At 31.6% G+C, this 144,179-nt stretch overlaps 4 protein-coding genes across 9 annotated transcripts in view; all 4 read right to left on the reverse strand.

The window, feature by feature from the left end:
* Positions 1-72,393: 72,393 nt before the first annotated feature.
* LOC127704796 (toll-like receptor 4) lies at positions 72,394-113,785 on the reverse strand. Of its 6 annotated transcripts, XM_052209012.1 has the most exons (4): positions 113,705-113,785; positions 105,001-107,969; positions 90,806-92,388; positions 72,394-76,575 (listed from the first exon to the last, which is right to left on the reverse strand). In XM_052209012.1, exons 1-2 carry the CDS (start codon positions 113,706-113,708, stop codon positions 105,394-105,396), a joined length of 2,580 nt encoding a protein of 859 aa, XP_052064972.1. In that variant the 5' UTR covers positions 113,709-113,785; the 3' UTR covers positions 72,394-76,575; positions 90,806-92,388; positions 105,001-105,393. The 6 variants fall into 6 exon arrangements, with proteins under 6 accessions (XP_052064972.1, XP_052064971.1, XP_052064968.1 ...); XM_052209011.1 differs by lacking the exon at positions 90,806-92,388 and having other exon boundaries at positions 103,084-107,969; XM_052209008.1 differs by lacking the exon at positions 90,806-92,388 and having other exon boundaries at positions 72,394-76,015; positions 102,512-107,969.
* LOC127704797 (toll-like receptor 4) lies at positions 76,100-83,322 on the reverse strand. Its single transcript, XM_052209013.1, has 2 exons — positions 83,223-83,322; positions 76,100-81,457 (listed from the first exon to the last, which is right to left on the reverse strand). Exons 1-2 carry the CDS (start codon positions 83,224-83,226, stop codon positions 78,888-78,890), a joined length of 2,574 nt encoding a protein of 857 aa, XP_052064973.1. The 5' UTR covers positions 83,227-83,322; the 3' UTR covers positions 76,100-78,887.
* On the reverse strand, positions 90,191-100,051 carry LOC127705563 (toll-like receptor 4). Its single transcript, XM_052209889.1, has 2 exons — positions 100,025-100,051; positions 90,191-93,954 (listed from the first exon to the last, which is right to left on the reverse strand). The coding sequence occupies exons 1-2, from the start codon at positions 100,049-100,051 to the stop codon at positions 92,776-92,778; spliced, it is 1,206 nt and encodes a 401-aa protein (XP_052065849.1). The 3' UTR covers positions 90,191-92,775.
* Positions 113,786-137,677: 23,892 nt separating the features above from the next.
* Positions 137,678-144,179, reverse strand: part of LOC127704794 (toll-like receptor 4) — a 6,840-nt gene continuing 338 nt past the window's right edge. The window contains exon 2 of the mRNA XM_052209004.1: positions 137,678-141,857. Coding sequence (XP_052064964.1) covers positions 139,279-141,857 — 2,579 coding nt within the window. The 3' untranslated portion in view covers positions 137,678-139,278. The remainder of the gene's footprint in view (positions 141,858-144,179) is intronic.

Raw genomic sequence — 144,179 nt, forward strand, 5'->3', positions numbered from 1 at the left:
CCTCGTATCTTTCAAGCAATTCGTGGTGCTGGCTGTAAACCTCATACAGTTTCAATTTGAATCTTTCATCCTCATAGCTCTATTTGAGCCGTTTTTGTGTAAAGGAATACCCCTGTTAATGAAGTCCGAATAATGTAAACAACCGGTATGACACCGAGGTAACATAGAACGTTAAGTACGCACAAAAAAATAGCCTACAAACAGGCTTCACGGTAAATTGTCTGCTAATTTTTTTTTAGCTAAATGTTGGTATTATAAATCAATTTGATGTACAATGCACTTAACGATATGATAGTTATTAAAGTTAAAAATGGCTTGTTTTTCGCTAGCAAGAATAATGGGCTTACGTGATGATTTTAACTTTCCAATTGTCAGCTTCGCACTGTCCGGTAGTAACATACACTTTGTTTTGATCATGCTAAAAGTTGATCGTAGACCTCCACGATCACGAAGACTTGGCACGTCTTTACTACGACCTTACCACGACCACCACGAACTTGCTACGACTTCCAAAATAGTTCCGAATTTCTGCGAATTTCTGAGGTCGAAGCGGGATCGTAGTGTGATAGGGGTATAATGTGGCGTTCTCACAGTTTATATTAAGGCTCCCGTTTGAGATCAGACAGAGCTAAGACACGAAAAGTGAAAAAGTCGGATTACTATCCTCAAAGATCTGGAATGTCCTATCATTGTCTGAACGCAATCGTATACGTTGGTTACAGATTCCTACGGATCGGGAATGATCTGGAGAGGTCGGTCAAACACCCTCGACAGTTAGGTGTGTCCCGTAACATTCGGGGAAACTCAACCGATTTTGTCTAAAAATACAAATTGGATTAGAATCGAATTGAGAATGGGATAGTCGTGACAAATTCGACTGGAAACGGCTGAATTTAGACGCAATATCTGATTGTTGTTGTGATTAAAAAATGGTTTTTACAAATTTTGATTTTAATCTAAGTTTTAATTTCCAATCATGATTCACAGAATCTTGATCAGACTTTTGACTAATTTTAATCGGAAGTGGTCCTATCAAGGACGGCTGTAAAAATCGTGAATGTGTGACCCCGGCTTAACATATCTCAGTCAATAATTTAAGCTTATATACGTTCCCACTATGCAGACTTCGTAAGCAGTTGTTGCTCCTGTCTCAACAGGATTTTGAGAAAGATTCAAAGAAGCAATGTCATAAGTTTAGCATTGAAACAAATGAGTACATAATCCTTAACCTTCATCAGTAAATTTTTGAGTCAATATTCACGTTGCACGTGTATTTTTATTTCTGTTTTTCAGGTTTTCTGATTTTTATATACCGATATGGAGTTATTTTCTTTCAGAACCATAGGTCATTCTTTTCAAGAATCAACCCGGACGATACCAAGTTTCAATGAAATTTGCTTCAAGGCATAAAATAATGACCTGTGTTAAGTCATTATTTTGGGCATAAAATACTGACCTGTGTAAAGTCATTATTTTGCCTGATTAAAATGAAACTATAATTTACTTAACTATTTAATTCGTTTTAAAGTTATCGTGTGTTATAGTCAATTATGTTTTTACTTTTTACTTAGGTTTAAGGCATAAACAATCCTTTCCTACGTTCATTAGACTGAAATACCAAACATCGTTCTTGACGAACATTTTAACTTTCGAAACAAATAATGTAAGTTTGGATTATTTATTGCTACAATAAAAGGACATTATTGGAGATGCATTTAATAATACAAAACTTATCATAAAACAAGCCAGATTTATCACATCCATGTGTAGGAATTTGAAAAGGGGGTACTCTTAGCAAGCCAACGTGTGGAGTAATATTAATAAAACGTCTATGCATTTGTCATAAATGAAGCAAAATAAGCCCCCGCCCCATAAATAAGCCTCTGATCGTATTGATTCACACTGTATTGGAAATAATACTTTGACGTATGGGTATTCGTTTTTCGTGTTACATGTACATGTATCACGATTGCGTGTTATCTTCGTGTCAGTTATTAACTTTTCACATCTATAATTTTATATATATACCATTTATTTGAAAAGACCAAATGACCAAATATTCTTATTTTCTGTAGAATATCAGACACGTACTCTATAAAAGGGTGAGTGGAATATAATATTAAGATTTTAATCTCCGTTTGAAAAAAGAGTTTTCCAGACAAAAGAGAGAAAACTATTATTCTGAATAGTTCGTTAAACATTGTTAAAAAAAAAATCTGCTTTTCCGCGATAAAGTTATAAAAAAAATAAATAACCAAATACATAGCTTCCCTATTTCATTAAGTTGATATAATAAATAAATTACAAAACGACTTGTATTTTTCATACCCCGTAACTATTCATTTATTCGATTCTTCAGTTGCAGTAATATTTATATTGTAACTGAATACTGATTTCCAGAGTTTATATATAGACTAATGAGTTAGTTTTATTTTCACATTATAAATTAGCCGTATAGCGAATTTAAACCTGAACGCAACAGAAAAGAATATCCCACCTTAGTGTGGTCGGTAAAATAGGATGCAAATCCTACAAATCTTTGCAGACAATAATATTTTCGACGGTATATAAGTCAGATAATGCATATTTTAAGGTCTTTCTTGTCGTATAACACACCTCGGGGTGTCAGGATTGTCCAAAGAAAGACCTCCCTACGGTCGGTCTTTCGTTTGATCAATCCTGACACCCCTCGGTGTGTTATACGACAAGAGAAACCTTAAAATATGCATTATCTATAACATATTTGTTCTGCATCTTCAATGCATCTCTGAGATATATTTCATAGCAACTTTGTTTAGAAAGTGGGGTGAACAACGTTTTTCATTTAATATGTACAACAACACTGATTAACATAAATTGTGTTGATGTATAAATCGTAAGCGTATGATTTTGTCGCTATTTTAGTGTGTACGAAACGCTGCATGTCACGTGGGTTTCATATTCAATTTCAAAGCAATGGACTAATGATTAAGAAAAGGCTTATGTTAGCAATTATTAGAGAAAATATGCATATATGATGTTGCCGAAGACAAATGGTGGGAATAAATTGATGTTTTTAAAATAAAATTGAGAATATAAACCTATTTATATTAATTTGGCAACCAACATAATGATTCTGGTTGGGAAGGAAGATTAATGTTTACATCCTTGATGGAAAGGATACTAACATGATTTGGCTTTACATTTTGGTGGAAACATTTTTATCTTTTAGAAATTACAACAATCGATTTTTGTTCCTAAATGCTTTCAGTGACAAGTAAGTATATGTTTTCATCAATGACAGGTTGTATAGATTCCCGCTAGTTTTAACATTGAAACCGACGAATAATGTTATTTTGGCATCTCCTCAAAACATTAAAAGATAGAAGCTGAATATCAAACGATACTTACTTGGTTTGTGTTGTTGGAACAGTAACCGGAACAATTGTTGGCGTTCCACTTGTAACAGTTGTTCCACTATTAACAGTGCTCATCATTGTCATCATCGCCATTGCAACCATTGGTACAGCCAGTGTTAAAAGAGGAATAGGAAACAATTGCAAAAATGATCCTTTGCCACGTCTAGTACCATCCACTGGAAAACGAATCAAATAATGATTTAATGTAACACAAAGAAGTGGTGATGACCATTTCAGTACTCTAAGGATGATAAACAAATTAGGTCCTTGTTAAAAAGTAAGGATAGATACATTTTGTACGCGGAGGGCTTTTAGGTTAAAGAGTATAATTAAAACAGACGTGTTTTATGCTTTTGCGAAGTAACTTCAGGTACATGACCCAATCAATATTTAGTCATGACTAACAGCTAAATCTGCGTGTAAGGAAGGTTATCGTCATTTTTGCATATTTTGGATTTCAAATGATTCCCATAGATTTCACTAGGGTTACATATATTTCACAAAGAATTCATGAGATTTAACATCGAAATCATACTTTAAAATTAGTTTTTAGATCTTCTCCGTATTGGTGGGGTTCGACTTGCTCAGTTTTTAGTTTTCTAAGCTGTCAAATTTTCTCTGATTAAAAAAGATTGAATATTCCCTTGGTATATTTCGCCTCTCTTTTAAGTTTGAACGATAAAAGTTCATTGGCAACTATTTAATTTCGAAAGCATTTACTGTTAAAGTCGACACCATTCATACCATTGATTAATATTGTATATTCAGGATACTGAACAGTAAACAATTCGTAACAACCGGATGTTAATTGATGCATGCACAAGGCTTATTATTTCACCATGAAATTCGGCAAATATTGGAAGGAGGGGATTAAAAATCAAAAATCAAAATTATAACATGTTTTTCATGACCACAAACATAACTATATGAAAGTCTTCTTTTCGAAGTTTTGGTTTAGTAAATTACAAAAGAATGACAGAACATATATTCAATTGGAAATGAAATAAAATGTTGGCCACAATACCTTTGTTCTTGTGTATATGTTGATCAATAAAATCGTTAGTGTGAAATGAGATCTTGGAAATCAAGTTGAATGCATCAACTGCGGTTAAAAAATGTCCAATATTCAAATTCCGATACAAACAGTCAAATATGTACACGGAAGAAAACGAAATAATGGTTTAATTTTACAATGAAAATTAGTTTGAATTTTAATTCTCGTTTGTTCCATTTAAACGAAGTGTAAAAGGTAGCCAAGGCGTATATAATTTTAGTGATTATGAGAAGAGACAAGGTATGAACTATTGGTGGAATAAAAAAAGGTTAAACTCTATTGAATTTTGTAAATCACATCAAATGGCAGTGATTGAAATAATTTAATACAAATACAAATTTATCCGTCGAACAAAATAATTTTGAACACATATTAGTTACAGATACAGGCTAAAATCAATTATATCAAAAACTCATCGTAGATACCAAGATCATTAAAATTTTGTACGCCAGACCTCGTTTCATCTACAAAAGACTTATTAGTGACGTTCGAATCGAAAATGTTAAAAAGGCCAAAAAAGTACGAAGTTGAAGAGCATTGGGGATCCAATGTTACGAAAGGTATTGCCAAATACAGTTAATTAAAGGTAATCTCTTCCTGGGGGTAAAAATCCTAATTATTTCAAAAAATTCAGAGTTTTGTAAACAATTAATTTATAATTATGACCATATCAAGAATAAATGCATTAGTTTAATTTCATTTTGCTCCTTTCCGGCTTGAGAGTTACCAATAGGTATTTAACATTAGAATGAATAAACCTTATATGAGTTGAAGCATTGGCTATATCACAATATTTTGATATTCCAAGATCATATTGCTCACAACAACTTTTCAGCGTTATAATAAATGAGTCTTATGTTATTCTCATGATACCCAATTAGACAAATCATGCAAAAAATATGTACGTGTAATGAAGGCTTGATTGCCATTATACAATAAACACCTGCTATATTTTTTTTTCGCGGCATCTGATTTAGCTCAGATATTGTGCTTTTCGTGAAAGTGAGACAGTTTTACCAATTTAACGAAAAAATAAATATGTTAACGCGCTACATTTTGGATAACGTCGGTTTTTAGTACAAAGATAAAATCCACTTTATATGTCTCAATACATTCCTACCATCACAAATGCAGTCTTTTCTCAGTCTGATATTATTTGGAAACATTCTTAATAGTTACACTGTCTGAAGCCGTCTGAATCTGTTTATTCTGAACTCTCTGGATGTAGTTTATGACTATATCTGCTCTGGATTTTCAAGAGTTCGTTTAAATAAGCAAAATTAAAGTAGAAAGGTCTCTACTTGATATTGAATTAATTGAATTCAATTCAAGAAATGTATGATAAGTCTTATGTTGTATTTTCTGTGATAATAATGAATAAACAATACATATGAAAATAGAATATAAATAGGCTGCTAGTGTTAATTTGCTGATTGAACATCTTAAGCAGTAAAACCCCTTCTCCTCTCTTTTTTCTAGACTTTACTTCTTACTTCTAACCTTAATATAAATAGCCTTTCAATTTTAAATTTTCTTATTTACTGAATCAGTTAATCATATTTATTTTATTTTCCCTCCTTCGATGCAATAAACTGTCTTGTCTACATTTGTTTATTACTTTGATTAAAACTCTGCTTTTTGCTTATAATCCTACCTGTGTTTATTACTTAAAATGTATACTCTGTTTATAACTTATATTCTACCCGTGGTACTAGAGCTTCCATAAAGGCGGGAAACCCTAAATCAAGAAAATAGTGATTGGAAAAACAAATGACACAATTCCCTTGGGTTATGGCATGTCCCTGACACGTGTTCATCGGAACTTCAAATGAATAATATTTGTTTGGGGTTATTTCCTTGAAATTGTCGAAAGATACAATTATTATGTTTTATGTCGATTTTAGCTAATGCTTTTAAGATAAATGTTCTTCTTATAGTCAAACATTACCAGTATAGCCTTTGAATTGAAGAAAGGAACGACATTTGATTGTTTATTTATTAACAAAGTCAAGTGGTTTTGGTAAACATCACATCTTCTTACTGATATAACGTAACTTTCTTAAAAGGGATCTTTAATGATAGAGATATGAATATGAATATATTTTGAAAAAGGCGGATTTCTAATCTGTAAATGCCTGTTCGTGATAAAATATAGATATAAATAACATCTTTTGCGAGTGCTTTGATGATTAGTGTTTTACAAACAGTTTTGTTATGCCTAGTTCGCGTGTTGCACAAACATGTTTTTAATTCTTAGATTACACATTCTATAATTGATATCAAATCAAACTTTGATACATATTATACGTATTCCGAAATTTATACGAAACTCTGGAACATTGCTACAATTAAATAGTTTTATAATAGCTGTTTATATTTACATTGATATTTCAAGTTCACTTTTTATTTTGTACCAATTGAAAATAAAGTTACCTGCAGTTCTACCTTCATCGATAAGAAATAAGTCTTATTGTTTTTCTTCTAGATCTTGTCTTGTTATTACCTGTCGAGGTATTATCTGCCTAGGTATTTGTCCAGGTATTATCTGATAAGGTATCTGTTCTGGTATTTGTCTAGGTATCTGTCCAGGTAAGAACTGTATTACGCATGTACTTTGCGAAATGAATACCACTGTCAGAAGAACCATATATAGCTGTAAATATAATATAACGTCGATAAATATTTGATCTTATTTAATAAGGGGGTTAGTTACATCAGTTGTTATTTTTTTATTGAATTTCGGACTTTTGATTGTCGAGGATAAGGCTATCATGTATTCGATCACAGAAAAAAAATGCTGCGAGGACAACGTCTTAATTACCTCAACACAATCTCCGGAAATGTCAACATCAGAACAAAACAATTACAAAAGTGTTCACCTCGCACAGAAAAACACACAAAAAGCCACAACAATTACCATGGGAAAATATCACTAAGTGGTACACATGCGTTTAAGTGGTACATATTGTTTCAGATGGCACACTTTTGTTCAGGTGGCACAAATCCGTGCATGTGTGACACATGCTTTCAGTTGCCAAACATGCATTAATGTGGTATGCATACGTTCGGGTTGTACAAACACAAATACCAACAACAAATCAACTCATACCAGTGATAAATTTCATCTAGTGCCAAACGGAAAACACTTTCATTGATAAGAAAAACCTGATTATTTGGCACACAGGCCAACACAAACAGCATACATTTATATCATTGATAACTTTCCTCAATTGAATATATCCCTACTGCATATGATAAACATAGACACCTCTCTAGAACAGAATGTACATTCTACATACATTAACTTACATTTATCTTTTCACTGCAATATGATTAGCAAGTGTTCCGTTCGATTCATTTTGATCGCTGTACCTTAGTATCTTCTAGATTTGATTTTTGATTATAATGAGTATAGCTTGGTCCACATGATATATGTTTTGTGATAGACGTATATTAAGATTTAACTAATTGACTGCATATTTCATGTCCTTAACTCATTGTTGCAAAAAATACTCTGAATCAATTTGATTGATTGATTGATTGATTAACTGATTGATGGATGTATTGATTGTTTGGTGTTTAGCTCCATTTTCAGCATTATTGTGCTATTTCGTGACGATCAGTTTTTATTTGTTGAGGAAGCTAGAGTGCCCGGAGAGAATCACCAACATCCGGTAGGAAAACTGACAATCCCATTCAATTGAGGTTGGAGCCGAGCGTACCTGCGACCTGCGGGCTTCAATTTGCTGTCTTAACAATAATATTAATAACAATAATAATAAAAATAATAAAATCAAAGTCAATAAAAAAAGCAAAATGAGTAGACATGTTTCAGATTGTATAACAGTATTTGATACGTAATTAGGAAACGATCCAACCATGAACACATAAGCAAACTCACACGCTCAGCCGTATTTAAGTCAATCAATCATACTGCATAAATAAAGGGAACGTAGATGTGTTTTTCCTTCACAATGAGCTGCAAGTTTATCACTGATATAAACTTAGAAGGAATAAACCTTATAATAGATAAAACCATACGACTAAGCAAGATAAAGGAGTTGGTTCACTAACTCATAATTTTGGCCCTTAACATCTAAAAAAAAATAACGCGATAATGTGGTAAAAACTTGATGAAAACATATGTTAAACTATCCAATTGTTTCAGTTCAAACAGATTTTACCGATTGCGTCATGAGTGACGTATTTTTGACATCATAAATGAAGGTGAATTTCGTAAAAACCTGATTTTTTGCAGAGTTCTGCAAAATTTATTACGGTTTTCTGAAGAAAAAAAACAGTGGCGCCACCTTTCCCCCACAAATATTTTTGCTGATATATTCTTTATATACCATATTCTTTACTTTACAACTAAAACTTCAACGAGCAAAGGGTGGCGCCACATATAAATTAATGAAGAGGTCGAAAAAGTAGAGAAAAAAATGACGAAAACGAAATGTTTTGCTAGTTCATGCTAATATATTTATAGATATGAATAAGTTATACAATTTTGTTATTAATGTTTTAAATATAATAAATTTAACAATACATACACATCAGATGTACTTTATTTATTGAAGTTTAAAAAAAAAACTTTTACAGGGCTACTTATGGGTTCCTGGCTCAACTCCTTTTGAATTATAAGCCTGGAATCTTTGCTGAAGTTTTTTTTATCACAATTAGAATTAAGACTCAATGCAATGTTTCACGTTAAACGTTGATACATATAATTCGAATGTTGGCGTATTTAAACCGTCGCGTTTGTCCTAAAATTAAGTTTTCTACCGGTTTGTATTGCAAATTGCTAAATGTACTGCAATATATGGTGCAGGCTTACTTGTATATCTGGTATCATATTGTCAGGTTCATTGAGATCGATCCGGTCAACATCATAGATTACAAAAACTGTGTATTACGATCAAAACAAAGCAAGCAAAGTCAAATATAAGCTATCACATCTCTAATAAGACGATGCCAAAGGCACATCACTACCGCTTGAAACTATTTACAGTTCGTTATTATTTATTTGTGCTTTTATTTTACTGAGATTAACGAAATTAGACCGATAACTTCGATCTTTTAAAATATGTCGGTTATAAGAATGAAACGCACGCTTAACCCCGAGAATACCTTCTCTATACTAAAAAGGATGTCTGATTTTGAAATATGAATTAACGTACTTTTATTTATCTATTTTAAAACCAAATTCATAAATATCTACGCAAATAACAGCAAATAACAAAATCGTTAACAAATATCTTCTAAGTAATACATTGATATACACACCTGGTAATATTTAACCATCTTGCCTTCATGTAGTTCTTCCTTACAAGCTTTAAGGTATTGGCAAGTTCGAAGCAATCAGTGAACATTTAAATGGTTGATCTAAGTGATTGCAATGCAGACGATTTTCTTATTAACCAATCATTTTTCTACAACAAACAGATTGATAAGGAAATCTTAATTTTTTTGATTGATGTATTTATACTTACAGGCAAGATGACTAAATAAAACATGTAAACAAGCTTTTTTTAGTGTAAAAAGTACATTAATGACACGACCAAGTGCATATAAATCACAAGTACCATTAAAGTAAAGCTGACAACTTTTTGATTAATCTGGTTATTCCTTTTCGATATATCAAAAAGAATTTTTTATCAAATGTACTCAAAAAATGAATATGTGTATAGAAATAAAGGTGAGTAACGTCGATATCGCAGGAACACAACATAATAATGAAAAAAGAAACATTTAAATGGAAACAAAATGTTATAATCAACATATAGTAAACATAGATAGACACTTGACAAAATCATATGCAAAGATAAGAAAGATTTGCCAGGTTTAATAAAATAATGACTTGTATAATACCAATCAATTCTAAACTTTATCTATGCGTACTTTCTCCCCTTTTCTGTTCATCAGTGGAAACGAAATGCAATCGAAATTACGGAAAAAAAAAACTGTGTTTACCCGTTGATTTTAATATAACATATAATGTATTGACATAATTTCCAGGGGGCAGGACAAAATTATATGGCCTTCCAAATACCGTTTCGATTCCTAACAACACTGAAGAGACATTAATTGTCGATATCCGGATATGGTGTACAAATTTTTGCACCTCATGTTTGCAGTTTACCATCTTTTTCGCAAGTTGACTGTTTTCAGTTTGGTAATAAATTAATAATAAGATATATTTTGTTACTCTTGTGATCCGTTTATTTGGCAATCGCCAATGGCAGTCAGCAGGCTTTTAAGAACATCAGTTGTTCGACCTGCTAGTCAAATGCGTTTCGTTAAAATATACTTTTTCAGTCATTTGGTCTTTTGGAAATGTTGTTTGTGCTTTATTTAGACCCCTCTACCAAGAAATTTGTTTCGCATGCACACGTATAAAAATTGCGGTTTTTATCCAACACAATCATAGGTTTGAACGTTGTTTTCAATTTAAACTTGTTATATTTGTTCGTTTGGGTTGGTATTATATTTGCCTTCGGGTTTATATGATCCGTTCGTCTTATTTTGACTCTTTCAAAATTCAAGAGTCTATCCTAAATTGAGGTAAATTATATGGCCTTCCAAATACCGTTTCGATTCCTAACATCACTGAAGAGACATTAATTGTCGAAATCCGGATATGGTGTACAAATTTTTGCACCTCATGTTTGCGGTATACCATCTTTTCCGCAAGTTAATTGTTTTCAGTTTGGAAACAAATTAATAATAAGATCTATTTTGTTACATCTTGTGATCCGTTTATTTGGCAATCGCCAATGGCAGTCAGCAGGCTTTTAAGAACATCAGTTGTTGGACCTGCTAGTCCAATGTGTTTTGTTAGAATATACTTTTTCACTCATTTGGTCTTTTGGGAAATGTTGTTTGTGCTGTATTTAGACCCCTCTACCAAGAAATTTGTTTTGCACACACACGTATAAAAATTGCGGTTTTTATCCAACGCAATCATAGGTTTGAACGTTGTTTTCAATTTAGACTTGTTAATATTTTTTCGTTTGGGTTTGTATTATATTTGCCTTCGGGTTTATATGATCCGTTCATCCTATTTTGACTCTTTCAAAATTCAAGAGTCTATCATAAATTGAGGTAAACTATTTGGCCTTCCAAATACCGTTTCGATTCCTAACATCACTGAAGAGACATTAATTGTCAAAATCCGGATATGGTGTACAAATTTGTGCACCTCATGTTTGCGGTATACCATCTTTTCCGCAAGTTAATTGTTTTCAGTTTGGTAATAAATTAATAATAAGATATATTTTGTTACATCTTGTGATCCGTTTATTTGGCAATTGCCAATGGCAGTCAGCAGGCTTTTAAGAACATCAGTTGTTCGACCTGCTAGTCAAATGCGTTTTGTTAAAATATACTTTTTCACTCATTTGGTCTTTTGGAAAATGTTGTTTGTACTGTATTTAGACCCCTCTGCCAAGAAATTTGTTTTGCATGCACACGTATACAAATTGAAGTTTTTATCCAACGCAATCATAGGTTTGAACGTTGTTTTCAATTTAGACTTGTTTATATTTTTTCGTTTAGGCTTGTATTATATTTGCCTTCGGGTTTATATGATCCGTTCATCCTATTTTGACTCTTTCAAAACTCAAGAGTGTATCATAAATTGAGGTAATTTATATGGCCTTCCAAATACCGTTTTGATTCCTAACAACACTGAAGAGACATTAATTGTCGATATCCGGATATGGTGTACACATTTTTGCACCTCATGTTTGCGGTTTACCATCTTTTTCGCAAGTTGATTGTTTTCAGTTTGGTAATAAATTAATAATAAGATATATTTTGTTACTCTTGTGATCCGTTTATTTGGCAATCGCCAATGGCAGTCAGCAGGCTTTTTAGAACATCAGTTGTTCGACCTGCTAGTCAAATGCGTTTTGTTAAAATATACTTTTTCAGTCATTTGGTCTTTTGGAAATGTTGTTTGTGCTTTATTTAGACCCCTCTACCAAGAAATTTGTTTTGCATGCACACGTATAAAAATTGCGGTTTTTATCCAACACAATCATAGGTTTGAACGTTGTTTTCAATTTAAACTTGTTATATTTTTTCGTTTGGGCTTGTATTATATTTGCCTTCGGGTTTATATGATCCGTTCATCCTATTTTGACTCTTTCAAAATTCAAGAGTCTATCCTAAATTGAGGTAAATTATATGGCCTTCCAAATACCGTTTTGATTCCTAACATCACTGAAGAGACATTAATTGTCGAAATCCGGATATGGTGTACAAATTTGTGCACCTCATGTTTGCGGTATACCATCTTTTCCGCAATTTAATTGTTTTCAGTTTGGTAATAAATTAATAATGAAATCTATTTTGTTACATCTTGTGATCCGTTTATTTGGCAATCGCCAATGGCAGTCAGCAGGCTTTTAAGAACATCAATTGTTCGACCTGCCAGTCAAATGCGTTTCGTTAAAATATACTTTTTCACTCATTTGGTCTTTTGGAAAATGTTGTTTGTGCTGTATTTAGACCCCTCTACCAAGAAATTTGTTTTGCATGCACACGTATAAAATTGCGGTTTTTATCCAACGCAATCATAGGTTTGAACGTTGTTTTCAATTTAGACTTGTTTATATTTGAAAAATATTTTCTGAATTGAAAACAACGTTCAAACCTGGAAACATTTGTACACCATATCCGGATATATATATATATATATATATATATATATATATATATATATACGTTTTTGTCACAAACATGTTTAATTTGTTTGTATGACGATAAAGATTATTATTATTATTGTATTTGAAGAGTTGCCATCGTCAATTTAGGGATTTGCAAATGCAGTTTTACTGGCGATGCGGCAATGGTCGTTCCGCAGTCAAAATAATGTGTCCCGGTAGGGTGATTTGCTCACTTGTAGACTATCACCTTGTGAACTACATGTATCACGTTAAAAACTATTGATCGGCGTGTCAGTGCAGTTCAAAGTCATATTCATATGTTCGTCCATATTTATACTGCATATGCAATGAATACGTATGGTCCTACATCCTGTTGATACTTATGTTTTCGCGTTGCGGAAAATCGTCATTGGGAATAAAAATATTTACAGGGAAATAATAAACATACCGTTTTGACTGCATTGCGCATCGAAATCAGATATTTTTTTTCTTTGTTTCTTACTTATGACCCGTGTACTTAGTTGTTAATTTCTATCGTCATGTGATCACTTATGGAGAGTTGAATCATTGCCAGTGATACCACATCATCTTAATATTTATACATCAATCATTTTTACACTAGAAACAAATTCGGTGAATCAATATAAATTGTTTATAAATGAAATAGATAAAATGCTAAAGTTAATGTATTTTAAGGGATATAAAATAGTTCAAATAAAAAAAAATGCTAGAAGTCAATGTACTTCAAGGAACATACACTATGTCGCTTTGAAAATTTTTTTGTCTTTGGACTCATTTAGATTATAAACTGCTGTTTTCGTTAAACACTAGAGAACAATACCTAATTGAGCACACCTTCTGAAATACGACCTATACTTTAATTTTTTTTACCTAGAAATTTTAGTAAGAAATTAAATGGAAGCGATATGTTTTATCTCGGTTTTTAACATTTTTCAAGAGACAAATTTTGACAAACACTGATGAACTTGGCAGAAAAATATCCCTCTTAAAATTATTTTATTCACAAAAAAAAAGGATAGATAGATTGATAAAGAATGAAATCAGATGTAAAATATAGTATTATGATACGTTCATTTGCATAGGATATTGAAAAACAATAGGCATACTAAAAACTATGAAAGATAACTACAATCGATCGTATTATACGTAAGTGATGCGTGTTTATACGTGATCTAATGTCAAGGACAATTGAGGCATGATTCTGCAGAACCACGTGATAAATAACAAACTAAATGATTTCTATCATTTTTCATCATGATTAAAATATTCAATATGTAGAAAATTTGAGTGTATAATTTTATGATTTTTCATGATTTTTGAAAAACTTTATTCAAACTGGAACGATGTATTTAACAAAATGCATAGGTGGGCAATAACCGTTCCCTCTAGGTATGTACGTCGAGTTACGGATGTATGTCTCGTGATTAAAACCTATGATTCTATTGATAGAACTTTTTAAATATTAAAACAAAACAAGAAATGTTTCTATTGGACGCTATACCTCACTCGAATTATCACTATTCTACGTTCAGTGAACCGGAAAGCATTTGATCCAAGTTTAGTATATTATTGTAAGAGTTAACATAGAATTGGCCATGCGTACTAAATTATAAGTTCATTTGACTGCAACTTCTTCTTAAACCAAAGATAAAGTCTGAAAAAAAAAATGCCACCGTGTTTCTTTCTGTAATGTATAATAGAAAAAAAAATAATACTGTACACACCTGTATGAAATTTAATTTATCTGAGTTACCTATCCTTATAAAGTTAATATTAAAAACATATGTTCGGTGCTCCTCTTGTTCCTTTGTTTTCCTCTTATAGTTGATTGGTTTCAATCGGTATTGGTTTGTAACCCGGATTTGTGTTCTTTCAATCGATTTATGACTTTTGAACACAGGTATACTACTGTTGCCTTTATTTGAGACGGACTAACATACAGACTGCCAGGACGACTGATAAGTTAATACGCAAACAAGAAATGATAAAGCCCCATTTCTCACATAGGCGGGGCATGATAACTATTGATAGATATCAACAAATATTTTGAAGTATTCTGTAGACTTTTGTATTATTGAAACGAGGTCGATTGAAGTGTTGTATTCGGACGTCCAGTATTGTCAGTTGATAACTAAAATATCTGGGATAACAAAGGTAGGAAGATGATTCTGAAATATTATTTCTAGCTGGATATGATATAGAATATTTTGTTATTAAATGGATGTACATAATGTTTGTAAAGAAATACCATCATCTTTATAAAGACTTCTTATTCTACAGAGATCTATTTCAACATGTCATTTTCGTAAAAAAAAATAATGAATTCTGCTTCAAAACTGGTAAGTGAATTTAGTATTACACTGTCATTTTGATCTTATCAGCATCTGAAAAGTCAACTTTCAGTAAATTTTCAGACTAATCCACTGCGATTAAATCAGTACTGTTCAGACAATTTGCTTAATTGCAGTCGATTCAGTACTGTCCATGAGCTTTTCATACAATTCAGTATGACGTTGGTGTGTTCCGGTAAAAAACAAATACTAAACATTCTAGACGTAGATTGAACAGATCTTAATTGATTGGAAGCTTATTGTCTGAGCAGTACTAACTTTATCACAGTGGATAAGTCTAAAAATGGCATAATTATGTATTGTTCTCTCTTCCAAGAGCGGTTCAGATGGAAATGACCTTTCAGGCTTATATTGGTTTACTAGTGGTCATTTGAATTTATTTTTTATACTGAACCCACCTTGATGTCTGAAGAAGAATTTTCAGTTCCCCTTGATCTCAAACTTTGCTGTGCTAGATTTATTTATACACAACAAATATGGCTATATGTCATTCTTGACCTTTGCGTTTACATTTTATGTGAAAGAATTATTTGTGATTTATGTAACCTTTATCTTATTTTACTTGGTGCATCTATTCAAAACCATTATAAAAGCTTTAAGTTGTATGACTACAGTTAACACAAGGTATTTGAAATAATTCGGATGTCCTACGTACTCTGTTAGTCAACACACAGACACTTTGGAAATTGACCCCTTTTTTTCTAATTATATATCTTTTGAGAAAAAATTCTGTAACTTTTTCACTTATTCAATGTGTTCTAGCTCTTATCAATATGGTTTTATAATACCAATTCATTATGAATTTTGACCGTCTATTATTTTATTTTTTTCCACAAGGCAAGAAAGATCGAAAATTCAAATAGCGTAATCTGCTAACATATGCCTCCTTTTATGCACAATATTTCCATTAAATCGTACAAATTACGACACCTATATTAATTCAAATAGACGTACCTTTTCGTTTCTGTCTGTGCGTGGTTTGTATGTACATTCCTCCATTATTCAGCAATTACAATTTTTCAATTCTTAGTAGCTTCAATTTCGTCAAGTCCATTACTGATGACGGAAGTTGACGTAAATTGCTCGCGCTGAATAACTCGTAATGCGTGGAATGAATCATGAACTCCAAAAAGTTAGAAAGGTTTTACATATTTGTTTTTTTAAATTTTGGCAGCAATTACAAACATGTTGTACTCTTCGATTCATTCCTTGTATTAGGAATGGTACATCGCGTGCAAATTACGTCAACTTCCGTCACTAGAACACATAATACGTGAAGATAAATTAAAAGATTTCAGAGCATTTACGAAAAAAAAAATAAGGCATTAAAATTTCCAATGTTCAATTCAGAAATAAGGGGAAAACATCTGAAAGATACAGGGACAACAGGTAAAAATGTATACACATACATCATATATTTTCATATGCCACTTATTTAGGTGAAGACTGTAAAATGGTGCAATATTAACTTCTGATTTCGCATTGACGTAAGTACTCTTTTATAGTGTTTATATACCAATTGTATTTAAATATTATTCTTTTAAAATTTGATTATTTGAAAACCTATACGTTCAGCGCAGTGTGTTTAGTTACTTCATGGAACGCAATTATGGAAATAGTATAATCACGATGGTATTTAAACAAGTTTTAACTTGAGCATATTCTTAAAAAAAATTCTTAAGATGATATTAATAAAATTGAGAATGGAAATGGAGAATATGTCAAAGAGACGACAACCCGACCAAAGGACAGAAAGACGTCCTAGTTTATACGACATTGAAAGGTCAGAATTTCCACCCACATGTATCTGGCAACTTTTGAACCAAATGTTCATTCCGATAAAACTAAAAGACATATTTTCGAAACGGACACAATCAGGATCTTGACGAAAGAATAAACATTTCACAGATGACAAGGATATGTTTCACTTAAGTAGTAAATTTTTCGATTTTATCATCCAAACGTTCGATTATAAATCACAATTTATCTTACATGATCATGAACAACATGTTGTGTTTCAATTGTGAAGCAGAAAATGCGTTTCCTTCAGAAGCACGTAATCAAGCATTGCATTTTGGATCAGTTCTATCAGCTAATTGAACCCTTTCTTGTGTTGTCTTTGAACTGTTACCGGTAATCTTTTAGTATTCGTGTTTTCTTGTTTTTCATCTATATGTGGATTTTGATGCCTGATTTGTATCGTTTTCCAGTTGGGGAGACGGGGTCGGGAGGATGGAAGGGTTATCGGGATTTAATGCATATACTTTCTGTCGGAAAAAAAAAATCATAATTCAACACGTTGTTCTGTGTTTCACTGTATACCCTGTCACCAATACATTTGACCATCTTTATACATAACTCAACAAACCTGGTGTCACCTTTTTCGACGCTTATGCGTTTTTTTTTTTGTTTTTTTGTTTTTTTGCTTTTTTTGTTTGTTTTAATTTGGAAGTTTAGTGAAAAAGGGGTAATATTCATAATAATGTAGACAGGTGTCTGTCGGAATTTAGAGTTTTTTAGTTGTTTCTGTTTTCTTTCTGCTCTTTGGTTGCTGTTCCATTGACGAATTCTCCACTATATCATATTATACAGATCTCTTAGATCATGGAGATCACATGTTATTCATCATATTGGAAACCCGAAACGGGTGTTGCAAGATCAAGACAAAATGAACACAATACAAACCAGATGATTCGAATTTAAAAATTTATCATTTTATTACGTGACGCATCCAAAAATTCTTCCACTGAAATATCACGATGACGACATATACTTTTATGGACAGTTTTTCTGAAAAAAAACAAAACATGATACAGTTTAGACTAAATATGTTAGCTCACATAATCAAATTACTTTTAAATGCAATAAAATGATTTGTAAACAAAAGCTAATTGAAATTTTATTGTACAAGAATGCGTGGTTAACATAACCGAACTGAAATCTTATTGCACAACAATACCTGCCTAAATAAATAGAAATGATTCGAAACTACAATACTATACTTGACGGGTGTCAGCTGATGAGCAGGATTGGCTTACCCTGCAAGAGCACCCGATATGATCACTAGTTTTTGACACGGTTCATGTTACTTAGCTCTTGAATATTTTGTAGACGGTTGTTTGTCTATTGTCGTTTTTAGTTCACTTGGTGTCTGTCGAATGTTGTATGTCGTCTGTCGTCGTCGTGCGACAACTTTTACAATAATATTCTCTGAAACTAATGGGCCACATTTAATCAAACTAGCCACAATTATCATTTGGGTAACTAGTTTTAAAAATGTGTATGATGGCCCCTCTAGCAAACAACATGTTCGACATGGATAAAAAAAGGAAACACAGTGGTAAAATGCAAGTTTGGTCTATTTTGTTGAAAATAATTATAATAAGAGAAAATCTGACGGGACAAAATAGTACAGAATGTTGAGATCTACCTATTTTCAATTTACATCAAACTGTCATTTCTTTTCAAAGGAGTAATTGATCTTTAGATGTCATGTAAATAAGCATTGAGCTTGAGACTGTACAAATCTTGAATGTGCAGAAAATTAGATTAAGTTTGAAATTTTCTCAAATGTCGTAGACCATATGTAGAAGATAACACTTTTCTTCTCAATCATTTGCGTACATCTTTCACCAAAAGAGCCCAAAGAAAGTACAGAAAATAAGCAAAATATAAGACATTTGCAACAACCTAAAAAAAAGTGGAAATTATTTTTCGTTGCAAATACAACATATACAAATAAAAAGTTACCAGTTTTCAATAAAAGAATACATTCTTTATCAGTGATGCATTTTTTGTAATAGGTTGTTTCTGTTTTCTTTGTGTTGTTTGGTTGCTGTTCCATTGACGAATTCTCCACTATATCATATTATCCAGATCTCTTAGATCATGAAAATCACATGTTATTCATCATATTGGAAACCTGAAACGGGTGTTGCAAGATCAAGACAAAATGTACACAATACAAACTAGATGATTCGAATTTAAAAATTTATTATTTTATTACATTACGCATCCGAAAATTCTTCCACTGAAATATCACGATGACCACATACACTTTTATGGACAGGTTTTCTGAAAAAAAAACAAAACATGATATAGTTTAGACTTAAAATATTAGCTCACATAATCAAATTACTTTTAAATGCAATAGAACAATTTGTCAACAAAAGCTAATTGAAATCTTATTGTACAAGAATGCGTGCAAAAAATTAGATTAAGTTTGAAATTTTCTCAAATGTCTTAGACCATATGTAGAAGATAACACTTGTCTTCTCAATCATGTGCGTACATCTTTCACCAAAAGAGCCCTAAGAAAGTACAGAAAATAAGCAAAATATAAGACATTTGCAGCAACCTGAAAAAAAAAGTGGAAATTATTTTTCGTTGCAAATAAAACATGTACAAATAAAACGTTACCAGTTTTCAATCTAAGAATACATTCTTTATCAGTGATGAATTTTTTGTAATAGGTTGCTATCGCAAAGGGAAAATTTAAAGGCATTCGATTTTGAAACACTTAAGACTAGGACCTATTTTTCGTCATATGTTTAGGGAAATCAAGACCGACAGTGATATATTGTATATTGTATCTTTAATATTAAAGTTGCTTATGGTTGATTAAAATAATAAAGCTGGGTTTACCATTCAAGAATATTTTCAGTTTATTGTTTCAAATATGCCCACTTTCGCATGGTTTCAAGTTTTTTCTTGAAGATGCATGAAATAATCTGTGGACTAAAATTTCTTTATTGATTCCTAGTGTTTACTTGCTAACACTATTATACTAGTTTGCTTATAAAAAGTTCCGTATAAAGATGGAACATGCCGTCGCAACAAGTATGTGGTACAATTTAAAAGGCAGTTTTGGGGTGAAGTATAGAGGGCATATGTCCCTTTTTATTGTTTTATTATCGCAAAACGCGGTAAAAAAAAATCTGACATTTTGACTTATGTGGGCATTTACAATTACTTATTCAAACCCTCCTTGTATCCTGGCAAATGTGATATTAATTCTTCAATGGTATAGATGATTTTGTAAATTTTCAAATTATTGATTCCATTCATTCCGATTCCAATTCAATTCAACTCACTCAGGCAAAGTTGACCGTAGATGGCATTTTAAGTTCTGTTTAGTAAAAAAGCTCTTCAACTGATTCGGTTCTGATACAACCTTTTCTTTCAAATATTCAGCTTGGGGCGTTTTTCATGAAGGTACACCTAGAAAAGTGCTCTATATGCATGCATTTATAAAGTGTTGCTTCGATTTGGCTACTATTTCGTTTCGGTGAAACAACTCTTCAACTGTTTCAGTTCTTATAAATCCTTGGTTTTCAAATATTCAACTTTGAGCATTCCTTATAAAGGTAAATAAGGAAAATCGTTTCGGAAATATTAAATTGATAAGTCGTTGTTTAATTATTTACAGCACTGGGTCGATATCAAAGCTAGAGGACTATCAGCCCCGGAGGCTATAATCAGCTCAGTAGTCAGTAATTTGGTACTGACACGATTTAAAACAAGCCTTTCTTAAATTGTCCGTGAAACAAAACATCATACTCATCCTATTTTATTCTTTTATAAAAAATAGTCTGTACTTTGCATTGCTACCTTAACGTGCACTAAGTAATATATGCGTTGCGCAGTAACCATAATATTTGAAATTGTTTGTTTTATGACTAAGTGTGTGACCTTAGAACACAAGGTTCCTATTTGAATAAAGTATGGAACCGTATGTTGCATATCTTGTTTTTGGGATCACTAATTTACATTTCTGAATGCCTACTCCATTTTGTTTCAAATAGTCATTTAAATGCTTAACGAATTACAACAAAAATATTGGAATATATGCAGACTTTGACAAAACAACGAAATAAAATATCCACGAAAATGCAAGTTTTCCTCAATCCACAAAACAAAACAAATAAGTGAATCTAAAGTATCTTGAATATTATAATATATAGATATAAATATTTAATATCAAATCTGAACATCAAGACAATATCTATGAATTAGTCAAATTGACTAAATATTCAGTCGATTCCTTATTGAAATGATTGACCTGTAATGAGGAATAGTGTCAGTGAGACAAGGTCAGCATAGATAAAATTGTTAGTTTTCTTCTTTTAGGAGTTATTACCCTTGAATGAAAATTTTATCCTTCTTTTGATTTAGGCAAAAACTATTCAAGAGAAAATATATACAGATCAATGAGAAGATCAGCAAAAAAGAGATTTTAGTCATGATTTATATTCTAGTCTACAACGTTTGAAAGTGTCCATTGTTGACGATGCACAAAGACCTAGGTGAGCGACACAGCTTTTTCTGAGCATCGTGTTTTTTGGGGGTTTTTTTTGCCGTAGTTTGTCAGTTTTTCTTCGACCTTTGAAATGTTAATTTTCTTTTTTAATAGGCGAATTTTACTTTGGCCAGTATAATTTTCACCAACTCAATTAGCAAATGCCTCGAAAGTGTAACATTTGAATCGGTATAGTTATCTCTCAGATTTGACAAAATGTCGACGCACTGGCAAACGAAAACACGAAAACGACGAAATTACAATGAAAAGACTACAACAAACAACAAAGAAAACTAAAGATTTAGTTTTCAAGAACATCACCCAAAACCGAGGGTGAGATCAGGTGCTCGAAATAGGGCCCTTCGTGCTTCTTATGTAAATAAAAATTAGATGATAAGTCTTATTCATTGAACACACTGATGATAAGTCTCATTCATTGAACATACTGATGATAAGTCTCATTCATTGAACAGACTGATGATAAGTCTCATCTATTGAACATACTGATGATAAGTCTCATTCATTGAACATACTGATGATAAGTCTCATTCATTGAACATACTGATGATAAGTCTTATTAATTAAACATACTGATGATAAGTCTCATTCATTGAACATACTGATGATAAGTCTCATTCATTGAACATACTGATGACAAGTCTCATTCATTGAACATACTGATGATAAGTCTCATTCATTGAACATACTGATGATAAGTCTCATTCATTGAACACACTGATGACAAGTCTCATTCATTGAATATACTGATAAGTCTTATTAATTAAACATACTGATGACAAGTCTCATTCATTGAACATACTGATGATAAGTCTTATTAATTAAACATACTGATGATAAGTCTCATTCATTGAACACATTCGATTGGTTCTTTTATGGAGGAGATATACCATCGTTTCCTCAAAAGACCCCCTTGATCATGTTGATCAAAATATTACTACATATCTAAGACTTCCATATAAAAATAAATCAGTAATATAGCATGTTCCATTTCAATATATTTTATAATTTAGCTACTTTGTTTGAATTCGTTTATTTTGCAAAAAGGCAAAATAATATTACTCTTACACTGATTTTTGGTTATACATGTACATGATTATGACTGTAGACAAGTGATTTTGTTTAAATAAAATACAACAAATATTGAATTTTATCAAATAATTTCAAAAATAATGTTCCTACTAACCCTTGGAAATTCGCAAATATATTGATATTCGGCTTTACAGGGCTCGTCATCCCATTTCAATGTATTAGTAGAGAGGATTTGAATACTAATACAGTCGTTGTTAGCAAAAGGAAAAGCTGAAAAAAAAAAGAATTTAAATTATTTATTTTAAAATAAATCCTGAATAACGTACAAAAAAAAAATGGAAATTAGAAAAAAATAAGGAAAACAAACCTAACAAATTCGGACGAGAATGACAGTTTTGATAGACTAAGCCTTTGTCGAAATACCCAACTAATCAGTACAACATTACTGTCGAAAACAAAAGCATTTTTAACAAACTTTGAGATCTTACAATCAGTCTCTTAGTATATTTTAACCTTTAACTGAAAAAAGCGATGAGTTGTTCTTGATGTCATACTGCTGAGTTCTGTACAATAAAGTGAAATGGTCTAGCACGTTAGAGAGAGGCGGACGATACCTAAGGGAAGTTTAAATTCATGAGTCGAAGACAACCTGACAAGCACCATTGTATTAAACGAAAACGACGAAAAGACAAACAACAGTCTACAAAAACACAACATCGAAAACAGAGAAAGTCTCAGGTGCTCCAGAAGGGTAAGCAGATCCACCTTAAAAGTGTTGATCATGAATTGAATTGGTGCGTCATAGTAGTTTTTTTTATTGACCTTCATCGGAAACGCTCAAGCTGAATGTGTTTTAGTATTTCAATTCGCAAGGAAAGTAAAACTTAAATTTAGCCTGAAAAAAAAATAAATCAAATTAGTGTGAGTTAAATTATGCATTAGTTGGAACCTTAATTTCTTATCAATTTCTATATACATATAAATGTGGTATTTAATCAAAGTAATGTTATAAAGCATGTCAGTATGTAAGCACTATTCGTTTACATCACATCAGGCCGTGGCTTTTCTCGTTTGAAATGTTTTTCATTTTGTCATGTCGCCGCGTTTTTAACTAATTCATTGTAATCTTGTTTCTCTCTTTTTGATAAGCTTACTTTATGTAGTGGGTTTTGTTCCTTGTAAAAGACCGTTCAATACATATAAATGCTTACATCCGCGTTCGTTGGTCTTTTGTGGAGAGTTGTCTCATTGGTATTTAAACCACATGCCACTACTTTTATTTTATGAGAACATTGTGGTAAACCCCAAGTTGTACAAAAAAAAAAAGAACTGAAGTATTGAAAACATGGTAAGTTTCAAATTTAGCTGCAATTTAAGGATCAGTTTTATTCTATTAAACTACAATGCTAAAATGTAGTATTTTCTTTAAACCACTAGAAAATGAAAAATCGCAAACAATACATCTTTTGCGAATTGTAATGTATTACGATATACTATGTACTGTAACACTCATCGACATCGATTTACTTATTAGTGATAAGTTTGCACATTATCAATTCTTTATCAATCTTGGCTTAAACGGGATGAATTATAGTTTGACATGTGGCTAAAAGTTTGATTGTTGTTTCAGTTGTTAGTTTTGTTGTGCTTTTAATCAGTAGTTTCTGTAACCCGAATAATTCAGTTCATCCCCGTAATCGATCTCTCCTACTAGCGAGGGCCTGAATTCCTAACACGCTAAAAACTCTTCACGAATCCTGGATTGTAATTGGTGCACTGTAGAAGAGGTAACCAATTAGCAATCAGATCAATTTTATCGAGATAGGTAAATCCCGAGCTAATTCCGAATGCATGATTGTCGATTTTTCGTTGTCTATGCATTTAGGCGTTAATGCAGTAATCGTAGATTAACGGAATATAACGACTGGATTATTCGGGTTAGAGTTTCTGCCTCTTTGGAGTTTGTTCCTCTTTCTCAAAATGTACAAATACGTAAATTGAAACAAAATCTTTGACATTGTCAAAGGGTTAATTCTAAAATACTGATGTGGAGCTTTAAATATGTGTACTTATTTATTTGTTTTTTTTTTCTTAATTGAAATGTACAGTCCAATGCTTATCTTACATTTGTACATTCTGCGATCGATTTCAAATAAGAGACTCCTATGAGACTGTATCGCTTGTCTGGCAATTTTTGCATAAAATTGGTACCATTTAATGACAATATATCCAAAAGCTTCTGTCGAATAGCAAGGAATCGGTGATATTCGTTATTCAAGATAATTGCGGCGATTTGACTCAATTGATATATTTGTTTGTATTTACAGTTTCTCTCTATCTGATATGGTTTTGGGAAAACATAAGAAGGGGAAAATCCGTCATTCAAGGTAAACATTTCAATAAAAGGAGTCGTCGGAAAAATGTTGTCATTTGAAATGTTAAAGGATAGTGCTTTGATGATCATTTATGCCATTTACATTTCTACTTATCTATTACAGTTTTGAGAAAACAGCAGAGATTGCTTTTATAAAAAAAGGTCATTTTAGGAAAATTACTCCTTTGAAAAGTCGTCTGAGAATGATACTCTTAAATTTACAGATTTTTACTTTACCAGATGCATATTTCGTAACATACTCTATGCCCAATCGTATGGTGTTTACATACCTCAATTGGTACATTAACATGTGGCCAGTGTGTTCAAACACAGATATATCGTTTCGGTCAAATAATTTTTGATGGTGACATGTAAACTTCTGTAGTGTCGATTTCAATCGTTCTTTCTCGTACCTCTGTTAAAGCAGTTTTTGTGTAGGTAGCACATTCCTAATTGAGCATGTTCACACAATACTGACTTCATTTGTTGGGATGCGCTACTTACAAAAAAAATTGCTCTACCAGAGGTATGGAAGAAACGACTTAAATCGACACTACATAAGATAACATGTCACCATCATGAATTGGTTGACCAAAACGATATGTCTATGTTTCAACTCACTGACCACAAGTTTTCGTAGTCTTAAATCTTTAGATAACAGAAGAGATGTCTTATATACAATTTTATTGATAATGTCCCATTCCATATTTTGACAGACTGTGGATAATAATGGTGGATGATGCATGCATGCATAACAGAAGACGCCTTCTTTTTCGAAACATCCGGTCTTGCTCCTTGTTTTGTGCTTGCGATTCCCTTAGTTTATGTTTTTTACCTTCATTTGTCTTTCTAATAGAATTATGATATCAGAACATCGGTAATGTACAGTTGCCTTAATTTGTGGTATCGTTTTATCGTTTTTTAAATGATACGAAGTTTGCTGTACTGTTTGTTATTGTATTTTCTCTTGCGTACCTTTTGATACTCCCTTAATATTACAGAGTGATGAATGTTATTTTATAAAAGAAAATTCATTCGAAATGTTCTAACCTCGAGACAATGTAAGACTTGTTCTGTTGATGCCAGTGCCATTAGTTTTTATACCTCGTTATGTCTTTTTTTTGTGTTGTTGGGTTACTGTCACATTGAAGTATATTTCACATTTCTTTTATCCATATATCTAGAACTCTGAACTCATAATCTTCTATTTTTTTCATAAATATCGAAGTATCTTTCACTACAAAAGTCAAAAAGTCTGAAAAGACCAGTTTTTGTCTGAATTTGCATGAATTTTTACTCGACATTCTTAATTTGTCTGAATAATTTTTTAAAATTCTTGACATAGTATGAATTTGTCTAATAAGGTTCTTGATTTTTCTTGACAAGTGTCTTGACAGTATGAACATTGTCTTAAAATTTCTCGACACTTCCTGTATCATCTGATAAGAGTCTGGATTAGTCTCGACCAATTCTTGACTGTCTTAAATTTGTCTCGATCTGTCTTGACATATTCTTGACATTCTTAATAATGTCTGAATATGTCTCGACATATTCTTGACATTCTAAATAATGTCTGAATATGTCTCGACACATTCTTGACAGTCTTAAATATGTCTGGACACTATCTCAACAGTATAAATTTCGCCTGAAATGTGAACAGACTTATTCTGCACTGTTTATGACATTCTATTGCTGTTATATACTCCTTTTTATTATTGCTAAACTAAACTTTGAAGAATCAAGGATTAATTTGGTATATATAGTAAGATACCCTTTTGGTGCAACTAAGTTGTAATACCCTGAATAATCCCCCATGAAGTTTAAGTTTAAGAATTTGTTCCCATCTTGATTCAAAAACCTTATTCATTTTTTAGAACAACCCAAAAACATTTTTTATTCAAATTTGAGTGTTGAATTTTATAATTTTTTATCAAAAATAAATATTAATAAATAATAAAAAAACTCCTTCCTGAAAAGAAAAAAATGTTTAGATCTATATTATGCATGTCTGTTTGAGAACCATTTCTATAGAAATCATTGATGGGACCCATTATAAATACATTTTTTTTATTATTCCTGGAGTAGATAATAATTTTCTTTTAATCTTTGGGAATTATTCAATTTGTTTTTATGTTAAAATAATTAACTTCATAATTTTGATGAAGAAAATCCATTTCAATTCAATTTTTTTTCATCAAAATGATGATTTTCATTTTCATCTATCAACAAGCTTTTGTAGTGGCATGGTCGGTCAACTGATAAGTTGTATGGCTTATTACAGGTAAAACAATAAATTCTTTTTGACAGTTGCGTGTACACTGGGGTGTGGAATACCTTAATTTTATGGGGAACATCCTGTCCATGTGTAATACTTAATATATTCCAACAGATGACATTACACAAATTTTTCTTCTGTTAAATGAATGATTTGTATATCATCATAATTTGCTATTTATATAAACCACATTTTGGTATAATAATTATTTACCATATCAACATTGAATATTATGAATGTAGAATGAAATATGTCTACAGTATGATTGGTTTGAATCATTTAATTTATAAGATTTAGGAATCAAAATTTGTAATTATTTAAAAACCCACATTGAAATTGTTTTATATCAACACAACCACATTTGAATTATTTTATACTTTAGATTTCATAGCCATATTTGCATTTGTAAAAATATTTATATACCCAAATTTTTAATTATTTTACATGCCCAACTTTTATTTTTGTTGTAAAGAAGTGTAACTTGAAACAACAGTATATCATATAAAGAGAAATAAAGATTAAAGTTATATCATGAATATTGGTCATGATTTGTAAAACTCAGAACTGTCAAGTAAATTTAAGACACGATTCAAAATGTTCAGAATATGTCAAGCCATACTGAGAAAAAATAAGAATGTCGAGAATATGTCGAGAAATTTCAAGACAGTATTCAAATGTCAAGAATTTGTCAAGAAATTTTAAGACCATATTCAGAATGTCGAGAATATGTCGAGTAAATTTCATACAAATCTAATATAAATGAGAATTTGTCAAGAAAAATTAAGACACAAGTCATACTTTTGGAGAATGTCGAGTAAAAGTTCATGCAAATTAAGACAAAAACTGGTCTTTTCAGACTTTTAGACTTTTGTAGTGTTTTGATTACATTTGACATCAGGATATTATTATTATAAACAGTACATTTAAAAAAAAAAACATTTGTTTTACGTAATTATCTTAGAATGTCAAACTTACTCTCTCCAAATGGAACATTCGCATAGGAAAAAGCACCATTGTCTATGGCAAATACATAATTTCCGTCATGGCCAGGACTATTTGCACCAGTCCATATGTTAGTGTTCAACTCTATGAAGAATTGAATTATAATTAGTACATGTTGGAAGATTCTAAATTCAGGTCAGTAAGCAAATACTGTCTTAGCCTTACCCAGAGCTGATACAACAGAGTTATATGAAAGATGACTGAAACTTACACAACATAAGTTTTACTGTCCTCACTAGCTGACAGGTATGGTATGTCTGTGTCTGAACTCAAAAGCCACATGCTTTCGCATTCTCAGATCTTTAAATACTAGAAAAGTGGTCTCATCTCTAATATTTCCGATTTTGTCCTTTTCCCGATTGTGAAATTCTGTCGGAGTATGGGTTTATATGGAATATGTAGGATGCATTTTAGGAGACGTTTATCCTGTCGACGCACTGGGTATCGCTCCCTTTGGATGCATGCATTCCCTCAGTTTGTATGTTTCCTTGATTTTTCCACCTGTCTACATTTAGTGCAAAGCATTAAGAAATTAAGATGATCGATTTTATTATATTGTTCTAAATTCAAAATATCCTTTGAAATAAAACACTGGACATCATCAATTAAACTTCTTTAAAACCAACACAGAATGTTTTTCACTATCATATGTATTATACAATTATAGCCTTTGTATGAGGTCAATACGAGGTTATATCGACCTAAGAGAATCATATTGACTGAGGACGAAGTCCGAGGTCGATCTGCTTCTTTGGGTCGATATAACATCGTATTGACCTCAACCAAAGGCTACAATTGTTATATTATTAATCAACAACTATAGCATGAACAATGTAAAATTGGGGATTTCTAGAATCTATTTTTAGTAACATGCTGTATGCCCTGTGCAATATGCTGTTTTTGATCTACGAAAAGCTAGACACAACAGTATTGGAGTGCAAACTGAGCAAATACAAATGTACATGTGATCAAGTTTTAACGAATCACAAATCCTTAAAAATATTCAATTAATAATATACCATTATACAATTATCTCTACAATGTCTTTTATTCCAAAATTGTTTTATTATTCAGAGTAATCGACACGACCTTATTATTTAAAGAACTGTACACTCACACACATTTTAATGGTAATAAACAAAGAATATTACAAATACTATTACCGATTGCACTTTTAAATTTGTTTCTTATCTTGACGGGCTTGCAATAACATTGGTATGCTTTACTATAAGTACCTATAACTTTTGAATTAAGCATAAATATCAGAAGATACAAAGATTTGTCATAAAAGTCTTCAATAAAAGAAATATATATAAATCATAGTATCGATGAAAACAACAAGCTCCTTCTTTAAACTTATAATGGAATAGCATTTTTCACTTTTTTTTCATTTTGATTCCACACATTTTTGGGATTTATTTTTTGTACTTAAAAATGGACTTCAGAAGATCTGGTATACCTAATTTTGATAGGAGTAAGCATCTTTCAGACACAATTCCTCTTAAACTGTGGAAGGGATTGAAATGTTCAAGGATTCTTAATTCATTTACAGACTTTCCACCGACTTATAGTGTGGCGATTGAGGGCGGGAGGGCTTTATAAGTTGGTACCAAATCTTGTAATCAAATCCTTTTTCAGCCTAAATTCTTGAAACTTCACATATAGAATTTTTTGGCAGATCCCCTATTTTTCAAGATTTGGAAACTTAATAATTTTCTGCGAGATTCACAAAAGACGGTACCTATTTTGTGTACTCCTCTTCTACTAGTTTTCAACCAAGGTTCTTGAAACTTCATAAATAGATTTTCTATGCATATTTTATTGGTAACCGAAGCTTGGGAAATACAATCCTCATCTGTAGTTTTATAATATAAAAATTAGAAGACGTGGTTTAATTGCCAATGAGACAACTCTCAACAAGAGACCGAAGGACACAAAAATTAACAACATTAGGTCACCGTACGGCCTTCAACAATGATCAAAGCCCATACCGCATAGTCCGCTATGAAAGGCCCCGAAATGACACATGTAAAACAATTCAAACGAGAAAACTAACGTCCTAATTTATGTACGAAATAATGAACGAAAAACAAATATGATACACAGAAACAAACGACAACCACTGAATTAATGGCTCCTGACTTGGGACCTTGCACATTTCCCACACTTTCAAAGACGAAAAATCAGTAACAGATACCTAAGTCGGAATTCTTTAATCTCCCAATCTTTTAAGTGAGCCTCCTCAGGGGGTTTTTGATTATGTGATTACTTGGCCGTTTTATAGTGATTATTTGATTCCAAGACCAACTATTTCATGATTATTTGATAATCTAGGACTGTATTTTTGATTATTTGATTATCGTCTTTCAAAAATAATTAATGATTATGTAATTATATTGGCAAACAATTTGTGATTATGTGATAACTTGGACACCCCCATGAGGGGCATCTTAAGTTATAGCATGGCAGTAAAATCGGGAATAAAAAAAAACTATGTGTCTAGATACAGGTTGTTTAATTGATTGATGTTAAAAACTCATGAAGTATTTTTTCATAATTACTAAGAACTAGTAAATGGAAATGTTTCGTCAATTAATAGATGCTGTTTTTATTAATTACATTGATACAAAAAGAATAATTAATGACTTACTAATAACTTACTGAATTTAAACTTGTTAAAGACAGCCAAAGATTCTGCATTACTATTTGGTCTCCATATGTAGGCTCCTGGTGTCATGGTACATTTCGACTAAAATTTAAGAACAAGATTCAGTATTTACATTTATAACATACATATAGATAAAACAACAAATAATTCATTTTTGTAGGCTATTACAATGGAGAAGCACGATAAAGAATAACGTAGCTGTTAACGTCTCGGTACTGATATTTAGTATTACTACCGATATTTATTAGAATGTTTTTTTATTTTGTTCTAATTTTAACTAAAACATTTTCTACTGTAACTGTGGATTCATTTATTTCTGTGGATACTAATGTGTGTGGCTTTGGAAACAATTATATGTTTGTTTATATTTGATTTCAAGGTTTTGACAAAAACTGCTTATAAGACTATTTGAATTTTAAGTTTGTTGAGCATTTAAATTCGAGCTTTTGATATACCCATCAAAATCCCATGAATTATAATGAATCCACAGTAAGTTGTTGTCTTATTGATGCAAACCTGGGATCTTTTTTCGTTCACATTGCAGAAACCTGACTGTGTGACGCCTGTAATATCTAAGGGAATGGCAGAAAAGTTATGTATTTAATAAAATACAGCTGTGGAATTGTTTTAGAATTTTATATTTTTTTACATCAATTCTCTACATGTAAATATGTATAGGGTTATGTTTTATGATATTTATTCATTAATCGAAGCGAATAGAGACTGAGGTTTATTCATTTATTTATATGTTTTGTTCTTTTCGATAAAACATTTATTTACATTGAAATGATAATGCAAAAAGTATTGGTTAATCGTCAATGTTTACACTATGAATGTAGTTTTAAATAGAAGCAAATATACATGGATTAGTTTTTCATGTATTTCCAACGCTATAAAATAAAACTCGAACTAAGTTTTATAATTCGATCTTGAAAGGTAAGTTCCTTAACGATAATTATTTTAATGATAATGACTAAGTATTAACTTCATATTGATACCTGAAATGCTTTCCATTTAACAAACTTTCAAGGTAGGGAATTTTTTAGAGAAACATCATGTTCGGGAGAGATTTGCAAAAACTATAAGTCGTGTGTAAACACAAGTCAACACTGAAGTTGTGAGTTCGAATCCTGCATGTGCATTCAACTCCAATCTTAATTACCAGGATTGACAGTTTTCCTGCCGAAGATCTGTGGTTCTCTCCGGGTACTCCAGGATCCTCCACTAATATAAATTGGCCGCCAAGACAAACTAAATATTGCTAAAAGTGGCGTTAAACACCAACATATATCAATCAGCTATCAATAGAGGTGATTAAGTTAAATATTTGAAAAAGAATGCCATTATTCCTTTGTCCATATAAAAAAAAACCGCATCTAATGAATTGAAAAAGTATTAAGCGTCTCCATAATGGATGACCAAGGCACATATGTGTTTGAAAACAAAAGCAATGGTAGACATGAAAAAGGTATATCCTATTGCATATTCTCTCAGAAATTGTCGCTTTTGACCACATTTCATTAGATATCAATCATTCAAAATCAACAATACTTGAACAAAGTGAAATTAAATCTGATACAACATAAAACATACTCACCAAAGCACTAGCCCACGTTTTCGTAACTGCACCGTTCTGTTCACTGTGGAAGTAACAATTAGCACTAGCGGTTTGGTCATCTAACAACACATATCCTTCAGGACAATTTGTGATGGGAACACATGGTGCTATTCATATGACACGATAAGAATATTCAAATAAATAGCAAAAACATCGAGTTAACTGATGGCATAAACACATATTATTAGATTAAATGTAAAACATTGACATAATGAAAATGCAATGTATAACTGTAACGAAGAAGAATACTATTTCGTCAAACGAATCCCCTGGTAATTTTCTCGAATCATTTATCAACTGGATGATTTATTTATAGTTTATTATAGTATAGTTTAAACTAAAATATCTTCATTTTGGGTGGTCAATGATTTATGTTTTTTGTTTTTATTAATAATTGCCCTTTTACCTCTGAACCATATAGCCAAAAGTATGCCCACAACCAAATTATCCCAATTTACAATAATAAACGATAGCTTTTGTCATTCTACTTTGATTATTTCCCATCCCTAGTTAACGTTACAAGAAAGGCGATGACAAGAAGAGACGATTTACTGGAAATATGTACATTGCGTAAGGAGGAAGTAAACTATAGCAGTATATGCAAATCCCTATATTAATTGAAGCATGCAAGCATGAATCCGGTGTCCATTTTCGTAACTTTCTATCCTTTGAAAACAATTCAATGGCTGGTCATCATTATAATATATAATTAATTATGTTAATGACCCAACAAAGAAATTTGCATTTATAGACTTTGTGACTTCATTTATTCGACTTTATCTTGTAAAAATGGATAAAAAAAAATGTTACTGAATTTAAACTATCATGTTTTCAAACACACAATTAACCAAAGAATTGAACTTTCAAGTCAACTGATTGCGATTTAATGGGAACGGTTGATATTACAGGTCACTACTTGAATTGATTTATGTGCATGTTCCATTTCAGTACGTCGTCAGTGTTTTTCTTGCGTCATATACCAATGTTTTGTAATAGACTCAGGTCTAGGATATAAACATCTGTTTGTTATGTAGCACTGTATATAGCCCACTACATGTCCTTTAGTTATTCTTTTAGTTGCTAACTCATTAAGGTGTATTTTATATCTTCTTTTATTGGTGAGTTATACCATATTCAGTGCGCATGACTTCTAAGCTTCTTAAATGTATCTCATCAGATGATTGATGGCTTGAAACACAAAATTTGGACAACAAAATATTAGTATCGTTTGACTTATTATAACAATAACATTGAAGCTTTTCAAGCGTATCAGTTGAAGCATAGCGGTACCAAAGCGCCATCTACTTAACAGATGGTTTCCGACATGATATACATTTGTGTTTTTAGGAGCAGTTCCTTCCGGCTAAGGTAAAAAAAATGATAATTATATATATTTATCAAACCAGATGATTTTAATGCTGGTAAAACAATGGTAGAAAATAAAACGTTACAAGAAGTTTGCATAAATAAAGACAACAGTTGTTTACCGATGTTCAAGTCTAGTAAATCGATTAAGTAGAGACAAGTCAATGTAACACACAAACACTAAGGGCATCACGTAAAGTCCGCAAGGATGCTTTGACAGGGTAAGAATGCAGCACTTGCAATGCGAATTTATCCTTAGTCAAAATGTCATAGTCGGTTTAATTAAAGATCAAACTATTTTCAAGTTATCTGAGGAACAGTAAACTTCATATAGTTTCGATTTCAATCTTTCGTCCTCATAACTCTATTGAAACAGTTTTTGTGTAAAGGAACACCCCTGTTAATGAAGTCCAAATAATGTGAACAACCGGTAGGACACCGAGGTCACATAGAGCGTTTAAAACGCACAAAAATGACAATCACACACACGCTTCGGGGTTAATTGTCTGCATTTTTTTCTTTTGCTAAATGTTGGTATTATACATTGATTTGATGCACAATGCACTTAACCCTATGATACTTATTAAAGTTAAAACGGCTTGTTTTTTGCTAGCAAGAATTTTTGGCTAACGTGATGATTTCAACTTTCCAATTGTCAGCTTCGCAGTGTCCAGTAGTGAAAAGTAAAATCACAAAAATACTGAACTCCGAGGAAAATTCAATCGGAAAGTCCCTAATCACATGGCAAAATCAAATGACAAAACACATCAAACGAATGGACAACAACTGTCATATTCCTGACTTGGTACAGGCATTTTCAAATGTAGAAAATGGTGGATTGAACCTGGTTTTATAGCGCTAAACCTCTCACTTGTACGACAGTCTTATCAAATTCCGTTATATTTACAACGATGCGTGAACAAAACAGACATTATAAATAAAATAGTCAAAATATGGGTACAGCAGTCATCACTGTGTTACAATATCAAAACAAACAATTATTTACAAAAAAGCACAAAAGCATCTATCAAATTAAAAACCACATTCATTGCTTCGCGTGTCTGACGATAGAAAATGTAAACGTAACATAAGAAGACATTTTGTCATTCAATGTTTATTCGAAACAATTTTATAATTTCACATGGGGAATGTTGGTATACAGGGTAAAAAAATCAAAAGTTATGTTAGAATTAATTTCAGAAATAGACCGAGATTTAAAATTGTCCAGAAGTTCTTTAGAATTTTTAAGAATCCTCATATGGTTCATACCACTACGCGAGTAAAACAAATTTGTCGTTTGTCGTTCAAAGTATTTTAAAATTTATAATAGAACAATAACATAATGACATATAATAGAACAATAACATAATGACGGGATCTTTTAAAGTACAGAGTCACGTTATAAGAACGACAGAAACACAAAAAGTCGCATATACAAAACACACCAGCAAAAATGAAAGATAATACAAACACATTGACGGGATGTATAAGTACCTAGCCACGTCAAATGGATATCACATAAATTAACCAAACAGTAAAAGTAATATTAATAATAGAACAAAGACAAATGACAGAACAATATAACACGTTGTTAAGATGATAAACACTCTGATCTGTCGTAAAAGTTCATAAAAGAAGATACCAGGCTTATACTTTTGTAAGAATCGCACAATTGGATTGCCAAATCAAATACGGAGTCGAAGAGTATTAAAAAAACCCGAAAATTGCAAAATATTGTGCCAAAGTTGTATGTCGTTTACATATCTCTACGCAAAAACTGTCTCAACAGGGTTATGAGAAAGACTCAAAATAGCAAAGTCATATGTTAAGCATTAAAACAAATTTGTACATTATCCTTGATCTTCATCAGTCAAATTTTGAGTCGATATTCACGTTGCAGATGTATTTTTATTTCTGTTTTTTCTTCAGTTTTATATTTGTTCTGTAGTTCTGAGATATATTTCAGAGCAACATTTTTAGAAAGTGGGATGAACAACGTTTTTCGTTTCAATATGAACAACAACACTGATTAACATAACTTGTGTTTATGTATAAATCGTAAGCGAGTGATTTTGTCGCAGTTTTAGTGTGTACGAAACGCTGCATGTCACTTAAGTTTCATATTATATATCAAAGCAGTTTAATCCCTGGACTAAGATTAAGAAAAAGCTTATTTTAGCAATTATGAGAGATAATATGCACAAATGATGTTGCCGAAGACAATTGCTAAGAAAAACTCTACCCATTTAGTTTGGAAACTAACACAATGATACTGGTTGGGAAGGATGATTACTGTTTACGTCCATGGTGGGTGGGATGCTAACATGATTTGGCTTAATATTTTGTTGGAAATATATTTATGCTTTAGAATTTCTGCCAGTCGATTTTCTTCCTAAATGTTATTCAAGATTTCAGTGACATGTTAGTATACGTTTTCATCAATGACAGGCTGTATACATTCCCGCTAGGTTTGACGTTGAAGCCGACGAACAATGTTGTTTTGGCATCTCCTCAAGACATAAGAAGATACAAGCTGTATATCAAACGATACTTACTTGTTTGTACAGCTGCTTGTGTTGTTGGAACAGTAACCGGAACATTTGTTGGAGCAACAGTTGTTCCACTTGTAACAATTGTTCCACTATTAAGAGTGCTCATCATTGTCATCATCGCCATTGCCACCATGGGTACAGCCAGTGTTAAAAGAGGAATAGGAAATAATTGCAAAAGTGATCCTGTGCCATGTCCAGTACCATCCACTGGAAAACGTTTCAAATAATGATTTAATGTAACACAAAGATGTGGTGATGACCATTTTATTACTCTAAGGATGATAAACAAATTAGGTCCTTGTTAAAAAGTAAGGATAGATACATTGTGTACGCGGAGGCCTTTTAGGTTAAAAGGTCTATTAAAACAGACGTGCTATTTCGAGGTAACTTCATGTACATCACCCAATCAAAAATTAGTTACGACTAATAGCTATATCTGCGTGTAAGAAAGGGTCTGGTTATTTTTGCATCTTTTAGATTTCAAGTGATTCCCTTAGATTTCAATAAGGTTATATATATATTCACAAAGAATTCACGAGATTTAACATCGAAAATATACTCTAAAATAAGATTTAAATCTTCTCCGTATTGGTGCGGTTCGAATTGCTCAGTCTTTAGTTTTCTATGCTGTCAAATTGTCTTTGACTAAAAAAGATTGAATATTCCCTTGGTATTTTTTGCCTCTCTTTTATCTTTGAACGATAAAAGTTGATCGACAAATATTTAGTTTCGAATGCGTTTACTGTTTACATCGACACAATTCATACACAATTATCAATGTCAATGACATTGTATAATCAGAATACTGAACAGCAAACATTTCGTAACAACCGGGTGTTAATTGGTGCATGCACAAGGCATATTATTTCCGCTTTAAATTCGACAAATATTGGAAGGAGGTGATTAAAAATCAAAAATCAAAATTATAACATATTTGTCATGACCAAAAATATAACTAAATGAAAGTCTTCCTTTCGAAGTTTTGTTTTAGCAAATTCCAAAAGAATGATAGAACATATATTCAATTTTGAAACGAAATAACATTTTGGCCACCATACATTCGTTCTTGTGTATATGTTGATCAATTATTCGTTAGTGTAAAATGAGATCTTGGAAATCAAGTTTGAATGCATCAACCGCGGTAAATAAAATGTACAATTTTCAAATTCCGATGCAAAAGGTCAAATATGTACACAAAAGAAAACGAAATAATGGTTTGATTTTAATATGAAAATTAGTTTTGAATTTCAATTCTCGTTTGTTCCATTTAAACGAAATGTAAACGGTAGCAAAGGCGTACATATTTTAGTGATTAATCAAGTAAACAATATGAGAAGAGACTAGGTATGAACTATTGCTGGAATAAATAATCGTTAAACTCTATTGTGTTTTGTTAATCACATCAAATGTCAGTGATTGAAATAATGTATTCGTTTCAATACAAATTTATCCATAGAATGGATAATTTATATAAGTTACAAATACAGGCTAAAATCAGTTATATCAAAAACTCATCGTTTATTAAACTTTTGTACGCCAGACGCTCGTTTCGTCTACAAAAGACTCATAGTGACGTTCGAGTTAAAAATGTTGAAAACGCCAAAAAAGTACGAAGCTGAAGAGCATTGGTGATCCAAGGTTACGAAAGGTATTGCCAAATACAGTTAATTAAAGGTAATCTCTTCAAGGGGGTAAAAATCCTAAGTATTTAAAAAAAAAAAAACAAGGTTTGTAAACAGTTAATTTATAATTATGACCATATCAAGAATAATTGCATTAGTTAAGTTCCTTTACTGCTCCTTTCCGGCTAGAGAGTTACCAATAGGTATTTAACATTAGAATGAATAAACCTTATATGAGTTGAAGCATTGGCTATATCACAATATTTTGATATTCCAAGATCATATTGCTCACATCACAACAACTTTTCAGCGTTACATGAAATGAGTCTTATGTTATTCTCATGATACTCAATAAGACAAATCATGCAAAAAATATGTACGTGTAATGAAGGCTGGGTTGCCATTATACAATTAACACCTGCTATATTTTGTTTTCGCGGCATCTGATTGAGCTCAGATATTGTGTTTTTCGTGAAAGTGAGACAGTTTTACCAATTTAATGAAAAATATATATCTTAACGCGCTACATTTTGGATAACGTCAGTTTTTAGTACAAAGATAAAATCCACTGTATATGTCTCAATACATTCCTACTATCACAAATGCAGTCTTTACTCAGTCTGATATTATTTGGAAACATTCTTTATAGTTACACTCTCTGAAACCGTCTGGATATGTATATTCTGAACTCTCTGGATGTAGTGTATGATTATATCTGCGCGGGATTGTCAAGAGTTCGTTTAAATATATCAAGACCAATAAGCAAAACTAAAGTAGGAAGGTCTCTACTTGATATTGAATTAATTGAATTCAAGAAATGTATGATAAGTCTCATGTTGTATTTTCTGTGATTATAATGATTAAACAAAACATATGAAAATAGAATATAAAGAGGCTGCTAGTGTTAATTTGCTGATTGAAAATATGTAGCCGTAAAAATCTTTCTCCTCTCTTTTTTTAGACTTTACTTCTTACTTTAACCTTAATATAAATAACCTTTCCATTTTAAATTTTCTTATTCAATGAATCATTCAATCATATTTATTTTATTTTCCTTCCTTCGATGCAATAAACTGTCTTGTCTACATTTGTTTATTACTTTTATCAAAAATCTACTTTTTGCTTATAATCCTACCTGTGTTTATTACTTATAATTTATACTCTGTTTATAACTTTAATTCTAATTTTACTGATACATATAACATAAACTGTGATTTATATCTAATCAATATAAACATCCTGTGTATTACCTAATCAATTACATATGTCATGTCAGTCAAGATATCATGTACATTTATATTTATTATATTTATATAATTCTATTCTTTTCTGAAACTTTAGAATATTTTATTATTTAGTTCTTTTTACAAATGTGTAGATTTTTTCAATATATCATTTATTGTTTTTTATTTTTTCAGTGAGTTTCAAAGAAAAAAAATATATGTTAGTAAAAAATTTTGTATAGATATCATCGTACATATGTTTTAGTCCAAAGAAAAATTCCTATTCCCCTGCAATAAATAGTAATTAACATTCGACCTTTTGTAATACAATATTTATCATAAACTATTAAATATATATAAAAGTATCAACACCAAATACCCCAGCTGATAATAGTTATAACAAACGCGACCGCTGACGAGGTAATTGACTACTTGTTAAAACATATTGCAAGGTAAAACTAGGTTTAGTCTTAGTACATTTTTGAAGAAATAAACAATACAACATATATATTTTCCATTGAATAAAGGCTCTGCTAGTGAAACAAACCGAATATTTCATTAGGATCAAAGACGTTCTACAATTAGATACATGCTGATATACTACAACATAGTTGAAACACAGTACCCGCAATAAAAAAAGTACATCAGTCCATAGTTTTTAAAACTACCATAAACAAGTCTATACAGCATTCCACTTGGTAAAACAAATGACACAATCCAGATTTGCTTCTATCTATTAATGTTTATACATCCAACCAAATAACAAACTCAAAAATAAAACAAAACAAAATATAACTGTATAAATATGGCCTTTAACAGTAAGTCTCTTTCGGTTAAAATCAATAGAGCAGAAATATGGTAAGGGCAGTTCTTAATTAAACAGGCATTAATTTTATACATAAAAGGCATTTCAAAGACGAGTGCGAAATATCATTTTTATTTATTGTTTTATTGAATTAGCAATTGTATGTCGAACTTAGAGCTGTTTTAAAATTCCAACTCCATGCTATTATAGCTCTACAATATGAATGAAAAAAAAAACAAACTGTTCTGCATGTATTTTCTGCATAAGATGATTCAATTGTTATATTCTAGTAGATTTAATTTATGATGGAATTTATAACATGTTGTTTTAATATTTTATACGAAACTCTGAAACATTGCTACATTATAACTGTTATATGATAGTTATTTTTTTTACATTGATATTAAAGGTTTTATATTTTTTAAACTAGAGTTACCCGCAGTTCCACCTTCATCGATAAGAAATAATTCTTGTCGTTCTTCCTCTAGATCTTGTCCCGTTATTACCTGTCGAGGAATTATCTGCCTAGGTATCTGTCCAGGTAACTGTCCAGGTCCGAACTGGATTACGCATGCACTTTGCGAAATAACTACCACTGTCAGAAGAACCATGTAAAGCTGTAAATATAATATAACGTTGATAAATATTTGATCTTATTTGAAAAGGGGGTCAGTTACATCAGTTGTTATTTTTTATTTGAATTTCGGACTTTAAAATGTCGGGGCTAAAGCTTCATTATTCATGTACAACGAGTGCAACGTCTTTACCATTTAAACACAAGCTTTGAAAATGTCAACATCAGAACAAAACTAATACAAAAATTTTCACCTTGCACAGAAAAAAAAACCAAAAAACCCCAAAACAATAACCATTGGAAATATCCCTAAGTGGTACACATGCGTTTAAGTTGCACCTATTCGTTCAGATTGCACACTTTTGTTCAAGTGGCACGAGTGCTTTCAGTTTCAACTGAGCCAACCAGGTTAAATATAAGCTATCGTGTTTCTAATAAAACGATGCCAAAGGCACACTACAACCACTCGAAACTATTTACAGTTCGTTATTACTTATGATAGCTTGATTTTACTAATTCCTCTGATGACTTAGGGCTTTTTCTAATTCCTCTGATGACTTAGAGCTTTTAAAACATGTCGCTTATAAGGATGAGTCGTTCCCTTAGTTCCGACAGTACCTTTAATATATTGAAACGGGTTTCTTATATTTCTGTAAAATATAAACTACCGTATTTTTATTTATTGATCTTAAAAAAAATGATATAACAAAATCGTTAACAAATATCTTAAAAGTAATACATTGATATACACACCTGGTTGTATTTAGCCATCTTGCTATCCTCTTAGTTTTCAATACAATCTTTAAGGTATTGACGATTTTGAGGCAATCAGTAAATTAAAATGGTTGATCTAACCGCAAGGCAGACGATATTTTTTCTAAACCAATCATTTCGCTACATCAAATAGACTAATAAGGAAATCATAATTTTCTTGATTGATGCATTTATACTTCCAGGCAAGATACCTAAATAAACCATGTATATAAGTTTTCGTTAGCATAACAAGTACATTAATAACATGACCAAGTACATATAAATCATAATTTTTTTGAAGCGGATGGAGATAAGCAGATTACATTAATGGTATCGATCATCCTGTACCAAATTTGCATTTCAATGATTAATGTCTTTTCAGTGCTGCTTGATGTCAAACTAATTGAAAATTACCAACTTAATACAAACGTTGAAAAGCTGTTACATTCAAAAAGACAAATACAATATTGCTAAATCAAGACAAGTAAGCAAAGCTGTGCACGAGGAACACGTATCCCTTAAGTTTGTAACTGCTAATTTTAATAAAAAAAATATCTGTTTTCGCATGCGAGTATCACAATACTGGCTTTTTGGCAAATGTGTAAGACTTTTTACCCTGCAGATAACATGTACATTAAATTCTATCAATATTTGTCAGTCGAAATATTTAGCAATTGGAAAACTAATTTTTTGTCCTATTTTTAGTTGTTAAAATAAACTCTATATTTACAAGCGAACATATAAGTAAAAAACCCATGAAGAGAAAATATCCTTCCTTCATATTTATGATATTATGTTTTGTAGAGCAACACTGTTTCTTGAAAAATCTTCCGTAGAAATCTCCTTCAGTTAAAAGCGGTAGGTTCGTGTAATCAATTGTTTTAACAAATTTTTTTTTAAGTTCACCTGATGAAACGGTTCAATCCTGGGTTATTACGTCACGTTCATCCATTCGAATCCTCTCATTTGGTATATACCATTACACCACATTGGAGTTCGATATTTTTCCTACTCTTTTCAACATCATTTGTAGGGGTTTTTTTAATAGGAAAATAATAAAAACCTAGAAAAAATCTTATCCGCAGTACAACTGGAATCGTTCCGCTTCGAAAATTTATGTATATATTTATTCAACTTTAGTTCAAAAGTTCCAAATAAATTTATCTATAAAACGTCAGGTTAAAATTGACAAAACATCCGACCTAAAAATAACATTATAAAAAAGAAAACTCTTGAAACGAAGAAAAGAAGCAGACATGTTACAAGAACATGACGATATACGCTCAAAGAACAAATCTGATTCTGGTGATCAATGATACTAACACTTAACCCATTTCTCTGACGTCAGTCTATTGTTCTGACTGTAGATTATTTTTCAAGAATCCACTGACCATAGTATTAACTTAAGAGAACTTATATTATAACTTTAACCTTTTAACTTACGATCTTTTATCCTCTCAAAAACGAGTGGCATGTGTAGGATTCGAACCCGCGCGTATTTTCTTCGTAATCAATACAGTCTTCAGTCTATGCATGATACCACTAGACCACGATGGCTGACGTCCCTTATATAAATAGTACTCTTAAAGCGCTTACTTGTCAAAACATGTCATTTAACTGTATTTCTGTCTCATTATAATCTAATGAAATATATATATCTTGGTTTGTTCATGTTTATTGAATTTGTTTTATTTTGGGTGTTATTTTTTGTTAAGAAATGGGTTAAAACTACTTCTTTGACAATAAAAACAGAAACAAATTCATCGCCATTATATGAAAATGAAATATATGATACTTCTACATGTTCTAGGATTAAAACAATATTTTGGTCCAGAAAAAAAATTACAATGAAAAAAATTCATTCCGGGTACAAGGTTCGAACTTTGCACTGTTAATATCACCGTTATGACATTCGTTATAAACGACTAGACGATCACGGCTATGAACAGCTTGATGGTAAGTTTATGAAATCAACATAAGTTTTCATTGTACATCCGTAGCAAGAGCAATTCTGATGTGGATTCAGAATGCGTAACACAGATAAAACTATTTTACTGACCGGTGAACGATATATGCCAAATGTAATAACGCTAAAATAATCTTAACTTAAATGAAACGGAAACAGTTTAAACAAAATTTAAATATAATTGTTCAATTTAAATCGTAAGCACATAATTTTAATACTTTAAACAGCAATATGAATTATGAAATGTCAGATTTATGGCATATACGCTTATAATATTTAATTGACTAAGAACGACATAATGGTGTTACGATTTCATTATACCAAATCACGTTGCTAAATATTATATATATAAATTTTGAAGATTCTAAATTTTGGTAATTTAAATTTTTTTTAACTTTTCAAAACAAGATAAATAAATTCTGTATATCAATATATGTCTTTTCGAATAAATTAAATATACCAAAATCTATTTAATTTAAATAATTTGTAATGATTAAAGATTAAATGAAATATGTATATACAAAAATAAAATCTGGTATTAAAAAGGGGAGCTAACACCCCATTTAAGTTATATTAAACTTATGTTATAGATGCGAACCGTGTGGATATACTCATTTCCAGCTATTATAGAATAAAAAAGACAAAATACCAAACTTTTTTTTATGAAATATTGTTGATTCATTGTCAAAACGTAAAACAGACAGTCGTTTTACTAGAAATGGGTTAAGCTAGAGAATTGATAAGAAGTAGTGGATTCGGAAACGATAATCAACTTGCGACTAAAGTCGCTCGTTGATTATCGTTTACGAATCCACTACTTCTTATCAATTCTCTACTACTGAAATATGCAACAATTAACAGAACAAACACCAATATTTTTGACTTGACATCACTATAATTCTAAGGTCACATTATTGAGATCAATGAATTTCTATTTACGTATCATTTATGCAGTAGATTTCAGATATGAAATAAAACCTACCAGTACTTTTCCTTCGACTATCTTAATATTGACAATACATTAACATTTGTAACGTACAAATAAGATGTTGGTGATTTGGTTCTCGTTATATCCATTGTTGTAATTCCTCTCATTTCTTTATTAAAATATGGATTTGTAACTGATTATGTATAAAAATGAAGTTTAGAATTCAATGTAATATAAAATAATATCCTACTTCACAGATGTATCTCACATGAATATTACCAAACACATATATAAGATAACGGATAGTCGACGTACGGTTGATCTTCGGACGTAGACTTGTATGTATATACCAGTTAGTCTCGTATAGACCACGAATGTGACCATCTACATTCTCGTCTATTTACTACTTGTGTATATTTCTCTATCTTGATGTTTTTATTATACATGTGTCTACATTCCCAACGCGAATTATACATGCATAGGAGGACTCTTATATCAGGATTGTTACCAGATCAAACAATTCCATTAGATATTATCTAGTTGTAATATTCGTATTGGTGCTTTTTAAAAGATTTTTTTCGCAAATAAACAGCGGGTAAAGAGATAGATTAACATGTGTATATGGTTATAATCAATCTAAAATACATACGTATATTACTGATCTTTTATTTCCTTATTTACAAGGAAACATTATGTACCGTTTTTGCATGTCTAGTTTTAAAATAAAACTGTTCTGGTGACGTGGCTCCCTACTTATACATCCCGTCATTGTGTTATTGTGCTATGGTAAATTTTTGTATTCGAATTTGTTAATGTTCTTTGTCTTTATGACTTTTTGTTTTTCTTTGTTGACATATTTGTTTGTTTTTATAGTGATTAAGATTATAACATAATGTTGACTGTTGTACCCCTCTTTTTGACATTTTTACGTATTATGTCTGTTTGTTTTGTTCACACGTCGTTGTCAATATATTGGATTTTAATGCGACTGTCATACAAGTGAAGGGTTAAGCTAGCTATTAAACCACCATTTTCTTCATAAGAAAATGCCTGTACCAAGTCAGGAATATGACAGTTGTTATCCATTCGTTTGATGTGTTTGAGCCTTTGATTTTGCAATTTGCGTAGGGACTTTCCGTTTAGAATTTTCCTCGGAGTTCGGTTTTTTTTTTATTTTACTTAGTATTAATGTTTTTAGTATATTGAAGAGTTTTGATCGTGGACACGTTGCGATGACATAAATTGACATACCTGGTACCACATTAAAGCTAAGATAATGCCGAAACATTTAATGTATGAATTGAAATGCTATACAATATTTGTATTGCTTTTTTTTAGACCTCCCTTTTTTCCCAAAAAAATGTTATAAAATTGAAACGTTATTAATCTTCTTTTTTACTATTTTTTTTTCACTCACATTACGAATTGCACAAATATAAACAGGCATATCAGGGCTCGAATGATCATTATTTACAAATGCATATTTAAGCAGCAAATTAGTATATTTTCTATAGAAAATTCAGACAATTCAAGAAATAAGGATCCTACGGCCGCACTTTTAAAGTTTACTGGTCAGTTTCCCTATATTTTGGCAGAGTTATTTCAATTGAACAAAACTTTTTCTGCAATTTCAAATGAACTTAGACGTATTATAAAAGTTTTATTTAATAGTTTATGTACAATGCTATTTCAAATATTCGGATTATGTAGTTACTAGTCAATATTAGGTGTCAATACCAAGTAAACTATATATAGTTTGTGTGTTATCTAGAGCTCGAATCACAAAATAGCAAAAAGTTATCGAAAACATTGTAAAAAAACTGGAACAATTATAACTCAAATGTGGAGTAAATCAAAATAGAAATTCATGAAATATACTTTAGAAAACAAATATCAAAACTTATTTTGATATATATTTTTCGAAAATATTGTCAGGTAGTAGAATGTCATTTGCCCGAGGTAAATGTTCACCGTCTGAAACGTCTAATATTTGATAACTATATAAAATTAGCTTGAAAGATTCAATATCGATTCGTTGAAGGTGTGTAAAAATTATGACCAGATTAAGGATGTTTACATATCTCTACATAGATATAGGAAGAGAAAAGATCAACGGACTTTTTTATCTCCGCACAACATGTGTTTCTTGAATATATCAGACAAACTGTCATAAACGGGAAAATGGTTAATGCTACGTAGTCGAACCTTCTTATTAAAAAAACATATTTCTTCAAAGGTGTTTTAACGTGTAGCAAGTTACGCTTCGTTAAAATAGTAAACATAACAATGAGCTGGTTAAGTCAGTTAATCACATATAGTGACCAAACACCGCTAAATGGTATTCTGTTCATAAATCAAATGAAAATTGATAAGAAAAACAAAACAAAGGCGGTAGGTATGAAAGAAAAAAAAGAGAACTACAGATTAATGTGTGTTAGCTGTTTCTACTATATATCTATAAGTTATTAAGAATAACATATTTATTGTGTATATTTCAGCGTCAGGGATTTTACTACATGTCTTTTTTATAACAGCTAGTTCTTTGTATTTGAACTTTTTGAGCAGTCCAAATATACCTTCTCAGTATTAAAACCAAGAGGTCAATATACTTGAATTATCTATTGACGTAAACAGTCAATGATCTGAACTTGTTTTTTTAATAGACTCCAGTTACCCATAGTGTTGTGTGTTTTTCATGTTTCATAACAGTTTATCTCCAAGAATTTATTCTGACATAAACGATTGGCACCTCTTTTTGTTGATAGAATATGCATAGAGAAACTATGTTTGGGTATCAAAGCAAATTCAAAGCAACTCTTGACAAAAGGTAGACAAACGGTCAACATTTAATGGCATTTTATAAAAAAAAAAGGTGAACTTTTGAGATGAAAGGCATAAAAATGTCAGTCAAATATGACCTTTTTAATATCAATTTTGATATAAAAGAGACCTAAATATTTAGCTTTCAAGAGTGTTGTAATTCAAGAAGGTCACCAGAATGCAGCCGTTCTGTACTTCTGCATGTCTGAAGGGGACATGTCTTATCACAAATGTAAACTTAATATCTTAGTCATATAATAATGTTTCCTGTTCCAATCTTCACCTATATCCTCATCAGTTGTATGTCCTGTAGTAAAACGTTTGTACTGTTTTTGTTTACGTGTTGTATTGTGTTCAGGGTGTGCTTACCCTCAATGGAGCGTTTGAACTCAGTTTCTTTTGCATAATCATCTGTCCAATGGCAAGTTTTTAATATATTGTTGTATTTGATTAGACTTAATTGACCAGTCAATTTGGTCTCCTTGAGTTTGTATATGGTGATTAATTTTACTTTAAATGCCTTGTTGTTTGTTCAACATGTTCGGGGTCTTTTATAGCTGACTATGCGGGAGGTCTTTGCTTATTATTGAAGACAGTACGGTGACCTATAGTTGTTTATTTCTGAGTAATTTGGTCTCTTGTGAAGAGTTGTCTCATTGGCAATCATACCATACCTTCTTTTTTTATATTAATATAAGAATGCTTTAAATGGTCATTTCATAATTATTAATTTGTTCTGTGTACTTAGCCCCTTAATTAGCCTCTCATCATATCCAGAAAACCAGAAAACTAGAAAACCACAATTACAACAAATTGAAAACATTTTATTTAACTTGTTTTGTATTACTCCTTCACATCACTATTACATCCACTTTAAATTATCTGCCACATCTGGGGTCTCTTCGTTGCTAATGTCCCCTATGATTCTAGTTTCTAATAGTCTTCTATTTTTGGTGGAGCATATTTCTAAATATGCCCCATCCAGCTTTGCCTTGTAGTCTTTAAACTTAGGCGACTGCCAAGAGGGTTGATGGGTTATAAAACCCTCTTGGCCTTCTTCGTCCGATGACATATAAGTAGGCTTTAAAGCCTCTGTAATTTTTGCCTTCTTAACCGCACTTATGTTATGTTGCTCAAGTGCCACAAGTCTTCTTTTTGCTTTCTGAAAAAAAAAAGATTGAACATATAGAATTGTAGCCTTTAACAGATTCATTTAGTAAATACAATTTTCTGTAATCATTTAAAATAATGTGAAGTTTGGTTACATACAGTACTGAAAAAAAAATTCGGGTTTGTATGTTGATAATTTTTATAAATTAATCATTATCGTCATCAGTAGTCATTATCCTTAAAAAGACCATTTTTTCCCTTGGTTTTTTTATACACACTATGTGTAACTGAAAGCTGTCATTTGAAAAAAAAAAATCAAAAAATTTACCCAAACTGAATACTGAATAAGTCAATTTAACAACAAATTTTGACAACCGAGTTGATGGTGAAATAACAAAGGTCACTGTACCTAATAGCTAGGTACAAATGACACATGATTTAGCTTATAAAATATTATCATAACAAAATAATCATTTTCACATTCATGCAACAAATATCTTTCTTTCTCAGAGTCTTTTCTGTGTATTTTAAAATGTCCTATAGTTGTACAAGAAGTATTATCTATGAGTCTTTCATAAAGATATTCATTTTAATATATTGAATTATTCACAAATAACTTTTCTGGCATTATATGATATACACCTATTCTCAGAATGAATGTCGACGCTTGTGATATCCCCATCGCTTATGACTGATGAGAGAATTACAACACATATCTGTCAATTAGTGTTATTTTCATACGAAGACATATATAAATCAATGATTTCAAACGATTTATTTTACCTGCCTATACTTATCCTGTATAATTATAGTGTCGAAATTAACCAAATTTCACAAAAAGTGCATGCTGCCAGTCACAGAGCTAAAATGAAATGACTGCCTTATGAAAAGCAAGTTACAGTTGTAAACGAATTAAAATGTTTTCCAATAGTATATAAAGGTTACGAAGCTTTTGTGAACTTTAATATATTATTGCAATCTGATTAACTTTTTTCTTCATTTTAGAGATACAGTAAAACCTGTATAAAACTGCCGGCTACGTTACTATGGAAAAGGGCCAGTTTGGACAGTGGGCCGGTTTATTCAGGTTTCCGTTTTGACCGGAAGTTGATGACTTGTAACGCCCGATATATTGCATGTAAAAGTTCTGTCTGATTGTACTGAAAAATACAAAACGCAATAACGTAATAACTTCAAATGATCGTTGTTTTGAATCTTCATAGCATTTGCTATAGAAATTTAATAAACTGGTTGTTCCTCGAATTAAAAAAAACAACATTTTAATCGTTTTTACATATATTCACGTATGTCAAATTGACCTAGGTGTACAATGCTCATTGATACTTGTCATCCGGGTGTTCTTCATTATCAGAGTCATTGGTTTAGGGGTTCACAACAGGATTTCGAAAACACGATGTAAATTTCTTACTCCACAATGTGAAAAAAAAATGATCCAAGTTACAACGTAAGTTCTATCAGGAACATATATATTAGATATACTGTTCCCAGGTTCTATCAGAGATATATTCAGCGTGTCTTTTAGTTTAATTTACACTTTTATAGTGTTTAATTAATACAGTTGCTCACTACTGTACCATGTAAGTTCACGGTTTAACGCCTGGCTAATTGATTATCCTTAAAAGCCATCTTGTATAGACAAATATGTTTTGATTGCTGTTATCATTTTAAATTGATTAGACAAACCGGTTTTGACAGGTAATAATTGATGTAATTAAGAGAATTGGGACTGCATCATTAGACCGGAATTCGGAATACACAGGGTCCGGTTTACAAAGGGTATTTTAACAAAGACTTTGAAGGAAAAAAAATAGAAATTTAATTTTCGGCCCGAATGGAGAGGAAACCGGTTTATTCAGCACCCGGTTTACTACAAAAATCACTTGCACAATTAAATCTGTGACTATATGTTATATAATAAAAATTCATGATGTGTTAATATATATATATATACGAATTCTTTATAGCAAATAACATTTTCAATAAAAATCTAGGGATCAAACTTGGGTCTAGAAAATATTGATTGTCAAATCTTTCTTAAATAGTGGCTGCATTTTGTTGAGGTGAACGAACAATATCAATGCGAAATGAGAATACATGTTTCCTCACAGTGTGATTAAAATCAAAGTGTCTTTGGGACATATCAGAAAACTGGAGCGCTGAGAGGTTTGATTTTAATCAGACTGGTTTCTTAAGTAACTGTATGCATTCATTTTATTATCATTAAAGGAATTATTATCTTCAAATCATACATCAATTGTAGATTTTATATTAATGATTATAATATTTTATTTGTATCTAAAGAGAGACAACTCTTCTCATTAACAGAATGATCAGATTGTATATTATATTTCCTGATTTTACAATTCATATTCACTTACAATTCAATACTGTGATGTCAATGTATGCTGGATTCAATCTTTTTACAAATGTCACAATATGGGATGTCATGTTTTTGTTTACTGCATCACTAACTCTGAAATGAAAAACTGAAGTATACATGCTTGTTAAATGTATATAATGAGTATATAGCATATGCATACCTATCATATAAATGCAAATATTATGTTTTTAATAACTATATTGTAATCCATTGTTCGTCTTTCATGTGTATTTAGCTAAGTTGAACATACAGGTTGAGACCACTAATTACATTTGCATAGTAATTTTCAAAATATTAATATTTAAAACACAGCCTTGAACAATTGACCAACCTACACTATGAACTACAATGCATGGTGGGTTACTACAAGCTAAGTTTACTAGCTATTACATAAACACATAGAATTATATGTTAAAAACTATGAACTCATATAGTGTATTAGACTCAAATTCAACATTGTTTTTATTAGCCAACATATAAATTGTAAAATCTCTAACAATACATTGTCTTCAATTTGCCTGCACAGGTTAAAATAAATTCTCTGGTGGCTGCAAACAACCAACATTAACTTTTTTTCCGTCTTGTCAATACATTTGAACAGGTATTGTCCATTTGAGATTTGCTTTGTACAAAAGCATTCATTACGTGAAAACAAAATTTTAATTATGTACATGTAGGTGCTGATCAATTGCTGATGAAATATTGTTATAATACATTTTTCCTTCAAAGCTCCAACAGAGACCCTTTTCTTCTCCATCTTTGTACCCTTGTTTCGCAGCATTCTACAACATCAAAGTATGGTTTAAAACATAAAACATTTTCTTTGTCATCTAAATTATTTAAATAATTTTGCATTTATTCAAATAAAAATTCATAGGGCCTTGTTTATACTGATTTCACCACAGGTTGGTTCTTAAAACTAAATATTTTACCACAAGCAAGGGGTAAAATACCAGCATTCAATTTCATTTCAAGTCTCCCTTATCCTATTAGGTATGCAACATGGTGACGATAATTACTGTAATTTATAAGGAATAGTTTTGCTATTGCCATTTTTTCTTTGCTGTTAAGTTGTATTTTAAGTTTACAAAACTCAGAATATCCAAGTTAACAAGTAATTTTTTAGTTAAAAATGTAAGCTTTCCTTTGCTCTTTGCCATACAAAGTCATTCGACTCTAAAAACATAGATATACAGAACAAAAACAGAGTCAAACTCTTGAAAGATGTGCATGTGAAAATGGATTGACATGGGGTAAAGAAAAAGCCATTAAGTTATCCCCACTGATAAAAATTTACCTTAAGTCCTACTGGAACTACCAGATTTTCTTTGGATTTTGCAGAGCTGTTGTCATGTGCTGCCTGTGCTTTCAGTCGTTGCAAGATTTCCTACTGCCTCTCATATATTCTTATTAATAAATCAATCTCTAAGTCATGTGCAGATGAGGAAAAAAGATTAATGGACACTTGGACTAATTCAATTTAAATTCAGAAATAAAATACACAATTTTGTATGCCTTGTTCCACGAAAAAAATCTTGTCTTGTACCTTTGGTACTTACCCCATATTTTTACACACTCATATCTAATTATATTGAATCTATTTTTTTTTTAAACGGATCACATTATGATTTGCCAGGATGTCATGTCCATGCTAAATTAGTGGTTTAAACTGGTCTTTGAGTGTGAATAATTCTTATGCACCTGTCCTAAGACAAGGACCTGTTGTTCATTGGTTGTCGTTTGTTGGTGTGATTCATAAGTGTTTATCGTTTAGTGTTTTTTATATAGATTAGACCAATGGTTTTCCTGTTCGAATTGTTAAAACTAGTCATTATGGGGCTCTTTATAGCTTGCTGTTTGTTGTTGGCCAAGGCTCTGTGTTGAAGGCCATACTTTAACCTGTTATTGTTAACTTTTTATACATTGTGACTAGGATATGGAGAGTTGTTTCATTGGCACTCATACCACATCTTCTTATTTATATGATATTATACACACATGACCTTCATTATATATGTGAACAGCAAGCAAAAAACCTATTTCTAATGAAAAATCAGTAGATTGCATCCCCAAGAAAAAAACTTTTGTTACATATAAATTATTAGACCAAATTTGATAAAAAAATCACAATTTCATACACTTTTGTTATTGATCTTTAAAGAAAGAAGAAATCTTTTGAAAAAGAATGTGTTTTAGTAGTACATTTTTGGTCTGGTGAAAATTAGTTTGCAGCAGCTTCTGTAACAAAACCACAACTTTAATATCAATCAACTTAACATTATTTTGCAAATTTTCTAAAAACTTAAGGGCAGTAATCCCTGGAACTGCTGTGAATATGCAAATGCCGTAATATCAAGTTGTCAGTATGTGTCAGTTATAACATTGTTAAATCTTACCAAGACTTGGATATCATCGGAACTGGTATTCATGGACCTTGCATTTGGTGTACTGGACTCTGATCTACAAGGACCACTGCTGCCAACACCACTTGTGCTTGGTGTATTAATGTGACTTACATTAGATGATCTTGAAATATTCAGCATGTTCCGTACAGGTGTTTGACTTATCTGCAAAGATATTTTCATTTCTAAAGTGATAAGCAGTTTCCTCTCTACAGTTGTACAAATAGCCTGTATTTCAGTATATTTACATGCATGTCTTATCATGTTTATATTCTGTATGCAGAGACATGGAACACAGTATGCAAAAAATATACATAGGAATACAGTCACATCAAATTTATGGTCAGATTATATGTTTTTATATGTCAAATGAATTTGTACTATGCATGACTTGTCAATGGAAATTATGAAGTCACAATGCATTCTTAATAGCACCAAAAAACCCATGAGACAAGGATATATGTGTGATTCTTATCCTTGTATCGATAATCACAAGAACTATGTGGTATAAAATTTGAATAATTTGAATTTATATTTTTTTCTAAATCTTCAAGTTCACAGTTAACAAACAAAGTGGCTTTAGTTATAGTTGAGGCAGACTGAATCATATGTTGTTTAAGAAGGGGATACTGCAAATTTTTCACTGCCTCCAGTCATGCTTTCCTACAAAAAAGGGGGCTCTTTATCCTCCTCTGGAAATGAACATCAGCAAATAACTCGATGTTTGGACTTATTTGCCAATATTAGTCTAGCATAAGAATAGCCTGTTTATGAGAATAAATGCTGTCTGATTTCAAGCTGATAAATTATGCGATTTGTCTGGGCTGGTTTTGATTGTCTAAGACTTTACCTTTCTAACAGTATTGCCAACGTAGAACTTTGTCAAGTATAGGACAATTTAGAAATTTCAGGCCACGAATAATCAATGCGGAATGGATAGTGTAGAATCGCTAATCTGTCCCATGCTAAATTTAGACATTGGGGTTTTCCATGTGATTTTCGTTGATGTAATCGATTATGAGGATTTCGTTATAAAATTGTTGCAAAATGTTTTCTTTGAATATCACCAGTTTAATGATTAATAAACTAAAACCGGCGTTTCCGTCTTCCTCTCTGTCTACTAAGATTTGCTCTGTAAAAAAGAAATCCGATATTGGCACAGCCTATGCCCCTTAGCTCATCATAACAATATATGTTCTGAGTAGATTGAGTGATCTTGTAAAAAAGCTGATGGAATTTGCGTTTAAATACAATGAACAATGGCGATTCAGAGAAACAAAAGAAGATATTATATATGACATTTATGATGGAAAATTATGGGATGATTTTAATTGAAAAAAATATATTTTTTTTACAAAAGAGGATAATTATGGTTGCATTTTTCAATCTTCCACGAGATCAAAGATTTAGAAGAGAACATGTTTTACTGGTTGGTGTTATTCCGGATATGAAACCAGAGCCTAGGACACACACCTTTGTTACCCCTCTTGTTCAAGAACTAAAGAAGTCTTGGTCAGATGGTTTTCAATTGTTTTCAAATAAGTCACCATTGATATTGAAACGCTCTAAACTTGCACTCATATGTGTTGGATGTGACATCCCTGCTAGTAGAAAGCTGTGTGGTTTCCTTGGACATGCAGCAACCTCAGGTTGCAACAAATGTAAAAAGAAATTCAAAGGAACTGTAGGTGACTGTAGGTGGTTTTGATAGATTGGAGTGGCTGTCTAGAGACCCTATTATTTTCTATTTATGCTTTAACTGATTCATTGCCAAAGGAACACCTTGAATGCTGGAGAAAGTTTGTGTTAGCATGTAGACGGTTGTGTTCAATGTTTATAAGTGTTGGTAATGCACAAACATTGAATGTGCTTGTCTTTTGCTTTACATTTAAAAATACAGAGTGAATCATAGATGTTCCTTATTATATATTTCAGCATGCACAAAATGCCACGTTGGTCTGTCATCCCATATAAATATAGACAAAAAGTGGGGTATTACTTTTTGTCTTCTATAATTACATGTACAGAAGGTCACAGATGACCTCTCGCTCAAATTTTAACATGTTACATTCCGTCATAAATAGTTTACCTATACCTTTTGACGTGCATAAAATGTCACAGATAGTCTGTCCTTTACCTTTTGACATGCACAAAATGTCAACGGTTGTATGTCCTATACCTTTTGATATTTACATAATGTCAAAGGTTGTCTGTCCTAAAACCTTTTGACATGCACAAAATGTCAAACGTTGTCTGTCGATTACATTTCAAAGTTCACAAAATGTCAAAGGTGGTCTTTTGTTTACATTTCAACTTACCAAAATGTCAAAGATGGTATTTTGTCAATAAAAAGGCAACGAAATATTATCTGTAGAAGAAGGTAGTCTTTTGATTGTATTTCATTATACACAAAAGTCAATCAAAAGATGATTTTTCATGCATTGATTGAAAGATGAAAACAAATAGTCTGCCACACAAATGCAGAAAATATTGTATACAAATTCGAAGGAAAACAAATTTTCCCACACAAAATTGCATTGAAAAATCAGTTAAAAAATAAATATTAATCTGTCCGTTAATTCCTTCTGCACCCACTCCTAGGCCGAATCCTTAATGGCCGTCCCCTAAATATTGAAATTGAAAATCTGTAGATTCTTCACATACATCCACTCAATATCCTTCCTGATAAAATGTGCTGATATAGGTATCATGTTTCCTAACATTAAAGTATCAGTTGTTGTACATGTTCGTAGATTTCATAGAGTTATTCATGAACAATGCAACCTTAAAATCTTGAAAGTGAATTTGTAAGTAAAATCACAGCACTTGTAACGATCCTTCGAGGAGCCGACTTGTTAAGGTTAGTTAAAATTTGTTCAGCTGTTCTTGACATAAAGTTGCCTTAATTTAACATAAGAAAAAGCCGACGCACAACGGTTTGATGAAAATCTGCAATAGTATATGGTATTTGAAAAATAAAATAAATCAACAAGAGTTTAATCTATCTTATTTGTAATGGAATTTTTCAATTCAGTATTTTCTGAATATGCGAGAAATAAACTTACAACTGGAAATCATTCAGCTTTTAATCAATCAAGTCTTGCTTGAGAGGGAAAGTAAAACAACAAAAATTCTGAACCTCAAGGAAAATTCAAAACGGAAAGTCCTTTAACAATTGGCAAAATCAAAAGATCAAACACATCAAATGAATGGAAAACAACTGTCATATTCCTGACTTCGTACAGGCATTTCCTTATGTAGGAAATGGTGGATTAAACATAGTTTTAAAGCTAGCTAAACCTCTCACTTGTATGACAGTCGCATAAAATTCCATAATATTGACAACAATGTGTGAATAAAACAAACAGACATAATAGGTAAAAATGTCAAAAATAGGGGTACAGCAGTCAACATTGTGCCAGAATCTCAATCACTATAAAAACAAACATATATGTCAACAAAGGAAAACAAAATGGCATATAGACAAAGCACATACGCAAAAATGAAACACAAGAATACACAAAATGACCACAGCACAATAACACAATGGCGGGATGGACAAGTACCTAGCAACGCCTGACGGGTATAACCAAAAATGGACCAAACAGTAAACGTTAATAATTTACAAAGACAATTACAAGAACACTATAACACGGAATTAAGATGATAAATAACGTCAATATCTAGAATATATACATCAAAACCATCAAGTATTATTTGTGAAGTTGATACGGAATATTTATCAACAAGGTCTTGGTATCTTCCGATGAACATTTTTTTAGAAAAAAAGACGAGACGTTCTTTGACATAACCCTGGTTCATTAACTTTCAGCTCAGACACTGGTTGCGTTTTACAAAGTCTAGTAGCAGCTGCAAGCTCTTGAATACCGAATGAGTTGGAAGATGTATATCACATATGCAGGTGAAGTTGGTATATTGCTACTAAGGTGGGGGAAATTGATAATTTCAAAATTAAAATCGTCTCGTTTGTCGTAGATTCTGGTACTGAGATGACCGCTTTTGTCAAATTCGAGGAATAAGTCTAAAAATGAGGCAGAGGAAGCCGTGTCTGTTGTTTCTTTAATTTCTAGTTCTGAAGGATATATTAATGGAACCCAATCAGCAAAGTTTGGATTGTTTATGGAAAGAACATCATCAATATATCTGAATGTGAAATTAAATGATCTGGCTTCTTTGATCTTATTGTTTTTGACAAGTGTCTGAAGCAACTCCGACTCATATGAAAATACACTAGTAGCAATATTTAAGTCTGAAACGGTCATTTTGGTCTGATCAAGTCTTAATCGACTGGATTTACTGCTAGCAAATTATTTCAAGATTTTTCTCTCATATATTCAATCAATTGTCAACAAATTATTTGTGACTTTTTGTCCTATAAAATTTGTAACTTTCTGTCCTGTGACTATTTGTCCGCTGTCCGTTAGAAATGACCTCCCGCACTCAGGGAGAGAAAGCTGCCGAGACTACCAATGCTAATTGTTAGATAGAATAATAAGTACATCAGTCATTCTCAATATTATATATATATATGTTCAAAATATGCATGCTGGTGCTTATAAAACCTGTTTCAAATGAATGGAATTCTCTGATTTCAAAACTTAAATCTTTCTCTTTTGCTTTCGATTGATATCATTCGCATACCATGTAATATTGTTCGCTGAATGTTCAACTATATTAGCCAAGCATGTGCACTTCGGAATGCAATCTTTAGAAAAAAATAAACCTGTTTTAAATTATGTACATTGTGCGAGTGTCGTGTTCGACTTATAATCCTTTAATCTTTGAAATAGTCATAAATTACTATGAATATAATTATTCTGTTGCATCTACGTAACTCTATAGGCGTGTGTTTTACTGAAAAAGATGTGAATATATTTTATTTTTCTTTCAACAAAATTTCCTTCTTCAATTTGCTACTTGTCTACAAAAACAACAACCTATTTATTGCTTTTTTTTTGCCATCGAAGTTCTTGATAGATATGTTTTTTATGATCTATCTATCAGGTAAATACAAAAAATGAATCGAGAGTTTTGCAAGTACATTGACGGCTGTGAATTAAGGATTAGTTACTTTATAGAAAACACATTTAACTGGATGGTAATATCAACCTAAGTCTGTCTTTTAATAATTTGATCATTTTTCCATCAAATTGCAAATTATAGATAAAGAATAAAATGAAAATTTGTTTTTGTTTGCATTCAGACAGAGAGAAACCTATTTTTGTTTTATTTCAAATAATTGCAGAAGATTTTTAGTACGAATATAAAACTATTCTTAATCTTTCCAATTTGCAAATATAATTTGGTGGGGTTATTTTTTTTTTTTTTTTTTTTTTTGCACATGGTAGATGAAAATTGTATGATCTAACTTCTTTCAGAGGTCTGTCAAATCTTGAAAATATGACAATTCCGTGAATCACACGTTGCTACATAGAATTCTTGCAAAATTCAGAAACTTGCAGTACGGTTATATTTTATATTTCTCCGTTTAAAAAAAAAGTGTTAAAATAAGAAGGTGAAAACGGGAAAAGGGGAAGGGTTGTTACACGACACGTTCTTCGCAATTAAATGTTGAACAAATAGAATTTATCTTACTTTTTTTCAAATATCGAATACACAATTAAATCTCTAACTTGTCATTTTTTGCAGTCATTGTTTTATTGCCAAGTTTCCGGAGGCATTTGATTGGACATCAGATTAATGAAGGTGTGGCAATGTATCACTTTTATCCAATCAGCTGTCGTATAAAACAAATCTGTGTGCGATGATGCTTGAATTGAACAGTGTCATTAACTGTCGGCATAGTTTTTTTTGTAATGAATTCTACATTAAAAGGATTTTTGTTGCTACTGTGGTTTTGTCATATAAAAATAGACAACATTTATTCCTATATTTATCTTCCACTGAGTATATTCATGGCTAGAGGGAAATTAACTCGATAACCCTTTCAGTTATGATTTAAAAGTTATCAAACGGAACTCAAACTGTTGAAGATGTAGGTTACACGTCAATATGACAGCAATCGAACAACAAAAACAAAATAAGAACATATAAAAAACATACAGATTAAAAGACATACAACGATATGATTGCTCAATAACTACAACATATTAAACGTTGTCCTGCAATATTGAGAATCGACACTTAAGGTGAAAATGTGTATTTTTCCTCTCTCTGTCTCTCTCTGTCTCTCTCTCTCTCTCTCTCTCTCTCTCTCTCTCTCTTTTCGCACTCTCTCTCGTCGTTATTTTTTTTTATATAACTGCATTTGATTTTTTTGAATTAGTTGAAAATAATCTTATAACTGAATTGTTACTGTTTGTCCGTGACATTTTGTTTGTGACTTTCTATCCTAGTGTAATCATAATTACAAATTAAATACAAGCTATTACTGTATAACCATAATCACAAGTAGGAAACAAGCTATTTTGTATTTTAAACTAGAGTCACAATAGGTCAACCCACCATAACAGAAACCATAATTTAACGTGATAAACAAAAGTGCACTTGCTGAAATATGTCGCCTGCTTTACTTATTATGACTAAATTTATCTGCTAAGGTCTCTTTAGTGCACTAAGGACTTATAATATGCCACTAAGGACTAGCAGGGGTCCTGTTACATGTACTTTGTTTTCATATTGTGGTAGAGATTGATATTAAATACATAATTCCAAATTTTATAGAAAAAGAACCACAAATAAATGAGTAATTGAACAATATATAGTAGCACGTGCCGTTTTTTCTGTGATATTGCCGACAATCAGTGAAACGATTGACACGTGCCAACTTATATAACAACTGTTAAACAATCATAATCTTTTTCATATTAGATAATTAGCAATTGTAAAGACTAGTGTTGAATATGTATAATTAAATAGTTTGTTCTTATTTACAAAAATTAAAAGGACAATTCAATTTGTTTTTGGTTTATTTCTCTTCCGATAAAGTTATCTGCGTGCATGGCTTTGATGTGCATCAACTATTAAGGTAGAATGTGGTCAGCTTTTAAAATGTTTATGTATTAACGAGTTATCAAGACAAAAGGAATAAAAATGTTGACAATAAAAAAAAATGATATTCTATGCTCAAAATAGATATAAGAAGTTGTAGTATGAGTGCTAATGAGTCAACTCTCCATCCAAGTTACAATTTGTAAAAAGTAAAACATTATCGGTCAAAGTTCGGCCTTCAACACGGAGCATAAAACACTATGAACCACATCAACAAACGACAACAACTGAACAACAGGTTCCTAACTTAAGACAGGTGCAAACAAATGCAGTGAGTTTAAATGTTCAAAAGCCTTCTTATATGAGTAATTCCCGAGACTTACGTTACAATGTTCTTAACATTTTTAGAATCGTATGTGTTAATTTAGAGCAAAAGATATAATTTTGTCAGAAAAAAATATGATTCGTACAAATTTAAATAGCTTAGAAAATATCCTTTTTTACCAAATGATGAGAATTTTTTTTAATTTGTAGTACTTATTTCTTCATAATCTATCTCTGACACGACTTCTCGTCAAGAATATGCATGTAATGTTTGCCGCTGGACGTTAAACAGTCAACACTCAATCAATCAAAGTTTGCTCTTAAAAATAAAGTAAACAATATAAGCTACAAATGTATCCATCACTTGGTGTCTGTTGTTTGTGTGTACCGTAAACATACTGAATTTGTTTTTGTCCAGAAATATATTTTTTAAATGAGTTCAAGTATGTAAATATATTCATAGTGTTATGTGGTAGTTGAAATTATTCAGTGCAATCATTTCACTACAAACCAGTAAAAGTCTGAAATGGCCTATATCTGTACTCGACTGTACTGATTTTTACTCGACCAGTTTAAATTGGTCTGAAATTTACTTGATATTACTCGACTGTAGTCTGAACCATACTTAACAGTCTGAACCTGTACTCGACCTTTACTCGACCAGTACTTAACCATTTTATACGTGTCTGAACCATACTAGACATGGTCTGAACCATGCTCGACCTAGTCTGAACCATACTCGACCTAGTCTGAACCATACTCGACCTAGTCTGAACCATATCATGACGTCACAAATAGCACTCACTTTGATTTTCAACGAAAATTCAATGAAAACGGGTAAATTTCCGATGATTTTTTTGACAGGAAACATAGAGCGCATTCGTCGACAAAAAAGCATTTTTAACAAAATGTTTGTTATCACATTTTACATATCTGACTCGAATATTTAGTTTGTCGACGCCTCCGCTCTATGTTTCATAGGCCTTATTTTGTTTGAAAACTGGCCGATTTGGTCAAATTTCGCAAAAATCTCTATTTTTGACCTATTCGGGATGTAAAAATCAAAACTTTAAATCTAAAACTTTGACAAAAAAAAAGTTCTATTCAAATGTCTCACATGTCTTTTTATCACTTTAAAACATTATTATCTTGAAAAATTAAACTTAATAATCGGGACCAAATATGACCCTTACCGAACTTACTCTTTTGAACAACAATTTGAAATCCAAAATGTATTCCATATAGCATTGAAACCAAAATTTCACATAAAAATAATGTAATTATCAACACCATATTCATCAACACTTATATACATACATCACCTTTAAAATAAAAATAAAACAAGGTGATCAAAGGAAGTATTTTCTGGTCGGATTAAAAACACATCATGTAATAAATTAAGTTTCATTAAATGAATTTTCATATACAAGATATCAACATTGATCATGTTCACATTGCTTTATGTACATTACAAATTCTACAAATTTTGAGCATTATTCAAATATCCTAAATATTTTATGGTTACTGGACAATTTTCACCAATAACTTAAGCCTGGTATAGATGTATGGTGTCAGTCGAGTTTAATTAATCATGCAGTAAACATTTTTGTTTTATTAAAATATATTTAAAATAGTATAAAAAGCAACTTAATAAATTTTATAAAAATGACACCTTTGTTTTGTAAAACCAAGAATTTAATATAACCATGATTAATAGAACTTCTATAGAAATCCTTGATAACCTTTTAATAACATGAATAAAGGAAATGTATTCCAAAGTTGCAGTAAAAATTTATTTTAATTAAATTTAAATAAGTTTTGTAAAAATTTATTTCAATTAAATTTAAATAGGTTTTGTCAAAATTAAAGACATACAAGATGCTCTTTAATAAGATTTAATTACCTCAGTACATGTGTGTTTTACAGGTAAAAAGAAAACCCCATTTTTCTTAAACTGGTGTATTACTTATCTAGTGAATTCAAAAGGCCTTGTGATTTAAGTTTTGCAGGATGTTGTAATTTTAAATGGATGTTATTTAAAATGTATTACTCTCTGACCAGGTGTGATCTTTTTAATGAGTTTGCCCCAAGCAGAAGGTATTACTTTATAGTTTACCACTAATCAGAAGAACAATTTAATTCATTTCTTTTATTTTTTTTTTATCCCTTTTTGATATATATTACATATATATCCCAAATTATAATAAGAATAGATATATTTCTGATATAAGGTAAAACAATCTCAGTGATTTTGTTGGCTGTTGTTACCTCATTGAAAAGATAGTTTTATAACTATTGTATGTACATGTAACCATGAAACCTATGTAGTTTTTATTTAGGAATTTAGGAAAATTAAGTTTTGTTCAAAAAAAATAACATATGCCAAACAAGAAGCACCTTAATAAGGTTTTATTACCCTCAGTATAGCTAGGTGTGGTTTTCAGGTAAAAGATTTGGTATTTTTTAACAAGACTCTAAAACTTTTAAATTAGATAATTTAACTATCTCGATTTGATAAATCTGAGAATCATGTAAGGATGTAAAAATCTGTTTTTATATATATCTTTATTTTATTGTGGCTGTTGTCATGTCAGTAAAATTTTTAAAAAAAAGTAGAGGTTATTAGGTCAAGTATGGTTCAGACTGGTCGAGTATTGTTCAGACCTTTGGTCGAGTATGGTTTAGACTGAAAAAATAGGTCGAGAACTGGTCGAGTATTGGTCTGGTACAGGTTGAGAATGTGTTAAGACTGTTTCAGACTGGTCGAGTACTAGTTCAGACTGTTATTAATGGCAAAGATAAGGGTCTAGTACAAATCAGTACAGTCGAGTATGGTTAAGACTGGGGTCGAGTAATATTAAGTAAAATTCAGACCGATTCAAACTGGTCGAGTAAAAATCGGTACAGTCGAGTACAAATATAGGCCATTTCAGACTTTTACTGGTTTTATAGTGTTTTGTTCCCGTCGTCGTCTTTGATACATATCAAATGTTGTATCCACTGTTTGCTGTTCATGTGTTCGTCGTCTGTTGTTTATGGCAGTCAGGCCTCGGTCTTTAAATTTTAGCCTCCACTTAAGTAATGACCAATCATAATGGTGTGCTTTTTTTTTCTTTCGGGACAAACATTTTTTCTTTACTAAAAAAAAACACTAAACAATTTTCTATGTTTTATCATAAATTAACCGATGTATACTTTAGATTTTAAACTAAAGAAGTTGAATTTAAAAAAAAGCTTTAAAAACAATGATAAATCCCTAAGTATTTTCATGGTAAAATAATCTAATGTCTGGGTTATTTTTTTATGCAAATCATTAAATTTTCATTTTATTTAAGATAATAGTGTAACCCTGAGACCAAAATTAAATATTTATTTAGAGATGTTATATGCGAGTGTGGGTGGTAATGGTTTAGGGAGTCATATCATCGTTTTTATAGTTCTATATCTTTGATTTCTTTTTATTGTTTATTCTTCTGCCAATTGATCTGTATTAAAATTGTCCTAAACATGTATGTAATATTTGCCACTGGACGTTTAGCAACCAACAATCCCCTCTTTATTCTGTTATTTATGTTAATTTATATTTATTGGTCCCATTATTCTCTTTTCTGTAAACCCCATCAGTGACCTCATTCATATCCTCATAAATGGTGGCCCATTCCTAGCCTCATACATGTATGAACGTGGTATTGAAACAGGAAAAACATACTGTCATATATTACTGCATGTTTGGACTAATGGATAAACGTTACGGTATTAGTTCCAGATTATGTTTTATAACATACAATTGCGTTTTATTAATGATTATATATTAGATAATGACACTCATTTTTTTATGGTAAGAAGAAGGGGGCAGTTTTTTTAAAACATTTTTTTGGTTTTCTTTGAAAATAGGAGTGAAAAGAAAATACGACATTCAGTTTAAAAAAAATTTGTTTGAAAAAAAAGTTTGTTGTTGAATAAAGTCACTAAAAAGACCGTTTTGCAGAAAGAAAAATCACAAAAATGGTAATGTGAGAATTTTGATATGAAGACATATCCCCTATATCGATACTCATATTCTTGACACTAAACATTTGTTTGTACATATTTGTTTAAAACACAGATTTTGGTTAGCAATTTCTTTCCTGATCAGAAGATTTCACCTGTTAATCTATCTTAATCTATGATATTGTATCAAAAACCAATAAAAATATTCGTACTTTTCCAATCAACATGTTCCTGTGTATACACATGGTATAGTTTACATCTAATCTTTTAAAAAGATTAAACATTACACGCATCTGTCAATATTTACACACCCACCGATGAGTGGTCATAAATCACGCATGTTGAAGCTGGGGTTAATAAACGGCCAGTTAAGAAGTCAAATCAAGCTGTGATTAATTTCCGCTTTAGATAAGCAGATTCAGTACTATAAAATTATGTTATAAACTTTTTTGGTGACACGGACTGGGGGCACGTGCCCACTATGCCCCCGGTAAATCCGCCAATGGACAAACACCAAATATCCTTACCCGATTTAGAAATTTTAACTTTGTTTTCTAAAGTCATAAATTGTGGGAAAAAATAAAACAGTATGTCTCATATAAACTTTCAAGGTTTTGCAGTAAAAAATCGTATTCGTTGCCCAGTTTCTTGTCCCGTTTATTTTTTAGTTATAAGATTTAGAAAAAAACCAATTTTGACTTGTTATTCATCTTCGAATTTCTGACCAATATAGCGAAACAAGTTAAGTATTTACAAGTTCATGAAATTTAAAATCAAGGCTGGAACTATTATACTTTTTAGTTTATAGTCCCAGATCAAGGAATATACATGCATAGGCCATAGCTATTTTCTTTTAAAAGAATAATTTTATGTAATTCATTTTGTCTTTGTTTGAGGTAAAGCTTTATTTAGATCCTAGATTCATGTGATAATATAGTGTCAAACATTTGTAGGACATTTTAAGGTGCCAGACTTACTTGTCATGGTCGCGATGTTAAGACTCTATAGATGTGTAGTTTGTCAAGTCAGAGGAGGGACGACACTCTGTACGCAGATTTCTCTCGGTTGCAGCATGGAAGTATAATCAGCATGGAAGTATTATACTTCCATGCTGCGACCGAGAGAAATCTATTATACTTCCATACTGCGACCGAGAGAAATCTATTATACTTCCATGCTGCGACCGAGAGAAATCTATTATACTTCCATGCTGCGACCGAGAGAAATCTATTATACTTCCATGCTGCGTGCAGAGTGTCGTCCCTCAATATAATACTTCCATGGTCGCAGTGATATGTATAATTTGTTACTAGCCCGTCATGGTGTGAACATAGATATAATAGCCATGGCTCTATATCTATGGTGTGAACATTACTTAGACACTCAAAATTTGTTGTTTGAAATTATAAACATGAGCAGTAATACACAGTTGTAATTATTATACAATATACCTACATGATAAAGGAATTTGGTAATTGTAAATTTTTGCGGGGAATATAATAATTTGTCCCATTATTTAACTGCTGAATCCGGTGGACTTACTGGTATTTCGTACGACATGTAGTGTACATCATGTACATAAATCAAATCGAATACTCGTTTTTTTCTTGTTTCTATGAATTGAGTTTCAGTTTTTATTCGTGACAAATTTCTATTTGATACGAAATTATCAATATTGGAATAATTGCATTTATCAGTAAAAAAAAACAAAAAAAAAACAACACAAAAAACGTTTTATCGGCTTACTATGCAGCAACGAATATAGACTTAATGAGACCTGTTATGTTCAAGGTAGTATGAACAAAATATTCTTTTACTAGTATAAATTGCAATGATTTTTACATGCAAACTAAAGAATATTAGCAGCAATAAGTGCCTTGTATTTTTACAGAGATCGAACACAAATGCCCGTCACTATGGGACATCAATATAATTTTTCAAAAAGAAGTAAAAAAATATTAAATATCTTATGTAATAGTTATTTTCGATCTTCATATATCTTTCAATGAGAAAACCTCGCTATAGTTTTAATGAATGCAATAGATAGATATAGGAAGATGTGGTATGAGTGCCAATGAGACAACTCTCCATCCAAGTTACAATTTATAAAAGTAAACCATTATAGGTCAAGGTACGGCCTTCTACACGGAGCATTGGCTCACACCGAACAGCAAGCTATAAAGGGCCCCAAAAAATTACTAGTGTAAAACCATTCAAACGGAAAAAACAACGGTCTAATCTATAAAAAAACGAGAAATGAGAAACACTTATGAACTACATAAACAGACGACAACTACTGTAATCAGATTCCTGACTTAGGACAGGTGCAAACATTTGCTGCGGGATTAAATAGAGTACATTTTATATTAAAAAAAATATGCACAAATCGATCTTTTTTATTATTTAAGATTGCAATACGCGGGACTGAAATCGTACCACGTGATCTGAAAAGTTTGCACGCCTCACCTAGGCTCTCTTCCTTCCTCTAATACCAACTATACAAATACAAGAAATACCAGATCTGCGACTTTTCGTATTTATATTTTCTCTTATTACTCTATTTAATATTTTATGCATAAGTGCAATATTGGGAATGGTTTATTCCCCAACAAGCTAACTAAATAAATTAACAAATCCTCTATCTGATCAGACGTAAATACAACTACTATCAGTCTATACGGAGTGAAGTATCTTTATTTCTTAAAATAGGCTTTTTGGGGATCATTGTACGTCCAGTGGCATTTATTACATGCATGTCGGAATTGTTAGAACCATGTTCACATTATTATATATTATAGCCAACAATTGTGATGATGACGAATTTCTTAAACTGTTCGAGAACATTCTAATTGAAATATAAATCTGTGATTTTACTATGTCCATAACTTCGACGAACCAACGCAAGTTAGATATCGACCTGTATTTAAATCAGATTGGTTCTGGATGTATATCTCTTATATTCAATATACACGTATATATTTTAAATTGCGACTATTTATATAAATTTGTTATCATTTCGATAGATGTCAAACAGCTGTATAGCAAATGATATTGTTCCCTGAACGTTAAACGAGTCCCAGCAGTCATAATTATATTAACTATGTTGGAAACGTCGCGAATGGCAATTTAAAAATGAAAACAAAATAAGAATAATCTTAGGGTCACCATTCCGTATTATATAAGCGGCCTCGGTGGCCAAGTAATCCAAGTAGTCGGACTATTGTGTCACTAGCCTGTCGAATTTTGCACTTGGCAGGAGCCCTCGACTCCAATTTAATTGATTAGGATTGTCAGTTTTCCTACCGAAGGTCTGCGGTTCTATCCGGACATTCCGGTTTCCTCCCCCAATAAAATAACCGTCACGATCACGATATGGCACAATAGTGCTGAAAGTGGCGTTAAACACCAACAATCAAGCAATCAGTATTATCTTACCAATGTATCGAGATTGTTTTGTTACAAACGAAAAGTTTTCTGTTTCTATTAACACCGCTGGGCTTCCACTTGAAATTTCCACGGGAATTTATGGTCTTTACTTTAGTCTTGTGTTGTCATCCGTATCAATGAGATTGCAAATTTGAAGAGAGATGTATCTATGCCAGAACAGTAGTATCAAATATACAATATTAATATTGCACACAATTTTGTATACGTATTTTTAAAATAACGAAATGGCTTCATAAGCATATGCGTGCCTAAGTTGTATGATATTGTTGGAATATATTTCTATTTTGAAAATCGTATGCATGTGATCTGTGTTAAATCTGGTGATGAATCAGTGGTCAACGATGGTGATAGTGATTTCCCGTGTGAATTGGATTTGCAAATTTGAAAATAATGTATTTGTTAATTCCTGTTCTCTAAGATGCCGTATTTTGTAAGTACACAAACTTTTATTCTTAGTACATGCAATTAGCATCTGTCAGATGACATGTTACCATTACGTTGTTTTAAAGTGTCCGAATCACTTGCAAAGGATGAAAAGATGAATTACGGACTAGATCTGATTTGGCAATCTTCTTTTTGAGACCTTTATGTTTAAAGAGATTTGATGTATGGACTACTAGCCAAAATAATTGCATGCATTTTTCTTTATTATATGTCTTTTTTTCGACACGAAAAGGTTATTTCAATATAACATGGATTTGTATTTGTAGCTTAAAAAATCCTTAAAAATACATTAAAATTGAGAATTTTTTATAATACACAAAAATGTACAGTCATTCTACACAGATACCGACATTTGTTCGTGTCAATTTCTTTTTAATTACGGAATTTAACCGCACATCATAAAAAACATCTAAATTATGTTTATTTCAGTTATCCTTGCAAGTAGTTCGGACACGGTTGGATTGACACGTCTACATTCACCTTTTGTCATTATTTGAACGATTTGTATTACATAAATTTGATTACAGAACCTTTATTGATTTACATTGACAATTTACTTCGTGCATAATGACTTTTAGTGAATAATTCTTTTTTCTCAAATCTGTCACGGCAATGCAGTTTTCTTTACCAAGGACTTTTATAGTAATATATTACTATACAAATCCTTGACGTGGCTTTACAGAGTTTTGTCCATACGTTAAGCTTTTCACATGTGTAGCTGAAATACAATAAATTCACACATATATCACATTGGTACCCTGTTGTAACTAGGTTGTATTCGCGATACACGTGCGTTAATATTTATTTACCTGGTGGGATTGAGTAAGTGCCCCCATCTTCGCTAGCCTGAGAGGAGGACTGGATCGTAACTATTGCCTAGCGAAGATGAAAAAGAAAGAAATAAAATAAAATAAAATAAAATAAAATAAAATAAAATAAAATAAAATAAAATAAAATAAAATAAAATAAAATAAAAAATAAAATAAAATAAATAAATAAATAAATAAATAAATAAATAAATAAATAGATAAATGAATGAATTTATAAAAACTTCGGTACAATACATGTGTTTGTAAAATTTTGTATCGAAGGACATAGCTTTGGACATAACTATGAATTAAAAGAAATAATGTATTTCCAAAAGACGAGATATAAAAATATACTGCTTACTCCGGAATTTTGGGTTTTTACATATTACAGCTATTCTCCAATCTTTTAAATGACTACTCAAAATTGCGGATTTGCAATATCTTCATGTTCAGGATTAACTGTGTCATTTGTAGTCAACTTATTTTGTACTATACATATATGGATATCTATTCTCTTTTTTTTTGGCTGTTTGTTTGTTATCATCAACCACACTTGCATTAAAATGCATTAGATATTTAAAAAAAAATATTTTAGATTCTCTATCTACATCTTTTTTAAGAACTCAAATAGTTCTCATTAATCTTTTTTTTTTTAATCTTATTGTTTGTATTGTATTAAAAAATTTACTGATGTTGTATTGTTTATGCCCTTTGGGGTCCATCATTGGAAATAAAATCTTTTTCTTTTGTAGTGTTCAGAAAGAAGCCATTATAATATTGTTCGAACCTTAAACTACACACACTGAGCTATGATACTATAATAGATGTAATTGTAAAATAGTCATGTAGTTGCCAATCTTCTTTCATGCGTTATGGATCATTAATTGGGTATTTTACCTGTTGACCCGATTGATTACTAGCATGTGCCATTGATCTCAATCTTTAAAAACAGAACATACTTAATTACGATTTGTATAGTAAGACGGATTGGAATCTCGTGTGTTTAGTGTTATCGTTTTATCTTACTATATGAATCATTGATTAATTATTATTATGGGTACTGAAAAATAAATAAGAATATTTTTTTAATGAAAAGCTCTATCCAGTGGTATTTTATTTATGATTTTAATACTGTCTCATCATGGGCTAAGTGCAGTTTCAGAAGCTTAATGCACTTAGGCGGCCTTGGTAGCGTTTAGATGCACAACTGTGTGGTGTAAATCATTGTTAAGAAATATATTGTACAATACAAGCCAAGAAAATAGAAAGTTGTCCAAGTTTTACAGAGTAACCCGCAAAAAAGTAACAAGTTTATAAAATGCTCAAAAGTAAATTTCATGTTTTAATACGAGTAAAGTATCAACAGATAACGAATTGTAGTACCTGACATAAAACATACTAAATATGTGCTACTAAAAATTGATAACTTTCACTTCACTTGAAATATGACGGATAGTTCTCTCATTGGCAAACATACCACATCTCCTTAAATTTATATTGTAAAGTTTAAAATTTCCAGTGCAGTTACTTTTTTTCAAAGACAAAAATATCCGTACATATTTTATTTTGGATAACGACTACATTTTTTACCTGCCGGGTTAACAACATGTTAGGGTTAAGTGTATAACATACATTGTTTGTAAGTAACGATGCAACGATTGTATACAAAAAAAAAAAAACGATTTCCCAAATACACGCAATTTCCGTCTATTTCAAATCTGTTTTAATATGGCAAATTATGAGGGTAACTTTTATAATCCCTAGTAAATATACATGCATAAATTTTATATATTTAAATACAAGTTTCAACAAATAATAGTAAACTTTTATTCGCCGATATACAATTAATAAATTATTAAAATAAACTAACATTAATTTGAAAAATAAAACCAACGACATTTATAGACGAATAAGTCCTCAACAAAACAACAACAGAAATTTTTTAGGTTTGGTCTGAATTCGTCTGAAACCGTCTTAACAGACTGAAACGGACGCAAGTATAATCTGTCTTGTTTATCTTGACATGACTGAACGGACTTAACACGGTATATCGTGACAGCGTCTAAAAGTCTGAAAAAGTCTAGACGTTTTTCTCTAGCAGTAAATCCAGTCGATTAAGACATGATCAGAACACAATGACCGTTTCAGACTGAAATCTTGCTACTAGTGATAAGAAGAGGTCAGCAAGGAGATGCGCACAGTTCGTTCAAGTCTACCTCCAAATTCAACAAATATGTTATCAATAAGAAAGTCCAGCATACTGATCACTTGTTCCTCTGTGAAGCGTGTTTTACCTTTTTGTTCACTTTTAACAAAATATGCCGTATGGTATCCCAAAGTGATAAATTTATAGCGTATGCTACCATTTTTATATTGAAAAGCATTGTGGATTATTTCTTTTAGACGATTTTTCAATTTCACATGGGGAAGGGTGGTATACAGGGTTGAAAAATCAAAAGTTTTGATAAAATAAATTTCAGCGAATACACTTTGTCTTGTCATGACTGTTCTGACGTCTTCATACTAAATCCGTTGGCTGTGTACTGATTTGTATTTTAGTCTGGAAAGGTTTGTTGATTTATAGTTGTAATCGGCATTTTACTAGCTTTTTGTAACTGCGAGTACTCTGATCTCGGCGCTTGTGCCTATTGTTTTTAAGTAAGTTGTTTTTTAGCCTCGTGCCGATCCTTTGAGTTATTCCTATTGAAACTGATTTATACAACTTTATTTCTTATGTTGTGCTGTTATAGCACTGACCCGGGTTGAGCGCTGAAAAACATATTTAACCCCACCACATTACTTATATGCCTTTCTCAAGTCAGGATCATGTAATCCAGTGGTTATCAATGGTTAATGACTGTCATATTTGCTTTTCCTAAATTGTTTTGTTGTAAATTAGGCCGTTAGTTTTCTCGTTTTAATTGTTTCACATCTTTCATGTCGGGGACGGTTTTAGACGACTTTACGGTATGAGCTTTACTCATTGTTGAAGGCTGTTGACTATAATTACTTCCAACCACTTCATTTGAACTCTGATGGAAAGTTGTCTCGTTGGAATCATACCATATCTCCTTATTGTCATACAGAAAAACTCGAAATCATTCAAATATTAGTTATGTTTTATATAAAATGAGCATACATGATAATGAGATATCCTTTACAAGTATTTATGTATTGATGAAATAAGAAGTACATGTGATCTTTGTATAAATATCCTATTTACAATTACATAGACGAAAATGAAATATTTTATCCCTTAAAACTATGCTTAAGATTTTAAGAAACAAAAAGAAATCATTTATGTTGAATAAAGCACATGTTGACAGTCAACCAAATAAATAAGTTATCTGCAAAAATTTTTCTGCCTTTTCTGTGAAATTTTACGAAAAATGGTTTTTTTTGTTTTTTTTTTATAAACGTCGTCACTCAGAACTGCCATTACGACAGAATGTGGTGTTTGAAGAACATAAAATCGAGAAAATCGACCTTTCCTTTTTTTTTTTTTTTTGAAATTTTGGAAAACACATTTATTTTCAAAATTAACTTTCCTTGTGCAATGTGGTGAACAATGTAAAATTTAAAATTTGCAGAAACAAAATTTCAAATTCTGAGTTTTGTTGTTTTTCCATTAATTTAGGTAACCATGCATTGGTTCTTAGCACAATACAATGCAAGCCATTTGAAGTTCCTGATACTTTATTATGCGTTCTCCGAAGTATTTGTTCACAAATAGAGATTCAGTCAAAAATAAATAACCTTACTGGTGTCAAATGTTAACTTTGAAACAGGGTGATAGCTGGTAATATCACTTTCACTTACAGATATTTTGTATATTAACAATGTAATATGCGAAGATATTTCCGAATGCATCACCAACAATGACAAGTGGCAAAAAATCACAATATTCAACGATTTTCAACTGAATCATCTATTATTATTATTCTCCTTTAAATTAAACGTGTAGATTATTTACAATTAGTTATTATAATTTTCACAATAGTTGCAAAATATTTTCATTAAGGTGGTACATAACACTACACGGAGATTACTCTGTAAAAGTCAGCTGAACGTTTTAATCACGTTCTATTGTTTAGGAAATATTCTTCTCAATGATCAAAATTAGTGTTTGTCAAACTGCTATATATCCACTGAAATATTTCCGATAAAGTGTGTGGTTCAATTTTTTGGAAATTTTTATATTTTCGCAAAGGGTCAAAATAAATATTTTGTCAAAATTTTATGAAAATCAAACGAACCAAATTAAATTTAGTCAAGATGTTTGGTATCACCGTTAAGTAGTTAAAATGTTCTACTAATTGGCAGATTCTATCAAAGGACAAGGTACGATAAGCCCCCGTTTTGGCCCCCTTATTTTCTTATTTTTCAAATTTTGTTTTGGAAAGCTACTTATCATGCTAAAATATTCCCTGAGGTTTGAAGTTTGCTCGTAAGAACTTCAAAACCCCTAATTTCAGCAACTGGGTGAGGTGAGGGGGGTAAACTTTCCGTTATTATTCAGATATTGTAATTATTATTCACTTTGGAGGTGTTCCGTACAACGATTTTTTAGTTTTTAAGTGCCTGCGCCAACGTGACCCAGGAATTTTTTTTAATACAATGTCATTATCACTGTTTTTGCTGTCTAGATCGCCATAATTTTCTCCGGGTCACGTAGGCGCACGCTATTAAATTTTAAGAAACACAGGCCAAAAATCGTAATTTTTCCTTCTTTTGGCGTTTTTGATGCCCTTTTACCCCCCTCACCTCACCTAGTTGCTGAAATTAATGGTTTTGAAGTTCATCCAAACAAACTTCAAACCTAAAGGAATATTTCAACATAAAAAACCTTGGCAATGTGTTCGTTATATCTTGAAATTATTCATTCTTTTTGTCAAGTATCGTCAACATTGCATCCATCTTTCTCAAAATGCTTTATCGCCGCGATGTAGCCTGTTTGTGCTCGTGGGGCGTAAAGCAAAATACAATCATTCAATCAATCAACAAATATTATTGCATACAAACAAATAATTGTTTTTATAAATATATATGACAATAATGATAATACATTTACATGTTAAAATACCTTGCTACCTTTGCTATTTGAAGCTACTCCTGAAACTTTATCTACTTTTCACTGGTAATCACATTCAGTCCGATAAACGGAATTATGCTGACTGCGATGCAATGGTTAAGGTGTTATAACTAATCAAAATTAGGATAGCGAAAGTGATTTGGTTGATCCAAAACAGCGATATATTAAAATACAGTTTAATGACGTGGTATATCATATAGTTTTGCTTTCACAGAAAAGTAATTTAAAGAAACAGGGTATGTTTTCATAATGTTTAGGACATGAACAAATTGGACAGGGTTTTATCCCAAAAGTAAAAAAAAAAAACATAAGAGTTTCGTTCATAGTGTCACACATAATACAAACTTACACGATAAAAAAGAAGTTAAATCAAAGATAATTCTTTACATTTGTAACTATTTCAAACATCAATGGACAAATAAAAAGCTAAACAACTAATACAAAAACAATTCACATACGTTTAAACAAAAATATGCTGAAATTAGAAACACAAATTGTTAACAATTGATTAAAATTAAAAATATCTTTAAATAGCTTTATCTGAAAAGAAATCGTTATTTCACGAATTATTTCTTTTAAGAATTCAAAATTTCTTATTGTTTTCTTTCAATTTTTGTTGGACCAACTGTATAAAAAAAAAATATGCATAAAATTCCATACTATATATTTTAACGTTGATAAGCTATTGACTGTTTCTTCACTTCTTTTGTGTTGAAGGTATCTTGGAGACAGAATATTTCAACATATTTTTTTGGCAAAAATAAATCATTAGGCAGGTTCTTAAAAGTAAATCAAGGAATAGTGGATAATAATTTCAAATGCAAATTAAAAATAAGAGTTTGTGAATAGGCTAGCAAAGTGATTTGCAACAACATAATTAAAAGACCATTCAAATGGTGTTATAAGGCTTCTTAAACATGCATAGAGTTTGGCATTTCTCTTTACATTAGTTATAGGAGTTTTTGTCCATATCCTATTGGATGAACAAAAGTAAAATTGGAGTCAAAAATACGATTGAATACAATTATCTGCCCAATTATATTGATTCTGTAACGTTTGTTTTTAATATGACCAACTTTTTACAAAAAATTACCAGCAACGTATCAGGACCCACCAGCACAATGACAGAACCTACCAGGACATATATAAACTGAGAAAATGCACAATTTTGATAAATTGCGCAGGTTTTTCACAACATAATTATGTCGTGTGGATTTGGGTATAGGAAGTGGACTCCAGGGGCATTTTTGTTTTATTTTTTCAGTTCTAGATTTTCTAAAAATGAGCACATTTGTGTTACGCTACCTGAAACAGTTTAGAGTGTCACATTTTACATTGTTTGCATATGAACCCATAAGAAACAAAATTAAAACATCGCACCTGTTTCCTTCCATTTTTATGCGAGAAAACGTTAATAATCATCATTTTTGTCTTTGTTTACGTACTTTCAATGATCACCAGCACCAGTCAGGACCAAATCACTAGCACAGAGATGTTCTCGCAGGCCAACCTTACCCACCGTAACGGTAATTGTGATTTGAAAGCAACTGAACACAAATTTAAATTAACTTATTTTCAATGTTTTTTTGTTTTTTTTATTTAGTATTTTCTGAATAGGAAAGTAATCTTTTAAAACTGGACACCAATCACCTATAATTCATCAAGCCTTTCTTGAGAGTAGATACACCGGACCGTAGTTAGGAAAATCAAACAAATATACAAATGTATGTTATATTTTATGTAACATGAGCATACATGATAATAAGATAATGTTACAGATATATATATATATAATATGAACTTGTTAAAATTAGTTGTTTAACATTAGGAAATACGGAAGACTTAAATATTTTTCAAAGACAGCTTTTTTTGTGAACAGTTTAGAACTAGCAGAAATACATACCTCAAAATTTTACGTTATCTAGTTTTGTTGTACTTCAACAAGAAAATGCAAGCCATTTGAAATAGTTTATACCAAACAACTTATGTATTATCCATATTATCTGAAGTGCTAGTCTGCAAATGGATGTTCAATAAAGTATAACTTTCCTGCTGTCAAATTTCAACTGTAAACCAAGGTGATTGCTGATAATTAAAAAAAAATCTCACATGTCCTGGAAACACACACAATACATGCACATTTTTTTAAGAGTCACCAACGTTTTCTAAATAATAATTTTGCTTAGGGTTACTACCTATTGGAAAAAGTATATAACAAATTTAGTAAACACCATCTAAATATTCTAAATAGACGTATTTACACTTGTATGCAAATTTGTCCGCCATTACGTAAAATCATACAGGTTCCCGTAAACTTTGACATCACAATTCAAAACATTTGACGTCACACTTAAAAAGTGATTGTTTCTTGACGTCAGAAGGTTATTCGGAAATAGATCTACGGTCATTCGGGGACAAAATTCAGCTGAATACCAAAAAGCGTAAATACGTTTATTATATGGGTCTTGAGTCATGTTGACAGCTTTGGATATATCAAGGTTTATCATATGCAACTGGAAGAAATAACTTATTTACTTTTAAATTCATGGCGTTCTTTATAACAGTGGCACTTCATCTTCCCTTTCAGTTTGAGAAATAAAACAATTAAAAAAGCATTGTATACATTAGGGTCTTTATTTAAAGACAACGGAAATAAATAGGAGAATAGGTGTCTTCCTGATCCACTTGCACACATTTCAAACATTACTGAATATGTATTATGAAAGATGTTTCCGATTGTATCACCCAATCATAAGTGGCAAAATATCCCAATATAGAAAATTTTTAAACCGACTTCTCCACTCCATACAACTATTATCCTACTAATATTTAATCTATACTTTTCACAAAATATCTTATCTTTTTCAAAAACGATTGTTATTGCTATATTATATTATTCCATTATCGATTAACATGTTAACAATTGTTCCATTATTCGTCAAATTAAATACGCATTCAAATTATTCCTTTGTTACTCTAAAATATCCTTTGCATTGGTATCGTATTACGTATTGTTTTAATCTATACATGAATTAAACTGAAGGAATAGTTATAAGGTAAATGTTTAACAAAACAGCTTTTGGTAAATGATCATAAAACAAAAATAAAAACACATCTATACATGGTCATTCATACCTTCTACAGTTATAGCTGGTGATAATTGTTTTCGAAAATGGTAACATATCTTAAAAGAAAACGTATCGACTTTTAACTGCTAACTTACTTTAGTCAGGTGTAACGAATTTTGCTGGTTAAAGGTAAAAGAACTAATTAAAATTTACCACACTGTGTTGTTTTTTTTTTTTTGGTAAAAAAAATCGCTCCCAACGGAAAATCTAAAATAGGGATATCTTTGATACAAAACGATTGATCGATACTGGTACAGCAATACAATATTTTGTAACTTCACATTTTAAATCATAAAGTTCTGCTGTCTAAGAAAAGTACATGTATTGAAATAAAAGTGTTGGTTTTCATAATATTTTTAACATAAAAATATTGAATATTTTATACTTCAATTGTAAGAAAATACTAATGTTTTTTTTACAATGTCACATTTTAGACAAAATAAGACGTTAAAAAAACAATAAAAACACAACAAATCTCTGCATTGGTACCTATTTCAAACATCATTGGAGTAAGAAAGAAATTAAACAATCAAGATAATAAACGATTCAAAACAATCAAAACAAAAGTATGCTAAAATTAGAATTACAAATTCTTGAAAATACGCTTTTCCTTTTATAATATCATTATTTAACGCATAGCTCTTTTTAATAATTAAAAATTTCATTCTATTTTCCACCAATTTTCAAATACCAGTTCTATAAGATTTATCTAACGTGAAGACTGCTTGTCAACTGTCACTTCACTCTAGGCATAGGATGGTATGTCCATATTTTTACCGGGCATTAATATACATTTATACATCATACATTGCTATAAAAAATAATCAATAAAACAATACCAATAAAAGTACATTCATAATTTGTAATCAAGCGTCAGTAGGTCATACTGTAGATATCTTGTTATTATACTAAGATTCATCTAGTATATAGCACAGCAGGTGGTTCACGTGATATACAAACTTATTTTAATATCTGCCTAATTGTTTTGAACAAATGAAATCATCATATATAACCAACATATATGATGGAGAAAAACGAAAGTTTGGTTAGTCTCTTATTCTAATTTAAACTCTACGCGGTTCTTTAGAGCACTCTGTATATTACGTTTTAAAAACATATATTTGGTTAGTATGGCGAAATTATAACACAAATGGTTAACTTTCTAGAAAAGGAAATCCGTAATTCATATTTGCTAAAGCAATAATAGTTGATCTATTTCAGAAGAACCTTTAAACTTATTACATATTGTTGACAAAACATCTAATGTAACACACTTAATAAGCCAAATGCATGCCGGAAGTCCTTGTATATAATTAACGATACGTAGCGTCAAACATAGAAAAGATGAACATATTTAAAAAAGATGAACATATTTACATTTAGGATTTGATTGTCTTTTGAAGCTGTTCCCAAAAGACAACATCGCCGTACTCATCATTTGGATACTCAATATATGATTGACAATGAACCAGTTCCAGTACTTTAAGTGGAAGATCGCAAGCAGACATTTGCTCGTAAAATACTAGGAAAAGGATGTTCTCACAATTGCGTTCATAGATACTCTCCATTTTAGCCATATTATATTCGAACATACACCAGTACGAAGCTAAATAATTTGCAGACATTATGACAATAGTTTTCCGACTGTTATGAATTGCGGATGTGATATTAGTGGCGATGTCATTTCCGGGTAGGAAATTCCGCCTATGCAAGCACAACTGAATTCCACCATGTTTCTCTAGATTATTGAGAAGTTTGTGGTGGACAAATGTGTCATCCGCATTTGCATATGACACGAAAGCATCATACATGTATAGTCGTTCATCTTTGTTGTCTGATTTATGTTCGGGGTCATGCCATTTGACCTTGACCATGTAGTAAAGATAGCGTAGTTTCCATCTGTATCTGTAAACAATACCACCACAAAGAATAAAAATAAACATAAATATTCCTGTCGTTACTCCAATTATTAAACCTTCATATGACATACATTCCTTTTGTATGGTTTCGTAAACTTCTCTTGGGTTTCGAAAAAGACTGATGGTGTTTTTTGATGTTTTACATTCGTATTTCTCCAAAAGATGAAAATTAGTTGGTGTGTTTACTATCCATTTGACGAAAGACAGAGAATCACAATTGCATACAAGATTATTTCCACCGAGATCAATAGTGAGATTTTTATTCTCTTTGGCAATCGAGTCCAACTCGTTCATGGCATACTGACTCAGTGTTGATATTCTATTATTCCTTACATTCAAAAACATGAGATTTCTCATATGAGATATTTTAAAGTTGATACCATCAATCATATTTTCACTGAGGTCTAATCTTTCTAAATTGTGTTGCTCTTTAAATAAAAGATTTGGTATATTTGCTATTTTATTTTTTGAAAGATTAATGTACTTGACGTTATAGAGGTTCTGAAATATTTCTCCGTCGACATCCGTTGGTAGAACGAGACCTAAAAGATTGTTTTGAAGCAGTAAGCATCTTAAATTGATGAAATCTGGACTGAAAAATTTCTTTGAAATATTAGAACAAAAGTTTGCCGAGAGGTCTAAATCAGTCAATTTTTTTATATTCGTTACTGGACCTGTCCATGTATGCAAGACATTATCACTTAGACTTAAATATTTTAACTCATTTGCAATGAAACCTAATTTGGGTATTTCATATTTCAGGTAGTTGGACCTAAATAAAACTTTTTTCAGTTTTCCTGGCACAGGAACAAATGCAGATTTATTTTTCCACTTTTCAAACAATGGAATTTCATCAAAAAACAAGTTGTTTATTGAATTAATTGTAACAGTCTCGTCTCTAAGAGGACATTCCTCTACGTAGGAGTCGAACACATCATGAGGAGAAAAATTATCCGAAATTTCTAGTGATGTAATTGGCAGATCCTTAAGATTAAGCACATATTCTCCGAAAGAAAAAATGTTGTCGCCTACATCCACACTTGTTAAGGACTGAGGCCAATATCGTACTGCATCGGATTCTATTCTCTGAATACGGTTTCCAGCGGCTTCGAATCTTACAAGTGATGTATTTTTTAAATTCCAAATTTGAGAAGTTTTCAGTACTGTAGGCATTCCGAAAATACTATGAATATTGTTTACTTTAAGGATTTTAACTGCCGAGTGTTGCAAATCAGTGGTTATATTTTCAAGCGTTTCGAATCTCAAACATGTATTTAAAGACACATCAAGTTCGAATATATTTCTTAATATCTCAAACGTTCCTTTGAAAATATGTTGTATCTTGCATTTGGATAAATTTAAATGAGTTATTTGAGGCAAGAACAAAAATGTTTTCTCTGTTAGTATAGTCATTTTGCAATTTCCTGTAATACCAGATAGATCTATACCTGTTAGTTTTTTTAAATTTGAAAATTTCTCATCGAGAATTGCAATTTTGTCTGCAACATAATCTATTGACAGTAATTCTAGTGACCGAAGTTTCCATAAATCTGGCACAAATGAGGTGTTGACATTTCCTTTTAAATTCAAGCTTTTCAAGTTCTCCAGAAAATAAAAAGCTGAAATTTCAAACGACTTATTTTCATATTTCAAATCATTATTGCTGAGATTCAACGAGATCAAATTTTGGAGTCCTTTGAACGAGATTTTTCTTAAATGGCTTATTCTATTAAAAGACAAATCCAAAGTTTTTAGTAAAGAACTGTCTTCAAAAATCCCATCTTCTATTCTACTGATATTATTGTTTTGGAGAAACAAGTTCTGAAGATTGTGTGGTAGCTTAGGTATACGAAGTAGATCTTTTCCTGAACAATCCGCTATAAGATTTCCTGAATCTGGAGCGTTTTTGCATAGACAAGAACTAGCGAAGTAACATGCTTTCCATTCCTTTATCTCATGGAATATTGCATGTTTGCAACTAATAAGTAATACAAAAGCAGTAACTAGGATGAAAGGATGGTTGATGTTCCCTGCAGATAAAATATGCAGTTATTATATTTCAGACTGACTTAGAAATGAAATGCAATTCGCCATTTCCGAATCTAATGCATCCTGGGTAATATATTCAAAAGTGTGCACCAAAACATCCTGATTGGTTAAAAATGTCATAAAAACAATGGAAATTTAACCAATGACGTGACGTTATTTTCATTTTGGGGTACGAACAATGAAATTACCCATGGTTCTTTATATTCTGAAACGGCCAATTGCTTAATGATTGGAAATACATTATAAGCTGAAAACTTATTCACTGAAAATTAGCAAGATAAACTAAATCATTCATGGAGTTTGTGCTTATGAGATAATTTCCCACCTTGCTGTTGTTATTTTTTTTTTCATTTCAGTTAAAATACCTCATCAAAGATACCAGGCTTATAATTGGTTACCATAGACGTGCGCTTCGTCTGTATAAGACTCATTAGTGACACTCGAATCAAAAGTAGCAAAATCAGATACAAAGTTGAAGAGCATAACAAATCAAAATTCCGAAAAGTTGTGTCTTATACGAATATGGAAATATATTAAAGGGTTAGAAAATCCAAATATTTTGAGAAATTCGACATTTTTTAAACGCTAGATTTACAGAAAAAGAACACACTAATGATATTTCAAATTAATTAAGTGTTGACAACTTGGCAGGTGATATACTCGGTGGGGAAACGTTCACACGCAGTGGCATCGAACCAATCTCGAATCTCGGAAGTGTTTTTGATCTATGTCCTAGTACATTGTCTGTAGGGAATTTTCTGTTGCTGTCAGATCTTTAATAGGCGATGTTCATTTTATTATAATCTTTTTTCTAGAGTCGGTGCCATTTAGAGCGTGACAAACTGTATAGTTACTTGTCTGTCATTTGTTGACCTCTAGATATCCTTTGTTATTGGGTTGCTGTCTCAAGAATACATTTTATTTGCATCCATTTAGTAGATGTCGACATGCCGTCTTTAATTGCAGTTGTCAAAACTTAATAGCGCGGGTTTATACAGTTGTGGACGAATCATACAAAGACAACTAAAATGTCAAAACCAAATTAATTAAATTCCTATTTGGACATGCCGTCTTTAATTGCAGTTGTCAAAACTTAATAGCGCGGGTTTATACAGTTGTGAATCAATCATACAAAGACAAATAAAATGTCAAAACCAAATTAATTAAATTCCTATTTGGACAATACAAATAATATTTAGAACCGACAGTCATTGACTAGGTATCAGACTACAAAAGACACCAAACATATTCATTTTAAAATTAGATTAAAGGTGTTTTGTGAGTATTGCACTGTACCTTTTTGTGGCCGAGCACATTTAATTTTACTAACTTCTGCATAACCGAGTATCTTTGTGCTTCGTAATTATCGATGTGCCCAGCTAAAATAGTTTTTTGGGTATTAACCTTAACCAAATTGTTTTGTGTGTTTCTTTGATGCGGAGTTAAACTAATTATGAAAGTTCTCAACTGAATCTGAGTGTATGAAAGTACTAACTTGTATGTGAGTGTATTAAAGTACTCACTTGCATCTAAGTGTATGAAGGTACACACCTGTATCTGAGAGTATGACAGCACTCGTTTGTATCTGATTGCTTCTTGAGTATTCCGTTTTTAATATTGATCTCAATTGAATAAAGTTACGGCATTGAATACCAGCATTAGTTATATTCAATTGTTTCATACGAAATTAGTGAAGTCTTTCTCACCATGATATGATTTTCTGAAAATAAACAAGTAAATACTTACACATGTTACCAGCATCCAAAGAATAACAAAATAAGACGCACAATTCTATAGTTAATATAAAGTTACCAAACCCGGAACAAGATGTTTAACTTAATATATTATATAAAATGATTGGTCATGAATTTTCCACAGTTTAAAGTTCACAAACACTATTAAATAATGCGTATATAAAATGTTATTTATAATCTAAAAATAAATATAAGTTGTAGCCTTCTCATATCTAAGTGACGTTAGTTACGAGGATTTGAGATGACTGCATCTGATTTGCATAGAAGAAAAAGATAATTAATTATCTTGTCTCTTGTTCTAAACAGAACAATTGATATTGAAACAATAGGAATAGTGTCATTATCTCAAATTTCATGATGCAGTAACACTTTCAGAAGATGTTTTATAATTACAGATTAGGAATGAAATATTAATTGTTTCTATTTTATCGGCAACTTGATACATTACCACTGCTTTGTATGGCAATATGAATCGCAGTACCACTAGTAGCCTGCCTTTATCGGGTTAAATTGCCAAAAGCTGAATGTTTTCTGATATATGATAACAATTCTATGTAAATATGAACTGTATAAACTTAGTAGACAATTGTCTTTATCTTATTGAAAACAGTATGTTTACCTATAGATGTATTTTGTCGTTCAGTTGCTGTATCAGGTACGCATACCATATTTATCATATTAGTCATATATATAGAAATCAACATGCCGCCTCCAATCGTAGTTGTCTAAATTCAATCGCTCGGTTAAGACAGTTGTGAATTTTTTACAAAATCAAGGAAAAATATATCGTCAACATCAAGTACCTTGTAATGAAAAAAAAAACATTTATAAACAACTACTGTCAATACAAGTATAACTAATTTTAAAAGAAGTCAATCGGATGCATCATGAACTATGCACATCTCGATATTCATTTATCGCCAGGTTAACTTCTGTTTGAACAAAAGATAAGAAGTAAGAAAGTATAAAAAGAGAGCAACGAAGCTGTTGGTAGCTGGACTGTACATGTTTTTATTACTGCGTGTTTTACTTTTACACAATATGATCTTATCATGTAAAGGGCGTGTGACTGTGGACTGATTTAGAAATACAACATTTTGAAACCTTACGCATCTGCCATTTTGAGAACCTCTTGTTTTATCGTCAAAGTATTTCTCAAAAACATGTTTTTCTAGGACCAAAACCGGCCCTTAAATACCCCTTTCCTATGGTTTAAAAAAATATAATAAACTGGAAATTTCATATTAGAAAAGAAGTTTTAAGGCCTAGGGATAAATGTTTAACAGGATCGTTTCATTTGAATTTTTTTTACATGATCGTAATGTTTATTGATTTTAATTACAGCTAAAAAGGCGTACACGATGGGTCCGTTAGTCCGACAGCAAAAAAGTCCAACAGTTCTTTGTTTCATTGGTTTAACAAGTCATTCTGTAAATGCGTTTCCAAGGTCAAGAGCCTGTAATTGGGTATGGTTGTTGTCTGATACATACGTTTTCTGTTTATTGTTTTTGAATTTACAGCAAGCCGTTGGTTTACTTGTTATAATTGTTTTCACAATTATTATGACGGAACTTTTTAAAGTGTACCGTATGGTATTGATTTTGGTTATTTTTGAAGGCCAGACGGTGATGTAAAGATGCTAACATCTACGTCCCTTGGTCTTTTTTCAATAGTTGTCTTATTGCCAATCGTCATTCAAAATTTAAATAGAAATAATCTTTAAACCAACACATCAGTGTACAATATTTGCATGAAAGGATGCAGTTAGTTGAATTATTATTCATTTCAAAATGTGAAGGCATTGTTGAATTTAACTGAAAGAATAATAAAATCTGCAAGTGATAAAACACGAATAAAGTTCGTATTCTAGATATAATTTGTGTTTAAGTCGTATTGTTTGGGGGTTTTTTTGTCGAGCGAGGGAGATTGATTTATAAATTTTAAACGGCGATCATTTAGCTAGTTTTCAACCCAGGTTTAACCGACAATTTAAAAAAAATACCAATACCTTGTTAAACATGTTAAAGGGAAAAGACGATTGTTTTATCCATGCCGTTCGTTAATATAGTGGAGCGCCGATTTTGTTAGATTTTGTGGACTTCTCCTGTTTTGAATTTACCTTGACGATCTGTATTTTTGGTAATACTTTTCAATCATTTGCAGGGTTTTAAGCCCCTTTTTCTTTCATTTTTTACTTTTTCATCAATTACAATTATGTTTTTAAACGTGTAATGTAGTCGTCTGATTTGTATCAGTGAAAGAATAAAAATCAAACCTATATATTGATTACCGGCCCGTATTACATATTTAAGCATATATTTGTATATCTCACCTGGTAATACTATTGATTAAACTTGTTGTACTCTAACTAATTTTGAATTCGGGATAAAGACGTCGTTCATATTCTATTACAAGTTAACCATTTGCATTATAACTATTTTTCTTTTATAATTACAGGAGAAAAAAACATATTTAATGACAAGCGATACAATGAAATCTGTTAAATCACCCACCTTGGATCTGTTTTAAAACGGTTTTAGTCACGCGTTAAATCGATATTTAGATCTAATATATATAACCTGTTCAAGGACGGAGTGTAAAGTCATTGTGTAATCAATTGTTGTTTCCACTTCAATGGAGTTTTATAAGTGACTGTATATATATGTATGATATCAAAAGTACAGACATCTTAATCATAACACGCTCGAACTTCTGGATAGGTTTTCCTCATTCATGCCTTATGTATTTTTATAAACCATTTTTTTTCTTCGTCCTTTATTTCTTTACACATTGCCCTATTATTTTTATTTCTTTATTATTCATTTTTTTTTATGCTTTATTTCGTTACTCCTTATTCTCAATAAGTTCAACTCCGTCAAGTCATTATTCCATTTGTAGCATGCACAAAAATTTCTGCTTAATCTAAAACACATAAATGGTGCGGAGTTGTATAGTTAAATTAAAGGCTTCTTATAACTGGTGATTAGACTACTTATAATTAACAAACAGAAAAAATAAAAATGTACAGTATTTGAAATGTACATTTATCACCGATCGAGTACAGTTGTGAAATTGTCAATCAATCTTTATAAGAATTTGTCTTAATTCTGAAAAATCAAACATTCTAGAAAAGTTAACGTATCAATGTTTGTTGACAAATCAGCAACGGCTTGGTGGGTTTAGTTGTCCTGCGAGAGAACGTTCTGTGCTGGTGATTCGGTCCTGACTGGTGCTGGTTGGGCCTGATTCTGTACTGGTGGCTTTTTTAAAATTGTATCAGAACGGCAATAAAACAACCGCTCTGTTGCTTAATTTTTCTCTTATACGTCTTACGTACCATGCTAGGAATATTACAACAATTTTTTTATTGCAAAAGTCGTGCAAATTCGCCAAACGAAACTGTTCTGTCGACGTGTTGGCGATATAGTTAAACGGTCCTGGTTCTGTGCACATATGTCCTGGTTCTGTGCCTTTATATTTTAGTTAAAAGTGGCAAATATTCAAGATCATTGATGCAGAAAATGTGTGTAATTGATAGAAAATATACCTAGCATATATTTGGTGGATATTTCCTTTGAAGAAAAGTCTCTTTTGTTTGAATTTGATTTTTGAGAGGAGGTGCAAGATCTTTTTTGTTGAGGTGTTTTATGCATTTTTTTACTTTTGTTAACTGTTATTTTGAAGATATATGTGTTGTTAACTGTTATTGACTAATTAGCTGTTATCTGTTTTCTTAAAACTGACATTGTTGTGAACTGTTATCATGAAGAAAAAAAATACTTCTGTTTACTGTTGTTTTTTTTTTTGTTTTTTTAATTCACTGTTATCTGTTTTCTCATTTAAGATTATTTAAAATGCTGTTATCGGTTATCAATATTTTAAATTTATTGTAATCTGATTTGAGCAAAATAATAAAAATATTGATCTGTTAATAGAACCCCTCTTGCCCCTTTTGAGATAAGACAATATGGATATGATTTGCAGGATTACGATCCTTTTGCATGACCATCAAAATACGGTGTAAAATATCCAATTCCTATATAAAAAACATTATGGGGTATGTTTGCCTATGGACACATTTCTATTAGAACCAAATGAAGTGGAAGTTAACAACTAAACGTCACCGTACGACCTTCAACAATGACCCTAAAAATCAAAATGTAAAATATTTTGCATAAAAATGGAGAACATAAATGTAGAGTAAAGTTGTTTTTTTTTCTAATAATTGAGAATGGAAATAGGGAATATTTCAAAGAGACGACAACTCGACCAAAGAGAAGAAAACACCCGACGGCCACCAATGGGTCTTCAACACAGCGAGAAAATCTCGCACCCGGAGTTGGGCTTTAGCTGTCCCCTACACAAAATGTATACTAGTTCAATGGACGTCACACTATAACATATAAACTAATATTAAAAACAACAGACAAGACTAACAAAGGTCAGAGGCTCCTAACTTTGAACAGGCGCAAAATGTGTCGTGCTTAAACATGTTTTGTGAGATCTCTACCCTCCCCTATACCTCTATCCAATGTAGAATAAACTAACACACAGCAATGCGCACAGTAAAACACAGCTTAACAGAAGTCCGAGTCCGTGTCAAAATAGGTAACTAAAGAAACTAAGCAAATTGAAAATGATACATAAATTAACAAGGGACTACTAGCAGTTACACCCATGCCAGCTCCAGACCTAAACTAAACTGATTGAAAGATTAAGTCTTCATCATATGAAAATCAAGCATAACCGAGGTTGATTACGGCAAACTATCATGTGAGTTCAGATAATGAAGTCAGTGTAGCCTTAGCATCCTGGCTATTGTTTCTCTGGCAAATTTGTCCGATACAGTAGATGCTTTTTCTTTTTATTCAACCAAATGAATCTCAGCCTTGTTTTTTTAAATGCAATTATTAAAAAATGCCTTGAACGTGAAATATGTACTAGACTGTCTCTTTACGATAAGATAATTCGCAATCCCCCCCCCATAAAAAAAATGTCAACTGAAAGAAATACTATGCAAAAATCTAGAAATCGACAGATAATAATTTCATTTAAAAAAAAATACTCTCTTGTATTCGAAGTTTTTGCAGTTTTGTTTTGTCTAAATAAATTGACACACAAAATGAATATAGTATTGTGGAATTTTTTAACTTAAAATGTTCGATACATTAGTAACATTAAAATAAAAGCTACTTATTAGCTTCCACATGCCCTTTATAATGTCTGATGTATACATAGTTATGACAATAATTGTTGTGAGCACAATATTTACTGCACAGTTTTAAAGTTCTGCTAAATCAAAAATAAAATGTGAACTAAAGTTTTGCGAAATTTGTTTGATGATTACCGATTGTAATTTTAATCTGATAGAACATGTTTTATCCATTCGTTGAAAATGCGGCTTTGAACTAGCTTTCAGTAGCTTCGAGTACTCCTGGTTCAATGATTTGTGTCTTTATGTTATTATTTTGTGTGCTTAGTTGTCTACTCCTTGGTCGGGTTGTTGTCTCTTTGACATATTCCCCATTTCCATTCTCAATTTTAAGTGCTGTCTTATTACACAACTGTACCAATAAAGGAGGAAAGGAGGAGGGATTGGTTGGGTTTAGGTATGGAGGGGGTGTGGAGCGCAAACAAACATGTTGAGCCCTGTCACGAGTGCCCAAAACCAGTGGTTATCGATGGTTGCGATCTGTCATATTTGTTTGTGTTTTTTTCAAAGTTGTATTTTAAATCAGGCCGAACGTCTTCATTTTTTAATCGTTTACATTTTTATAGCTAGCATTTGTTTTGGTTTTTGCTCGTTGTTGAAGGTCATACTTTGACTTGCAATTGTTCACATCTTGTTCCATTCTAGTCAGTTTTTATAAGTCATGTATGATAAGCAAGCCTGGGTCGTTTTTTTATACAGTTGAAATGTGTTGGAGACAGTGTATAAATTAAGGAAGAAAAAAGAGGCACAAGTAGTTAGATCATCTAACCGCGTATATTTAATTGAAATAAACCAGTCAAACGTTTATTGCCGTTATAAATGTCGCTTTACCTCAATCACCTTGTTAGCATATTATGTAGAGAATCATCAATTTAAGGGCATTTAATATCTTAAATAAAACTATTCTTATTAGATATATTTGCAACTGATATTGGACGGAAGATGCTACCCTTTTATGTAATATAAGTTACGATTATTTGAAAACGGTTATTAAACAGCTGCATTTTTTTTTGTTTTTGATGAACAAAAGTAAAATTGGAGTCACAAATACGATTGAATACAATTATCTGCCCAATTATATTGATTCTGTAACGTTTGCTTTTAATAGGACTAACTTTTGACAAAAAATTACCAGCAACGTATCAGGACCCACCAGCACAATGACAGAACCTACCAGGATATATCTAAACTGAGAAAATGCACAATTTTGATAAATTGCGCAGGTTTTTAACAACATAATTTTGTCGTGTGGATTGGGGTATAGAAAGTGGACTCCAGGGGCATTTTTTTTTTTATTTTTTCAGTTCTAGATTTTCTAAAAATGAGCACTTTTGTGTTACGCTACCTGAAACAGTTTAGAGTGTCACATTTTACATTGTTTGCATATGAACCCATAAGAAACAAAATTAAAACATCGCACCTGTTTCCTTCCATTTTTTATGCGAGAAAACGTTAATAATCATCATTTTTCAATGATCACCAGCACCAGTCAGGACCAAATCACTAGCACAGAGGTGTTCTCGCAGGACAAGCTTACCCATCGTAACGGTTATTGTGGTTTGAAAGCAATTGAACACAAATTTAACCTAACTTATTTTCAATGTTTTTTTTGGTTTTTTTTTTTTCATTTAGTATTTTCTGAATATGAAAGTAATCTTTAAAAACTGGACACCAATCACCTATAATTCATCAAGCCTTTCTTGAGAGTAGATACACCGGACCGTAGTTATGAAAATCAAACTCATATACAAATGTATGTTATATTTTATGTAACATGAGCATACATGATAATAAGATAATGTTACAGATTTATATATATATATAATATGAACTTGTTAAAATTAGTTGTTTAACATGGCCAGCTGAAGGACGCCTCCGGGTGTGGGAATTTCTCGCTGCATTGAAGACCTGTTGGTGACCTTCTGCTGTTGTCTGTTCTATGGTCGGGTTGTTGTCTCTTTGACAATTCCCCATTTCCATTCTCAATTTTAACATTGAGAAATATGGAAAACTTAAATATTTTTCAAAGACAGCTTTTTTGTGAACAGTTTAGAACTAGCAGAAATACATGCCTCAAAATTTTACGTTATCTAGTTTTGTTGTACTTCAATAAGAAAATGCAAGCCATTTGAAATAGTTTATACCAAACAACTTATGTATTATCCATGTTATCTGAAGTGCTAGTCTGCAAATGGATGTTCAATAAAGTATAACCTTCCTGCTGTCAAATATCAACTGTAAACCAAGGTGATTGCTGATAATTTAAAAAAATCTCACGTGTCCTGGAAACACACACAATACATGCACATTTTTTTAAGAGTCACCAACGTTTTCTAAATAATAATTTTGCTTAGGGTTACTACCTATTGGACAAAGTATATAACAAATTTAGTAAACACCATCTACATATTCTAAATAAAGATATGGACAATTCTAAATAGGCGTATTTACACTTGTATGCAAATTTGTTCGCCATTACGTAAAATCATACAGGTTCCCGTAAACTTTGACATCACAATTCAAAACATTTGACGTCACACTTAAAAAGTGATTGTTTCTTGACGTCAGAAGGTTATTCGGAAATAGATCTACGGTCATTCGGGGACAAAATTCAGCTGAATACCAAAAGTGTAAATACTTTTATTATATGGGTCTTGAGTCATGTTGACAGCTTTGGATATATCAATGTTTATTATATTCAACTGGAAGAAATAACTTATTTACTTTTAAATTCATGGCGTTCTTTATAACAGTGGCACTTCATCTCCCCTTTTCAGTTTGAGAAATAAAACAATTAAAAAAGCATTGTATACATTAGGGTCTTTATTTAAAGACAACGGAAATAAATAGGAGAATAGGTGTCTTCCTGATCCACTTGCACACATTTCAAACATTACTGAATATGTATTATGAAAGATATTTCAGATTGTATCACCCAATCATAAGTGGCAAAAAATTCCCCAAAAAAAAAGTTTAAACTGACTTCTCCACTTTCTACAACTATTATCCTACTAATATTTAATCTATCCTTTTCACAAAATATCTTTGTTTTTTTCAAAAACGAATGCTATTGCTATATTATTATATTATTCCATTATCGATTAACATGTTAACAATTGTTCCATTATTCGTCGGATTAAATACGCATTCAAATTATTCCTTTGTTACTCAAAAATATCGTTTGCATTGGTATCGTATTACGTATTGTTTTATTCTATACATGAATTAAACTGAAGGAATAGTTATAAGGTAAATGTTTAACAAAACAGCTTTTGGTAAATGATCATAAAACAAAAATAAAAACACATCTATACATGGTCATTCATACCTTCTACAGTTATAGCTGGTGATAATTGTTTTCGAAAATGGTAACATATCTTAAAAGAAAACGTATCGACTTTTAACTGCTAACTTACTTTAGTCAGGTGTAACGAATTTTGCTGGTTAAAGGTAAAAGAACTAATTAAAATTTACCACACTGTGTTGTTTTTTTTGGTAAAAAAAATCGCTCCCAACGGAAAATCTAAAATAGGGATATCTTTGATACAAAACGATTGATCGATTCTGGTACAGCAATACAATATTTTGTATCTTCACATTTTAAATCATAAAGTTCTGCTGTCTAAGAAAAGTACATGTATTTAAATAAAAGTGTTGGCTTTCATAATATTTTCAACATAAAAATATTGAACATGTTTTATACTTCAATTGTAAGAAAATACTAATGGTTTTTTACAATGTCACATTTTAGTCCATATTTTTACCGGCCATTAATATACATTTATACATCATGCATTGCTATAAAAAATAATCAATAAAACAATACCAATACAAGTACATTCAGAATTTGTAATCAAGCGTCAGTAGGTCATACTGTAGATATCTTGTTATTATACTAAGATTCATCTAGTGTATAGCACAGCAGGTGGTTCACGTGATATACAAACTTATTTTAATATCTGCTTAATTGTTTTGAACAAATGAAATCATCATATATAACCAACATATATGATGGAGAAAAAACGAAAGTTTGGTTAGTCTCTTATTATAATTTAAACTCTACGCGGTTCTTTAGAGCACTCTGTATATTACGTTTTATAAACATATATTTGGTTAGTATGGCGAAATTATAACACAAATGGTTAACTTTCTAGAAAAGGAAATCCGTAATTCATATTTGCTAAAGCAATAATAGTTGATCTATTTCAGAAGAACCTATAAACTTATTACATATTGTTGACAAAACATCTAATGTAACACACTTAATAAGCTGAATGCATACCGGAAGTCCTTGTATATAATTAACGATACGTAGCGTCAAATATATTTACATTTAGGATTTGATTGCCTTTTGAAGCTGTTCCCGAAAGACAACATCGCCGTACTCATCATTTGGATACTCAATATATGATTGACAATGAACCAGTTCCAGTACTTTAAGTGGAAGATCGCAAGCAGACATTTGCTCGTAAAATACTAGGAAAAGGATGTTCTCACAATTGCGTTCATAGATACTCTCCATTTTAGCCATATTATATTCGAACATACACCAGTACGAAGCTAAATAATTTGCAGACATTATGACAATAGTTTTCCGACTGTTATGAATTGCGGATGTGATATTAGTGGCGATGTCATTTCCGGGTAGGAAATTCCGCCTATGCAAGCACAACTGAATTCCACCATGTTTCTCTAGATTATTGAGAAGTTGGTGGTGGACAAATGTGTCATCCTCATTTGCATATGACACGAAAGCATCATACATGTATAGTCGTTCATCTTTGTTGTCTGATTTATGTTCGGGGTCATGCCATTTGACCTTGACCATGTAGTAAAGATAGCGTAGTTTCCATCTGTATCTGTAAGCAATACTACCACAAAGAATAAAAATAAACATCAATATTCCTGTCGTTACTCCGATTATTAAACCTTCATATGACATACATTCCTTTTGTATGGTTTCGTAAACTTTTCTAGGGTTTCGAAAAAGATTGATGGTGTTTTTTGATGTTTTACATTCGTATTTCTCCAAAAGATGAAAATTAGTTGGTGTGTTTACTATCCATTTCACGAAAGACAGAGAATCACAAATGCATACAAGATTATTTCCACCAAGATCAATAGTGAGATTTGTATTCACTTTGGCAATCGAGTCCAACTCGTTCATGGCATATTGACTCAGTGTAGATATTCTATTATTTCTTACATTCAAAAACATGAGCTTTCTCATATGAGAAATTCTAAAGTTTATATCATCAATCATATTTTCACTGAGGTCTAATCTTTTGAAATTGTGTTGCTCTTTAAATAAAAGGTTTGGTAAATATGCTATTTTATTTTTTGAAAGATTAATGAACTCGACGTTATGGAGGTTTTGAAATATTTCCCCGTCGACATCCGTTGGTAGAACGAGTCCTAAAAGATTGTTTTGAAGCAGTAAGCATCTTAAATTGATGAAATTCTGGACTGAAAAATTTCTTTGAAATATTAGAACAAAAGTTTGCTGAAAGGTCTAAATCTGTATTTTTTTTTTATATTCGTTATTGGGCCTGTCCATGTATGCAAGACAGTATCACTTAGACTTAAATATGTTAACTCATTTGCAATGAAACCTAAACTGGGTATTTCATATTTCAGGTAGTTGGACCTAAATAAAACTTTTTTCAGTTTTCCTGGCACAGGAAAAACAAACTTATCAATTTCCTTTTTCAAATTTTCAGAAATTTAAGTTCATTGAAAAACAAGTTGTTTATTGAATTATTTGTAACAGTCTCTTCTCTAAGAGGACATTCCTCTACGTAGGAGGTGAACACATTATGAGTAACAACATTATTAGAAATTTCTAGTGATGTAATTGGCAGATACTTTAGATCAAAAATGTTGTCGCCTACATTCGCACTTTTTAAAGACTGAGGCAAATATTGTACTGTACCGGATTCTATTCTCTGAATACGGTTTCCAGCGGCATCGAATCTTTCAAGTGATGTATTTTTTAAATTCTAAATTTGAGAAGTTTTCAGTTCTGTAGGCATTCCGAAAATACTATGAATGTTGTTTACTTTAAGGATTTTAACTGCCGAGTGTTGCAAATCAGTGGTTATATTTTCAAGCGTTTCGAATCTCAAACATGTATTTAAAGACACATCAAGTTCGAATATATTTCTTAATATCTCAAACGTTCCTTTGAAAATATGTTGTATTTTGCATTTGGATAAATTTAAATGAGTTATTTGAGGCAAGAACAAACATGTCTTCTCTTAATTGAGATTATTTATCACCTTACTGTTGTTTTTTTTTTTTTTTTTTCATTTTAATTGAAGATTTAAAATACCTCACCAAAGATACCAGGCTTATTATTGGTAACCCGAGACTTGCGTTTCGTCTATATAAGATATGTGCCTTATACGACTAAGGAAATATATGCCAAGGGTTAGAACAATCCAAATATTTTGAGAAATTCAACATTTTATAAACCCTAAGTTTACAGAAAGAATACATACCTATTATATTTTATATCAACACAAAGTGTTGACAACTGGGCAGGTGATACTCTCGGGATGGAAACGTCCTCCAGCAGTGGCATCGAGCAAGTCTGGAATCTCGGAAATGTTTTTGAAATATGTCCTAGTATTTTTGTATGAAGGGAATTTGATGTTGATGTCAGATCTTTGATAAGCTATTAATAATACTTGATTTTCATATGATGAAGACATAATCTTTCAATCAGTTTAATTGAGGCTTGGAGCTGGCATGTCAGTAACTGCTTGTAGTTATCAATTTATGTATCATTTTGCTTAGTATCTTCTATTACCTATTCTGACATCGGACTCGGACTTCTTTTTAACTGTGTTTTTCTGTGCGTATTGCTGTGTGTTTTTTTCTACATTGGCTAGATGTATAGAGGGAGTGTTGAGATCGCAAAAAAACATGTTTAACCCAGCCGCATTTTTTGTGCCTGTCCCAAGTCAGGAGCCTCTGACCTTTGTTAATCTTGTATGTTTTTTTTTATTTTAGTTCATCTATACGTTTCGGAGTTTAGTGTGACGTCCATTTTTACTGAACTATAAAAATAAGAAGATGTGGTATGATTGCCAATGAGACAACTCCCCACAAGAGATCAAATGACACAGAAATTAACAACAATAGGTCACCGTACGGCCTTCATCAATGAGCAAAGCCCATACAGCATAGTTAGCTATAAAAGACCCCGAAATGACATAATACACATTTTTGTTTAAGCGGCCAGCTGAAGCCCAGCTCCGGGTGCGGGATTTCCTAGCTGGGTTGAAGACCCATTGGTAGCTTTGGACTGTTTTCTTCTCTTTGGTCGGGTTGTTGTCTCTTTGACACAGTCCCCATTTCCATTCTCAATTTTTTGTGTTCGATTTATTCACACTTTATTCTAGACTCGGTGCCATTTAGAGCATGACAAACTGTATAGTCACTTGTATGTCATTTGTTGACCTCGAGATATCCTGTGTCATTGGGTTGCTGTCTCAATAACATATTTCTTTTGAATCCATTTAGTAGATGTCGACATGCCGCCTTTAATTGCAGTTGTCACAAAACATATTCATTTTGAAATAAGGTTAAAGTTCTTTTGTGAGTATTGACCTGTACCTTCTCTAGGCCGAGCAAATTTAATTTTCGGGCATACCTGATTCTGAGTATCTCTGTGGTGGGGTTATTAAACTAGTTGTTAAGTGTAATCTCCCATCCCTGAATGATTTGTAAGTTTACAATTCGTCCTCTTTGTAACCGGGTTAAACTTGTTTTAGGAGTACTCACTCTTGAATATGACTGTTTCTTGAGGCTTTCTGCGGCCGGATTTATCTAGTTTTATGATTACTCACCCGTGCCTTATTGTATTGTGAGAATCTTTGTTGTCGAGTAAAACTAGTGTAATTAGTCCTGACTTGTGCCTAAATGGTTTTCTTTCGAGTATTTAAATCATTCTCGTTGTGGCTGAGGAAAAGTAAGTATTTGAGCACTTATCAATATCCGAATGTTTATTTCGTATTGCGTGGCAGGATTAAACTCGTTTTGTGAGCACGCTCTCATCTTTAACTTGTTTTTGGTAATTTTTGCGGAGGGTACAACTGTTAGTTTGAGAACTCATTCGTTCTAACTGGGTTTTTAGTCTTTTTTTAGCCGGGCAGAACAACTTTAATGAATAACCAATCCTCACTAACTGCTTCGTAATTATCGTTGTGCTCGGGTTAAAAATAGATTTATTGGTATTAACCTTCATCCAATTGTTGTGTGCGTATCTTTGAAAGTACTCACCGGTATCTGAGTGTTTGAAAGTATTCATCTGTATCCGAGTGTATGAAGGTACACACCTGTATCTGAGTGCATGAAAGTACTCACCTGTATTTGAGTGTATAAAAGTACTCACTTGTATCTGAGTGTTACTTGAGTATGCCTTTTTTTATTGTATTGATCTCAATTTACATATAAAAATTCATAAATGAGAGGATGAAAAAATTGATTACCAGCTTAAGTTAAATTCACATTTTTCGTACGAAATTAGTTAATTCTTTCTCACCGTGTTATGAATATGTGAAAATACTTACACATGTTACTAGCATACTTTGGCTAAGAAGAAAGAAAATAAGACGCACAATTCTATAGTAATTATGAAGTTACCGAACCCGGAAGAAAATGTTCAACTTTATATGCATATAAAACGATTGGTTGGGAATTTTTCACAGTTTATAGTTCACAAACATTGTTAAAAAATACGTGTATAAAACGTTATTTATAATCTAAAATTAAATATAAGTTGTAGCCTTCTCATATCAAAGTGGCGTTAGTTACGATGATTTGAAATGACTGCATCTGATTTACATAGAAGAAATAAATAATTAATTATCTTTTCTCTTGTACTAAACATAACAATTGATTTTGAAAAAAAAGGAATAGTGTCATTATCTCAAATTTCATGATGCAGTAACACCATCAGAACATGTTTTATAGTTACGGATTAGGAATGAAATATTAATTGTTTCTATTTTAATCGTCAAATTGATACATTACCACTGCTTTGTATGGCAATATGAATCGCAGTACCACTAGTAGCCTGTCTTTATCGGGTTAAATTGCCAAAACCTGAATGTTTTGCTGATAAATGATTTCACTTCTATGTAAATATGTACTGTACAAACTTAGTAAACAATTGTCTTTATCTTATTGAAGACAGTATGTTTACCTTTAGATGTATTTTGTCGTTCGGTTGCTGTATCAGGTACGCATACCATATGTATCTTTTTAGTTATATTATTAAAATACTGAATAATAGCCAACGATAAATCTTCCGGGTGATGGATCATATAATTATGATACAGTACACTACAAAATATAATATATATCAAGTCAAAAAGGGTACAACATCACCAAAAAATAATTAAATTATGAACAAATGTTTGATATTTCGGATAGCTTATATCCTTCATCTGGTTCAGTAATATGTAAAATGAATCTTATCTTGACATGTGGTAGTCAAACTGAAATAATAATCTTGATCGAGTTCAGTACGGAAGCATGAGTTACTGGAAACAAGTGATGGTAGGAAAATGAGTAATGGTAGGGAAAATGAGTGACTCGTTCTATGTTTTTTTCATTCATGCCCTCTGGGAAAACTGGCCTTAGCTTTCTTATCCAAAACCTTTCCCGAGCAAGTCTGTCGTCCTTTAGTAATACATATATATAGAAATCAACATGCTGCCTTTGATCGTAGTTGTCGAAATTGAATCGCCCGGGTTTAGTCAGTTGTGAAATTTTTACAAAATCAAGGAAATATACGTCAACAACATCAAGTACCCAGTAATAAAAAAAAACATTTATTAACAACTACTGTTAATGACAAGCATAACTCATTTTAAAAGAAGTCAATCGGATGCATCATCAACTATGCACATCTCAATATTCATTTCTCGGCAGGTTAACTTCTGCTTGAACAAAAGATAAGAAGAATGAAAGTATCAACAGAGAGAAATGTAGCTTTTGGTAGCTGGACTGTACATGTTTTTATTACAGTGTGTTTTACTTTTACAAAATATGGTCTTGTCATGTAAGGGGCGTTTGAATGTGAACTGATTTAGAAATACAATAATTTGAAACCTTACTCATCTGTCTGGCCATTTGGAGAACGTCGTGTTTAATCGTCAAAGAATTTCTCAAAAACATGTATTTTCTAGGGCCATAACCGGCCCTTAAATACCCCTGTCCTACGGTTTAAAAAATATAAATCCACAAAAAATTTCAAATTAGAAATGAAGTTTTAAAGGATAAAAGTTAACCAGGCACGTTCCATTTTATATATTTTTTACATGTTTATTGATTTAGATTACAGCTAAAAAGGCGTACACGATAGGTCCGTTAGTCCGACAGCAAAATAGTCCAACAGTTCTTTGTTCCATTGGTTTAACAAGACATTCTGTAAATGCGTTTCCAATGTCAAGAGCCTGTAATTGGGTATCATGGTTGTTGTCTGATACATACGTTTTCTGTTTATTGTTTTTGAATTTACAGCAAGGCCATTGGTTTACTTGTTATAATTGTTTTCACAATTATTATGACGGAACTTTTTAAAGTGTACCGTATGGTATTGATTCTGGCTATTTTTGAAGGCCAGACGGTGGTGTAAAGATGCTTACATCTACGTCCCTTGGTCTTTTTTTAATAGTTGTCTTATTACCAATCGTCATTCAAAATTTAAATAGAAATAATCTTAAACCAACACATCAGTGTACAATATTTTCATGAAAGGATGCAGTTAGTTGAATTATTATTCATTTCAAAATGTGAAGGCATTGATGAATTTAACTGAAAGAATAATAAAATCTGCAGGTGAGAAAACACGAATAAAGTTCGTATTCTAGATATAATTTGTGTTTTATTGTTTGGGGGTTTTTTGTCGGGGGAGGGGGAGGGAGATTGATTGATAAATTTTAAACGGCGTTCATTCAGCTAGTTTTCAACCCAGGTTTAACCGAGAATTTAAAAAAAATACCAATACCTTGTTAAAGGGAAAAGACGATTGTTTTATCCGTGCCGTTCGTTAATATAGTGGAGCGCCGATTTTGTTAGATTTTGTGGACTTCTCCTGTTTTGAATTTACCTTGACGATCTGTATTTTTGGTAACACTTTTCAATCATTTGCAGGGTTTTAAGCCCCTTTTTCTTTGATTTTTTACTTTTTCATCAATCACAATTATGTTTTTAAACGTGTAATGTAGTCGTCTGATTTGTATCAGTGAAAGAATAAAAATCAAACCTATATATTGATTACCGGCCCGTATTACATATCTAAGCATATGTTTGTATATCTCACCTGGTAATACAATTGATTAAACTTGTTGTACTCTAACTAATTTTAAATTCGGGATAAAGACGTCGTTCATAATCTATTACAAGTTAACCATTTGCATTGTAACTATTTTTCTTTTATAATTACAAAAGAAAAAAACATATTTAATGACAAGCGATACAATGAAATCTGTTAAATCACCAACCTTGGGTCTGTTTTGAAACGGTTTTAATCATGCGTTAAATCGATATTTAGATCTAATATATATTACCTGTTCAAGGACGGAGTGTAAAGTCATTGTGTAATCAATTGTTGTTTCGACTTCAATGGAGTTTTATAAGTGACTGTATATATATGTATGATATCAAAAGTACAGAAATCTTAATCATAACACGCACGAACTTCTGGATAGGTTTTCCTCATTCATGCCTTATGTATTTTATAAACCAGTTTTTTCTTCGTCCTTATTTCTTTACACATTGCCCTATTATTTTTATTTCTTTATTATTCATTTTTTGTTTTATACTTTATTTTGTTACTCCTTATTCTCAATAAGTTCAACTCCGTCAAGTCATTATTCCATTTGTAGCATGCACAAAATTTTCTGCTTAATCTAAAACACATAAATGGGGCGGAGTTGTATAGTTAAATTTAAGTCTTCTTATAACTGGTGATTAGACTACTTATAATTAACAAACAGAAAAAATAAAAATGTACAGTATTTGAAATGTACATTTATCACCGATTGAGTACAGTTGTGAATTTGTCTTAATTCTAAAAAATCAAACATTCTAGAAAAGTTAACGTATCAATGTTTGTTGACAAATCAGCAACGGCTTGGTGGGTAAGGTTGTCCTGCGAGAGAACGTTCGGTGCTGGTTTTTCGGTCCTGACTGGTGCTGGTTGGGCCTGATTCTGTACTGGTGGCTTTTTTACATTGTATCAGAACAACAATAAAACAACCGCTCTGTTGCTTAGTTTTTCTCTTATACGTTTTAAGTACCATGCTAGGAATATTACAACAATTTTTTTATTGCAAAAGTCGTGCAAATTCGCCAAACGAAACTGTTCTATCGACGTGCTGGCGATTTGGTTAAACGGTCCTGGTTCTGTGCACATATGTCCTGGTTCTGTGCCTTTATATTTTAGTTAAAAGTGGCAAATATTATAGATCATTGATGCAGAAAATTTGTATAATTGAAAGTAAATATACCTAGCATATATTTGGTGGATATTTCCTTTGAACAAAGTCTCTTTTGTTTGAATTTGATTTTTGAGAGGAGGTGCAAGATCTTTTTTGTTGAGGTGTTTTATGCATTTTTTAACTTTTGTTAACTGTTATTTTGAAAATTTATATGTTGTTAACTGTTATTGACTAATTAGCTGTTATCTGTTTTCTTAAAATTGACATTGTTGTGAACTGTTATCATGAAAAAAAAAAATATCTCTGCTTACTTTTTTTTTTTTTTTTTTTTTATTCACTGTTATCTGTTTTCTCATTTAAGATTATTTAAAATGCTGTTATCGGTTATCAATATTTTAAATTTATTGTAATCTGATTTGAGCAAAATAATAAAAATATTGATCTGTTAATAGAACCCCTCTTGCCCCTTTTGAGACAAGACAATATGGATATGATTTGCAGGATTACGATCCTTTTGCATGACCATCAAAATACGGTGTAAAATATCCAATACCTATATAAAAACATTATGGGGTATGTTTGCCTACGGACAAATTTCTATTAGAACCAACTGAAGTGGGTGTTAACAACTAAACGTCACCGTACGACCTTCAACAATGACCCTAAAAATCAAAATGTAAAATATTTTGCATAAAGATGGAGAACATAAATGTAGAGTAAAGTTTTTTTTTCTAATAATTGAGAATGGAATTGGAGAATGTGTCAAAGAGACAACAACTCGACCAAAGAGAAGAAAACACCCGACGGCCACCAATGGGTCTTCAACACAGCGAGAAAATCTCGCACCCGGCGTTGGGCTTTAGCTGTCCCCTAAACAAAATGTATACTAGTTCAATGGACGTCACACTATAATATATAAACTAAGATTAAAAACAACTGACAAGACTAACAAAGGTCAGAGGCTCCTCACTTTGAACAGGCGCAAAAATCTTTCGCGCTTAAACATGTTTTGTGAGATCTCTTCCCTCCCCTATACCTCTATCCAATGTAGAATAAACTATCACACAGCAATGCGCACAGTAAAACGCAGCTTAAAAGAAGTCCGAGTCCGTGTCAAAATAGGTAACTAAAGAAACTAAGCAAATTGAAAATGATACATAAATTAACAAGGGACTACTAGCAGTTACACCCATGCCAGCTCCAGACCTAAATTAAACTGATTGAACGATTAAGTCTACATCATATGAAAATCAAGCACAACCTAGGTTGATCACGGCAAACTATCATGTGAGTTACGCTACCTGAAACAGTTTAGAGTGTCACATTTTACATTGTTTGCATATGAACCCATAAGAAACAAAATTAAAACATCGCACCTGTTTCCTTCCATTTTTTATGCGAGAAAACGTTAATAATCATCATTTTTCAATGATCACCAGCACCAGTCAGGACCAAATCACTAGCACACAGGTGTTCTCACAGGACAACCTTACCCACCGTAACTGTTATTGTGATTTGAAAGCAACTGAACACAAATTTAACCTAACTTATCTTCAATGTTTTTTTGTTTTTTTTATTTAGTATTTTCTGAATATGAAAGTAATCTTTTAAAACTGGACACCAATCACCTATAATTCATCAAGCCTTTCTTGAGAGTAGATACACCGGACCGTAGTTAGGAAAATCAAACAAATATACACATGTATGTTATATTTTATGTAACATGAGCATACATGATAATAAGATAATGTTACAGATATATATATATATATATAATATGAACTTGTTAAAATTAGTTGTTTAACATGTTTAACATTAAGAAATATGGAAAACTTAAATATTTTTCAAAGACAGCTTTTTTTGTGAACAGTTTAGAACTAGCAGAAATACATGCCTCAAAATTTTACGTTATCTAGTTTTGCTGTACTTCAATAAGAAACTGCAAACAATTTGAAATAGTTTATACCAAACAACTTATGTATTATCCATGTTATCTGAAGTGCTAGTCTGCAAATGGATGTTCAATAAAGTATAACCTTCCTGCTGTCAAATTTCAACAGTAAACCAAGGTGATTGCTGATAATTAAAAAAAAATCTCACATGTCCTGGAAACACACACAATACATGCACATTTTTTTAAGAGTCATCAATGTTTTCTAAATAATAATTTTGCATTTGGTTACTACCTATTGGACAAAGTATATAACAAATTTAGTAAACACCATCTAAATATTCTAAATAAAGATATGGACAATTCTAAATAGACGTATTTACACTTGTATGCAAATTTGTCCGCCATTACGTAAAATCATACAGGTTCCCGTAAACTTTGACATCACAATTCAAAACATTTGACGTCACACTTAAAAAGTGATTGTTTCTTGACGTCAGAAGGTTATTCGGAAATAGATCTACGGTCATTCGGGGACAAAATTCAGCTGAATACCAAAAGTGTAAATACTTTTATTATATGGGTCTTGAGTCATGTTGACAGCTTTGGATATATCAATGTTTATCATATGCAACTGGAAGAAATAACTTATTTACTTTTAAATTCATGGCGTTCTTTATAACAGTGGCACTTCATCTCCCCTTTCAGTTTGAGAAATAAAACAATTAAAAAAAGCATTATATACATTAGGGTCTTTATTTAAAGACAACGGAAATAAATAGGAGAATAGGTGTCTTCCTGATCCACTTGCACACATTTCAAACATTACTGAATATTTATTATGAAAGATATTTCCGATTGTATCACCCAATCATAAGTGGCAAAAAATCCCAATATAGAAAAATTTTAAACTGACTTCTCCACTTTCTACAACTATTATCCTACTAATATTTAATCTATCCTTTTCACAAAATATCTTATCTTTTTTTCAAAAACGATTGCTATTGCTATTTTATATTATTCCATTATCGATTAACATGTTAACAATTGTTCCATTATTCGTCGGATTAAATACGCATTCAAATAATTCCTTTGTTACTCAAAAATATCGTTTGCATTGGTATCGTATTACGTATTGTTTTATTCTATACCTGAATTAAACTGAAGCAATAGTTATAAGGTAAATGTTTAACAAAACAGCTTTTGGTAAATGATCATAAAACAAAAATAAAAACACATCTATACATGGTCATTCATACCTTCTACAGTTATAGCTGGTGATAATTGTTTTCGAAAATGGTAACATATCTTAAAAAGAAAACGTATCGACTTTTAACTGCTAACTTACTTTAGTCAGGTGTAACGAATTTTGCTGGTTAAAGGTAAAAGAACTAATTAAAATTTACCACACTGTGTTGTTTTTTTTTTGTTGTTGTAAAAAATCGCTCCAACGGAAAATCTAAAATAGGGATATCTTTGATACAAAACGATTGAACGATACCGGTACAGCAATACAATATTTTGTATCTTCACATTTTAAATCATAAAGTTCTGCTGTCTAAGAAAAGTACATGTATTTAAATAAAAGTGTTGGTTTTCATAATATTTTCAACATAAAAATATTGAATATTTTATACTTCAATTGTAAGAAAATACTAATGTTTTTTTTACAATGTCACATTTTAGACAAAATAAGACGATAAAAAAACAATAAAAACACAACAAATCTCTGCATTGGTACCTATTTCAAACATCATTGGAGTAAGAAAGAAATTAAACAATCAAGATAATAAACGATTCAAAACAATCAAAACAAAAGTATGCTAAAATTAGAATTACAAATTCTTGAAAATACGCTTTTCCTTTTATAATATCATCATTTAACGCATAGCTCTTTTTAATAATTAAAAATTTCATTCTAATTTCCACCAATTTTCAAAGACCAGTTCTATAAGATTTATCTAACGTGAAGACTGCTTGTCAACTGTCACTACACTCTAGGCATAGGATGGTATGTCCATATTTTTACCGGGCATTAATATACATTTATACTTCATACATTGCTATAAAAAATAATCAATAAAACAATACCAATAAAAGTACATTCAGAATTTGTAATCAAGCGTCAGTAGGTCATACTGTAGATATCTTGTTATTATACTAAGATTCATCTAGTATATAGCACAGCAAGTGGTTCACGTGACATACAAACTTATTTTAATATCTGCCTAATTGTTTTGAACAAATGAAATCATCATATATAACCAACATATATGATGGAGAAAAAACGAAAGTTTGGTTAGTCTCTTATTCTAATTTTAACTCTACGCGGTTCTTTAGAGCACTCTGTATATTACGTTTTATAAACAAATATTTGGTTAGTATGGCGAAATTATAACACAAATGGTTAACTTTCTAGAAAAGGAAATCCGTAATTCATATTTGCTAAAGCAATAATAGTTGATCTATTTCAGAAGAACCTATAAACTTATTACATATTGTTGACAAAACATCTAATGTAACACACTTAATAAGCCAAATGCATGCCGGAATTCCTTGTATATAATTAACGATACGTAGCGTCAAATGGAGGACATATTGACATTTAGGATTTGATTGCCTTTTGAAGCTGTTCCCAAAAGACAACATCGCCGTACTCATCATTTGGATACTCAATATATGATTGACAATGAACCAGTTCCAGTACTTTAAGTGGAAGATCGCAAGCAGACATTTGCTCGTAAAATACTAGGAAAAGGATGTTCTCACAATTGCGTTCATAGATACTCTCCATTTTAGCCATATTATATTCGAACATACACCAGTACGAAGCTAAATAATTTGCAGACATTATGACAATAGTTTTCCGACTGTTATGAATTGCGGATGTGATATTAGTGGCGATGTCATTTCCGGGTAGGAAATTCCGCCTATGCAAGCACAACTGAATTCCACCATGTTTCTCTAGATTATTGAGAAGTTTATGGTGGACAAATGTGTCATCCTCATTTGCATATGACACGAAAGCATCATACGTGTATAGTCTTTCATCTTTGTTGTCGGATTTAGGTTCGGTGTCATGCCATTTGACTTTGACCATGTAATAAAGATAGCGTAGTTTCCATCTGTATCTGTAAACAATACCACTACATAGAATAAAAATAAACATCAATATTCCTGTCGTTAATCCAAGTATTAAACCTTCATATGACATACATTCCTTTTGTATGGTTTTGAAAACTTCTCTAGGGTTTCGAAAAAGACTGATGGTATTTTGTGATGTTTTACATTCGTATTTTTCCCGATGATGAAGATTTGTAGGAGTGTTAACTATCCATTTGACGAAAGACAGAGAATCACAATTACATACAAGATTATTTTCACCAAGATCAATAGTGAGTTTTGTATTCATTTTGGCAATCGAGTCCAACTCGTTCATGGCATATTTACTCAGAGTAGATATTCTATTATTCCGCAAATTCAAAAACATGAGCTTTTTCATGTGAGAAAGTTTAAAGTTGATATCCTCAATCATGTTTTCACTGAGGTCTAATCTTTCTAATTCTTTTTGCTTTAGAAATAACAGATTCGGTATATTCGTTATTTTATTTTTAGAAAGATTAATGTACACGACGTTATGGAGGTTCTGGAATATTTCACCGTCAACATCCGTTGGTAGAACGAGTCCTAAAAGATTGTTTTGTAGCAGTAAGCATCTTAAATTAATAAAATCTGAACTGAAAAATGTCTTTGAAACATTAGAACAAAAGTTTACCGATAGGTCTAAATGTGTCAGTTTTTCTACATTCGTTATTGGTCCTGTCCATGTATGCAAGACATTATCACTCAAATCTAAATTTTCTAACTTATTTTTACTGAAACTTAAGTTTGGTAATTCAAATTTCAGGTTGCTGGACCTCAGTGAAACATTTATCAGTTCATTTGGCATTGGAAAAATAAACTTACCAGATTTATTTTTCAACAGTTCCAAAATTGAGAGTTTTGTAAATAACCAATTGTTTTCAGAATTGATGGTAATAGTTTCTTCTTTAATAGGACATTCTTCTACGTATGATGTAATCACATCAAGAGGAGAAGCATTATCAGACATTTCTAATGACGCAATTGGCATATTTGTTAGATCAAGCAGATATTCGCCTACAGAAAACATGTTGTTCCTTATATCTACACTTTTAAATGATTCAGGTAAATGTGTAATTGCTCCGAATTCTATTGTCTGAATACGGTTCCCGGCGGCTTCGAGTCTAACAACTGACGTATTTTGTAAATTCCAAATATGAGAAGTTTTCAGTACTGTACTCTTTTCTAAAATGCCATGAATGTAGTTTACTTTCAAGATTTTAATTGCTGAATGTTGCAAATCGGTGGTAATATTTTCAAGCGTTTCGAATCTTAAACATGTATTTAGAGAAACGTCAAGTTCCAATATATTTCTCAATAACTTAAACGTTCCTTTGAAAATATGTTTTATTTTGCATTTGGATAAGTTTAAATGAGTTATTTGAGGTAAGAACAAGAATGTCTTCTCTGTTAGTATAGTCATTTTGCAAATACCGGTAAAACCAGATATATCTATAATTGTAAGGTTTTTTAAATAGCCAAATTTCTCATCGAGAATTGCAATTTTGTCTGCAACATAATCTATTGACAACGATTCTAGTGATCGTAGTTTCCATAAATCTGGCACGAATGAGGTATAGACATTTCTTTTCAAATTCAAGTTTTTCAAGTTCTCCAAGAAATAAAATGCTGAATATTCAAACGACCTGTTTTCATATTTCAAATCATTGTTGCTGAGATTTAAAGAGAGTAAATTTTGGAGTCCTTTGAAGGAATTTTTTTTTATTTGACCTATTTCATTAAAAGACAAATCCAAAGTCGTCAGTAAAGAATTGCCTTCGAAAATCCCATCTTCTATTGTACTGATATTATTGTTTCGGAGAGATAAGTCTTGAAGATTGTTTGGTAATCTAGGTATACGAAGTAGATGTTTGTCTGAACAATCCGCTATAAGATTTTCTGAACCAGGAACGTTTTTGCATAGACAAGAACTAGCGAAGTGACATGCTTTCCATTCCTTCATCTCATTGAGTATTGCATTTTTGCAACTAATTAGTAATACAAAAGCAGTAACTAGGATGTAAGGAAGGTTGATGTTCCCTGCAGAGAAAATATGCAGTTAATATATTTCAAACTGACTTAGAAAGATGCAATGCAATTTTTAATGATGTGTAATAAGCCGGAAACTAATTCACTGAAAATTAGCAAGATAAACTAGATTATTCACAAATGCAAATCACAGTTTGAAAAGTTGTTGAAATCTGTGAACAGATAAAAGTTTGCCTTCAATCGTAAAGGCATTGAATGAAGAAAAGAAAATTTAGGTTAAACTTTAATGAGAATTCAACACAGATATTTCGTCATGAATATGAGTTTGAGGTGTATGCTCCAATATTGTAAGGTATGGATGTTGTGCTAATGAGATTATTTCCTCCCTTGCTGTTGTTTTTTTTTCGTTTCATTTATAATTTTAAAATACCTCATAAAATATACCAGGCTTATTATTGGTAACCCGAGACATGCGTTTCGTCTATATAAAACTCAGCAGTGGCACTCGAATCAATAGTAGCAAAATCAAATACAATGTTGAACAGCATAAAAAAAATCAAAATTCCGAAAAATTGTGGCTTATACGACTAAGGAAATATATGCCAAGGGTTAGACAAATCCAAATATTTTGAGAAATTCAACATTTTATAAACTCTAGATTTACAGAAAAATAACACAAAATGATATTTCAAATCAACTCAAACTGTTGACAACTGGGCATGTTATACACTCGGGGAGGAAAAGTCCGCCAGCAGTGGCATCGACCCAGTCAGGAGTCTCGGGAGTGTTTTTAAAATAAGTCCTAGTATTTTATCTGTAGGGAACTTGATGTTGATGTCAGATATTTAATAGGCTATGTTCATTTTATTCTCACTTTTTTCAAGACTCGGTGCCATTTGGAGCGTGACAAACTGTATAGTCACTTGTATGTCATTTGTTGACCTCTAGATATCCTTTGTCATGGGGTTGATGTCTCAAGAACATATTACTGTTGAATTCATTTAGTAGATGTCGACATGCCGTCTTTAATCGCAGTTGTCACAAAATCTTAATTTCGAAAAGTTGTGCCTTAAACAACTAAGGAAATCTATGCCAAGGGTTAGAAAAATCTATATATTTTGAGAAACTTAACATTTTATAAACTCTAGATTAACAGAAAAAAAAACACCAATGATATTTCATATCAACTCAAAGTGTTGACATTTTGTTAGGTGATACAATCAGGAAGGAAACGTCCACCAGCAATGGTATCGACCCAGTCTCGGAAGTGTTTCTTTAAATATGTTCTAGCATTTTATCTGTAGGGAATTTTGTGTTGCTGTCTGATCTTTAATAGGCTATGTTAATTTTATTTTAATTTTTTTCTAGAGTCGGCGCCATTTAGAGCCTGACAAATTGTATAGTCACTTGTCTGTCATTTGTTGATCTCTAGATGTCTTTTGTCATTGGGTTGCTGTCTCAAAAACATATTTCTTTTGAATTCATTTGGTAGATGCCGGCATGCCGCTTTTAATCACAGTTGTCAAATCTTAAAAGCGCGGGTTTAAACATTTGTAGATGAATCATACAAAGACAACTATAACGTCAAAACTAAATTAAACATTCCTATAAGAGAATTTTAGGTTTTTGATGTAATTTAACGGAATCTGCCTTAACATTTCAAATAAATGTTTATTGCTATCTCCCTTTGGCCATTAAACTTGTAAATTAAATAAAAATCGAATATGTTAACGTACGTAATACACCTAAACTTGGTCATTGTAGAATTGTGTTTGACTCCCTTTCTCCATTTAGTTCATATATATTTTAAAATAGCTATTTCCACGAAAGAAAGAGTTTACACTTGTATTTGAACATACTCAATTATTTTTTGTTAGAATGAATGATTTTCGTCATGTGTGTTGCATTTATGTGAAATTTATACGAGAATAAACTACGGTTATAAATTAACTATGCAAATTCATGATAATTGTGGGCCACCTGTTGAGTAAGCTCCCTATAGAAATGCTCCTGTTTAGTTCAATAGAACCCGTCGTGCAGGGACGGGGATTCCTGTGCGAGTGTTGTTATTCTGCGTGCAACACCCGGTGCGCAAGCACCTTAAGGTACCACAGCTAAGATCATCTGGTACAAAGCAACTAAATTTTACATACACTATTTGGCTATAATAATTTCTGCTCCAAAATGCATACACATTCGGCAGTTCAAATATCAAACAATGAAACGCACTACACTTGCATCACCAATAAACAGCCATTTCTATTTGCGCCAAAAATGAATTCGTTTGCGCTACAAAATATTTGCGTCAATGCTTCTTCTGCGCCACTTCATTTTGAAAACTATAGGTTTCATTTGCATCAATAAAACAATAATACAACTGCGCCATTTTTCATTTTATTTATTTTCACTTCTATATATCTACTTAATTATTTTTAGAAGGTCGCTTAGTGGCTTTTTTTTTGCATGTTCTCAAAATCTGTCTTACTAATTTATTAGTATTATTTTCATGTATATGGTCTAATTCCCCACTCAAAAAAACTATACAAGTTTTATCAGCAAAAGCCTAGCACAACACGACTTTACTGAACATTTCCAACTTATTTTTCCATTTTCATGCATCAGATATCAGAATGCGAGTTCTTATTATTGCGATACTCACCCAGTCGCAATATTCGCAATAATATAATAAAAACTTTATAATAATTTCTGAATTTACAATATATAATTATATATAAATATTAATTTACCAAAGCCCGGCAAAGGGTCGACCATGTAGAACTATTTTGTTATAGTCAGGCAGTTAAACTGCCCTCCGTCAGTTCGATAGAACGCCGACCATGCAGACATATTTGTATTTAGTTATAATTAGGTCGTTAAATTACCCCAGTCCTGAGCAGACAGATACAAAGCATAAAAAGAAGGAGAAATATTGACTTCCAAGTATCGAAAACGTTTGTGGTAAATTATTTTTCATATAAATGTGTTATTTTCTAATTCTTGTTCCCATTTTACTTTTATTCAGTTGAAAGAATGTCCATGTTTGTGATAAGGGAGCAACCCTTTGATATTTAGGGGAGGGGTGCTTGGATGAACATGTTTTATTTCTAACTTTTCAATTTCGATTAAGCCTATTTTTCCTAGCTTGCCCACACGATATTTTTTGTATTCCAAATCATCTTACTTTGTGGCCATTTATTTTTACTATTCATTTTATTTTGAAAATACTCATCCAAAAGATGCCTGTTTATTTCAAATTTGATCTAAGCCCCCTCCCAAAAATGTGCTGGCAAACTGTGAAATTAGTTCATTTCAGTCAAAATCAGGGCCAGAAATATGTACTTTTTAGAACCCCAGTAACCCCCTCCCCATATTTATATTATGTCTTATAAGTGTAAGCCTAAGTTACTTGCGTTAACGTACGTACGTTTCGTTTGAAACCTAAAATTCTCTAGTTGGACAAGAAAAATAACATTTAGAAACGACGGTCACTGACAAGGTATCAGACTACGAACGACACAAAACATATTCATTTTGAAATTAGATAAAAGGTGTTTTGTGAGTATTAAAATTGAGAATGGAAATGGGGAATGTGTCAAAGAGACAACAACCCGACCATAGAGCAGACAACAGCCGAAGGCCACCAAATGGGTCTTCAAAGCAGCGAGAAACTCCCGCACCCGGAGGCGTCCTTCAGCTGGCCCCTAAACAAATATGTATACTAGTTCAGTGATAATGGACGTCATACTAAACTCCAAATTATACACAAGAAACTAGAATTAAAAATGATACAAGACTAACAAAGGCCAGAGGCTCCTGACTTGGGACAGACGCAAAAATGCGGCGGTGTTAAACATGTTTTTTGAGATCTCAACCCTTCCCCTATACCTCTAGCCAATGTAGAAAAAAAACAAACGTACAACATTACGCACAGTAAAACTCAGTTTAAAAGAAGTCCGAGTCCGATGTCAGAATAGGAAACAAAAGAAAATAAACAAAATGACAATAATACATAAATAACAACAGAATACTAGCAGTTACTGACATGCCAGCTCCAGACCTCAATTAAACTGATTGAAAGATTATGTCTCCATCATATGAATGTCAGGCACAATCCCTCCTGTTAGGGGTCTAGTATTATACCGTCATAAAATATATGAGAAGAACATAATCCGTGTCTTGCCAACAACTGGTTTTAGAATACATATGTTTAATTCCGATGCAAAGACCCTATAAGTGAAACAATATTAAAGCCAAAATATGCAATCTTTAATGACCTGACAACAGTATCGTCAATATATCCCTTCTTAATAAAACTGTTTAAAGGTTTTGTTAGCTTTTGAGGTGAATACTGACATTTTTGTGCTTTGTAAAGAATATTACCATAAAAGATTGGATGTGAAATACCCGAACGTATAAGATGTCTGCATGTTGAGTTATATTTACGAATGATGTCCTTATACCGATGATAAAATTTAGTAAATGTTTTGACTAGTTTATGATATCAAAAACCCTGGTGTAATAATTTTTCAGTAATATATAAATTTCTCTCGCTAAAATCTAATACGTTATTACATCCACGAGCGAATCGTACAAGTTGAGATATATAAACACCATAAGATGGTGACAAGGGAACGTCACCATCTAAAAATGGATAATTAACGATAGGAAATGAAAAATCATCTCTTTTATCATAAATTTGTTGTATTAAGCTTCCCGTTAATGATATAGATATCAAGATCGAGGAAAGGACAGTGGTCATTGTTAGTATTAGCTTTATTTTAAGTAAGTTCAACAGGATAAATTTCTTTAGTATACATACTGAAGTTGTCATTATTGAGAGCCAATATATCATCCAAATATCTAAAAGTATTGTTAAATTTTTGTATCAGATGTTGTTTCGATGGGTCTTTGCTGATTTTAGTCATAAACAAACTACCTTTTCGTGGCCGAGCAAATTTAATTTTACTACCTCGGTCATAACAGATTATGAGTATCTCTGTGGTGGGGTTATTGAACTATTTGTGAATTGTAATCACCAATCCCTGAATGGTTTGTAAGTTTACAATTCGTTCTCTTTGTAGTCGGGTTAAACTAGTTTTAGGAGTACTTGCACTTGAATATTACTGTTTCTTGAGGATGTATGTGGCCGGATTTATCTAGTTTTATGAATACTCACCCTTGCCTTGTTGTATCTTGAGAATCTTTGTTGTCGAGTAAAACTATTTTAATTAGTCCTGACTTGTGCCTAAATGGATTTCGAGTATCCAAATCTCCCTCTTTACAATTATGAAAGTACTCACTTGTATCTGAGTGTATGCAAGTACTCACCTGTATCTGAGTGAATGAAAGTACTCACCTGTATATGAGTGTATGAAATTACTCATTTGTATCTGAGCGTATGAAAGTACTCACTTCTATCTGAGTGTATGAGAGTACCAACCTGTATCTAAGTGTATGAAAGTACTCACCTGTATCTGAGTGTATGAAATACTCACTTGTATCTGAGTGTATCAAAGTACTAACCTGTATCTGAGTGTATCAAAGTACTCACCTGTATCTAAGTGTATGAAAGTACTCACTTGTATCTGAGTATTACGTGAGTATACTTTTTTGTATGTATCTCAATTGACATGTAAAAATTACTCCATAAATGAAAGGGTCGAAAATTTGAATAAAGTTGCAGTATTGAATACCAGCATTAGTTAAATTTAATTGGTTCGTACGAAATTAGTTAATTCTTTCTCACCGTGTTGTTCATTTGTGAAAATAAGAAAATATATACTTACACATGTTACTAGCATCCTAAGAACAGCGAATAAAGACGCACAGTTATATAGTAAGTATCAAGTTACCGAACCCGGAAGAAGATGTTAACTTAATATGTATATAAAACGATTGGTTAGGTATTTCACAGTTTAAAGTTCATGTGTGTATAAAACGTTAATTATAATTTAAAAATAACTATAAATTGTAGTTTTCTCATATCTAAGTGGCGTTAGTTATGACGATTTGAGATGACTTTATGTAATTTACATAGAAATAATCAATAATTGATTTTTTTTTTCTTGTTCTAAACAGAACAACTGATTTTGAAAAAATAGGAATAGTGTCGTTATTTAAAATTTTTATTACGCAGTAACACTTTAAGAGCATGTGTGTGTTGGTTACAGATTAGAAATGAAATCTTAATTGTGTCTATCTTTATTGGAAAATTGATACTTTACCACTTGTTTGTATGGCAATATGAATCACTGTACTACTTGAAGCCTGTCTTTATCGGGTTAAATTGCCACAACCTGAATGTTTTGCTGATATATGATAACACTTCTATGTAAATATGAACTGTACAAACTTAGCAAACAATTGTCTTTATCTTATTGAAGACAGTATGTTGTCCTTTAGAGGTATTTTGTCGTTCGGTTGTTGCATCAGGTACGCATAATCGTAGTCGTCGAAACTAAGTCGCTCGGGTTTAAACAGTTGTGAAAACTTTAACAAAATTTGGTCGTCAACATCAAGTACCTAGTAATGAAAAAAACATTAATAATCAACTACTGTCAATAACAAGCATAACTAATTTTAAAAGAAGTCAATCGGATGCATCATGAAAATTCATTTCTCGTTAGGTTAACTTTGTACTTGCTGCTTGAACAAAACAAAAGAAGTCAGAAAGTATCAAAAGAGAGCAAGGTAGTTGTTGGTAGCTGGACTGTACATGTTTTGTTGTTGGTAGCTGGACTGTACATGTTTTGTTGTTGGTAGCTGGACTGTACATGTTTTATTACTGTGTGTTTTACTTTTACAAATTATGGTCATGTAAAGGGAATGCGAACGTAAACTGATTTAGAAATACACCGTTTTGAAACCTTACTGATCAGTCTGGCCATTTTGAGCACGTCTTGTCGTCAAAGTCTTTCTCAAAATCTTTATTTTCTTAGGGTAAAACCGGCCCTTAGATATCTCTGCTCCTATGGTTCAAAAAGTATAAATGAACTCGAAATTTCAAAATAGAAAAGAAGTTTTTTAAGTAATGAAAGTTTACAAGGAACGTTCCATTTGACATTTGTTTTTTTTTTAAATGATCGTTATGTTTAAGTATGCTATTGATTTTAATTACAGCTAAAAAGGCGCACATAATGGGTTCGTTAGTCCGAAAGCCTAATAGTCCAACGGTTCTTTGTTTCATTGTTTTAAAAAGTCATTCTGTAAATGCTTGTCCAAATTCAAGAACCTGTAATTCAGTGATTGTGTATGGTTGTTGTCTGTCATATATGTTTTCTGTTTATTGTTTTATAATTTACATACAAGGCCGTTGGTTTACTTGTTATAATTGTTTTCACATATAGTATGACGGAACCTTTTTAAGGTGAATGGGGGGTCTTTATTAAAATCCATTGAATTTTTTAATAATTTGTCAAAATGTAGTTTTCATCATGCTTTTTTCCCAAATATGATAAAAGTATGGGTCACCGGACTTTTTTCAAGCTACAGGTTGTGCAAAATTGTCAGATTTTGTATAGATTATGCATGGAAGATAAAATGTGAGAAGATAGCTCTTATAACATACTTTCAGATAAGAAAAAGAAAAAATGAGGTCACAGGACTTGTTTTCTTGCTACATATTGAAATAGGTAAATTCACAACACTTTCTATTATCATTTATTACTTCATCTGAGTTATCTCCCCTACCACCTGAGTTATCTCCCCTTATGTGGCAAAGTTGAAAGAAAACGAATCAAAAAAAAAATATGTGTTTTTTTTTTTTAGAAAAAAACAGCCGTAAATATGATAAAACACATAATTTTCTATATAAACATGAAAAGTCTTACACATGAATTACATACTACTCTCAAAATTGCACGTTTCATTAAAGATCTAGACCAGTTGTTATCTGCTACTTCAAAATCCAAGATGGAAAAAGACATCCCAGCCACCTTAAGTTTACCGAATGGTATTAATTTTGTTTAATTTTGAAGGCCAGACGGTAATGTATAGATGCCTACACCTACGTCCCTTGGTCTTAATTTCATAGTTGTCTTATTGCCAATCATCATTTAAAATTTAAATAGAAATAATTTAAAACCAAATCATAACATGTCAGTGTAAGTTATTTTTATGCAAAGAATGCAGTTAGTTGAATTAGTATTGATTTCAAAATGTGAAGGCATTGTTGAATTTAACTGAAAGAATAACAAAATCTTCAGATGGTAAAACACGAATAAAGTCCATATTCTAAATATAATGTGTGTTTAAGTCGTATTGTTTGGGGTTTTTCTTCTGTCATTTTTCTTGGGGGAGGGGGTTAATTTGTAAAATTTAAACGGAGTTCATTTAGCTAATTTTCAACCCAGGTTTAACCCACAATTGTCGAAAAAAATGCCATTACAATGTTAAAGGGAAAAGACGATTGTTTTTCATCCGTTCCGTTTGTTAATAAAGTAGAGCGCCGATTTTGTTAGATTTTGTGGACTTCTATTTTGAATTTACCTTGGCGATCTGTATTTGTGTTAATACTTTTTTATAATTTGCAGGGTTTTAAGACCCTTTTCCTCTGATTTTTTACTTGTTCATCAATCACAATTATGTTTTTAAACGTGTTATGCAGTCAAAATCTGTCGCTGTTTTCACAGATGTGCTGCAAAGTCATCCTGTTTCCATAATAACCCCATACTCTACCTTAAATTATAGATCCGTGACTAATAATCATGCCATCTAAAATCTGCAAAAAATAGCCTTAACGGAGTTTTAAGATTGAAAAGACAAAATTCTGTGTGATTTGGATCAGTGAAAGAATACAAATCAAACCTATATTTGATTACCGGCCCGTATTACATATTTAAGCATATATATGTATATCTCACCTGGTAATACTATTAATTAGACTGGTTGTACTCTGCATAATTTTGCATTGTGACTATTTTTCTTTTATTCTTACAAAAGAAAAAAAAACCTATTAAATGACAAACGATACAATGAAATCTGTTAAATCACCCACTTTGGGTCTGTTTTGAAACGGTTTATGTCACGCGTTAAGTCGATATTTAGATCTAATATATATAACCTGTTGAAGGACGAAGTGTAAAGTCATGTTGTAATCAATTTTTGTTTCCACATCAATGAAGTTTTATAAGTGACTGTTTATATATTAATGATACCAAAAGTACAGAAATCTGAATCATAACATGCACGAACGTCTGGATAGGTTTTCCTCATTCATGCCTGATGTATATTATAAACCAGTTTTTTCTTCATTCTTTATTTCTTTGCACATTACCCTATTTTCTTTACTTCTTTATTATTTTTTTGTTTATTCTTTATTTCGTTACTCCTTATTCTCAATTAGTTCAAGTCCGTAGTCCATATGTAGCATGCACAAATATTTCTGCTTTATCTAAAACATATAAATGTGGTGGAGTTGTATAGTTTAATTTAAATCTTCTTATAACTGGTGATTAGACTACTAACATCTAATAAATATATCAACAAATAGAAAAATTAAAAATGTACAGTATTTGAAATGTACATTTATCACCGATTGATTACAGTTGTGAAATTGCCAACAATTTACGCATCGTTAAATAAGTGGTTAAATTCGGTGTCTAACTAATTACTACAAAAAAATTCAAGAAAAAAAAAGGAAAAATAAGAAAAACGTTTTTCCAATTATTGATGGTTACATTCTCGGGAAAGGGTTTAATAATTTCATTGAAACGTTGGTATAGTGTTTGACGAAGATAACAAAATAACCCGGTCTACCAACATTCGTTAAAGATTTGTGATTGATTGATTGATTGATTGTTGATTGCTTAACGTCCAGTGGCAAATAAATCATGCATATTCAGGACGAGAACAAATTGACAATAAATACAATAGGTAGGTTCTGTAATAGAGGCGTCCGGGATTAATGTCCGAGAAATTTAGACTGCCACGGGAACATAGTGTATATTGGATAGGGACAGAAATGTAGCCTGCAACAGGCCACCTACGGACCTCTCACAGAGTTGTTGAAAGGGTTCTTAGCGTGGCACTCTCTTTACACGAGGCATCAGATTTAACGTCCCCATTCTGACCGGACGTGGCTTCAAATTTGTACATCCCGCACACCCAAACGGACGCCCCACTTTGGCGAGTGTTTTACTGCTGATCGGAGGAAGACCCATGGTGACTTTACTTCTATTCCCCAGTCCAATTCACATACCATAACTACTTGACATTCAAATGTTAAATTTCAGAATTATCACATCTGTGTGGAATTTGTGACCTTCGCCACATTAAATCGCTATCAGTGGTTTGGTGTCAAGAATGGGACGAAGGATAATGTTTTGACTGCAGAGAACACCACAGTTTATCAAAGGCTACCAGACAGCACAAAACTGCATTAACTGCTGATTATAAGAAATTACCTCGATATGTATTTCAATAAGCAAACGTTTGTGCTAACCATAATAAGATATATCAGGTACTTTGCAAATGCACAAACAACCATAATTCTAGAACGTAAAGATCAAATACCGCGAAGACATGTCGGTGGTTAGTTTTGACACAGACACATCGTATCGATCAACCAATTCGTGATGGTGACCATCATATCTACAGTATCGATTTCAGCAGTTCTTCATCATAAATCTGTTGAAGCAGTATTTGTATCACACGCGCACCCCTGTTAATGAAGGCTGCTCAGTCTTCAGTTTCTTCTCTTGCATTGTGTACTACTCTGGGTTTCTTTTTTTCGTGGATACCAATTTTTGTGGAATATGGAATGATTGTAATTTCTTGGATCTACAGAAAATCATATTTCGTTGGTCATTTAAATTCAATGTTAACTTAAACCCAACAAATCCATGAAAATTGTTATCCAAACAAGAATAATGAAACCGCAGTTGTTTTTTTGTTTCTGTTTTTTTGCCAAAGCACTGTCAATTTGTTTTCGACTTATGAATTTGAAATTCCTTTGGCATCTTTGCTTCTCCTCTCTATTACTGGTTTTTGAAAGTGAAAGAGGTTTAAAGGTAAAGAGAGGTTAATAGAGAAACTGGGAAAATTCTAGTGAAGGTATTGAAGAAATAAGAAATTGATTTGAATATTCTCTATATATAAAACTATGAAGCTTGCATTACCAATGAAGCATTTTTCTTATTACAAACCTGTTCGTACATTTTTCATTGTTATTCAAAGCAAAATAATTATCTAAGATACATAGGACGATCTCACTACACAAAAGATCTCTTTTGTTTACTTATTGTACCTTGAACTTATTAACCCGGTGTAGGTCTTTAAGTTGCAGTTTTTTTTTTACTAAAAGTCAATCGGGCATGACTAATAAGACACGACCTCTTAAAATCGAAGGACATTCAAACTCATAAGTCGAAAATAAACTAACAACACCATGGCTAAAGAAAGAAAAAGATAAACAGACAAACAATAATAAACAAAACACAACATAAAAAACTAAAGACTAGGCAACACGAACCCAACCAAAAACTGGGGATGATCTCAGGTACTCCGGAAGAGTAAGCGGTTCCTACTCCACATATGGCACCCGTCTTTTTATCAGCTAACATCTACTTACTATTCAATATTAGAATACGACAGTTTGCCAAAAAAAAAATGAGTTAAAATTAATACAGTAACAAATCTTTATATCTATAATACTAAGTCTAATGATTAAATAAAGAACATTGATTATCTAAGAAAGCTCTTACTCTCTAATGTTTATATATATTTAAAGTGCTTCATAGATAAACACATGATAATTATTTCAATGCGACGAAAGCGGATTTAAAAAAAATATATATAACGATGAAATGGGGATATGTAACAAAACGGTATTGCATGTTTTCCTTGAAAAGGTATCACTGTACCAGCAAAGTGTCGTGTCATGGTCCCTTTTGCACAATAAACCAAACAAATTTCCATACTGAAGGATGTTGACTAAACATAAATGATGACTGAATAATCAATATAGGTTCATTTGTATTATTTTGTGGACTTTCTAGTCATTTCGTCGTTTTTCGAAAAGGGTGTCGCCAGTTTTTTTTTTTTTTTTTTTTTTTTTTTAAGTTTTGAATGTTTCCTTAGTATTTTCCGCTCCTTTTCAGCAATCAACAGTTTGCATCAATTCTTCAGACACAAGGAAAAAAAATACTAACTCATACATATGAAGCCTTCGGTATTATATATTAATTGATGGATAAAATACGAGGGTTTCTGTCACATTATACAGCTGTTTCATATATTTCCAATGTTTCTGTCTTTGAATTATTTACGCCATTAAAGATACTGTTCGATCTAAATTGGAATCAATCCATATAAAACCAGTAAGCGTTAACATTACCTTTGATCCCAACGATCTCTTCTGGTTTAATCTGCGTTTACATTTCAAGTAACAATGAAATCGATCTGACCTTATTACACGTGAAACTGTAAACACTGCGTATAAATAGAAATATTCAACCAAAGCAATGTGTTGATACTCACACTTGCAAAACAAATAATGGATGAAGTTACTTGAATTACAAGGTCAAATGCTGAAACTGCTATTCTTACATCATGTACAGAGTTCGTTAATGTATACCAACACAATTGTGCAAGGAAGTTACAGCATCAGGAAATGCAGCGTCTACTGGAATAACAAAAACAACAAAAGAAAAGAAAAGAAGACACAGATTTCGAAAATTTATGCAACGGTGAAGAAAACTATTTTTCCGTTTGTTTTAGTTGCGTGAAGGGTCCATGTATCAGCCCTATTGTGTTGGTCAATTTTTTTTTCACGTGCAGTTTTGCCGCCATAGATGCGGACAAATTATTTTTGATTCAATCGTACTAGTTCGGTTCACTTCAGATCGATTCAAACAAAACTGCGAAATTATTTTAGTGTTTTAGTTTAGACCTAAAAGTTTAAATCGATCTAAATGTCAAAAGGTGAACGGGTCTAAGTTTCCCAATTCGACGTCTCGGATTTAGGAACATTACATTTTTGACAAAATTAACTATTTAAAACTGCTTCTCAAGTTATACAGAATGGTCTTGTCTCATTGGATTGTATGTGGTACGCTGTGTATCATCTAATTTACTTTACAGTTTTCCCTGTACTTTTTTTTGTGCTATTTTTTTCTTTTTTTGGTCATATGAATCTTAACAATGTGAATGTTGATTGGGATTCGTGCATCCAACTTTCATGTTTTTGGGATTCGTGTGTTCCTTTGAGGGTAAGTGCTGATGCACAAGGTTTCCATAGTTTTGGTTTCATGTTGAACCCCTTATTGTTAGGTTTTTCTTACTTTGTACTATATGTTGATAAGTAATGTACATCTCTGTATGTACTATCAACTACATTTTTTTTTTGTATCTTTGTAAGATTTATGTGTATGTTTGTTTGAAATTTTAAGTCACTTGTTTTTATTTGTGTTATGCATGTTTATGCAGCTTAAGGAGCTGGACGGTGAATTCGAAATGATATTCAACTCTAAATAACAAAAGTATTATTTGTAGAATTTTACATTAAATCAAAGCTCTGAACGTTCAGAATTTTAATGACATAATATGATTTTAACATATTTTATTTCAAGGCAATAGTAGAAAATGCAAACGTTTAGTACCGAAAATGGAATTTTCATTGGCGGAAATACCATGAGTTGAGTAGGTTGAACACTTCCTACAACTTGTGACAGGGCAATCAATCATGAGTGAGAATATCGACAAAGAGATATATTAATGGATGCATACTTTCGTTTGCGTAAAATACAGCATGTGTATCTCAATTGTTGAACAAATAGAAAAAAGGATAATTGTTTCAATTTTACGCATTGATGAATTAATTTTACGTCCTAGGTTGTATATCCATTTTGAATTAAAACCAAATTATAATGTGTGAGTGTAATTTGTTTTACGCAAAGAATGTAGTTAGTTGAATTATCATTCATTAAACGTTTGAATTACCATTTTCAAAAAAATGTTAGTACATGTAAGGAAAAAGACACTTGTTCTATGTCCGTTTCGTTCGCTAATATAGTGGAGCGCCGATTTTGTCAGATTTGTGATTTTCTCCCAATCTGAATTTAACTTAGGGATTAGTATTTTTGTTACTACTTTTAATTATTTGCAGGGTTTTTAACCCTTTGTCCTTTGATATTTTCTTTTTTCATCAATCACGTTAAATACTTTTAGTATGTAATTCCAGATTATCGTTTGCACAAATGTGCTGCAAACTCATCATGTTTGCATAATACCAAAATACCCTCCTTAAATTAAAGATCTGTGACTGATAATCATGATATCACATATTGGTAATGAAATTAGCCTCTAAAGAGCTATTAGATTTAAAAGACAAAAATCTGTTTGATTTGGATCAGTGAACGAACGAGATTTAAACCTATAATATTAATGTTACATATTTTAGTAAAATATATATTGCACCTGGTAATACTATTGGTTAAATTGGTTGTCAACTTCCTCATGTGAAATTTGTGATAAAAACGTCATTCATATGCAATTACAAGGTAACAATTTGCATTAGAATGGTAAACTATTATTCATACATTCTTTTGAAAAAAAAAAAGTATTTAATTTCAAACCGTAACATGAAACCCGTTAAATCTCCCACTTTCATTTTCTTTTGAAACGAGTTTGGTCACGCATTTTAAATCGATATTTAGATCCCATATATATTACCTGTTCAAGTCAAAAGTAATTTTGTTATCCATTGTTGTTTTCACATTTATGGAATTTTATAAGTGTATATTTATGTATGATATCAAAAGTTTCAGAAATCAGAATCATGATATGTATGCACTTAGGTCTGAATGGGGTTTCCTAATTTTTGTATTATTTATTCTAAATCAGTTTCCTCCGTCCTTTTTTTTTATTGTACATTGCCCTCTGTTCTTTTTCTTTTTTTTTTAATGTTTTATTTCATTATTTCTTTACTCCTTATTTTCTCTCGGTTCAAACTACGTCAAGTCCCTAGTGCATATGTATCATGCAAAAATATTTCTTCTTTAAATAAAACACATAACTAGGGTGGAGTTCTATAGTTTTATTCAAGTCTTCTTATTCTGGTGATTGGACTACTTATCTTTAATAAATATACCAACAAACAGAAAAATGAACAATGAAAAATATACATTATTTAAAATGATAATGAAACCACGGTGTTGGTTTAACCTTCATATATATATATATATATTAAATTGATAAATAAGATCCATTTATTCCATCGGTGATCCGTTTATTTGGCAATCGCCAATGGCAGTCAGCAGGGTTTAAGAACATTTGTTGTTCGACCTGTTAGTCAAATGCGTTTTGTTAAAATATACTTTTTCACTTTTTTGGTCTTTTGGAAAATGTTGTTTGTGCTGTGTTTGGACCCCTCTAACAAGAAATTTGTTTTGCATGCACACGTATAAAAATTGTGGTTTTTATCCAACGCAATCATAGGTTTGAACGTAGTTTTCAATTTAGACTTGTTTATATTTTTTCGTTTGGGCTTGTAATATATTTGCCTTCGGGTTTATATGATCCGTTCATCCTATTTTGACTTTTCAAAATTCAAGTGTCTATCCTAAATTGAGGTAAATTGTATGGCTTTCCAAAGACCGTTTCGATTCCTAACATCACTAAAGAGACATTAGTTGTCGAAATCCGGATATGGTGTATAAAAACCTTTGCACCTTTTGTTTGCGGTATACTATCTTTTCCGCACGTTTATTGTTTTCTGTTTAGTATTAAATTGATAAATAAAATCCATTTATTCCATCGGTGATCCGTTTATTTGGCAATCGCCAATGGCAGTCAGCAGGGTTTAAGAACATTTGTTGTTCGACCTGTTAGTCAAATGCGTTTTGTTAAAATATACTTTTTCACTTTTTTGGTCTTTTGGAAAATGTTGTTTGTGCTGTATTTAGACCCCTCTAACAAGAAATTTGTTTTGCATGCACACGTATAAAAATTGTGGTTTTTATCCAACGCAATCATAGGTTTGAACGTAGTTTTCAATTTAGACTTGTTTATATTTTTTCGTTTGGGCTTGTAATATATTTGCCTTCGGGTTTATATGATCCGTACATCCTATGTTGACTTTTCAAAATTCAAGAGTCTATCCTGAATTGAGGTAAATTGTATGGCTTTCCAAAGACCGTTTCGATTCCTAACATCACTGAAGAGACATTAATTGTCGAAATCCGGATATGGTGTATAAAAACCTTTGCACCTTTTGTTTGCGGTATACTATCTTTTCCGCAAGTTTATTGTTTTTTGTTTAGTATTAAATTGATAAATAAGATCCATTTATTCCATCGGTGATCCGTTTATTTGGCAATCGCCAATGGCAGTTAGCAGGGTTTAAGTACATTTGTTGTTCGACCTGTTAGTCAAATGCGTTTTGTTAAAATATACTTTTTCACTTTTTTGGTCTTTTGGAAAATGTTGTTTGTGCTGTATTTAGACCCCTCTAACAAGAAATTTGTTTTGCATGCACACGTATAAAAATTGTGGTTTTTATCCAACGCAATCATAGGTTTGAACGTAGTTTTCAATTTAGACTTGTTTATATTTTTTGGTTTAGGCTTGTATTATTTTTGCCTTCGGGTTTATATGATCCGTTCATCCTATTTTGACTCTTAAAAATTCAAGAGTCTATCCTAAATTGAGGTAAATTGTATGGCTTTCCAAAGACCGTTTCGATTCCTAACATCACTGAAGAGACATTAATTGTCGAAATCCGGATATGGTGTATAAAAACCTTTGCACCTTTTGTTTGCGGTATACTATCTTTTCCGCAAGTTTATTGTTTTCTGTTTAGTATTAAATTGATAAATAAGATCCATTTATTCCATCGGTGATCCGTTTATTTGGCAATCGCCAATGGCAGTCAGCAGGATTTAAGAACATTTGTTGTTCGACCTGTTAGTCAAATGCGTTTTGTTAAAATACACTTTTTCACTTTTTTGGTCTTTTGAAAAATGTTGTTTGTGCTGTATTTAGACCCCTCTACCAAGAAATTTGTTTTGCATGCACACGTATAAAAATTGTGGTTTTTATCCAACGCAATCATAGGTTTGAACGTAGTTTTCAATTTAGACTTGTTTATATTTTTTCGTTTGGGCTTGTAATATATTTGCCTTCGGGTTTGAAAAGTGAAAAAGTGTATTTTAACAAAACGCATTTGACTAACAGGTTGAACAACAAATGTTCTTAAACCCTGCTGACTGCCATTGCCAAATATACGGATCACAGTTGTAACATAATGGATCTTAATTATTAATTTATTACCAAACAGAAAACAATAAACTTGCGGAAAAGATGGTATACCGCAAACAAAAGGTGCAAAAGATTTTGTACACCATATCCGGATTTCGACAATTAATGTCTCTTCAGTGATGTTAGGAATCGAAACGGTATTTGGAAGGCCATATATGATCTAGTATCTAAAACTAGCATAACAAATGAAGAACATTTTCTTCATACCTCATTTGATCATACCTTCCGGTCATTGGTTAGATATTTATATCTTTCTTTTGCTGTTATAATTTGTACAATCAAAAACTAAATGATGAGTATCTTCTAGTGGACCTCCGCAAACACGAACATAGACTGGAAATACTAAAATACTAAAAGTCGTTAGTAACATCTTAAGTTTCATGTAATTTGCGTCAAAATTATTTTTAATTTTCTAGGGTCATAAGAAAAGCCTATAACTTTATTGCTTATCAGAAAAACAATTTCCAAACCAGTCATTAAAATAATTCTCGTTGCTTCCATTTGTAGTTTTACAAATTTATATAAGTAGACAATAGCAACGTTGATCCAGATTTCACAAGCATACTTACAAAGGGGACGGATAAAAGCTAAGTTCTATGTTTTAAGACTTTTTTCCTTTAGTATGTTTAGAAAAATAACACTCCAGTGCTTTTGGCTAGTAAAAATCTAAATATTTGCCATCAAAAGAAACTTAAATTATATCAAAAGTCTTTGAATTAAAAAACATTTACGACGTATATGTTCCAATTTTTGTACGAACAATCCCGTCCACACTTCCTCGACTGTGACCTACCAGATAAGACTTATCACTGAGTGTGTACTTACATCAGCAACACGAACGTGTGACATGTAAAGCAGGATTTTCGCAGCCTTGCGGAGCACTTCAAATGACCACTTGTTTTTGGTGTAGTACATGTTGCTTAGTCTTTAGCTTCTACGTTGTCTTTTGTCTTTTGTATGCTGTTGTTTATCTTTTTATTGTTTTTCGTTTTTTGTCATGTCATTGTCAGTTTGTGTTCGACTAATTTTGAGAATTCCTTTGGTGTCTTTTTCTTCTCTCTCTTATCTTTATTTAACTGCGTTGACACTTTTGTTTATAATTTAACGCATCTATCCTGTCGAACTTGAGGTAAAGGATACATCAGATACAGATAAGTGTTTGTCTGTTTGTATTTTTCTTTTTTAGTCATGTCGTTGTAAGTTAACTTTCGACTTATGAGTTTGAATGTTCCTTTGGTATACTTTGCCTCTCTTTTATTACTGTTTTGATATTGAGGTACTCCCGCAGAAGTAGAAGTAACGTATGACGATGAACTTTGTTAACAACATTTTCGAACTATTTAAGGTTTTGGTCTGATAAGTGAAACAAAATAATCTTGCCCAAAAAGAATAGAAATAAATATTCGACCCAACAAAGTGCAGGAAATACTGTGTAGAAAATCAAACGGTTAGAGTTAGTTACTATGCTTGGCTAAGTCAAGGACCTCGTTCGTGAGTGTGTTTGCTCGTGTATCTAAATTATATTGTCAATACAGAATTTGATGATGAAGACAACTCTTTGACTGTTTCCGCAGTCTACAATCTTGGAAGGTAAGATTTAAACAGGAAAGTCGACACTTGTATTTTGTGAGACGTAAATTTATCTTCTGTGCCTGTCGTTTTTGTTCTCCGTTTTCTTGTATCACATTGGCGATTTTACAGAGGCGAAACTATGAACTTTCGATTCGGTTCAATATGAACTTTCTATCGGTATTTATTTCACAACACTTGCTACGATCCTTCATAGGAGCCGACTTGTTCAGTTTTTTTTTACATTGATTCAGTTGTTCTTAAAGAGAAATTGTTCTTAAAAAGAAAATGTTCTTAAAATGAAATTGTTTTTATTGCAGCGATTAAGGCAATCAAAATAAGGGAAAAAATGTGACAGCCATGTTTGTTGACAAATTAGAAATTGAATATGGTATTTGCAAAGAAGTGGACAACAATTTGATCTATCTAATTTCAGTATTTCCTGAATATGCGTGAAATATATTTACAGTCGGACATCCTTCAGCTTTTAATCAAGCAGATATGTCTTAAGAAAAAAAACATCGTTTTGTAATGGCAAACACTCAAAACTCATACAATTATTGGATATATTGTATATTACATGAGCATATATGATATTGAGGTATCCTTTACAAATATATGTGTATCGATGAAGTACATTAGACATTTGTACAAATATCTTATTTACAATTAAAAAGACGGAAAAATTTGTCTTTAACACTATGTTTGAAACATGAAGAAAATTATGGAAAACAATTTGTTGAGAAAAAACACATGATTAGAGTAAAACAGATCCATGAATTATTTGCAAAAACTTTAAATGCCTTTTCTTTGATTTTTTCAATGTCATTTTCCTTTAGAATAGACTTGCCTTAGTATTGCCCATATTACCGAATATGCTGTTAAAAACAAACAGTCCATAAATCCATTAACTACCTTCTTCTTTTGGAAGGAGCTTTCCTTGTGAGCAGTTTAAATTTGCATCAATTCATGGTTTAAATATTTAATTTTTGAGTTTAGTTGTATTCCCATGAAATTTGGTAACCAGTCATTGCTTCTCAGCATAATAAAATGCAAGCCAATTGATATTGTTTAACTGTCACTTGGCCAAAGAACATATTTATTTCGAAGTGCATTTCTAATACAAAGTTTAGCTAACTTCATCTACTCTTACTAAAAATATCGAAAATGCTATGTCAAAGGGGTCTTTCTTGTATTCAGTTTGACAATTTCAGATATACTTATGTTTTATCTTTGTTAGCTGGTATACATCACTACATTACTCTTAGACTCAATATATAGACAACAAGATATATCAGAGTGTATCAATAAAAATCACAACTTCGAATAATCACCCTATTTCTATAACCATTCTCCTACTAATTTACCATCTAGCCATTAAATACAATATCTTTTCTTTTCAAACATTATTAAAATTTGACTTTTTTATTGAACTTTGAAAACATAATAAATGTATAAAGTTGGTACTTTCAATCACAGTTAAACATAATGCAATGGTTAAATTTGTGATAAATTTCCAGACTGTTGAATAGGTCAATAAACTGTCTTGCAGCAAGGCAATCTAAAGACCCTTATAAAAGTTTTAAAAGGTTTTTAAACGTACAGAAAGCTTGGCAACTTCCATTACACTCTAAGGATATGATGGTATGTCCATATTTCGACCGGGCATTGATGTACATACATGTATACATCATCAACAGCTACAAAGAACGATCAATATAACAAAACAAATGAAAGTTCGTATCTAATTTGATATCAAACGTTAGTAGGTTGTTCTGCGAGTATCTTGTTACTATTTTAAGATTTATCTAGTTTGTAACATAGCAGGCAAGCATTCTCTGAATCTTTACAAAATAATTAATAAAAAAGCTGCGCCATGAGCGCATGAAACGCCTGTCGCCAAGTGGACAGTTTTCGACAATTTTTCAACTAATAAAGTTCCATAACTCTGCAATGTCATATCCGAAATTTATAAAAAACAAAAGGGAGCTTATTTCAATAGGTACGAACAGGTCACCAAAGTTTCATTATAACTGCTAAAAGCATTTTTGAGTTATTGTCCAAAGTACTGGAAAATCCCCACTTTTTTATTAACAAAGTCCCAATACTCCAACATTTGTCCAAAACGTAAAATCAGAATTTTTAATAAAAAAGGAACTTATGTCAAAATAATTAAATACTATAACTCAGAAATGTACAATCTACAATTTATAAAAATCGAAAAGGAGCTTACGTCAATGGATTTAAACAATTTACCAAAGTTTCATTTTTTGAGTTTCATGAAAATTGGTGGAAGCGTTTTCGAGTTATTGTCCGACATGTTGATGACAGACGGACAACGGTATACCATAATACGTCCCGTAAACGGGTGTATAAAAATCAAAATTTTGTATGTAGTAGCAGAATTGTTATTTCATATTTTTTTCATCCTTATATAAATTATCATGCATGTGACAATTTTGCCAAAATTGTTTTTCAATTATAGATAAAAAGTCACCTATTAGTTCTCAGTGAATATGTACTCAACAATCCATTCTACATGCATATAAAACAAAGTATATGTTATCATCACAACTGCAGTTCAGGTGTCGATAACAGTATACCATCTATTGTCAGAAGAACAAATAATAGGCACTTGAACAAGATGATCTCCTTTAATTTGTCAACACCTCTGACCAGTTCTTATCACATTGAACTCATTCACTCAATTTCCCATTATTTACTGTTTAAGATAAATGTTTACATTAGACCTGATGCTAGCTCAACATGTACCGATATCATTTGCACAAAAGTTCAGAAATAAAGTCGGTGTTTCTAACGCTAGTTCATTATGTACAATTTGCACACAAGTTCAGATTAAAAGTCAAGTGTTTGTATACTTTATAATTACAAATGATCAACAAATATGACGATTCAAAAATCTGATTTTAGAAAATTTATTTTTGTAGATTCATAGTACTCAGACAGGATACATGGGCTGTAAGACTAAGTTTTTATGTCATCAAGGGAGATAACTTACCTAGGACCACCAGACATTGTGGTACATGTTTCTTCAGTGCAGTATTCACATATAGTACCATATAATAGATTGATTCTGTTGAAAAAATCTACAACTGTAAAATAAGAGGAGGCAATTATTATCCTAGAAAAAACACAATATATGCACATTGTTACTATACATGTTTAAATATACATGTAGGTTAGCAAATTATTACTGTTTTATGTCCCTCATCAACTATAGTTATAAATCTTTAATAGGCTGGGTAAAAAATCCCAAACAAAACCTCTTACTGTTCCAGATTTACACATGACATATTTTCATTCAAATATCCCTTAATTGGAGTCACCTGCATGTAGGTACATGTATGCATACAGTTCACTAAATGTGACTCTGTAAATCAAAATTTTAAGTGGAGAGTTTTTAAAATCAAATCAAATCCACACATGGTAATCTTGCTCTTTTGCTATGGCCTCTAACTGTTACCCATGGTCTAGCCTTAACTGTACAAACAGGATTATTGACCTACTTTGATTAGCATTTGAACTAACAATGTTGAATTTTGGTAATTCTTAGTTAATATTTACTCTCCCTTAACAGATGATTATTGTTTTATGCTTGATGATAAATTTAACAGAGAACTATTACAGAGTTACACAGTTTTGTTGAAATCTCTTCCTTACCCATTCTGTCAGCAGCTGAGACGAAAAATAACATAAAAAAATAGAAAACAAAACATGTAAAACTAATAACTGATAGATACATGTAGAACAAAATTACTACTAAATCTAAAACCAAGATTACTTTTTTACAAAATTTACTATGCTACAACACAAACACAATATTCAATGGTATTTAGACATGTTCAAGGGATTTCTGGTCCTTAGTTCTACAAGAAAAAAGGGTCTGGATTGGAGGTCCTTCATTTCTGTATTCTGCAATTATGGTAATTTCTCCCTTTTCTTAAATTTTTTATGTCAATTTCCTCTATTCTTTATAATTTTTAGAATAGAGAATGGAAATGGGGAATATGTCAAAGAGACAACACCCCAACCAAACAGCAGAAAAATAGTCCAAGACCTATTTTTCTAACTTTCTCTTTTCTTTTTCTGTAGTATTGGTCCATTATTCTCTATTCTGTAAACCACATCCAGACCCTCATAAAAAACAGTACAATATTATGTGAATGTTAACATGGTTAACTATCATTTCTCTAATCCTGTAATCATTGGTGATGTGTATACATTAAAGCAATTCTGACCAGTTTGACAGGTTTTGATAAATTTGCAGTATTTCAAAAGGTTTACAAGAGGATCATACAACTTGTGCTCAAAATAAATATATCCTAATGGGTGATTAAAGTAAAACTAGGTTCAGTGATTTCTATGATTCCGTTTTTCTTGCTACAAAATCAATTACCCCATAAATTGCCTCTTTAATCTAAAATATCAATACATCGAAAAAAAAAAGGTCAAACACTTGTTAAAATCTTTTTGTTAAAAAAGAGCCTAATTCTAGTTGAAATATTTATCTTAAACTCTGGCAGATATTATACACTAACTAAATTATGCTTTAACAATGTGACAGTTGGTTATATTACCAAGATTACAATGTATTATAGATAGCAGTTTCATCTTAACTCAATATGGTAGAATAAGCCTAAATGTATTACCAGAAAATTTAGTTAATCAAAGGATCGAAAGATAAACATCAACATGATCACTTCAAAAGAAATAGTTCCTTCACCATGTTCACTGATATCTAGGAAACAACTTCCCCAATAACTTAGAAATCACTTCCCCATTGTTTTAATGTGCAGGTACATTCTCTGAATTTTGGAAAAAAAAATAACATAAAAAACATCTCATGCTACAATACAAATGGATGTGAATAAATTCAATTTTTCATATTTTTTTTCATTGGCATGTATACCCCAATACATTCATGTGTGCAATCTACAAGCCTTGTGCTATTCCATGTATTCTTAACCTTACTGTATTTTTGGTTAACATAGAAAATTGATTCTGAAAAAAAATTGTGGAAAAAAATATGTGCATTCAAGGTCATGAACAATAAATGTGATAAAATTTACATGCCAGTTTCTGATATCTACGCATGCAAATTAACTACATGTATTTAGCAGTTTCTCCGACACCAATTAAAAGTATACATCAAAAGCTCGTTAAAAGTTTACTGAAGCGTATATGCAGAGGTCAGACTCGAACCATTTCGATCGCATATTTGTATTTTCAATCCAAGATACACAATGATCAGTCTGATGTATTGTGGCCATTCCAAATACAAGCACTACTTTTATGCGGAATGTAGTTTTTTTGTACCCACCATGAACAGCCAACCAGTCATTTAAATCCTCATTTGATGGTAGCTTAACAACTTCCCTCAAATCAATACCAGAATTAAGCGAAGCATTTGCCTGCTTGTGTAAATCATACTTTAAGCTACCAGGGTCAAACCGCTTCTTGGGCTTAAACGTCTGCAAAGAAATGAATCATACATGTTGTATAAATAAGTATATAATGATATATGGTTTAAGCTTAAGATGTTTGCATTGGTATACACATGCAAGCTGTCCAACACGACTGCCATTGATGAAGAATTTGAAATCTGAAATGGAAATGGTTTATACATGTAATATTATAGTACCAACCATGCACGGCAATCCAATCATTTAAATCTTCTTGCGGTGGTAACCTGACAACCTCCTTCAGATCTATACCGGAACTCAGTGAGGCATTGGCCTGTTTATGGAGGTTGAATTTGAGAGTACCCTTTTAAAACTTCTTCTTTGGTTTAAATGTCTAAAACATACATGCACATTAAAATAATATAAACTGCATTATTTAAATAAACATTTATCATGTATATATATATACAAAATGTTTATATATATGCAAAATGTATATAAAGAAAAGTTAAATGGAATCTGTATGTTTTATATATATATATATACATTGTACATATGTAAGAAAATTAATTAAAGATAATAATCGTTTCAATTCATCACATTATCTGACCTTTGACTGATCTTTAGGTACAACATGTACAATGTGACTTGTAAACAAACATGTCTTTTAAAATTGTATGTTTTATTCCTAAACTTAGTGATGGTTTCATAATCAATCAGAGATACAAATGTACATGTACAGTGATGTATGTATATATTCTACTTAAACTTTTTTTAGTTGTAAGTGATTTCAGGATCTCATGGATCTCTTATTGAACTTTTGATGGCTTTCAAAAATAGAAAAATGTAAACATAATTTGACACCCAAACTTTAAAATCACTTGTAATTGTACTTAAAACTTTTAAACACTTACAGTTGTAAGTAAGTGATTATAACATCAAGGATTATCATAAGAAAAGTTTAAATGAATATCTTCCCGTTTTACAATAACTCCTCTCAATGCAATACTGCAAAATTTTATTTTAAAATGACTGCTCCATAGGGCCAGTTTTAAATTTAGCTACTGTAAATCTTTTATTTCAATGTGTCAAAAAAAAAGAAGATACGTATACATACATGTATAAAGTCATGTTATTGGTTATACATGTACATGTTTTAGATACATATTATACACTGTACATTAATCTAGATCTTTATAAGCACATGTTATATAATATACAGGAAAGACTTCACCGTATTAAATCTTAAAAAAACAATTTACATTGTCAAGTGTTTATCCCCGAATAACATGTGTTTCTTGAATAAGATATTAGACAAACTGTCATAAATTGGAAAATGGTAAATGCTACGTAGTTGATTCTTCTTTATTCATGTATTTCAAAGGTGTTGTAATGTGAAGGAAGTGACGTTTCGTTAAAATAGTTACCATAAAATTAAGCTGGTTAACTCAATTAATTATATAGAGTCCTCCGAACACCGCTTAATGGTATTTTTTTCATAAATCAATGAAATTGATAAGAAAACCAAATCAAAGGTTATAGGTATGAACACAATTAAATGAGCTACGGAGTAATGTGTTAGCTATTTTGGCATATTTCTATAAGTTATTAAGGATAAAAAAAAATTGTGGAACATATCAGCGTCAGGGATTTTACTAAACGTCTTTTTTATAACCGCTAGTTCTTTGTTTTTGATTTTTTTTAAGTCTTCCAAATATACCTTTTAAGAATTAAAATCAAGAAGTTTATTTACTTGAATTATCTATTGACGTAAACAGTCAATGATTTTACCATGCTTTTAATAGACTCCAGCTACACATTGTTATGTGTTTTAATGATTCATCACAGTTTAATTCCATAAATTTATTTTGACATAAGCGAGGAATTTATAATGCAATTCAAATAGAATTTAAATGAGATAAAGTTTGTCTGACATCTTATTCAAGAAACACATGTTGTGCGGACATAAAAATTACCTTTGATCTTTCCTCTTCGAAATACAAAGTTTTGTTTAGATGTATTACAATCTTATCTCAATCTAATACCTGTATATGTAGTTCCATTTGTGGTTTTGTTGATATTTTTTTACAAATCATTATCAGCATCTGAGAGCATAATATTTTGTTTATGGTGAAGGACAGTAAATGGCCTATGTCACTTTTTGATAACATTTGCATTTAAATTTTGCTCGTTTGACTATAACTGAAAATCGAAAAAAAAAAATAATGCATATATGTATATACCTTTCATCATTCGATATATGACTGATTGACTTTTTTACGTGAACATTTGTATAGAAAGCACATGACATCGGTCAAAAAACTTCTAAAATTTTGTCTAAAAATCATCTAATCTCTAATTTTTGATACATTGATTTTTTTTGGAAAAACTTTTTCAACTTATTGTTCTAGTTCGTTCTTATTTTGTACTGTTACACCACTGTCCCAGGTTAGGGGGAGGGTTGGAATCCCGCTAACATGTTTAACCCCGCCACATTCTCTATGTATGTGCCTGTCCCAAGTCAGGAGCCTGTAATTCAGTAGTTGTCCTTTGATAATGTGTTACATATTTGTTTTTCGTTCATTTTTTATTCCTAAATTCGGCCGTTAGCATTCTCGTTTGAATTGTTTTACATTGTCATTTCGGGACTTTCTATAACTGACTATGCACTATGGGCTTTGCTCATTGTTGAAGGCCGTACGGTGACCTATAGTAGTTAATTTCTGTGTCATTTTGGTCTGTTGTGGAGAGTTGTCTCATTGGCAATCATACCACATCTTCTTTTTTATATTATATGTTGATGATACATGAATTTCCGCTTAAATGTTATAAATTAATTACAAGTTCACGCACTTTGTTTTCACGGTATAAATCATTCAAGTTGGTGTTCTATGTGAAGAAATACCACGAAACGTCATAACCTTCATACTTCGTCCAATAACCGATTGTCACCTAGTTGGTAGTAAATAATATTTTAAGACCTGCAAGGCAATGACATTACGATTATTTCGACGGGTCGCGGTATTTTTTTTTAATGGCATGGTCTTTTAATTAATATGACGATGATCACATTTCTTATATAGTTTCCACTACCTAGACTTTGGGCAGTTAAGATTTTGACATGTCATTTCGACTCTTGTTTTGTGAGGGTTTCAATTGCCTTCAGATGAAATCTTTTTTTTTTTGTCTTTGCATCAGATCAGATCGACAATGTAACAAGGGGATTAACTCTGACCTTTAAGGACCATTTGAATTGCATGTCTGTACTCAAATCACAGCACTTGTTTCTTTGTGACGACTGTTAAATTTGGTTAGTTTTTGGTTTAGCTGTTGATTTAATCTCATCCAAAGAAATATACGAAGAGCGATTGTATGTTGTATTTGAAAACAAGTGATTTTTTCTTATTTCATTTAAATTCAATTTTTCAATCTAGTATTTGCTGAATTTGCAGGTAATAAACTTTCAACTTGTACATGTATCTAACAGCTTTTGATTTATCAAGTCTTGCTTGAAATGGAGTTTAGACTTTGCAAACATATATTTTTGTTTCGTGTTTACTATCTGAATGTTTGCAATGATTTATTTTACCCTGGTCAAAAGCACAATATTATACCATTTATCCAACCGATCATTCACTTCATTATCTTAAATTTGGAATAAACAGTTCATTCATAGTCAGTTAGAAGATAAATCTCTAAGTGGGAAAACATTTAAATGTTTTACTAAATATAAAAGGAAACATGATCAGTTATTTAAATATAATTTGTATGAAATTACACGATATCTGTTTATAATCCTTGAGATTGGACACATTTTCTACTTCAATAATGTATCATCTGTTAAATGCGGAAGTTAACAAAAATAATGTTACTAATTTTCCATTTCGATATGTTGTTTATAAATTTAATCTGCATAATATCCGATATCTATAATCCTAATGATTGATTCTGATGATATATGAATATATATGAAGCTAGCATTCGGAGTAAAATCATGCTTGAAGCGTCAAGATTGATGAATGTGGAGGGTACTGGTATCGTTTATTTATTAATTTTTCAACAATTTAGACTTTTCTGTTCCTTATGTGTTGCTCTATTATTCTCTTTTCTGTGAACTCCATTTATGCTCTCATGCAGAATTTATAGAATTGTATTTGTTATGCCTATAAATGTAAAAATAATATGTCAATGCCTACCCTAATATATATGAATTATAATATAAAACAATCAAAACCACGTACACTTAGAGAAATTTCACACCGATCAGTTTTATTGAAATTTCCAACAATGTTTTAAAGGGCAATGAAGCATAAGCGAGATTACCAGCAAAGATCCAGATACCATTATAGATGCATTATTTTGTTTGCGTACCAATACAGCATGTGTATCTTTTGTAAACCATTTTTTTACGTATTTAATAAAGAATTTTCCGTCAGGTTGGATACTAATTTGGTTTTATTTAACTACATTATAATGTGTTAGGGTAAGTTTTGTTTACTTTAGGAATTACAACATTTTCAACTTAATACGAATAAAATTCGACATCTTGATTTAATGTTTGTTAAAGTCATTTTGAGAACCAATTTTTTCGATGTTGTGTGTTTTAAATTGACAATAAGTGTCGATTGAAAACAATCTTTACGACAGCTTCCCAATTGTGAACTTTCTATTGCTTTGTAGCAACATGCAAACAATACGTTAATACCATATTCCATCTTGTATTTTTTATCTGATTTTCTTGGTGAGGGGGTGCTGCTCACAAATAGTTATTTGACCAAGAGTTCCAAGTGAGGAAGTTGAAATAATCCCTTTTAGTGACGACATCACAAGAGGGTTGGTTGTTATGAAATATTTGTTTCACAGATTACGACTGATATCTTCGTAACGAGAATTTTGGCCCTTTTTCCCGAATGTGACCTACCGAATTAGACTTATCATCGAGTTTAAACTTACATGAGCATTATGACGGATGCCACACTTGGAGAATGATCTGTTTATCCTTCCAGTGCATGTCCGATCACTCACAGTGTTTGGTTTGTGTTTAATTTTTTATGTCGTGTTTTTTGTACTGATTTTTTTGACAAACTAACATTTGAACATGTATTGAAAAGAGACGAACAACATATCTAATCAATCTAATTTTGAATATATAGGTGTTTTTTTTTTATTATTCAGTATTTCCTAAATACACATGAAATAAATTTGAAGCCAGGACATCCACCAGCTTTTAGTCAAGCAGATATTTCTACACAAAGAAAACACCGTTTTGTAATGGCAAAAAAGTCGAAACTCATACAATCATTGTTTATATTGCATTTAGCCTGAACATATATAAAATGATATATCCTGTATAAACGTATCGATGTAGTACATGAGACATAAATACACATATATTGAAGACCCATTGCGGTCTTCTACTGTTATTTGCTCTTTGGTCAGGTTGTTGTCTCCTTGACATATTCCCCATTTCCGTTTTCAATTTTATTCTTATTTACAATTAAAAAGACAAAAAACATTGTGTCATAAAAAGTATGCTCGAAACATAAAGAAAATAAGAGATAACAATTCTGTTGAGAAAAAATCATATAATTACAGTAAAACAAATCTATGAATTATTTGCCAAAAAACATTACAAGCCTTTTTCTTAGATTTTTCAATGTCGTTTTTCTTTTTGAAAAGACTTGTCTAAGTATTGCCCATATGACAAAATGTGCTGTTAAATGAATAAACAACCCACAAACCCCTTATACACCTTCCTCTTTAAGAGATGGAATTGTTTAAGAAGATCTTTTTCCTGTAAGTAGTTTAAATTTGCACCATTTCATGTTTTAATTTTTTTACTTTTGAGTTTAATGGTATTCCAATGAATTTTGGAAACAAGTCATTGCTTTAAAGCATAATAAAATGCCAGTCAATTGATATTGTTTTAACATAGCTACTTACGCGTTATTGGAAGGATGAAGGGTGAAATATAAAAAAATCAAGAATTCAAAATTGATTGTATAAGTCAGAAGTGGGTTAGTTAAGGAACACAATAAGCTAAGATTATTTAAATGTGTCAGAAGTACCATCAGTTGGGACTTAATTTTTAGACAACGAACTTCAATGGATCAAAATTTGATTCCTGTGATTCCTGTGATGCTGGGCTAATTACACATATTTCTTAGATTAGCTACCAAGATATATCTGAGTGTATCATTAAAAATCACAACATCGAATAATTTTCAACCTTATACTCCTATTTCTATTAAAAGTATCCTACTAATTTTACATGTAGCCATTAAATAAGATATCTTATCTTTTCAAACATTATTGAAATATGAAATTTGAAAAAATAGCAAATTATAGAGTGAGAACTTTCAATAGCAATTAATCATAATGCAATGGTTGATAAATGTGTAATAAATTTCCAGACTGTTGAATAGGAAAATATACTATTTACAGAAAGACAATCAAAGACATATTTAATTAGGTTTTTAAACTTCAGAGAGCATTGTAATTTCCATTACAATCTATAGCTGGTATGCATTTATACATCATTCATAGCTACAATGAACAATCAATATAACAATACCAAAAAAAAAGTTCATATCTAATTTGTTGTCAAATGTTAGTAGGTTATGCTGCGAGTATCTTATTACTTCGTTAAGATTTATGTAGTTTTTATCATAACAGGCAATCCGACGGATACTAAGACTCGTCCAAATATCTGCCTTATAGTTTTGAATATGTGAATACATGTATCATCCACATCTTTCTACATCTATCATCAAATCTAACTAACATATGCGATGGAGAAAGAAAAACAATTTGGTTAGTCTCTTACTCAAACTCTACGCGGTTCATAAAAACACTGTGCATTTCACGTGTTTTCAACATATATTTGGTTAGTATGGCGAATTAGTAACACGAATGAATAACTTACTTGAAAAGGAATCCAAAATTCATATATGTCAAAGTAATAATCGTTGATTTTTTTTAGAAGAAGCTATAATCTTGTTAACATATTGTTAAGACAAAACATTTAATGTAACACAATAATTAACCAAATGAATGCCGGAAGTCCCCATACATAATTAAAGATATGTAGCGTCAAATAGCAGACATATTTACTAGTAAGATTTGATTGCCTTTTGAAGCTGTTCCCAAAAAACAACATCGCCGTACTCATCATTTGGATACTCAATATATGATTGACAATGCACCAGTTCGAGTATTCTAAGTGGAAGATTGCAAGCAGACATTTGCTCGTAAAATACTAGGAAAAGGATGTTCTCACAATTGCGTTCATAGATACTCTCCATTTTAGCCATATTATATTCGAACATACACCAGTACGAAGCTAAATAATTTGAAGACATAATGACAATTGTTTTCCGACTGTTATGAATTGCGGATGTGATATTAGTGGCGATGTCATTTCCGGGTAAGAAATTACGCCTATGCAAGCACAGCTGAATTCCACAATTTTTTTCTAGATTATTGAGAAGTTTATGGTGGACAAATTTGTCATCCTCATTTGCATATGACACGAAAGCATCATACATGTATAATCGTTCATCTTTGTTGTCTGATTGCGGTTCGGGGTCATTCCATTTGACCTTGACCATATAGTAAAGATAGCGTAGTTTCCATCTGTATCTGTAAACAATACCACCACATAGAATAAAAATAAACATCAAAATTCCAGTCGTTAATCCAATTATCAAACCTTCATATGACATACATTCCTTTCGTATTGTTTCATAAACTTCTCTAGGGTTTTGCAGAAGACTTATGGTATTTTGTGATGTTTTACATTCGTATTCTTCCCGATGATGAAGAATGGTTGGTGTGTCAATTATCCATTTGAGGAAAGACAGAGAATCACAATTACATACCAGATTATTTCCACAAAGGTCTATAGTGAGATTTGTTTTCATTTTTGCTATCGAGTTCAACGCGTTCATGACATAATTGCCAAGGGAAGATAATCTGTTATTGCGTAAATTCAAAAACGTGAGCTTTTTCATATGAGAAAGTTTAAAGTTGATATCTTCGATCATGTTTTCACTGAGGTCTAAACTTTCTAAATTGTATTGCCTTTGAAATAACATATTTGGTATATTCGTTATTTTATTTTTAGAAAGATTGATGTACACGACGTTATGGAGGTTCTGAAATATTTCTCCGTTGACATCCGTCGGTATAACAAGTCCTAGTAGATTGTTTTGTAGCAGTAAACATCTTAAATTGATGAAATCTGGACTAAAAAATGTCTTTGAAACATTAGAACAAAAGTTTGCTGAAAGGTCCAAATGTGTCAGTTTTTTAACATTCGTTATTGGTCCTGTCCATGTATGCAAGACATTATCACTAAAATCTACATTTTCTATTTCATTTGCAGTGAAACTCAAGTTTGGTAATTCAAATTTTACGTTGCTGGACCTCAGTGAAACCTTTATCAGATTCCTTGGCATTGGAAACACAAACTTACCAGATCTATTTTTAAACAGTTCCAAAATTGGGAGCTCTGTATATAACCAATTGTTTTCAGAATTGATGGTAACAGTTTCTTCTTTAATAGGACATTTTTCTACATAGGATGAGATAATATCAAGAGGAGAAGTATTGTCAGACATTTCCAGTGATGCAATTGACATATTTGTGAGATCAAGCAGATATTTGCCTGCAGAAAGCATGTTTTTCCTTATATCTACACTTTTGAATGTTTCAGGTAAATATTTAATTGCTCCGGATTCTATTGTCTGGATACGATTCCCGGCGGCTTCCAGTCTAACAATTGAAGTATTTCGTAAATTCCATATATGAGAAGTTTTCAGGACTGTAGTCTTTTCCAAAAAACCATGAATATAGTTAAATTTCAAGATTTGAATTGCCGAATGTTGCAAATCGGTGGTAATATTTTCAAGTGCTTCGAATCTTAAACATGTATTTAGAGAAACGTCAAGTTCCAATATATTTCTCAATAGTTTAAACGTTCCTTTGAAAAGATATTGTATCATGCATTTGGATAAGTTCAAATGAGATATTTGAGTAAAGAACAAGAATGTCTTCTCTGTTAGTATAGTCATTTTGCAATTACCAGTAGAACCAGATAAATCTAGAATTGTAAGGTTTTTTAAATAGCTAAATTTTTCATCAAAAATTGCCATTTTGTCTTCAACATAATCTATTGACAGCGATTCTAGTGATCGCAGTTTCCATAAATCTGGCACGAATGATGTATGGACATTTCTTTTCAAATTCAATTTTTTTAAGTTCTCCAGGAAATGAAAGGCTGAATATTCAAACGAAATGTTTTCATATTTCAAACCATTGTTGCTAAGATTTAAAGAGAGAAGATTTGTGAGTCCTTTGAACGAGTTTTTTCGTATTTGACTAATATTATTAAAGGACAAATCCAAAGTCGTCATTAAAGAGTTGCCTTCAAAAATCCCATCTTGTATTGTACTGATATTATTATTTCGGAGATATAACTCTTGGATATTGCTTGGAAACCTAGGTATACGAAGTAGATCTTTATCTGAACAATCTGCTATAAGATTTCCTGAACCAGGAACGTCTTTGCATAGACAGGAAATAGCAAAGAGACATGCTGTCCATTCCTTCGTCTCATTGAGTATTGCATGTTTGCAACAACTTAGAAATACAAAAGCAGTAACTAACATGTAAGGATGGTTGATGTTCCCTGCAAAGATAATATGCAGCTAATATGCAGTCAATTTCAAACTTGCAATGTATTTAGAAAAATAAAATGCAATTGCTTAATGACGGGAAACTAGCTGGACACTTATTTTCCGAAAACAAGCAAGATAAACTAAATTATTCATAAAATAATGTAAATCACAGTTTGAAAAGTTGTTGTACTATGTAAACTGATCGAAGTTTCCCTCAATCGTAAAGGCATTGTATGAAGAAGAATACATTTAGGTTATAATCTAATGAGAATTTAAAACTAATGTTTGGTAATAACTGTTGAACACATGAGTTTCAGGTGTATGCTACAATATTGTAAGGTATCGAATTTGGGCTCATAAGATAATTTCCAAACTTGCTGTTGTTATATTTTTTTTACATTTCAGTTATAATTTTGAAATAACTCATCAAAGATACAAAGATCAAAATTGGTTACCGTAGACATGTGCGTCTTCTGTATAAGACTGATCAGTGGTACTCTAATCAATAGTAGCAACATTGGATACAAAGTTGAAGAGCATGACAAATCTAGTTACTGAAAAGTTGTGCCTTTAACGGTTAAGTTACAAAGCGTTAGAAAAATCCAACGTTTTAAAAAACTCTAGATTTAAAGAAAAAGAACAAACCACTGATCTTTTTTATCAACTGAAAGTGTTGGCAACTGGATTGGTGATACAATCGGGGATCAAACATCCACCAGTAGTGGTACCGACCCAGTCTTAAACATTTTTTGCTGTCTTATCTTATATGGACTATGTTCATTTTATTTCAACTTGATTCTAGAGTCTGTTACATTTAGAGCCTGACAAAATGTATATTGTCTGTCATTTGTTGACATCTAGATGTCCTTTGTCGTTAGGTTGCTGTCTCAAGAATATATTTCATTTTCATCCATTTTGTACATTACGCCTTTTATCGCAGTTCTCAAACTTTAATAGCACGGGTTTAAATAGTTGTGAAAGAATCATATAATGAATACTGAAATGACAAAACTAAATTTTCCAATTCCTTTTTGGACAAGACACATAATTATCATTTAGAAACTAAGGTCATTGACAAGGCATCAAACTACGGAAGACACAAAACATACTCATTTTGAGATTAGATCAAAGGTGTTTTGTGAGTATTTAACTGTATCTGTTCGTGGCCGAGAATATTTAGTTTTAATCGGTCATTACCGAGTATCTCTCTTGTGGGACTAAGTGTAATCTCATATCCCTTAATAGTTTACAGGTCGCTCTCTTTGTAGCCGGGTCAAACTAGTTTTGACGTACTCACACTTGATTATTACTGTTTCTTTGGAATTTTTGCGGCCGGATTTATATTGTTTTATCAATCTTCACCCTTGCCTAGTTGTATTTTGAGAATCTTTGTGGTCGAATAAAATTAGTATAATTAGTCCTCACTTGTGGCTAAAAAAAAGCAAGTATGTGAGCACTTCTCATTACCGAACTGTTTCTTTCGTATTATGAGGCAGGATTAAACTCCTTTGTATGGGCAGGCTCAACTGTAAGTATGATAACCAATCTGTTCTAACTGGGTTTTTAGTCTCTTTGTAGCCAAACAGACCGACGTTAAGGACTGACTAGCTAATACTCACTAACTGGTTCGTAATTATCGTTGTGCTCGAAATAAAGTTATTTGTATGTGTATTACATGTATTAACCTTTACCCAATTGTTTAGTTTGGATATTTGATGCGATTGTTAAACAAAAAATGAGAGTACTCACTTGTATCTAAGTGTATGTAAGCACTCACCTGTATCTAAGTGTATGATAGTACTCACCTATATCTGATTCTATTAAAGTACTCACCTGTATCTGAGTGTATGAAAGCACTCACCTGTGTCTGAGTGTATGAAAGTACTCACCTGTGTCTGAGTGCATGAACGTACTCACCTGTATTTGAGGGTATGATATTACTCACCTATATCTGATTCTAGTAGAGTACTCACCTGAATTTGAGTGTATGAAAGTACTGACCTGTGTCTGAGTGTATGAACGTACTCACCTGTATTTGAGGGTATGATAGTACTCATTTATATCTGATTCTATTAAAGTACTCACCTGTATCTGATTGTATGATAATACTCACCTGTGACTGAGTGTATGATAATACTCACTAGTATTTGAGTGTATAAAGTATTTACCTGTATCTTGGTGAATAAAAGTTCTCACTTGTATCTAGGTGAATGAAAGTACTCACCTGTTTCTGAGTGAATTAAAGTACTCACTTGTATCTGAATTTACGAAAGTACGAGTTTGTGTATATACTCAACTGTATCTGAGTGCATGAATGTACTCACCTGTGTCTG

The sequence above is a fragment of the Mytilus californianus genome, unplaced genomic scaffold (genome assembly GCF_021869535.1).
Source record: "Mytilus californianus isolate M0D057914Y unplaced genomic scaffold, xbMytCali1.0.p SCAF_6, whole genome shotgun sequence".
Taxonomy (NCBI): domain Eukaryota; kingdom Metazoa; phylum Mollusca; class Bivalvia; order Mytilida; family Mytilidae; genus Mytilus; species Mytilus californianus.

Excerpts from the sequence above, each read along its gene's own strand:
- LOC127705563 (XM_052209889.1), bottom strand. The coding sequence starts at position 100,051 with ATGACTTTACACTCCGTCCTTGAACAG. Across the intron at positions 93,955-100,024 it reads TACACTCCGTCCTTGAACAG|ACCTTTCAGCAAACTTTTGT; the intron begins GTAATATATATT and ends ATACAGATTTAG.